The sequence below is a fragment of the Cyrtonyx montezumae genome, unplaced genomic scaffold (assembly GCF_038088225.1).
Source record: "Cyrtonyx montezumae isolate F1298 unplaced genomic scaffold, pur_monq_1.0 scaffold_24, whole genome shotgun sequence".
In the NCBI taxonomy this organism is placed as follows: domain Eukaryota; kingdom Metazoa; phylum Chordata; class Aves; order Galliformes; family Odontophoridae; genus Cyrtonyx; species Cyrtonyx montezumae.
In genome coordinates, this window is record NW_027071981.1 from 69,238 (window position 1) to 174,821 (window position 105,584).

General features: G+C 40.2%; 1 protein-coding gene across 1 annotated transcript; it reads right to left on the reverse strand.

Moving 5' to 3' along the window:
* Nucleotides 1-41,300: 41,300 nt before the first annotated feature.
* EFEMP1 (EGF containing fibulin extracellular matrix protein 1) lies at nucleotides 41,301-92,582 on the reverse strand. Its single transcript, XM_065739415.1, has 12 exons — nucleotides 92,499-92,582; nucleotides 92,122-92,211; nucleotides 91,948-92,035; nucleotides 89,081-89,129; nucleotides 88,648-88,908; nucleotides 57,047-57,169; nucleotides 53,441-53,560; nucleotides 51,134-51,253; nucleotides 49,682-49,801; nucleotides 44,762-44,885; nucleotides 44,447-44,642; nucleotides 41,301-42,508 (listed from the first exon to the last, which is right to left on the reverse strand). Exons 3-12 carry the CDS (start codon nucleotides 92,029-92,031, stop codon nucleotides 42,350-42,352), a joined length of 1,356 nt encoding a protein of 451 aa, XP_065595487.1. The 5' UTR covers nucleotides 92,032-92,035; nucleotides 92,122-92,211; nucleotides 92,499-92,582; the 3' UTR covers nucleotides 41,301-42,349.
* Between the last annotated feature and the right edge of the window lie 13,002 nt (nucleotides 92,583-105,584).

Below are 105,584 nucleotides of genomic sequence, written 5' to 3' on the forward strand. Positions count from 1 at the left end.
CGTGAAATAATAAAGAGCGTGAAATAATAAAGAGCGTGAAATAATAAAGAGCCTGAAATAATAAAGAGCGTGAAATAATAAAGAGCGTGAAATAATAAAGAGCGTGAAATAATAAATAGCGTGAAATAATAAATAGCGTGAAATAATAAATAGCGTGAAATAATAAATAGCGTGAAATCTAATAAATAGCGTGAAATCTAATAAATAGCGTGAAATCATAAATAGCGTGAAATCATAAATAGCGTGAAATCATAAATAGCGTGAAATCATAAATAGCGTGAAATCATAAATAGCGTGAAATCATAATAGCGTGAAATAGTGTGAAATACAAACTTATATAATGAGTGAAATAATGTGAAATACAAACTTATATAATGAGTGAAATAATGTGAATTCATGTGAAATAATGTGAAATACAAACTTATATAATGAGTAAAATAATGTGAAATACAAACATATATAATGCGTGAAATAATGCGTGAAATAATGCGTGAAATAATGCGTGAAATAATGCGTGAAATAATGCGGGAAATAATGCGGGAAATAATGCGGGAAATAATGCGGGAAATAATAGCGGGAAATAATAGCGGGAAATAATAGCGGGAAATAATAGCGGGAAATAATAGCGGGAAATAATAAATAGCGGGAAATAATAAATAGCGGGAAATAATAAATAGCGGGAAATAATAAATAGCGGGAAATAATAAATAGCGGGAAATAATAAATAGCGGGAAATAATAAATAGCGGGAAATAATAAATAGCGGGAAATAATAAATAGCGGAAATAATAAATAGCGGGAAATAATAAATAGCGGGAAATAATAAATAGCGGGAAATAATTATAGCGGGAAATAATAAATTGCGTGAAATAAAAGCGTGAAATAATGTGAAATACAAACATATAATGAGTGAAATAATGTGAAATAATGTGAAATAATGTGAAATAATGTGAAATAATGTGAAATAATGTGAAATAATGTGAAATAATGTGAAATAATGTGAAATAATGTGAAATAATGTGAAATAATGTGAAATAATGTGAAATAATGTGAAATAATGTGAAATAATGTGAAATAATGTGAAATAATGTGAAATAATGTGAAATAATGTGAAATAATGTGAAATAATGTGAAATACAAACTTATATAATGTGTGAAATAATGTGTGAAATAAATAATAGCGTGAAATAATAGCGTGAAATAATAAAGAGCGTGAAATAATAAAGAGCGTGAAATAATAAAGAGCGTGAAATAATAAAGAGCGTGAAATAATAAAGAGCGTGAAATAATAAAGAGCGTGAAATAATAAAGAGCGTGAAATAATAAAGAGCGTGAAATAATAAAGAGCGTGAAATAATAAAGAGCGTGAAATAATAAAGAGCGTGAAATAATAAAGAGCGTGAAATAATAAAGAGCGTGAAATAATAAAGAGCGTGAAATAATAAAGAGCGTGAAATAATAAAGAGCGTGAAATAATAATAGCGTGAAATAAAAGCGTGAAATACTGTGAAATACAAACTTACATAATGAGTGAAATAATGTGAAATACAAACTTATATAATGAGTGAAATAATGTGAAATCATGTGAAATATTGTGAAATACAAACTTATATAATGCGTGAAATAATGTGTGAAATAAATAATAGCGTGAAATAATAGCGTGAAATAATAGCGTGAAATAATAGCGTGAAATAATAGCGTGAAATAATAGCGTGAAATAATAGCGTGAAATAATAGCGTGAAATAGTGTGAAATACAAACTTATATAATGAGTGAAATAATGTGAAATCATGTGAAATAATGTGAAATACAAACTTATATAATGAGTGAAATAATGTGAATTCATGTGAAATAATGTGAAATACAAACTTATATAATGAGTAAAATAATGTGAAATACAAACATATATAATGCGTGAAATAATGCGTGAAATAATGCGTGAAATAATGCGTGAAATAATGCGTGAAATAATGCGTGAAATAATGCGTGAAATAATGCGTGAAATAATGCGGGAAATAATGCGGGAAATAATGCGGGAAATAATGCGGGAAATAATGCGGGAAATAATAGCGGGAAATAATAGCGGGAAATAATAGCGGGAAATAATAGCGGGAAATAATAGCGGGAAATAATAGCGGGAAATAATAGCGGGAAATAATAAATAGCGGGAAATAATAAATAGCGGGAAATAATAAATAGCGGGAAATAATAAATAGCGGGAAATAATAAATAGCGGGAAATAATAAATAGCGGGAAATAATAAATAGCGGGAAATAATAATAGCGGGAAATAATAATAGCGGGAAATTATAATAGCGGGAAATAATTATAGCGTGAAATAATAAATAGCGTGAAATAAAAGCGTGAAATACTGTGAAATACAAACATATAATGAGTGAAATAATGTGAAATACAAACTTATATAATGAGTGAAATAATGTGAAATAATGTGAAATAATGTGAAATAATGTGAAATACAAACTTATATAATGCGTGAAATAATGTGTGAAATAAATAATAGCGTGAAATAATAAATAGCGTGAAATAATAAATAGCGTGAAAAAATAAATAGCGTGAAAAAATAAATAGCGTGAAAAAATAAATAGCGTGAAAAAATAAATAGCGTGAAATAATAAATAGCGTGAAATAATAAATAGCGTGAAATAATAAATAGCGTGAAATAATAAATAGCGTGAAATAATAAATAGCGTGAAATAATAAATAGCGTGAAATAATAAATAGCGTGAAATAATAAATAGCGTGAAATAATAAATAGCGTGAAATAATAAATAGCGTGAAATAATAAATAGCGTGAAATAATAAATAGCGTGAAATAATAAATAGCGTGAAATAATAAATAGCGTGAAATCTAATAAATAGCGTGAAATCTAATAAATAGCGTGAAATCATAAATAGCGTGAAATCATAAATAGCGTGAAATCATAAATAGCGTGAAATCATAAATAGCGTGAAATCATAAATAGCGTGAAATCATAAATAGCGTGAAATCATAAATAGCGTGAAATCATAAATAGCGTGAAATCATAATAGCGTGAAATAGTGTGAAATACAAACTTATATAATGAGTGAAATAATGTGAAATACAAACTTATATAATGAGTGAAATAATGTGAATTCATGTGAAATAATGTGAAATACAAACTTATATAATGAGTAAAATAATGTGAAATACAAACATATATAATGCGTGAAATAATGCGTGAAATAATGCGTGAAATAATGCGTGAAATAATGCGTGAAATAATGCGTGAAATAATGCGGGAAATAATGCGGGAAATAATAGCGGGAAATAATAGCGGGAAATAATAGCGGGAAATAATAGCGGGAAATAATAGCGGGAAATAATAATAAATAGCGGGAAATAATAAATAGCGGGAAATAATAAATAGCGGGAAATAATAAATAGCGGGAAATAATAAATAGCGGGAAATAATAAATAGCGGGAAATAATAAATAGCGGGAAATAATAATAGCGGGAAATAAAAAATAGCGGGAAATAATTATAGCGGGAAATAATAAATTGCGTGAAATAAAAGCGTGAAATAATGTGAAATACAAACATATAATGAGTGAAATAATGTGAAATAATGTGAAATAATGTGAAATAATGTGAAATAATGTGAAATAATGTGAAATAATGTGAAATAATGTGAAATAATGTGAAATAATGTGAAATAATGTGAAATAATGTGAAATAATGTGAAATAATGTGAAATAATGTGAAATAATGTGAAATAATGTGAAATAATGTGAAATACAAACTTATATAATGCGTGAAATAATGTGTGAAATAAATAATAGCGTGAAATAATAGCGTGAAATTATAAATAGCGTGAAATTATAAATAGCGTGAAAAAATAATAGCGTGAAATAATAAAGAGCGTGAAATAATAAAGAGCGTGAAATAATAAAGAGCGTGAAATAATAAAGAGCGTGAAATAATAAAGAGCGTGAAATAATAAAGAGCGTGAAATAATAAAGAGCGTGAAATAATAAAGAGCGTGAAATAATAAAGAGCGTGAAATAATAAAGAGCGTGAAATAATAAAGAGCGTGAAATAATAAAGAGCGTGAAATAATAAAGAGCGTGAAATAATAAAGAGCGTGAAATAATAAAGAGCGTGAAATAATAAAGAGCGTGAAATAATAAAGAGCGTGAAATAATAAAGAGCGTGAAATAATAAAGAGCGTGAAATAATAAAGAGCGTGAAATAATAAAGAGCGTGAAATAATAAAGAGCGTGAAATAATAAAGAGCGTGAAATAATAAAGAGCGTGAAATAATAATAGCGTGAAATAAAAGCGTGAAATACTGTGAAATACAAACTTACATAATGAGTGAAATAATGTGAAATACAAACTTATATAATGAGTGAAATAATGTGAAATCATGTGAAATATTGTGAAATACAAACTTATATAATGCGTGAAATAATGTGTGAAATAAATAATAGCGTGAAATAATAGCGTGAAATAATAGCGTGAAATAATAGCGTGAAATAATAGCGTGAAATAATAGCGTGAAATAATAGCGTGAAATAATAGCGTGAAATAATAGCGTGAAATAATAGCGTGAAATAATAGCGTGAAATAATAGCGTGAAATAATAGCGTGAAATAATAGCGTGAAATAATAGCGTGAAATAATAGCGTGAAATAATAGCGTGAAATACAAACTTATATAATGAGTGAAATAATGTGAAATCATGTGAAATAATGTGAAATACAAACTTATATAATGAGTGAAATAATGTGAAATCATGTGAAATAATGTGAAATACGAACTTATATAATGAGTGAAATAATGTGAAATCATGTGAAATAATGTGAAATACGAACTTATATAATGCGTGAAACAATAATAGCGTGAAACAATAATAGCGTGAAACAATAATAGCGTGAAACAATAATAGCGTGAAACAATAATAGCGTGAAACAATAATAGCGTGAAACAATAATAGCGTGAAACAATAATAGCGTGAAACAATAATAGCGTGAAACAATAATAGCGTGAAACAATAATAGCGTGAAACAATAATAGCGTGAAACAATAATAGCGTGAAACAATAATAGCGTGAAACAATAATAGCGTGAAACAATAATAGCGTGAAACAATAATAGCGTGAAACAATAATAGCGTGAAACAATAATAGCGTGAAACAATAATAGCGTGAAACAATAATAGCGTGAAACAATAATAGCGTGAAACAATAATAGCGTGAAACAATAATAGCGTGAAACAATAATAGCGTGAAACAATAATAGCGTGAAACAATAATAGCGTGAAACAATAATAGCGTGAAACAATAATAGCGTGAAACAATAATAGCGTGAAACAATAATAGCGTGAAACAATAATAGCGTGAAACAATAATAGCGTGAAACAATAATAGCGTGAAACAATAATAGCGTGAAACAATAATAGCGTGAAACAATAATAGCGTGAAACAATAATAGCGTGAAACAATAATAGCGTGAAACAATAATAGCGTGAAACAATAATAGCGTGAAACAATAATAGCGTGAAACAATAATAGCGTGAAACAATAATAGCGTGAAACAATAATAGCGTGAAACAATAATAGCGTGAAACAATAATAGCGTGAAACAATAATAGCGTGAAACAATAATAGCGTGAAACAATAATAGCGTGAAACAATAATAGCGTGAAACAATAATAGCGTGAAACAATAATAGCGTGAAACAATAATAGCGTGAAACAATAATAGCGTGAAACAATAATAGCGTGAAACAATAATAGCGTGAAACAATAATAGCGTGAAACAATAATAGCGTGAAACAATAATAGCGTGAAACAATAATAGCGTGAAACAATAATAGCGTGAAACAATAATAGCGTGAAACAATAATAGCGTGAAACAATAATAGCGTGAAACAATAATAGCGTGAAACAATAATAGCGTGAAACAATAATAGCGTGAAACAATAATAGCGTGAAACAATAATAGCGTGAAACAATAATAGCGTGAAACAATAATAGCGTGAAACAATAATAGCGTGAAACAATAATAGCGTGAAACAATAATAGCGTGAAACAATAATAGCGTGAAACAATAATAGCGTGAAACAATAATAGCGTGAAACAATAATAGCGTGAAACAATAATAGCGTGAAACAATAATAGCGTGAAACAATAATAGCGTGAAACAATAATAGCGTGAAACAATAATAGCGTGAAACAATAATAGCGTGAAACAATAATAGCGTGAAACAATAATAGCGTGAAACAATAATAGCGTGAAACAATAATAGCGTGAAACAATAATAGCGTGAAACAATAATAGCGTGAAACAATAATAGCGTGAAACAATAATAGCGTGAAACAATAATAGCGTGAAACAATAGCGTCAAATAGTGTGAAATACAAACTTATATAATGAGTGAAATAATGTGAAATACAAACTTATATGAGTGAAATAATGTGAAATCATGTGAAATAATGTGAAATACAAACTTATATAATGAGTAAAATACTGTGAAATACAAACTTATATAATGCGTGAAATTATGCGTGAAATTATGCGTGAAATTATGCGTGAAATTATGCGTGAAATTATGCGTGAAATTATGCGTGAAATTATGCGTGAAATTATGCGGGAAATTATGCGGGAAATTATGCGGGAAATTATGCGGGAAATTATGCGGGAAATTATGCGGGAAATTATGCGGGAAATTATGCGGGAAATTATGCGGGAAATTATAGCGGGAAATAATAAATGGCGGGAAATAATAAATGGCGGGAAATAATAAATGGCGGGAAATAATAAATGGCGGGAAATAATAAATGGCGGGAAATAATAAATGGCGGGAAATAATAAATGGCGGGAAATAATAAATGGCGGGAAATAATAAATGGCGGGAAATAAATAATAAATGGCGGGAAATAAATAATAAATGGCGGGAAATAAATAATAAATGGCGGGAAATAAATAATAAATGGCGGGAAATAAATAATAAATGGCGGGAAATAAATAATAAATGGCGGGAAATAAATAATAAATGGCGGGAAATAAATAATAAATGGCGGGAAATAAATAATAAATGGCGGGAAATAAATAATAAATGGCGGGAAATAAATAATAAATGGCGGGAAATAAATAATAAATGGCGGGAAATAAATAATAAATGGCGGGAAATAAATAATAAATGGCGGGAAATAAATAATAAATGGCGGGAAATAAATAATAAATGGCGGGAAATAAATAATAAATGGCGGGAAATAAATAATAAATGGCGGGAAATAAATAATAAATGGCGGGAAATAAATAATAAATGGCGGGAAATAAATAATAAATGGCGGGAAATAAATAATAAATGGCGGGAAATAAATAATAAATGGCGGGAAATAAATAATAAATGGCGGGAAATAAATAATAAATGGCGGGAAATAAATAATAAATGGCGGGAAATAAATAATAAATGGCGGGAAATAAATAATAAATGGCGGGAAATAAATAATAAATGGCGGGAAATAAATAATAAATGGCGGGAAATAAATAATAAATGGCGGGAAATAAATAATAAATGGCGGGAAATAAATAATAAATGGCGGGAAATAAATAATAAATGGCGGGAAATAAATAATAAATGGCGGGAAATAAATAATAAATGGCGGGAAATAAATAATAAATGGCGGGAAATAAATAATAAATGGCGGGAAATAAATAATAAATGGCGGGAAATAAATAATAAATGGCGGGAAATAAATAATAAATGGCGGGAAATAAATAATAAATGGCGGGAAATAAATAATAAATGGCGGGAAATAAATAATAAATGGCGGGAAATAAATAATAAATGGCGGGAAATAAATAATAAATGGCGGGAAATAAATAATAAATGGCGGGAAATAAATAATAAATGGCGGGAAATAAATAATAAATGGCGGGAAATAAATAATAAATGGCGGGAAATAAATAATAAATGGCGGGAAATAAATAATAAATGGCGGGAAATAATAAATGGCGGGAAATAATAAATGGCGGGAAATAATAAATGGCGGGAAATAATAAATGGCGGGAAATAATAAATGGCGGGAAATAATAAATGGCGGGAAATAATAAATGGCGTGAAATAATAAATGGCGTGAAATAATAAATGGCGTGAAATAATAAATGGCGTGAAATAATAAATGGCGTGAAATAATAATAGCGTGAAATAATAATAGCGTGAAATAATAATAGCGTGAAATAATAATAGCGTGAAATAATAATAGCGTGAAATAATAATAGCGTGAAATAATAATAGCGTGAAATAATAATAGCGTGAAATAATAATAGCGTGAAATAATAATAGCGTGAAATAATAATAGCGTGAAATAATAATAGCGTGAAATAATAATAGCGTGAAATAATAAATGGCGGGAAATAATAAATGGCGGGAAATAATAAATGGCGGGAAATAATAAATGGCGGGAAATAATAAATGGCGGGAAATAATAAATGGCGGGAAATAATAAATGGCGTGAAATAATAATAGCGTGAAATAATAATAGCGTGAAATAATAATAGCGTGAAATAATAATAGCGTGAAATAATAATAGCGTGAAATAATAATAGCGTGAAATAATAATAGCGTGAAATAATAATAGCGTGAAATAATAATAGCGTGAAATAATAATAGCGTGAAATAATAATAGCGTGAAATAATAATAGCGTGAAATAATAATAGCGTGAAATAATAATAGCGTGAAATAATAATAGCGTGAAATAATAATAGCGTGAAATAATAATAGCGTGAAATAATAATAGCGTGAAATAATAATAGCGTGAAATAATAATAGCGTGAAATAATAATAGCGTGAAATAATAATAGCGTGAAATAATAATAGCGTGAAATAATAATAGCGTGAAATAATAATAGCGTGAAATAATAATAGCGTGAAATAATAATAGCGTGAAATAATAATAGCGTGAAATAATAATAGCGTGAAATACAAACTTATATAATGAGTGAAATCATGTGAAATCATGTGAAATAATGTGAAATACAAACTTATATAATGAGTGAAATCATGTGAAATAATGCGTGAAATAATGCGTGAAATAATGCGTGAAATAATGCGTGAAATAATGCGTGAAATAATGCGTGAAATAATGCGTGAAATAATGCGTGAAATAATGCGTGAAATAATGCGTGAAATAATGCGTGAAATAATGCGTGAAATAATGCGTGAAATAATGCGTGAAATAATGCGTGAAATAATGCGTGAAATAATGCGTGAAATAATGCGTGAAAAAATGCGTGAAAAAATGCGTGAAAAAATGCGTGAAAAAATGCGTGAAATAATGCGTGAAATAATGCGTGAAATAATGCGTGAAATAATGCGTGAAATAATGCGTGAAATAATGCGTGAAATAATGCGTGAAATAATGCGTGAAATAATGCGTGAAATAATGCGTGAAATAAATACAAACATAATGAGTGAAATCATTTGAAATAAATACAAACTTATATAATGAGTGAAATCATGTGAAATCATGTGAAATAAATACAAACTTATATAATGATTGAAATCATGTGAAATACAAACTTATATAATGAGTGAAATCATGTGAAATCATGTGAAATACAAACTTATATGAGTGAAATCATGTGAAATCATGTGAAATACAAACTTATATAATGAGTGAAATCATGTGAAATAAATACAAACTTATATAATGATTGAAATCATGTGAAATACAAACTTATATAATGAGTGAAATCATGTGAAATACAAACTTATATAATGTGTGAAATCATGTGAAATACAAACTTATATGAGTGAAATCATGTGAAATCATGTGAAATACAAACTTATATAATTAGTGAAATCATGTGAAATCATGTGAAATAAATACAAACTTATATAATGAGTGAAATCATGTGAAATCATGTGAAATACAAACTTATATAATGAGTGAAATAATATGTGAAATGAAAGGAAATACAAACTTATATAATGAGTGAAATCATGTGAAATGAAAGGAAATATAAAAGGAAATGTGAAATGAGAAACGAGAAACGTAAAGTGAGATCTGAGATTAAATAATAAATAAAATATGAAATGGGAAAAATGAAATAATGGGAAAAATGAAATAATGGGAAAAATGAAATAATGGGAAAAATGAAATAATGGGAAAAATGAAATAATGGGAAAAATGAAATAATGGGAAAAATGAAATAATGGGAAAAATGAAATAATGGGAAAAATGAAATGGGAAAAATGAAATGGGAAAAATGAAATGGGAAAAATGAAATGGGAAAAATGAAACGATGTACGAAGTACGAAATAAATAGGAAGTAAGTACGAAATAGGAAGTGAAAATAGTGAAGGATTTGGGCTGCAATAGGAAGGAGAAGGGGCGAGACCTTAGAGTGAAACAGTGAGCATTTAATGCTGGAATTTGGGGTGAAATCGTAAGGGTCTGGGGCTACCGTTTGGCTTAAAACATCGAGGACAAGGGACAGGAGTTTGGGATGAATTAGTGAGGTTTTGGGGGCGGAGTTTGGCATGAAATAGCTAGAAACAGGGATGGAGTTTTGGGTGAATTAGCCAGAAGTTGGCACTTGAGTCTGGGGTGAAATAGTGAGAATTCAGGAAAGGAGCTTGGGCAAAAATAGAAAGGACTTGGGACCAGAGCTTGAGGTGAATGCAGCGAGGATTTGGGACAGGACCTCGGGGTGAAAGAGGAAAGACTCAGGACTGGAGCTTGGGATGAATTAGGCAGGATATGACACTTGAGTCTGCGGTGAAATTGCAGGAGTTAGGGCCCAAGTTTGAGGGTAATAGTGAGGATTTGGGACTACAATATGGGAGAAAACAGTGAAGGTTTGGGACCACTGTTTGGGAGGAAATAGTGAGGGCCCGGGGCAGGAAGTAGAGTGGAACAGCAATAACTAGGGGCTAGAGAAAATTTCATTTGGGGGGAAAAAGCAAGGATTTAGAGCTGGAGTTTGGGGGGAAACAGCATGGATTCAGGACTGGAGTTTGGGGTGGAATACCGAGAAGATGGGATGGAGTTTTGGGGTGAATTAGCCAGGATTTGGCACTTGAGTCTGGGGAGAAATTGTAAGGATTAAAGGGACTGAGTTTAAGAGTAATAGTGAGGATTAGGGAACTACAGTTTGGAGGAAATAGCAAGCACTAGGCGCTAGAGTTCGGGGTGAAATAGCAAGGATTTATGTCTGGAGTTTGGGGCAAAATAGTGAGGACTTATGGCTGGAATCAAAGGTGAAACAGTGAGGATTGAAGGCTGGAGGACTGGAGTAAAGCAGTGAGGACTGGGGGCTGGAGAATTGGGGTGAGGCAGCAGGTATTTGGGGCAGGGGATTTTTTTGGCAAAAAGCAAGAATTTTGGACTAAATTATGGAGTGAAATACCAGGGATTTTGGCACTAAAGTTTGAGGTGAAATAGTTCATAAGTTCATAAGGTTGGAAAGGACCTATAAGATCATCTAGTCCAACCATCCTCCTATCACTATCCCTACCCAACTACTAAATCAAATCCCTTAGCACCTCATCTAAACGCTTCTTGAACAGCGCTAGGGATGGTGCCTCACCCACCTCCCTAGGCAGGCCATTCCAGTGCCTGACCACTCTTTCAGAAAAAAAATGCTTCCTCAGGTCTAATCTAAATCTTCCCCGGCGCAACTTGTGGCCATTCCCTCTCGTCCTGTCGTTATTTATCAGGGAGAAGAGGCCCACCCCCTCCTCACCACAACCCCCCTTCAGGAAGTGGGAGAGTGCAATAAGGTCTCCTCTGAGCCTCCTCTTCTCCAGACTAAACAATCCCAGCTCCCTCAGCCGCTCCTCATAAGACTTGTGCTCCAGACCCCTCCCCAGTTTTGTTGCCCTTCTCTGAACATGCTCCAGGGCCTCAATGTCCTTCTTGTAGTGAGGGGCCCAAAACTGAACACAGTACTCAAGGTGCGGCTGTACCAGAGCTGAGTACAGGGGGATGATCACCTCCCTGCTCCTGCTGGCTACACTATTTCTAATACAGGCCAGGATGCTGTTGGCTTTCTTGGCCACCTGGGCACACTGCCGGCTCATGTTGAGCTGAGCATCAACCAACACCCCCAGGTCCTTTTCCTCTCTACATTCTTCAAGCCATTCTGCCCCAAGCCTATAGCACTGCATGGGGTTATTGTGGCCAAAGTGCAGGACCCGGCACTTGGTCTTATTGAACCTCATCCCAGTGAGCTCAGCCCAGCTGTTCAGCCTATCCAAATCCCTCTGAAGGGCCTCCCTACCCTCAGGCAGTTTGACACATCCTCCCAACTTGGTGTCATCTGCAAACTTACTGAGGGTACACTCAAGTCCCTCATCTAGGTCATCAATAAAGATATTAAACAAGATGGGCCCCAAAACTGACCCTTGGGGGACACCACTCATAACAGGACACCAGCTGGACTTAACTCCATTAACTACTACCCTCTGGGCACGGCCCTTCAGCCAGTTCTCCACCCAGAGAAGAGTGAACCTGTCCACACCACGGGCTGCCAGTTTCCTTAGGAGAATACTGTGGGAGACCATGTCAAAGGCCTTGCTGAAGTCCAGGTAGACTACATCAACAGCCTTTCCCTCATCTACCTGTCTGGTCACCCAGTCATAGAAGGAGATGAGGTTGGACAAGCATGACCTGCCTCTGGTGAACCCGTGCTGGCTGGGTCTGATCCCTTTATTTCCATGCACGTGTCATGTGATTTCCCTCAAGATCATCTGTTCCATAACTTTCCCTGATACCGAGGTCAGGCTGACAGGCCTGTAGTTCCCCAGGTCTTCCTTACGGCCTTTCTTGTAGATGGGAGCCACATCGGCAAGCCTCCAATCTTGTGGGACCTCTCCAGATAACCAGGAATTCTGATAGATGGCAGAAAGTGGCTCAGCAATCACCTCTGCTAGCTCCCTCAGCACCCTTGGGTGGATCCCATCTGGCCCCATTGACTTGTGGCAGTTCAGATGGAGGAGATCTCTGACCATCTCTGCTTGGATCACAGGGGGTGCATTATGCGCCCTGTCCCGGACTTCCAGGTCAGGGCAAGTACCGTGTGGACAACTGTTCTGTCTATTAAAGACAGATGTGAAGAAGGCATTGAGAATCTCAGCCTTTTCCTTATCATCTGTGGTTACATTGCCTGCCTCGTTGAGTAAAGGAGGGAAATTTTCCTTAGTTTTTCTCCTGCTGTTAATATATTTGTAAAAGGGTTTCCTGTTCTCCTTTACAGCAGTAGCCAGTCTAAGTTCAAGCTGGGCTTTAGCATTTCTAATTTTCTGCCTGCAGATCTTGGCCAGTTCTCTGTAGTCACCCCAAGTAGCCTGACCCATCTTCCAGAGGACATAGACTCTCTTTTTATCTCAGAGTCTCAACAAAAGATCCCGGTTCATCCACACTGGTCTTTTTCTCCTCCGGCTTAGTGAGGATATGGGAGTTAAGTTTGCAATGAAATCATAAGGATTTGGGGCTGGAATTTGAGGAGAAACAGCTCCGATTTGGGGATGGAGTTTACTGCTAAATAGAGAAGGCTTTGGGTTGGAGTTTAGCACAGAAACAGCGAGGGTTAGGGGCTAGAATTTGGGCTGAAATTGCGAGGATATGGTGCTGGACACTGGTGTGAGACAGCCAGACATGGGACTGAAATTAGGGGAGAAATAGCAAGGAATTTTATATGGAGTTTGGGGAAAGCGAGAGAGGATTGGGGGGCTGCAATATAGGGTGAAACTGTGAGGATTTGGGCCTCACGAGATGGAAAGAAACAAAGGAATGAAAGAGGAAAAGAAATCCGTGTCCCTGGCAGGCAAAAAGAGCCTCCAAATGAGCGAAGTCCAAGCAGCGAGAGTAGAGAGTGGTGGTGAGCCCTTAAATACTGTCTGGGAGAGGTGGAGTCAAACTGGAAGAGCGGGGCGAGGACTTTGTTTTTTTTTTTTTTAATTTTGCATCTTAAATCTGGCGTAATGCTGTGCGCATCTGGGTCTTGATTTTCAAGTGAAACAGTTATGGTTTAGAACTGATATGGTGCTGAAACAGGAAAGGTTCTGGGCTGCAGTTAGGTGTCAAGTACTGAATGTTTGCAGCTGTTCTTCTGTTAAATAGGGAGAATGTGTGTTTGAAGTTTACTATGAACTAGTGATTTCTTAGGGCTAGAGTATGCTGGAAATATCAAGAATGTGGGACTGGAATTTGGTTGAAATAGTGCGGATTTGATACTGGAATTGCAGAGGGAACATCATAGATAATAGCGAGGGTTTAGTGGTAGAATTCCCACCGAGACAGCAAGGATTTGGGCTGGCGCTTCAGAAGAAAATTGAGTCTCAGGGACGGAAAATAAAAACGAGAGAGAGTGAGGATCAGGTGCAGGACAATTGTGCGAGACAGCGAGGATCGGGGCTGGAAAAGAGGGCGCACAAGCAACAATCGAGTGATGGAAAACAGGGTGAGAAAGTGAGGATACGGGGCTGGAATTTGGTGTGGAATAGTGAGGAGTTGCTTAAAAGTCAGGGCTGGAATAGCGAGGATTTAGGTTTGGATTTTCGGGTTAGAGAATGAGGAAGAGGGGCAGAGTTTAAAGGGAGAGAATGTGGAGTTAGTGCAACAGTTTGGGGTAAGAGAGCGAGGATTTGGGTCAGGGGTGGGTGTGAAACAGTGAGGAACTAGGGCCGGAGTTTTGGGTGAGATAAATAAGATTGATGGCTGCAGTCAGTGCTGCAGTAGCATGGATTTAAGGACAGATTTTGGGGTGGAACAGCAAGGAGTTTGGGAGAAAGACGACAGAGGAACAGGGAAGAGTTTGGGCCAGAAATTCTGGGTGGAGTAGCTAGGATTTGGGGTCAGAATTTGGGGTGGGGTCGGAGTTTGAGTGGGATATCAAGGATGTAGGGCAGGAATTTGGGGTGGAATAGCGAGGATTTAAAGCCAGATGATGGGGTGAGATAGCGAGGAGTTAGGGATGGAGTTTGGAATGAGACAGAGAGCAGTTAGGGCTGCAGTTCAGTGTGCAATAGCAAGGAGTTAGTGCCAGAGTATGGGGTGAGAGAGCAAGTATTTAAGGCCCGAGTTTGGGTTGAGAAACCAATGATGTGAAGTCCGAGTTTGGGGTGAGAGAGCGAGGATTTAAAGCCGGAGTTTTGGGTGGAACAGTGTGGAGTTAGAGGCGGAGATTGTGGTAGAACAGCAAGGATTTAGGGCTTGAGTTTGGGTTGAAATAATGAGGACTTAGGGTTGCAGTTTGAATAGAGATAGTGAGGAGTAGGGCTGTTCTGAGATTGAAAAGGAGAATATGGGATTCCAGTTCACGATGAAACAGTGAGTGCTTTGGGCTGGAGCGTGCTGTAATAATCAAGAACAAGCGGCTGGATTTGGTGTTGAAATAGTGAGGACTGGGAACTGGAGTTTGGGAGGCAATGTTGAGGATAATAGGAAGGATTTACAGGTGGAGTTCCGTTGAGACTACGAGGATCTTGGGATGCAGATAAGGGTGAGGCAGCGAGGATCTGTGGCCGGAGTATGGGGTGGAATAGCTAAGATTTACAGACGGAATTTGGGGTGGAATAGCGAGGAGTTGTGTCTGGAATTAGGGCTGGAATAGCGAGAATTCATGGGAGGAGCATGGGGAGAGACAGTGAAGATTCAAGATGAGAATTTGGGGTAAGAGAGCAAGGAATTAGGGTTGGAGTCCTGGGGAGAGAGAGCAAGGATCTGGGGCTGGAAATTGCAATGGAAGAGGGAGAACTTAGGGCCAGACACTGGGGTGAGAAAGTGAGGATTTAGGGCCGGATAAAAGGGCGAGACAGCGAGGATGTGTGGCTGGACAAAAGGGAAAGACAGCGAGGATCAGGGGCCAGAATTTGAGAGGATTAGCGAGGAGCTGGGTCCACAGTTAGGCTTGGAGTTTGGGGTGAGAGAGCGAGGATTTAAAGCTGGAGTTCCGGGTGAGAGATTTGGGTTTGGGTTTTGTAGTGGAAAAGCCAGGATTTAGGACCAGAGTTTAGGGTGTAATAGCGAGGAGTTAGTGCCAGAGTTTGGGCTGAGAGCGAAAATTTTGGGCCAGAGTTTGGGTTGAGAGACCGATGATTTAAAGCCGGAGTTTGGGGGTGGATAAGTACGGAGATAGGGCCGAAGTTTGTGGTGGAACAGCAAGGATTTAGGGCCATAGATTGGCGTGGTACAGTGAGGAGTTTTTGCAGTCATTTGGAGTGAGAGAGACAGCAATCACAGCCAGAGTTTTGGGTGAGAGAGCAAGGATTTAAAGCTGGAGTTTGGGGTGGAAGAGTGAGGATTTAAGGCAGGAATTTGAGGTGGAAGAGTGAGGATTTGGTCTCGGAATTTGGGGTGAGACAGTGAGGATTTGGGCACAGCATCTGTCTGCGCAGCATACAGCACCTGACAACACATAAATATGGCACTCCTAGTCCTACCTGACCCCAAACATGCACAGGTCCGCCGGTCCCGGTGGATGCATCACGGAGTGCAGAGGGAATCAGCCGTTGCAGTCAGCAGGCCGCTCTCAGTGAGACCTGAAACGCTGTGACATCCAGGGCAAGTCCACAGGTAGCAGAAAGTAAGAGAAAATTCACACTCATTTCCATCAAGGGGAAAAAGGATGACCCCGGGAACTGCTGACCTGTTAGCAGGCTGAGATAAACGCAAGCCCAGAAGTTTGTGGGTTTGTTTTCTGTACTTTTAAAACCTGAAACCCGATCATAGAATGGTTTGGGTTGGAAGGGGTATATGATGGAAAGAGTCAAAATTCCCAGCCCGCATTTGCCAACATGGATTAGCGCCCCAAATCCCTTGGGGAAAAATGGTCATGAAATGGGGCTGCAGTAGCATGTATACTTTGCATCTACATTTGCATCTAGTGAGGAGATGGGACTGGAGTTTGGGGTGGAACAGGAAGGATTGAAGGCAAAAATCCGGGACTTGGGACTACTGTTTGGGAGGAAATAGTGTGGGCTTAGGGCAGGAATATGGGGTGGAAGGACCAGGGGCTAGACTTTGGGGTGAAAAAGCAAGGATTTAGAGCTGAAGCTTAGGGTGTGCACAGTGAATACCCCAAAAGAATAATACCCACACCATAAGTTCATAAGTTCATAAGGTTGGAAAGGACCTATAAGATCATCTAGTCCAACCATCCTCCTATCACTATCTCTACCCAACTACTAAATTAAGTCCTTTAGCACCTCATCTAAACGCTTCTTGAACAGCGCTAGGGATGGTGCCTCAACCAAATAACGAAGATGGGCAATATATTTTTGTATGACTTATCCAGGTGGCATAAAGACAACCAGTAAATAAGGAAAGGCTCACCTGTCACTGAAGGTCAAGGCTTGCCTGGACCTCCACAGGGGAGGAGATCTCTAACAAAAGAACCTTCCCCAGTCGTGGTCAGTCCTTAAATAGGGTCTGGATGAGGTGGAGCCAGACTCCACCCCTTCCAGTAACAGGTGCATTGCCTTCACCTGTGCTCCTCTGCAGCTGACTCAGTGCTCACCTCACATGATCCATCAGTGCTTCAGGCCAAGATTCAACAGTTCCCATACACTCCACCCCTTCACAAATTGAACCACCGATCAAGTTAACTATAGGGTGAGCCTTCCTTCATACAGAGATCCAATGCATACTGATATCATCTGGGATGAGTGATGATCGGCGTATGGATCGTGTTCTTCCTTGGGCCAGTGCTCAGTGGTGTTTACTGGAAGCACGCGGTCACGTGACGCAGGTCCATCCTACGCTCCATCAGTCCCAGGCAGACCATCACCAGATGTTGGACACAATCTTATAGCAAGTCCGTAACGCTTCAGCAGTATTTTGCTGCTTCTGGCAATTCTGAAGACTCGGACTCACAGGGAGTAATATAGGTGCCTCAAGGGTACCAAGAGGGACTGGAGCTTGAGGTGAATGAGCAAGAATTCAAGACTGGAGTTTGGGGTGAAAGAGTGACGATACAGGGCAGCAGTTTAGGGAGAAATAAGGAAAATTTGGGGATGTAGACTGATGTATAGACTTGATGAATAGCAAGAAGTTAAGAGGGAGGTTTGAATGAAATATCTAGATTTGGCACTTGAGCCTGGGGTGAAAATGCAAGGAATTAGGACTTGAGTGTGAAGGTGATGGTGAGGATTTGAAACTCCTGTTGGGGAGGAAATAGCGAGGGTTTGCGGCTGGAGGATGGGATGAAACACTGAGGATTTAGGACTGGAGTTTGAGGTGAATATGCTGAGGGGTTTGGACAGGAGTCTATTGTGAAAGCAGGAGGATTTAGGGTAGCAGATAGGGGTGAGAGAGTCAGGATTTGGGTCAGAGGTCGGCCTGAAAGAGCGAGGAATTAGGGCCGGAGTTTTGGGTGAGATATATAAGATTGATGGCTGCAATCAGTGTTGGAATAGAATGGAATTAAGACTGCAATTAGGTGTGGAAAAGTGAAAAGTTAGGGACAGACATTGGGGTGAGACAGTGAGGATTTGGGCACAGCATCTGTCTGCGCAGCATACAGCACCTGACAACACGTAAATGTGGCACTCCTAGTCCTACCTGACCCCAAACATGCACAAGTCTGCCAGTCCTGGTGGATGCATCACGGAGTGCAGAGGGAATCAGCCGTTGCAGTCAGCAGGCCGCTCTCAGTGAGATCTGAAACGTTGTGGCATCCAGGGCAAGTCCACGGGCACCAGAGAGTAAGAGAAAACTCACACCCATATCCAACCAGGGGAAAAAGGACTACCCCAGGAACTGACGACCTATTAGCCGGCTGAGATCAACGTGAGCCCAGATGTGTGCAAGAACCAAAAGGCTGAGAAATGAAATTAAATCTGAAATAAAAAGAACAGAAAAGATATGAAATGAAGTGGATGTGAGTGGGGATGTTTGGGGGGGAAACAGTGATGGTTTGGGCTGGAGTTTGGGGTGGAATACCGAGAAGAGGGGATGGAGTTTTGGGGTGAATTAGCCAGGATTTGTCACTTGAGTCTGGGGAGAAATTGTAAGGATTAAAGGGACTGAGTTTAAGGGTAATAGTGAGGATTAGGGAACTACAGTTTGGAGGAAATAGCAAGCACTAGGTGCTAGAGTTCGGGGTGAAATAGCAAGGATTTATGTCTGGAGTTTGGGGCAAAATAGCAAGGACTTACGGCTGGAATCAAAGGTGAAACAGTGAGGATTTAAGGCTGGATTTTGGTGTGAATGAGCAAGACTTCAGGGGTGGAGCTTGGGTTGAAACAGTGAGGATTGAAGGCTGGAGGACTGGAGTAAAGCAGTGAGGACTGGGGGCTGGAGAATTGGGGTGAAGCAGCAGGTATTTGGGGCAGGGGATTTTTTTTGGTAAAGAGCAAGAAATTTGGACTAAATTATGGAGTGAAATACCAGAGATTTTGGTACTAAAGTTTGAGGTGAAATAGTTGTTACAGGTGTGAAAAGAACAATACAAACCGTTGTCAATAGTAAGGAATTTATTGAGCAAACAATAAATGAGCAAAACAGTGCTGGATGGCTGGGAGTCTCCGCTCCACCAGAGGTGCGCAACGGGGGCCTCCCGACCCCTCTTTTTATTGTCTCTTATCTCTGCATTCGTGTTTATCTTTCTCTTCCTGGGCTGCACTGGCTGTTATGTGGAGGTTGTTCTCTGCCACCTGGTGATTGAGATGAAAAGGGCCCTAGTCCTCTTCAGCTTCGATCACTTCAGAGGAGATTTTCACTTATTTTTCTTTTTTCAGTTTCTTAGAAGGTCACTGCTATCTGTTGTTCATTGTCCAGGTGTTAGAACTAAGCGCTGTGGCTCCAATTTGCACAAATTCCGAAGTTCAAAAACAAAACATATACATCTATTTTGAGACTTCTACAAACTACATAGTTTTCAGAAAGCAAAACACTGAAAAACACTGACACATCTGTCTCGAGCCAGTTTGATTACCAAATACAGCACTCATTATTATCACAATCCCCCCTTCTTTTTTCTCACCTTGTTCATCAAACCATATCACTGCATCTTGTGCTAAAATACATTCTTTTCCTTTCAATTGTTCCAGCAGTTTTACATTGCTGCAATTATCTTATTCAGTATTGTTGGTGTACTCGTTTTTCAGAATGAATACTTTCAAGTTCTTTCTTAGCCCCCCCTTCCTTTCTCCTCTTTTTTTTTTCCCCATAGCCAATCTGAATTAACACAGTGAGCACTTTCAGTATGGCTTCATGAGGCCTTCCAGATTAGGAGACAAAGGTCAAGGTGATTTCACCTCAGAGGTCATTCTCATAGCCCCACCATGGTACACCTCTGCCTCCCTTGCCTACTCTTTTGCTTAGAGCAGCAGGTTGTACTGTCTTCTCGGCAGCAGTTGTATTCTTCAGGGGAGCCTCCTCTTTCCTTGCCTTATAAGTCTCCCCACTCTCTATGTATAGCTCTTCTCTTTTTATTTTAGCCTCTTGATTGCTCACAAAACTACTTCCCAATTATCTTAAAAGGTATTTAATAGAGAGAGTGAGTTCACCAAGTGTTCATCATATACAATGCACAATACATATACAATATACTTATAAAGCATACAATGAAATGACTGAGTTGTCTTATCTGTTAAAGGAAAAACAACAGTTTTACATTTTTCTTAGAGTGATTTTTAGATCGTCCAAAGTCTTGGACACCTTCCACTGGGGTTCTGTGTCATGGATTGGTCCTTTCACTTGGCTCATATGGGTCCATCCACGCTCAGCTGTCCAGATCGCTGTTTCTGTTTGTTAACAAGGTGGAAAATCTTTCTCATTTCCCCAGTCTGAAGTGAAAAATTAAGTGCAGCTTGTAATTTAATTAAACAGCTGCAAATGCATGCATGTACCTGTAGCTTGCTGAATAGCTTCCATGATCATTTTTGATCATTGGTATTCCTGGAAGTTTCTGATCCACCTAGTGTGAGAACAGTTAAAAGACATCAATATGTAGGGAATGGTCTTTTTTTTTTTTTTTTTAAAGAGACAATCTTCTTGAAGATTAGAGTAGTATTTCCTGTTAGTGGACCGGCAAGGCAGTTACTCCTTTGCTAGTATCTGCCATCTTGAAGACTATTATGGTGATATGGATTTAAATTCCCTGTCAGTGTAAGCAGAAAAAAAAGAAGAAACTGGCAAATAAATACATCCCAGTGCCAAGACTCATTGTACTAAAAGCACTTTCTAAGCATCAATAAGCCACAAAAGGGACCTGGCAAAACCCAATCCCCAGTCTTACTTCACTGTTCGTGATGAATGAGGTTTCCTTCTCTCCTTACCAATAAGAACTTTTGTGGACTAGTTTTCTGAACAGTACTATCAGTGACAGCCACAAGAAGCAGAAGGATGACAGCATGCATTTTCTCTCCCCAACAACCTTGCCAACAGCTCATTCTTCTTCTAGAACACTGTGCTTTTCAGTAAACTAAAGCATCCACCAACTACCAATCCCCCTTCTTACAAAATGCCATGAAAACAGAAAGCTTCTATGAGCTTAAAAGAAATAACATGGTAGCACCTAGAATTACAGGGGTAAAATAATGCTAGAGAAGAAAGCTCCAAGCACCAATAGAAACGATTGGGCCAGAAACACTTACCAGGATGTCTGTCAGCAAACGGGAGTAGCTCAAGATCTCTCCCTTCCAGATTGTATTTGGTAACGAGACCCACTGCTACACCTGCCACTGCACTTGATCCAGGAACTCCTAATAACAGTAGTTAAAAATACATTTTTATAAGCTTTGATATTTCACAATCCTTTAACGTGAAGATACACTGCATATTACAAGTACCACATTGTGTACCTCTGTCCATTAATGCCAGACTTCCATCACATGCAGAAGCCATTGAAGAGTATCTGAGGGAGTCAGAATACAAGGAAAAAAACAGCATGGGTCAAAAACATCTGAAATAAAATCTGCTAGTGATACTCTGCAGTGACAGTCTGAAAATTAACGCTCTGCTATCCAGAAGATTCCATGCGGCAACACACATGTAATAAATAACTGCACTTTACCAGAGGTTTTTACAGCAGAAGTACTTTATCACGAAATGGATAACATTTTCAGTGTTTCATGACACTGATACCAAACGAAGACCAACAAGCATCGTGACTGATATCAAGTCCTGTAGGTAAGTGAGCTGGGGGCCCCATCATCTGCAAATGGGACTTATTCTCTTTCTCCACTAACTCTTCCTTCCAGGAACCAAATCTCACTACACCGCTAAGAAACTGCAGAGCTACTGGCCACAAAAAGGAACCTGCAGAAAGGTGAAATCAATTGCTTTCTCCCACAGTGGCAAAATGAGAATAAACAGAAAAGTTATCTGTAAGTCAGCTGCAGTCAAACACTGAAGAACTGTTCTCAATACAAGCCTTTTTATTAAAAGCCACAATTCAAGCTTACGTCTCAGAGCGATACCGTGCTGTTGTACAAACTGAAGGGCTTATTTTTCATGACCACACATAGTATTTCCATTTTCAAGTAGTTCACGTAACCAAATTTTAAAGCTTAATAAACTCACACAAATCTGATTCTCACACAAATTCTCACCTCATAGTGAAGCATCAAGTTCTTATCTTTTATTCCGCTATTAATAAAAAAACCTCAAAACACAAGAACGTGTCTAAAAAGGAAATGTCTTCCATCCTAGATGTAGTAAGTAAAATCATATTCAGCCAGCTATGCCTGCAAAGCAACCAAACCAGCTCATGAATTGATTCACTATTTGTCCAATTGTTTTTTTCTTAAGATCATGCTGTTTTGTTTTTTTTTGTAGTAATTGTATTAGAACTGTGGTTTACAAAGAAATGAGCATCACGTGTTAACTGTCATCATTTCAACAGTGTTCCTAGTTTCATGCTGATTTTAATCCATCCAAAGGCAGACAAACTTCAAAAACCAGTGTTACTGCACTCACTTCAATAACAAGTAAGCACTCAGTAGGAAAATTCAACGTCGATGACATGACTCAATTAAAAGCTGAAAGATGCCTGCAGTCAAAATTCTACCTAATTATCATAAGACCAGACACTTAAATAAAAACACTGCTCTAGAAAATGAATCTGTTTCAGATCAAGACTTGTTTCATGGAGTTCTACATACAGGCAATCTCTCTCTCTCTCATTTATGAAGCAGCCTACTGGCCACTAGCTAAAGGATACAGAGCACAAACTGAATTATCAGAACAGTAAAATGAACAAACACTGGCAAGTTCCTCCACATAAATAACTAAATAAATAAGCAGAAGGAAAACAAACCTGACACTACAACATGAAAGCTCCCAAAACTGATGGGATGAGATCACTCAACTCAGCTCTTGGCATCAGAAAGTTAACAGCACAAGGGCCTGCTTGCCTCACCGCAAGCTCAGTTTTTCTAACTCCGCTAAAAGAAGACCATGAACGCTTTTATCCTCCGAACATTTCTATTTTGAGATCAAATATTTAAAGAGGTTTATTCAGCTAGGGAAAACAAACAAACAACAAAAAAAAACTGTTCCCTTTTGTGTGGGAAACACTTGAGCCAAGCCTGACAAACAAAGAAGTACTTCATGGGCCACACAGATTACACATTGAAGCAACGCTTCAAAACCCGTGAGAAAGCACTGAAATGATTGGAAGACAGATCACTTGCTATTTGCTTTCTCCCAAAACCAGACTGGACCTTACTTACAATACCTCTGACTTTCACATGTGTGTCTGTGGAATTAACATATTTTTATATGTTAATAGGTACTACTATGAATATGCTGACAAAAAAAACCAAACACTCATACCTCACAGCTGCTGAGATAAGATCTGATTTTACACTTGATTCTATGGAGTCAAATGCAACAGTGCAGAGAACCCGGAAAAATGAAAACAAGGGAAACACTCTTTTCATACTGGTAGAAAAAAAAAAACAAAACACAAAGAATAATTACAGCAACAAATACAATGGCATCGGCTACCACTTTTCCTTTGCATCACAAGCATTCATGACTTGTAAAGATTAGATGATCTTACAAGCGATCACGTTCAAAAATACCAATTTAACCCAAAGTTAACAGTACGCTCTGTAAAACTGAAGTAGCTCATTAAAGAATCAAGGTTCTTAACTGTGCAGACAGTGGTGTGTCAAATAGCAAGACAGTCTTCCAGCATGTGTTATTTTTAGCAGGATATCCAGGACCCAAGAGTAAGGAGCAAAGTGGCCTTTGTAGCTACCCACATACCCAACGATGAGTCACAACAACAGCTGAATCTTCCAAGAAAAATGGATGTTTCATTAATAACTAAGAGACCTGACTGCAGAACCACCAAAGCTAGAAAGGACCCCTCAAGATCATTCAGTGCAACCATCCACCTACCACCAAAGATAACCTCGCTAAACCATAAACATTTGGAGTTGAAACATTCTCATAAGCAGCAGGAAAGCACAAGACTTCCATTCACTCTGCACTTTTTGATCACAGATGATTAAATAACCCTTAAAAAATATATTTGAGTCACTCAACAGATATCAGACCAGAACTATTCACTCCCAGCTTACTTCTTCACAGATTCCACTATCTCTTCAGGAGCAAGAAATTATTTCTGAACGGTTCTCTTGACAACACCACACTCCTTCACTAGCTGTTGAATTCCTTGAATTACATGCTGGGTTTGCTTTACTCCTACTTTGATGGCACGACAGAAATCTTGCTGTAATATATTCTCAGCAGTTGCTTCCAACGTAACTACCGATGAAAGCTCAAAATCAAGTGAATTACTTATTTTTTTTAAAACAGTCATCTGTAACTCAACCAAGGAAATACAAGTTACTTGTAAACAGTGTAAACAGAACCGATAAGAAACTTTTAGGTAAATTCAATATAAACTAACAACAGAAGTCTCAGAAATTAGAAAAAAAATGTACCTTCTTGTTTTTCAAACCAAACACTCAACAGATATTCATTATTATCTACTTACCAACTTGGTTTTGTGGAGCTGCAGCAACAATGAAATTCAGAAGGCTAGAAGACATTTGTTTTCGAGTTCGATTGATCACAGTTTCTCCATCAACCACTCCGACCCTTACTGCACATAGAGGAAAAATTCCAGAACAGTATCATCATAATTTAAAAAAAAAGTTCCTTTTAAGGCAAAATTTTACTTTGAGAATTACATATTTAAAACAATAGTTCAAAATAAACCCGTAGCTTTCATTAGCATGTTTATAATATGTTAATAACAAATCTAAAGCAAATTTACCCATGTTAGAACTTCTTTAGGGCAGTATCTCTGGCTAGCACATAGAACACGTCTGTAAAGCATCTGCAGGAACAAAGCTCTTGGGTTTCCTGGAGAAAAAGCACTCTTAATTCTCCACAATGCTTTAATACAGTGTACCACAGCAAACAGGAACTTCCCTAAATACTGTCCCAAACAAAACTACTTCTGGATTATAAATGCTTATACAATTATATTTTGCCCAGAAAAAATAATGTTGTGCTTCACATCAATCCTACACACCACAATGTGAATGTCACTACATTAAACAAAAGAGAGCAACCTCTACATTCAAATTCTTGTTAGAAGAAGCAAACTGTTGCCCTTTTCTTCTGTTATGTTCAGGGCACTGGTGATTTCAAAATACATACTTACCAACAGGACCATTCCATGGGATATCAGATAAAGCAAGAGCTGCAGAAGCTACAATAAAGAGACAGAAATCTCTTAACAGCAAAATAAATTACATTAAAATCAGACGAACAATATGTTTTTAAACTGCAACCTGACTTCCATTAATTGCCAGAACATCAGGATCATTGACACCATCTACTGCTAAAAGATTACAAAGGATCTGGCATAAGATAAAAGACAGTGAATAATTGTGATCCGTACATCTGTATAAGCTATCATTACAAAGCTAGAGACAACAAAACAAAGCATTTCACACACTTATACAAGAAAGCCACTTCAGATGCTTGAACCAGAAGGCTAAAGAACCAGAACACTAACGCTAGAGATCCGTTGTGCAGCATCCACTATCTTGTATGCAAGTTTCCCTTGCCATACATAGTGCTTTTGAATTTATCTCTGCACCTCTCTAACAAAGTTTGAGAACTAGCACAAAAGAAAATTTTAAGACATGACAATGAGAAAGTAAAAAGAGAATTACACTATCAGCCCGTTTCTCAAAGTGCAAGCCCATCCTCAAAGCTAATGAACATTGCTCTTCTCAAAGTAGTTTCTATAGCACATCATTTTCCTGCATCCTAAAGGCAGATACGGTGAAGGAGAGCGTGACTTATCTGCATATCATAAAAGAAGCATACTAGAAAGAGTGGTCTGATGGCCCTATCTACAAAGGAAACATGAACAACCCAATCAAACCAGAAGAGAAACAGTGGAGAACCCACCAAGAAATTCAGTATGAGATAGAATCAACTCTAAAATTTCATCAGCACTCAAAGAAGGATAACAGACACAGGGGTGAGCATATCCATTGTCGTGAAACATGGGACAAAAACATTTTCAGGAATCTTCACAGTTTATAATGGCTTTAATTTTATTACTGGAAATACCTCTCACCATGAGACACAAAAAAAGATGCAACCCTCAAGGAAAAATAACAAAAGCATGTATGTTACTTCCAAGATGCCCGGGCACTCTTAATTCTGTCTCTCTACCTTTAACAACGAAGGCCTTAGACACTGTAGCTCTCAACTGAAAAGCTCAGTCTTAAAATGCTGATGCACTGACATCAGCTTTATGTAAACGCTGAATTTCAAAGGTATTACTTTATACACTAAATAGTCTTTATCCATGGCAGAAGTAACTTTTCAAGCAGAATCAAAAGGCACAGACTGAACATTCATACCATCCAGTTAGCCAGAAGGCTTGTGGTAGGAAAACAGCATCTACTGTGATAAGTAGACTGTGTTTTTGCAATGGAAATTTCCAGTATTTCTGTACGTAGCATGGGTAAGTCGCTGAACAGAGTAAAGAGACTAGGACATTCCAACCTATGTAAAATTGGCATGGGCACTAGGGAAAGATAATTAGATAGGGTAGGGAAAAGCATGGTACAGGAAGGGACTAGTGAAAAGTTAAGGAAGGTATTGTCCTCCTACCATTGTAAAAAGGACAGAACATACCTGAATATGGAAGGGATTGGTAGCAGACATTGCATGGAAATATAATGTAGTGATTACATTTGAAGACTGTGAGCCTGAGATGCTCAGAAAATGAGTACCAGGACAGGTTTACCTGCATCAGACCCAGAGTATATAATGGAATGGATTTTACTGATGAGTTGCAGAATTTCTCCCTTGTCAGTAGGGGGTGTACACCCATTATGGCAATAATGAATACAATTGCTGCTATCACTGAGATCTTTGCCTAACCTGAAATTCTTGACTTAGAGCGTTTCTAACACTATGGCTCATCGTTCATCCACAGACGCAGTAATTTTTATCATCCACTTCTATTCTGGAACCAAACTCTGTACTCTGCTCGCCCTCCTTGCTCTCCTCAGCTACCTGCTTAATGAGCTGTGCAGCTAAAGCTGCCACTAACCATCAGAAAACAAGCTTTGTCATTACAACTTATCACTAACAGCATGAACTCAGACACAGAAGGTTTAGTTTTACTGACTGCTGTGACCACTGCTGTCATGTCACCTAGCTGGATCAAGGAAAAACACATGGAGATTATCTGTCCGTGAGCACGTGAAGTCCTAAACTTAACCATCTGTTAAAATTCCAATTCGTGACGCTCTCCACAGAAAGCACCTCCTGTCGCTCCACGCTTCGCAGCAGCAAGCACTCAGAGAAAAGAGCCTGCTCACTCTCCCCCCCCCCGCCCCAGAACAGACAGCCAAACACCGAGTAGGAACATACCCCGATGTCCCATTAAGGACCACTTGGGCCCAGACAGGTGAAGTTTCACACACCTGAGGCTGCTTTTTACCTGAACGACAGCAGCTCCATCAGCAAACACGGCGAGTTTTCCAGAAGACGCTTCCATCTCTCTGTCGGAAAGAAATAAACCTCTTACCGACAACGACCGCAAGCGCACGACGCGCTCAGCAGCGGCATCTATTCGGAAGGACGGCAGCCGCAATCCGTACCGCCATCTGAACCTCACGACACACACAGGCACCCGAACGCTGCGCTCCAACGCATCGCAGCTCTTCCGGCCGGCAGCCGCGGCCCCACGCAGCCGCATCGAGCCCCTCACCTGCCCCCGACGTCCACCGTCACGGCACAGCGGGGCCTGGGCTCCGCCGCCAGGCAGCAGGAAGCGCCGCCATCGCGTCACGGCTCCCACGGACAAACCGCCGAGCGAGCGGGCGACAGCAGCAGCCATCGCGATGAGGCTGAGCGGGCACCTCAGCGATAGCCGGCGCCCTATAGGCTGCCGGAGGGGCCGGGGGCGGGCTCTCGCGCAGTAAGCTCGAAGCGGGTTGGCTCTTGCCCCTTGTTTCGTTTCGATTCCGCCGTGTGAGCGCACTGGAGCGCCCCCTGCGGAGTCCTACCGGCTACGGCGGCCGGGCGGGGCGGGGCGGGTGGCCTTACGGGCGCTGCGTCGGGAGTGAAGCCTGGGTGTCGCGGCGGGCCAGCGCCTGGAGGCGGGGGGACACTGTTTCGGCGTCGCTTGCTGGTTGCTCCTCGCTTTCCGAACAGTACTTTTCTGCGAAAGCTGTACTTTTAGAAACCTCATTCACTGGCTCAGGGAGCGGTCCTGCTAACCGTCTTTCTCCTGTGCCAACGTGTTTCTGTTCGCTTTCGCAAGATGCAGAAGACAAATAAGACAGTGATCCAAAAACTTGGGAATTGGCCCCTGTAAGAGTGCCCATAGCTTTGTCCAGATCCAGAAGCCACTCTGCAGTTCTATTTTAGTACGAAAGCACATCAGGTGGCAGAGCAAGAGTATCCCCAGGCTGTCCTGCGTTCACATTTGCACTGCTGCTGACTTCCTGTCTTGTTAATTTTTGTCATGATTACTCATTAAAATTGCTGTTCTCTGGCTCATGGCAAGTCAGCATTCAAAGCTCTATCATGTTAGAATGATGTAATTGATTTTGGGAGGGGTTGGAAGTATTCTCAGAATGTAAATTACAGAAGCAACGCAGTTTTTTTTCTGTTGTTAGGCACAAGAGACTTTAAAGGTTCCATTAAAGCTTAAATTACAGGGAAGCCAACACCCTTAAAGCAGAGAAAGACATGCTACAAGTGATGAGCAAAGAAGAGACAGTGAGGTAGTATTTTGTAGGTGAACACTAAGTAATGTTTGTTGAGGTTCCACCGAACAGTGGTCGAGAGTTTAGAAAGAAGAACCGTAAAGGCCTGGAGGAGGAGTGCAAAAGGACTATGTAGAAGCAATATAGAAGCAAAGCTCTTCTAGCAGGCATCATCCACCCAACACAAGTAGGACAAGTGTGAAAAGGGGTTCACTTTTCAGGAACACTTCCCCTGTCAACAGTAAACAGCATAGAACAAACAATTGCATTAGCTCCAGATGTCTGCTGCTTCTTCAGTGACACTTTGTCCTCCTAACTGTGGTCATCAGTACCATAAGATAGTTGAAACTTATTTCTGTAAGAAAGACCTTAGAACAATGTGAGAATAAAACAGTGAGCTTTCCAACTAAGAAGCAGTCATGCAAAATTCATGCTTTGAGAAGAAAAAAATAGATTTATTTATAAGTTTATTAGCTTAAGGTGCATGGGACTAACACTGGCCAGATATGCAACCAGCAGCTCTGAAGCAGACATAATTATACCACATAAAATGCACAATCCTGATTCTGCAAAGCGAGAAATGCTCATCTTTCTAGGCAATGGGCCATTCCATGCTAACTAATTCTGGGAATGCCAAGTATACTTGTATGAAATCCTTGATTTAGCATCTGCAAAGATTTCTGTGAAGTATTTGTGATGTCTTGGGTATGCTAAATGTGCTTTGCAGGTGGGTACTGAGGTGTGGAATGAGGTGCTAGCGGGGCTGGGCTGAGCAGAGCACCAAGTTGGTGGGCCCCAGGCACTTGTACCGTGTCTGTTGTTCTGTCATGGAAAAGGGCTCTTGAGTTGGGAAACGGAGGTATGTCACATTAGTGAGGAATGCATTTGTCTAATAACTTGTGAAATCTGGGCAAATCTCACTAGATGTGAAGGTGAGAGAGTACTTGTCTTGATTTCATAGAGTTGGATACCTAATACTGAGGGGACAAAGCTTTTTAAAGAAATCCCTGCAAGCACCAACTCACTGGGGTCCCATAGGTCTCAGATTGGGACATCATTCCTGTTTTGCAAGTACCCTTCCCTGGCTGTTGCAAATTCTGGTGGAGAGAATGCCATGATCAGAGAGGTTTTGAAAACATCCTTCTGTGAGGAGAAGGTTTCTCTTTCCCGAAGACGTTACTTATCCCTGATGAAGAAATAGAGAATACCCTGAGCAAACTGGCAGAAAGCTCCCCGGATAGAGGAAGACAAGTGAGTTTTGTGCGTCTTAGTCTGTTTAATCTTCTGCCATGAGATGGCACTGGTTAGCTGACCAGGGGAGCTGGTGGTATACAGGCCAAGCCCTGGAGGCCCTGCAGCTTGCTTGGAAACTTGGGGGTGCACCGAATGTTAGTGGAATAATAGAAACCAACAGTTTGCTTTTCATTCTATATTACTTCATAGGTCTCTAATCCCCGGGATGAATCTTCAGCTTGCCTGTTAAGTGCTGTGATGCAAAATACTCATGCATGACTTCTAAACTGTGGAGAAGAACGAGTGGCACAGGAAAGAAAAATAAAAATTATTTTTAATAATCTCCCATTGCATAAAGAGAGAGGGAAAATCTGCACAAATGATAAAGTTTACAGTAGTTACAGGAGATGGTGTTAGTCTCCTTTGCATCTGTGCAGTGAGAGTGCTCAAGAGCTGCCAGCTCATGGCTTAAAAAGGAGTATCTAGAGGTGTAATTTTAAGCCTTTTCAGGCATTTAAGTGAGTTCTAAGCATTCTGTGTGTTCTTCAAACAAACAGACATAAATATCAGGAAATAAAAGCAAACAACTAGAATTTAACAGAGAAACACAGAAGTGCTCTGTCATTGTGGGATGACTGTAGTTATTTGCTCTCAAAGTGGAATTAACAATGCTTCTAACACCAGCAAAGACTTACCTTGCCTCCAAATGAATGAGTGGAAGAGGTGGGTGGCAATTAAACAAGCTGAGAGGATGGAGGAGGGCAGCAATGAGTAGTGATAGGGTGGCTCAGGTTGGCAGTGCAGTGTGAGTTGAATGTGAACTGTGATTGATTTGTGTGCCAGATGTTGCAGTGAAAGTAATTGAAAGGATAAACTTGGAACTTTTCTACTCTAGTTGAAAAGCTAGTTCTGAATATTTAGCTGTGGATGTGGCACTTTGAAATAGCAATTTAATAATTAAGCATTTGTATGGCTTTTATTTTTAAAGCATCTTAACTATTGAGTCATTTTTATTCTTGCTCTTTGTGAAATGCAAGGCAAGTCTTTTTTTTAAACTGGCAAGACTGAAACTTTGGACACTGACAAACTTGGAGCTTACATCAATGCTATGAGCATGATGGACAGTTCACTTGAAATAAAGCAGCAGCCTTACCCATTCCCTCTCTTTCCACTTTGGCATGATGGTTTGCATTTTTCTCTTTCACTTCGAAGAAAAACTATAAATAGGAGTTGGAAACTGCATGTATGTAGTGATTGATACGGGTTTTGTTTACTGTTCTCATCTACTTGCCTTAAAAAGAAGGTCTAAGCTTAAATTAAGAGCCAGTGATCCAGCAGTTTGTCTTCCTATGCAATGTCCTTGATCCATTTCCAGCGTGTAAACTTCATCCTCTCATTGTGACATGTCATTGATTTTTGGCAGGATTGATCCAAGCCATAACATGGAGCTTTCTTGTTTAACTACAAACAAATATGAAAGACTGATAGATTTGGGTTGAACTTATTTCTTCAAAAATAAGAAATATAAGAAGTAAGTCTCCTGTGACTCCCTATGTGTTTATATTAATTTTTATTGTATTTTGCTTAGGAAAAAAACCCAAACCCTTAGCTTTTGGGGCACGTAGTAGGATCTAGTTTAATCTAGGTCTCCTGATCAGGAGGTATAACATGCTGCTATAAAATGAAGGATGAAGAAAGGCAGTAAAGCGTTTAGAGCCTATGCTGCATCTTTGAAGAAATGCCAATCATTCAGTGATTCCTCCCTTCCTCCCTTCCTTCCTTTTTTGCTGTTTCAGGATCCTTGAATTGTTGCATAAAGGCACATATTGCTACATTCATGTAGGCACATGGCAGGAGTATCCAGGACACCGTATCAGCAATGTTCTCTTATTTAATTTGTCATCTCACTGTGCTTTATCCTTTAGGAAAATCATGAGGCCAGGAGCGAATTTTTTTGTTATTATTTTATATATAAAAATATAAAATATGTAACCCTGAGAAGGATTTAATGCTCAGGTGATGCTGTGTGGAATGAAGGCCAATCTCTTGGCTTAGACTGCTTGTGTCTCGGTAGTGGTGGCACTGGTGCCTTGATGCCACATGGAAGAGACATCCTGTTGGCTTAGCAGTAAGAAGACTTCTCTGTGTGTTCAGTGTCTGTCCTGCAACTGCCTTATGTGAGGGTACAGGCTGCTGCCTTCTGGAGGGGATTCTTCCCCTGCGGCCTACAGTTGCTGGTGGCAGCTCCTTGCTCTTGGCAGCTCCAGGCCCTTGGGGCACTCCTGCTCCTTCCAAATCCTCTTGGTGACATGAAGACATGTTTCTTGTTCATACTGTGTTCCACTTAGAGGCAAGTGAGGTGAAGCTTCCTGCAGTTATGCTGTGGAGGGGAGTTTGAGTTGTGTTTTGTGGTGAGGAACTTTGCCATGCAATGTTGCAAACTCAAGCACTACAGTCAAGGTTGCGCTAGATTTTTAATGGGAATTTCAATTAAGTCTAATTAAGTCCCTGGATATGGAGTTTTGATGCTCCTTTTATTATGAAGCTGCTTCAGCGGGTGTCTGTTGGTTTCTGAATTCTTTGGAAGTGAAAGGAGTTGTGTATGCTATTTAATGATAGTGAACCAATGAATCTGTTTGGCTCACTGCTGCATAGGATGACATGCAGACGTTTTACAAACCCTGTTGCATTAGTTACTGCAGAACCAGGGAATCAGCTCTTTTTGCGGAGGAGATGATTGCAGTTGCAAAACTTTCTTTTCTTTCTTTATTGATTTATTTATTGCTGAAAATGTGATCCATCGGCACACTCAGTGCTGATTCAGTTAGAAATGCTTTTGCATTTAGAGGGAACTTTTTCTGTGTCACAGGAAGACAACAACCTCTTGCAAATCTGAGGTCTAGAGCTTGGTACAAACGGGTTGTGTGTGTAAGATCTGTGTACAACTGCCTTCATCCTCCTAGTTTTGATCTTTGATATTTGTTATTTCTGGTTTGCAGCAAACAGATGATGTTTGACTTCCACAGCCCTTCTTGTGCTGCGCTGTGGTGCTTCAGTTCCTGGCTTCAGAACTGCAGCTACAGGATTTTGAAGCATGTTGTAAGCTACCTTGCAATAATGGCAGTCACTGTGCACACAAGTGTCCATTTATGTCTGTCCATCTTTTTGGTGGATCTAGAGATGTGCCAAGATTAAGTCTAATGCAGAAATGGAGAACTCCTTAAAATAGACTTGCCTTTCTAGCTGTGCAAGAGAGTGGTTTTAATTGTACTTAAAATTGGACATGGCCAGTCATATTGGCAGCTGATTTCCCTGCCATGGTAACCAGTGACAAATGTAGGTATTTATCGTTGTATTTGATCTAATTTTTGGCAAAAAAGGCTATAACTTATATAGCTGGCTGATGCTTAAAGTTAAGCTTGGATGTTGCTCTTGCCTTTAAGAGAGCAGAGTTACAAATGAGATCTGGTACCTGAGCAGGCCTGTGTTAAACTGAAATTACTAATATACAGTCAAATAAGTAAACAAATGAGGAATGTGGAGACTTTTTAGTTTATTAGGCTTTTTTCCATTTGGTATCTGCCTTTTTAACATATGAAGCTGACCAGAATGGTCTTGATATTTAAGCTTTTAAACCTAACAGCTAATTTATTTATTTCTAGATGTTATTGGCACATGTAATAAATAAATAGGATTTAATGAATCCAGAATAACCCCAAAAGGGAGGAAGTGTGTTGCAGTGTGATGGATGCATCTGTGAGTAATCAGGTATTTGCTGTCAAATTGGTGTCTCTGCAAAGCTGAGCTGTGTGGCACCAAGGGCTCTATTCTGCACTGAGGTGAGGTGTTATTTTGCTGAGTGGTCCCTTTCATATTTTGAAGTGCTGAGAAGCCTCTAAACGGAAATGGGTTTTCTAAGGAAGACGTGAAGAGGAAGAGTGCGAACACATGCCATATGCATGTGTAAAAGCAGAAATAGACTCAAAGCAGCTTAATCTTATGTAGGAAGAACTGATGTAGCTCAGAAATGAAGCAGCAACCAGCTTTGGCAGCTGCAGCATCCACAAGATGAGCTGTTCTGCACAGCGCTCCATGAGCTCCTACCTGTCGCTGCTGGCCTGGGTGACGTGCGCTCAGCATCATCTGCTGATGTCCCTTTTGCAAGGATCCTGTGCTTGTGCTTGGTGTCAAGCTGGCCTTGGAGAAACCAGCCTCTGCATCCTGGTGCTCAAGTGGACTGAGGGTTTTGGTCTCCTGGGATTTGAGGTGGTGGTCTTCTGGGTGGCTCTTGGTGCTGAGGCAACCTGTAGCACTTGCAATATTCTCAGCATCACTGCATTAAATATACTGCAGCATCAGACCTCGCTGGATTTAGGCTTCAGGCTTGCATCCAGAAGCATTAAAAAGCTTGTGTTAGGCAGGAATGTAGCATTCCTTGATATCAGTTTCCATATAAAAAAATCTCTACTTGTCTTTTCTCCATGTGTTCCCCCTGTTTGCCTCACTCTTACATTTTTTTTATTACTGTTTCTGCTTGGCACTTGCAGTCCTCACTGTGTTAGCCTTCAAGGCAGCTGCTCTGGGGCAATACAGGGTGAGCTTTTTAAAGTGGAAAAAAAAAATGTTTTTAGGCTTCCTGAAGGCACTCTGGGGCTTTTTGCCTGCTTGTTTATGCTTGGTGGAAGAAATATTTGAGCAGTGGGATGTGGCTGACGTGAGGGAGTGACAAAGGATGTGGTGGGGGCACAGTGCCCTGTCCCCCCTTGGTCCCCTGGCCTCTCCCTGGTCCCCCTGTAGTGGCATTTACACCTCTCAAACCTCCTGGGCTCTGTGTTGATGAAGGAAGGGTTGTGTGGTTGTTGGCTCCAGCCTCAGTGCTCCGGGGCATGGTTTCAACCATGTCTATGGAGACCAATTTTCAACATCAAAACAAACCCGTGTAAGTGGAATTTATATTACCTTTAAAAAGGGCGAATCAACAGAGTGGAGGGTTCTGCTTCGAGGAAGCCTCTTGGGTTTGTTCAGGGAATTACTACAAATATTTTACATCCTTTCTGGGACTCCAGGCAACCTCAGGAAGAAGCTGTCAAAATGCCCCAAGTTGCATGGCTGATCCAGGGTGACTTTTGAGCCTGTGGCATGAGAAAGACATCTGCCCCCACCTCCCACCCCTTTGCCCCATCACTGAGTATCCCACACTGCCTGGAAGCACCATCTAACTTGCAGAACAAGGCTTTCTAAACATCTAGAAAGTGTATTTTTACCCTGAAGCACTGGGTTTTAGATTAAAGTGATGGTAGTTGAGAGAAAAAAGGACAAAAACCCTGAATCCTGAGTGCTTCTAAGTGTGCAAATTTGGGTAACTCTAAAGGCAAGAAAATGTTTTGTTGCACAGAAACTTTTGTGCCCCAAGATGAAGATGATACCTGAAGGTGTGCAACAACAGTGGAGATATGTGAGCTGAGGTGAGAGCAGGCTGCAGTGGAGGATGAACTGCTTTGTCACCTGCACCCCAGTGGGTAAGAAAGTTGCAGATGTCTCCCCCTGAAATATCTCCAATTATTTGAAAATGGAAAATTACTCTGGTGGTAATTTAATGATAGGAGAACAGCCCCGGAATTGGCAAGGTTAGCAACACTTGTTAATTATCTTGGTACTTTATAGGGTATGGATTTGAGTGAGATGTTGATACCAACAGAATCCTCAGTTCATATATCAACACTGTACAAATGTATTGCATGTATAATGTGTGTATCTTACCTCTCAGGGCCTTGCCATGACGTGAACTTGCCATGATGTGTTACAAGCTTCTTCTTCTAATGTTTCTGTTTGCATGCAAACAGGCTTTGTGCAAGTACGAACTGGAGGCCTGCATTAGTGTCACTGTGTTCCTGCAGCCTCATTTTAATTTTGGCTAACTCCAGAAACAAGGGGGAATAATCCTCAATAAATCAAGAAAACATTCCTGAAAAATATTTGAGACTGAATTTGTCAAGTTTCAAGCGGCTATGATGTACACTTTAACAGCCTGCAGTGCGTGTGTGGGGTAAATAACTCCCAATGATGGTACTCCACAAAGAGATAGTATAGGGGATGGTATATTTTAAGTAGTTCTATATAAACAGTACACAAATAATACAAAAGAGAAGATGACTCACCTTTAGGTTGACAAGGCTCGCAGGGGACTCCACACAAGAGGGATATCTGAGAAGAGATCCTTCCCTGGTGGTGGTCAGCCCTTAAATGGGGTTTGGGAGACGTGGAACCAGGCTCCACCCCTTCCACTCACACAGGTATATCACCTTCACCTGTGGCCCATGCCTGTCTCGGTGCTCACCTCAGGTGACCAATCAGTGGTTCAGGCCGTGATTCAGCAGTTCCCATACAGCGTGTACTGCAAAGAAGGGAAGAAAAGGCTGTTGGAGAGGGGCAGCTTCCTAATACAAGTGAGAGACTGAACCGCAGCAGGTCTGCTTTTCAGATGGAGCGTGGCTCTCAAAACGTGATTCTGCTCCTGCGAACCATTCCCAGCACTGATGGGGAAAATGATGTGGGAGTCTGGTTTGCAATAAGACATAAGTATCCATCAGCTTGATCTGCTCTCCATTTGCAGAAAACAGTAGAAACTGTAGCCTTTGTGTAATAAATTAGAAACAACTGCTACTAGTTGCATGAACTACTAGTCCATGAAATCTTAGTTCTCTGTTGGAGGAGTTCACCATATGATTTGGGTCATTCCCTCCCCAGCACGCCAGTGCAGAGGCAGAAATTTTCTGCCCCCACTGAAGTCTCATGTTACCATTTCAGTCCTCAAGATTTGTTTTGCAGTGCAAACTTGCTGGCCTCTCAGTGTGCGCTAGGCATGGTGTTTCATGTTTTCCACTGCCCATGCACCCCTGCCAGCTTTGAAAGCTGCTGTGAAACAGCAGACTTTGGAAATCTTTCCTGCAGAGAAGGGCAGTAATGCAGTATGGAGGAGATGGGTTCTAGGAGTGAATGTGCTTTTTTGGTTTCCCGGGGACTGTGGAACGCTGCTATTTCCTCCACCCCCATCTTCCACCCCCCCCCCCCAAAAAAAAAAAAAAGTCTTTATATATCTGAAAAATAAGCAGATCACAGAATCACAGAATATCCTGAGTTGGAAGACCCATTAAGATCACCGAGTGCAACTCCAACAGTTGGGTTGGGTTTGCTGGGTTAGGGTGGCTGGCAGTCTGTTATATCTGGAAATGTCTACTTATTTCTGTGCGCTGACTTAGATGTATGCCTGGGGATAGTGATAGAGGATTTTTTGTACTGGGTTTGCAGAGATTTTAGGTAGTACCTGCTGGGACAGGGGGCATACAGTGACAGCTGCATTAAAACTGCAATAAACTGCACCACTGTGTGCATTTGCATGGAAGGAGCAGCTGTGATGCTTTGTGCCACTCCAGTGCTGTGGATGTTCAGCCCAGCAAGCTTCTGCAAGGGTGGCACTGCTGGGGCAAGGTCTTACCCAAGAGCTGCACCTTCCACTTAATAGCTCTGAGCTGAAGCACACCAGTGGGAGCACTTCCATTTTTGAATGTGCCCTCTGTGGTTATAGAGTAATAGGTTAAAATGAAAACACTGCTCATCTGTATGTGTTGTTGGGAGGAAGCAGAGGTACAGAGCCTGGTGTCATTTTTGGGACTGAGGAGGTTCAGGATCAGGAAGTGAGTGATTTCCAGCTCAAATGAGTGGGAGCAATTTGTGACTGTGTCTATAAATAAAGCCTGAGCTCATGTAAGTCCAGCCTGTAAGACGCATTGCTATGTGTCCTGTCCACACAGCCCGAGCCCCATTATCTGAATGTCCTGAGACACCAGGGACACCTCTGCTGCTTCATGCTGTTAGTGGTGCTGCAGTGGTTGCTGTAATGCTTGCAGCTTTCTCTCACACACAGTGAGTGGGATGATCTAGGATGAATTAACTTTGAGACAACTTGTTTCCCTTAAAAAAAAAAAAATGTTAAATGTATTTAAATGCCAAATCAATATGAAATAGAACTGTGTTTTTTCCCATGCAAAAAATAACAAGAGCTTTTTGCGTTCTGTCCTTCAAATTTGCTTTGGCAACGATAGGTCATCTCTATTTTATTAAACAGCTCTCTTTCCTCCTAATATATACAAAAATGTTTGCAGTATAAACAGCTTAGCTAGGCAGCTGCCTCTCCCCAGATGCAGGACACAGTTAACGTTTTGCCCTGTTTCTTTTTGCTGGGGCTGGTAACTTTTCCTGCTGGCCAGATGAAATAAAATTGGATTCTGTACCAGATGCAGCAGAGCTCAGTTTTGCATTGTGCAGGTGTTTCCCCAGCTGGGGAGTGTGGAAACATGCCATTTTGCTGAGATGATGGTGAGGTTTAGAAATGTAAGGGCGTTAAAAATAATTCTCCGTGTTAACAGTGGGCTTTGTCCCTGGTGGGCTCCATATGCTGAACAGCTGACTGGGGCAGCAGCTGTTCTATATTTCAATAAGAGAGTTACAAAGATAGAAACATGGACGATCATTCAAAACATAAGCAACTCTTTGCAGCCATGGAAACGGGATTCAACAATAAACTTGTATTTGTGAGCCTTCCAAACAAAATAATCCCACTGCTCTGCATTCAGGTGGTCTCAGGGAAGTGGATGAACTTGGTTTTCTGTTTCCTCAAATTCTGTTTACTCAATTCTATTTCTTTAAACCTTTTTCTCCCTGTTTTCTATTTCTGAAGAGATATTAAACTTTGCATGTGATGCTGATATAGGTGGTTCTCCAAGTGACAGATTTATATGAGAATCGTCCCTGAAGCACGTTGCTAATAACCGCGCTGGTACACCATAGTGAAAGCTGAGCAAATGCTCTCCTTTCAGCTCATTCCTTGGGACTTCGATGCCCTTTCAACCCAAGCAGTTACTTATACTCCTGTAGCAGCTTTGCTGCAGCTCCACGTCCTGAGCACGAGTTTCCTCATTAACACCAACCAGGTTTTCTGACACGGTGCTGTGTATAAAAGTTCACCACACTCAGGCACCAAAACATCTTCTTTCATTTACAGGCTTTCTGGACCAGTGTAGGCTCAGCTGCACACTTCACACCTATCTGAAACAACACCAGTCACCCTCTTTCTGCCTCTGGTTTATCCTGCTAGCCTTCCCCAGTTTTGTTTTGGAGGGGCTGCTGCTGTCTCAGCTCCTGCTGCTGTGGAAGGGTTGTGATTCATGTTGTGCACAGGAGTGGTGTGCTCAGCCAGCCCACATTGAAGTGTTGTGCTCCTGATCTGCATGGTAACTCCTGACTTGGCGTGGTTGGGCTGTAAGCAGTCTTGTCTCAACCTTCATATTGCCAACAGATGAGGGCCAGGGTGCTTTTCTGGACAGTTTGTGTAGAGATAAAAGTGTTTTACATCCAGTGTATGAGCACGATGATGCACGGAGGAACGGGCAGGCTGAGTATGGCTCAGGTGCATGTACGAGCTGCAAGTGCCTTTGCTGTGTGTCATCTGATGCACAAAATACGAAGCTAAGAAAAGGTGCTTCCTGCAGTACATGCGGGCATTGTGGTTTGCCAGGAAATCCAGGTAAACCTTCTGGATTTTGGGATCATCTGGCTAAGTGCATACATCATATTTATACCTATATATAAACCAGTTTTGTGCCGTTGTCAGACAAGCAGAGATTCAAATGGCAAATGAATTGCTCAAGCACCTGGTGCAGCAGTGGCATGTAAATGGATTTGTAGCTGGATGAACGGAGCATGTCTGGGGGTGGGTGCAGCAGCTGCAGTCCTGGACAGGGCTCTCACTGGTACACGACAGGCTGGTTGTGGGGCTGCCACAAATGTTTCTTTACTTTTCCGATGACTGCAAGGAAGTGCTGGTGATAAAGCTGGTGCCAATACACACAGTGCAAACGCACTGGCAGAGCTTGAAGGAAGAGTGGGTCTTTGGGGCAGTGTGGGGTATGCCGGAGATGGTTTGTGGCTCTTGAACAACAAACCTGATTGCTTATTAGAACGAGCAGTACTGAACTACACAACTTAGGCAGCCTGATAAAGGGGATCTGAAACATTTATTTCTGTACTTGTGGGGAGTTGGGAGTTACCTCTCAGACCAAGTGGGTTCATAGAAGTGATATCGAACCGGGAGGAACCCCTCTGGTGAGAGGAAGGAGCTTCTTATGAGCCAACCTTTGCATATCGAGTGTTTTCAACGTGAAAAACACACTAAATCCCCCTCTGAAGTGACTGGGTTTGTAGTGGTGAGCTTGTAGAGGCTTCTGAAGGCTACCTGTGGGCTCATCCCTCAGCCCTGGGGCCGCAAGCACTGACAGCGTGACCTGTGCAGCACTATTTATTTTTCTGGCCTGTGCCACAGCCATATGCTCTGAGCCTGTTGGCAGATGAAGCGTTTACTTAAAGCCACAAATGAACACCTGAAGGAACGATCGTTGGGTAACAGGGCTCTGCTCTGCAGTTTGTCTGAGTGTGGGGCTGTGTTGTCCCAAAGCGGAGCAGCTGCGGTCAATTCCAGGCTGTGTCCTGGCGCCAGGTTTGCTGCTGTGTGTCCAGGATCTCTGGATGCCATGTCCTCCAGCCAAGAAGGAAGCTCTTTCCTTTAGGCCAGCAACTAACTAGCATGTTACACATACGAGATGAATGTGTTGGTCAGTAGGACTCCGTAGGTAATGTCCGTCCTTCTACAAAGGAATGGTGGTTTTAGTTTGTCAGGAACTAATCCTGTATGACCTGACATCTTCAGGGCCACTGCCTCTACAGAACTCACTGGGGCTTTGCTGACTTCCACAGCAGTGAGCACTCGGCCCTCTAACGTGGGCCAGGGCTTTCTCAAAGACCAAATATGCTACGGTCAGAGAACTTTATTAAAAATTTTGTACATCAAAGGATTAATGACTACATTTTAAACAAGAAATAAGATTTTACATATTACAAAAGATGCTATTAGTTATTGAATTAGAAATAAATTCTATGAACACTGTACATGACACATCTGAGTTGTAAGAGCAAGAATAGGGCAGTGCTTGAAAATATATGATATAACTTAACAAGCAAATATGCTCACTTTGTAGTATACAACATAGTGCTTCTGGAAAAACAGCACATGAACTTCTGTCTAAAAAATCCCTCGAACCACTAACTACCAACAGTGTTCTTGGGAGAAAACGTGCACCCAGTGTGGCAATTTCCATTTGGAGCTTTTCACTGAAGGAAAAATGTTACGATGGCCTGTTTCTCTTGGAGAGAGCAGAATGTTATTCCACGGTATGGTCAGCACAATCTGCATATAACATCCAATGCGAAATAATTCTCACATTGTAACTTTACCCCCCAACCCAGATCAGAAACAAACAAGTGATAGCACACAAAGGTCTACAGGAATAGATTCTTACTAACTGCTATCTTTTGTTACAAAGTTAGTTAAAAAGAAATGTGTTTAGCTTATTGAATAACCATTACTTTGTGTACCATTCATAATACCATTCTTTTCCTTTTGAGATCGTCGGTGTAGCTGCGTTAGAATTTTAAACAAAAACAGTTCAAGATCACATCTTAATGCTGTGAGCTATTTGGCTATGAAGGATGTGTGAAGTTTTATAGCACAGTATGAATGTACAGCTCTCATACAAAAGTGTGCTATGCATCTAGGCCAAGTAAGGTAATAAAAAGGTTGAAATCTTTATACAAAAAGTGACAATGCCCATGTTATACTATGGAACGCATCTACTAATTTTGAATTACATGTGTAACGTGTGGGTTAAAGATGCCAACTTACTAAACAAATATATATATTAAAAAAGAGTAAAATCTATAAATAAAATAGTAAGTGCTTTCTTTAAGATAATATTCTTTGGCTGCTTTAAGTGCCAGTGAAGGGTTACTGCAAACTGCTAAAAAGCATAAGGTCCCACTATGATTGTTAATCTTAACACTGAGCTCGTACGGTAATTCAAACTGTTGACTGTCAGCATCTCCAGATCCACAATGTGTTCTCTTGGCCCCGACAGTGATTTCACCAGGACCAGCATTGCACTCACGGCGCTTGTTTGCTGAAAGAAGGGAAAAAAAAAGAGTTGAATTCAGTCAGTTCTTCGGGGATTCTCCAGCTGTGCCGAGGTACTCCTTGTGTTACTACGCCGTAAAACTGCTTTGTCCCAGCACAGAGATGCACAATGCAAGTATTATTGAAAAAGTTTTAAATGGCCATGACTAATCTCACACCTGGCCTTGCTGCAGGGAAAGCTTTTACCTGACTAGGGCTCAGAGGAATAAACTGCTCAAACGAAATCTGTTCCTGGTTATGCCAATTCCCCTAAAGGACCTGAGAAGTGGTAATCTATCCCAAGGTGGTTTTTGTTTTATCTCCAGCTATCAGCTTTTAAGATATATGAAGAGTAAGTAGAGAAACTTAATGTATTTAACAGTGACACAGCTAATTTGGTGGAGGGAAACTGCACTATGGCTCATACTCTAGGAGAGTTTGTGTCCCCCCATAAACACGGGAATTCCCGCCTCACTGCCTCCTGCTCCACTCTGAACATCTTTCCAGGCTGGGGCCTTGCTGATTGGGAATGCAGGGTGTCTGTGACCCAACCAAAAGATGGCATGCCACTCGTTTGGTAAAAGGCTTTGTAATTTACAGATGGTAAAGGGGGAAAACTCATCTCTCTGTTTACCTATTCTATTTTTCTCCCTTGCTTCTAACCAAGTGGGTTAGACAAACAGATCCACGTGCTGCATCAGAGACTCGCTGCAGGCTTCTGAAACAACAGGAACAATTCTGAAGAGAGATCTCTGTTTACTGCAGCACTGTGGCAGGAGTAAACACACACTTCCTTATTTAAGGCCCGTGATTTCTTGTTGGGTGGTAACAGCAGAGGAATTCAGTCAATTTGCAGAGTGGACCGGAGTCTCACCTAACCCAGAGTGAACTTGTTCTTTAAAGCTGTTCATTTTTTTTCTTAAAACAACAGTTACTATTTTTTGGGTAGGGATAGGTTTTTTTGATGTGTAATAAATGCACGGATGAGCACTGAACTATAGGTAAGCCAGAATAAGTTAGGCACAAGTGAGGAGATGCTTGTTGCTATCTTGATGTAAATAGGCAACACCGTATCAGTGTTCTTTTGCTGTATTATCAGAACACTCCAATCTTCATGTTTTAAGGAAAATAAATGAAAACATTCTAATTAATTAAGTACTGGCTTGTTTTCAGTGCTGATGTTTTTTTACTGAGTATAAACCCACACATAATAGAGAGAATATTTTTCAGGAATTTATAAACATTAAATGTAAAAAAAAAATTAGATTCCTTTCAAAAAAATCTTGAAGCAGATGTTAGTTTCATTCATCTGTAATCTACTTGAATGCAGGGTACCAACAGGAAATACTGCTGTCCTAAGTCACTCAAACTTCTGTGGTTTTCTGAAATGGTTGTGGCACTGTGAGAGAAAAAGTCTCTCTCAACACAGTCTCTGTTGCAAATTTGACTGAATTTCTCACTTTAGGAATCAGTGCCCCATCCCAACCTATTTCCTGACCATCTCCTTTGTGCTAAACTTTGTTTCATGAAGAATGGAAAATATCAGACATTCACAAGCCACACAATATCTACTAATACATGACAATAAGTTTCAAGAGTCCTTCAACATTAAATGCCTTCTGCCTTTTTTATGATTCCCTTCTAAATATACGTAGGTGCGTTATGAGTACAGACTGAAAAGAGCACAGAGGCATTCTGAATCTTGCACGGATGTCACTCGCTGATGATGGTTACTTGTGCTGAGATCACCTCAACTGTTTGACTCTCAGTTTATACAGCTGCTGAACAGAGCAGGTAAAGGCTCGAAATTTGTAAAGCAAGCATGCTAAACAAGGAGCTATTAAAAAGCCAATGGACTTCATGTGCTGTGATACTGCTCTTAAAGGAACACTGTAACACCTTGGTAGCACCAGAGGTTTTCATATCCTGCTCTACCAATACTCACTCTCAAGTAAAATTCTCCATTTTCATTTCCTGACTTGATCCGGAATGTGTTAATAGTATTAGGATAAATAGTGGTTGCCTGAATCTGGAAGATGTCAGAGGGCACTGTTCTGTCTGAACGGATGCTCATGTATTTGTACACGACGGAGTATGGCAGCTCCCGGCAAATGGTGTTTGACACAGGGCACACACAGCGGCTGAAAAACAAAAGGGATGAGACTTTGATGCTAGCAAACAAACGGTCCCTGCTTTCTGCCAAATCTGATCGTGCTGCCTGATATGGAGAAGCCTAGAGAAGTGCCTGTCTTTCTCTTACTTCTCAGATGTGAGGACATAGGGCTCTTGACAAGGATTTATTGGGTAGCAACGAAATCCTCCGTGGTAATTCCAGCAAATTTCATCCTCTCTGCATTCGTTAGTAGTCTCACACTCATTTATGTCTATAAGGAAGGAAAAGGAACAGTCAAAGCAGATGAAATGAGTTGGGTACAAAAACAAACACACAAAACAACAGCCACTAAACAAGCCACCTGCTTTTCTGTTGAAACTCAAGATTTCTGTTTTCTTTACCAGCTTTCCTGAGGCCTGGCTACAAAGGACTTCCCAGTGCAGAAGTGGAACATACCTGTTAAATGCTTGTTAATTCTAAAGGCTTTTTGCTGACTAAAGAAACGCAGGAGTCCTACTATCTATATTGCAACTGTAGAAATACTGGATCCCCAAGTTAGCAACGAATCGCCTTCTAGCATAAAACGCCTGACAGGCAGAGGAAGGAGGCTTTCTGATTTCATACTTTTTGCAGGACCTCATCTCTAATTGCCTGGTTTTCACAGTCTGGCTAAAATGCCCAGTAAATGGTTACACCGCATCAAAAATAATTCTGAAAGAAATTATGAACTCTTGTTTATTTTTGTACAAAGTAGTGCTTCTTTTTTTTTTTCCCCTGGGAAAATAACCTTGAATGGATATGGAGATGAACCAACTTGTGTTCTATTAATGTCCTGTTAACTTGTCAGTGTCAGAACCCAACCACTGTCATTCAAATGATCTCCTGAAATACAGTCTCTTCGAAGACACAGACAAATGATCAAACTGCCCTAAGATGCTCTGTATCATCTGCTCTTCTTAGAAATGAAAGGAAATTCCAGCCTGAGAGAGAGATGGATGTCTGGTATGGTGCAGTTGCATGGACAGGCAGACAGCTCTGTTTTGGGGTGCAGCTAGGGGATAAGCAGTCTTCCTGCCTGATGAGGGGTGAACACGTACAGAGTGACAGTGACTGGACCTCAGTCTCTGCTTGGGGCAAAAGGAGCACTCCCCCTTGCTCCTGAAGTCCCACTAACTAATAGATTTCAGACTCTGGTGTGGGAAAAAGAATAAGGTATGGATGGTGGCTGAGAATCAAAAAGAGGTGATCCCATTAAGAAGGTCCAACTGAGGACCTGAGTCATGACCAGTTCTGCTAAAAAAAAAGGTTGAAAGGTCTTAGTAATTGGAGACTTGCGCTGAGAGGCACTGAGGCATCCATCTGCTGCCTGGCTAATTTCTCTGGAGGTCTGCTGCCAGCTGGGGGCCTGCACTCAGGACATCAGGCAGAGGATAGTGATTGTGATAAAACTGGAGGACTACTATCCCCTCCTGGACTTTCAAACTGGGTCACACGAGACTGTGACAAGGAAATTAAAATATATCAGAGAAGACTTTACATCCCTTGGGAAGATGTCGAAGGGATCAGGAGCACAGACGGTGTTCTCCTCAGTCCTTCTGGCTGGAAACTGGGATCCAGACAGAAGGAGGAGAATAGATCAGTTGAATGAATGGCTGCGTGGGTGGTGTCACACCAAAGGCTATGGATTCTACGGTCTAAGTTGCACCTTTGGTAAACCAGGAATGCTGACAAGGGCTGGCACACAACTGACCAGGAGGGTAAGAATATACTAGGACGCAAGCTGGCTGGGTTCATCACGGGGCTTTAGGCTGCTGGCGGAAGGAGGAGCATTTCTAGAGATAGATTATCAGGGAATGTTGTCACTTTAGGAAGCTGTGGGAAAAAAGCTCAGATTTGTCCCTGAGGTTTTTGGAAGGGCTTCTCTAGGAAGGTAACGAGTCTGAAAACCCAGCTGAAGTGCCTCTAAACAAATGCATGCAGCATGGGAAATAAGCAGGAGTTGAAAACTGTTCGCTTGGAAAACTATGATATTATTGCTATCACAGAAACATGGTGGAATGATCTGCATAAATGGAATACTGCCACTAAGGGCTATGAGCTTTTTAAAAGGGACAGGCAAGGTAGGAGGGGTGAGGGAGTTGCTCTCTATGTTAAAAAATGCATTGACTGCAAGGAGCTTTTTCTGAGAAACAGTCAGAGAGTAAACTTGGGGCTGTTTATGGAATTGTTGGATGGAATCCCCCAGGAAACTGTCCTTAGAGACAAAGATGTGGAGCAAAGCTGGCTACTCTATAAGGATGACTTTCTGAGAGCACAAGAGCTCTCCATCCCTTGGAATAAGAAAGTAGACAGAGGTGGGAAACTGACACAGGTTGACAAGGACCTGAGCTGGTCAGGCTGAGGGAAAAGGGGGCATGTATAGACAGTGGAAAAAAGGACATGTCACCCTGGCTGGACCTACATAGATGGGATTAGGGAAGTCAAGGCACAGATAGAAATGAATTTAGCAAGAGATGTTTAAAACAAGAAGGGTCTCTTTAGGTACATTGGTCAGAAGAGGCAGGCCAAGGAGAGAGTGCATTCTCTGATAAATGAGAAGGGAGAACTACCTATAGGAGACATGGAGAAGGCTGAGGTACTCAGCGAGGCCTTTGCTTCAGTCTTAACTGGCAGCCAGGATTCTCATATTTCTTCCATCCCTGAAACTCTTGGTGGGAACTGGGGAAACAAATTCCCCTCCGCTGTAGGGGCAGAGCAAGTCGGAGACTGCTTCGTGAGACTGAACGTGTACAATTCTATGGGGCTGGATGACATGCATTCCCAGAGTCCAAAGTGAACTGGCTGATGTGGTTGCGGAATTGCTCTCTGTCATATTTGAAAAGTTGTGGCTGTCAGACGAAGTCCTTGGGGACTGGAAAAAGGGAAACATCACTCCTATTTACAAGAAAAAGAGGAAGGAGGCTGGTGAGCCTCACCTCTGTGCCTGAAAAAATCACAGAGTAGATCCTCCTGGAAGACACGTTAAGACATGTGAAGGACAAGCAGGTGTTTTGAGGCGACCAGCATGGTTTCATCAAGGGAATGTTGTGCCTGACCAATCTGCTGACCTTCTATGAAGGAATGATGGCATTGGTTGACAAAGGAGGAAAACTAATGTCCTCTACCAGCACTTGTGCAAGGCCTTTGACATGGTCCCCCACCACATCCTTATCCCTAAATTGGAGAGAGACGGATTTGAAGGGTAGACCACTTAATGGATAAGGAATTAGTTGAAAGACTGCAGCCAGTGTTGTGGTCAGTGGCTCAACGTACAGGTAGAGGCTGGTTGACAAGCCGTGTCCCCAGGTATTCATCTTAGGATCAGTACTCTTTAACATCAGTGACACAGATGATGGGATTCAGTGCAGCCTGAGCAAGTTTGCTGGTGACACCAAGCTTAGTGGTGCAGTTGATAGAGCAGAACAAAGGGATGCCATCCAGAGAGACCTTGATAAACCTTAAAGGTGGGCTTGCGTGAACATAATGAGGTTCAACAAAGCAATGCGCAAGATTTTGAACTTGGGTTGGAGTAAACCCAGATATGTATGGGAGACTGGGAGAAGAACCTGAGAGTAGCCTTGATGAGAAGGTCCTGGTAAATGAAAAAGTCAGCATGAGTCAGTAGTGTGTGCCTGCAGCTCAGAAGACCAATGATATCCTGGGCTGCATCAGAAGAGAGGTCGCAAGGAGGGCAAGACAGGTGATGGCCCCTCTCTGTCCAAGTCTAGGGCACCCAGCAAAGGAAAGACACTGAGCTTTTGGAGAGGATGTGGAGAAGAGCCACAAAGATGATCTGAGGTCTGGAGCACCTCTCTTATGAAGACAGGCTGAAGGAGCTGGGCTTGTTCAGTATGGAAAAGAAAAGGCTCCAGGGAGACCTCATTACAGCCTTCCAATATTTAAAAAGAGATTACAAACAGGAGGGAAAGGAACTCTGTACTTGGGTAGATAGTGATAGGACAAAGGGAAATGGTTTTAAGCTAAAGGAGGGAAGATTTAGATTAGATGTCAGGGGGAAATTCTTCACTGAGAGGATGGGGAGACGCTGGCGCACGCTGACCAGAGTGGTTACAGATACCCCATCCCTGGAGATGTTCAAGGCCAGGTTGGATGGGGCCCTGGGCAGCCTGACCTAGTACTTTATCTAGCAGCTGGCAACCCTGCCTGCAGCAGAGGGTTGGAATTTGATGATCTTTGAGGTCCCTCCCTTCCAACCCCAGCCACTGATTCTATGAAATTAGTTTGAATTCTAGAACAAAACCATAAAAACAGAAAAAAACAACCCACTGCCTTCCAACATTTTCATCAGTTTGAGCTAATTCCCTCATCCCCTTCTGATGATTAGCACACCTATTTCTAAAAATAAAGTCTATTAAATCAGGTTCAGGATTACAAAGATAATGATTCCTGCACTTAATAAATTGTTCTTCGGTATTTTGGAAGAAATTACAAATAATAAATGTAATAAATATAGTGAGAAAACCAGACTTTAAGACTATAATCGTAGTAATGCGGTGGCATCTAACCACAACTGAACAACCAAACAAAACATTCATTTTCTAAACACAAAAACAGCTGCTCAAAGTTCTTGTTTCTTTTCTTTTTTTCTGTCTGTTATCAGAATATATATCTCATTTCTGTTCTGGCTGCACTTAGGAACTTTTATTAAAAAAAACACGGTATAAAGCGATGCCTAGTGTCTGTAATAAATGGCCTGATATTTTTTCAGGTATCGGTCTTTGGAACTTAGACTCATGACCTGGACATCCAAGAACAGTTTTACTTCAGAACTGAAAAAATTGATTTTTTTTTCCTAAGCATCTGAGGAATTTAAGAGTTTGAGCTGAAGGATTCACATAGAAAGAATATCAAATATACCATCAGTCATCAAATGCAATGTCAACATATCATTTGTAAACATGATTATAACTGTCATAGAACATAAACACTTAGCAGGCATTCTTACTCTTGTGTGAAGTGATGCTGCTAACAATGCAGAATTGAGAGTGTTAAGATAGAGGCACTCACCTTGACATGTTCTGCCTCCCACTACCTGGTAACCTTCAGGGCAGACACAGGAGAATTTTCCTGGTTCGTTCACACACTGATACTGACATATATAACTCGAAGTCCTGCATTCATCAGTATCTGCAGAGAGCAGAACTTAAGAGGCTTGTTTTTATTTTGACACCTACCTTTCTACAGGTTAAATACAATAGCTAGCTGGTGCTTCTAGGAGAAGAAACAATGACGTTTCATTGTCAAAACAGAAATACATTTATTTGAGGGAGCTAAATTAAGACTTCAGAAGCAGTTTGGGAAAACTGGAGTGAGAATTCATAGTTCTACTATTCTAAAAAATGACTACTTCCACAAAAAGCAAATCTGAGATAAGCTAGCATAGCAAAAAAAAATATTGCTTTTCTATTTGTGTGCTATCCTAATGGAGCAGTATTCTGGGAAAGAGGGTAAGACTTCTTTTTTTGTCTTCAAATAATATTTGATATATCTAATTTCTTTTCTTTTTTTTATTTTTTCAATCCTCAGCCCCTTGCCAGAGAGTTGTACTATGAAACTGATTTAAATACCATATGTCATTGCCCAGAAATGAAATTAAAACAAGGAAAACTAGGGAATGGCTTGGAAAACTGTAACACCCTCCTAGTACCTCAGATTTGAACCCAGCCCTTGACTTTCATCAGGGATTATCCTGAAGACTGCATACTTGATGCTTCCTGTTCTGTTCCCTTGCAAGTAAGATTAGTTTAAGAACCTCGGAGAGTAAGCATCTGTAATAGCTGCACTGGCTTCTTTAGGAGGGCAGTGGTAAACCAAAAAGATCTCTTTGGGGCTCACAGACTGGTAGAAGGAATATGGGCTTCCAGGGTGAGATCATCCTGTGTCCAAAAGGAAATTAGAGGACCCCTGTAGAGGCTCTGGCAGAGGACATAAAGTGTTGATTGTATAATCATCAGGAGACGTGCTGTTTGTATACACAGGCTTGAAAGCACCTCAAAAGCCCAATTGTTGTTTCCCTACAATCAAAAATTTAAGGTTTTTATTTTCCAAGGAACCTAACAGCACTTCAAATTTCAACTACTTTTTGTTTTTCACTCCTCTCCAATTCACTTAATGGCCATCAGCATTAGACCACACACAGTTCAATTGTTTGCAAAGCCTTATTCTCCTCAGCTGTGATCTGAACAGCAGTGATGTCTGTCCTCTTTTGTCCTTACTGTTAAAGACAGTCAGCTTTACCTATACATACCTGAATGAAGCTGCAGCCACTAAGGTGCGTATCAGCAACAATATTTGCAACATCAAAGGAACAAAAGCCATCTTAAGGTTTTTGGCAATGAAACACACCTACAGTGCGTTTCCACTTGAATTCTATCCCTTAGTTCACAGAGAGACTTCTGGGAAAATAAATCCAAAATGACCACTCTTCCAAGAAAAAAAAAAAACAAAAACATCACTTACCTTCACAGTTGATTCTATCACTGCTTAACTCAAACCCTGGGTTACACTGACAGATGAAAGAACCCAGTATATTGTAACACTGTTGTGCACATGGGTTATTGGCATCACATTCATTTATGTCTGAAAGGAAAAATTGCAGATCTTTATCTTTTGTACCTAGTAATTAGGCTGATCAAGTGGATTAGTCTTCAGTCTGGGTCTATTGCTTAGCAGGAGCTCAGCTGACTGTATCAATACAGACCTGCAGTCACTGGAACAATGTCAAATCTATGCTTTACATTCCATGTAGAGAAAAAGAGTATTTTTCCAGGAATGAGAGTTATCTGAAAGTGTACTGGATTATTCCAATAATGTTTAGTGTGGCTATTAAACTAAACATTCCAGTCTCTTTTTTTCAGGTATAAAATGCCAAGTCTATAAATAATTGATATAAGGAACACACACTGATAAGACCTCTCAGCATGTGGTGGTTAAGATTTGAGCTATTTTTTACTCCTTACATTTGTTCTTTAAATACCATTTCAATTACAGCATGAGCCTTTTAGGCCAGTAGAATTTTGCAGTGTTCTAAGGCCTAGACCATCCCGGGCAAAGGTATGATTCTCTGCTAGATTTTCCATGATGTGAAGGATATAAGTGAGAACACTGCAGAAGAGGAGCAATTTAAATGCAAGGTTTATATAAGCACAATCACATTTGCAATTTATAACACTTATTTTTATAGGCTGATGACTAATTGTTGCTTCTTTGTTGCTTCCTTATTTTCCTTTGTGTTTCCTTCCTGCATATTTTCCATTCATATTTGTGCTCATCAGCTGTAATCATTAGTAGAGAACTGCAGTGTAAACAATTTTTGAATTCATAGCTTTTGCAAGTGTGTCAGCAACAGTCACCTACAGAAAAAACTAATAATACTGCAAAAAAACCAAACCAACAAATGACAAGGCATTCATGAGACCTAAAACAACGAGAACATTAATTAGCTATACAATCCTCCTGGTCCTGACAATAAATTAATAGGGGAGAACTTACTACCAAGCTTTTTCTCCTCATTCTATTTGGTTTCTGGCAACAGAGTGAAGAACGTACATCATGACAATGCTACCAGAAGGAATAAATAAGCAAGCCAAAGCCACAATTCCGTTTGTTTCCCTTCCAAGAAATATTGACCCACTTTCAATATATGCAAAAGTTGTAAGACAAATGTGATCAGTACAGCTGCAAAGCATTTCTTCTGCCAGATGACTGTTGCAGATGTGAAAGTCTGCCTTGATGCAGCAGCCATTCTTTTACAAATGTTCTTGTTAAGATTTACTTAACCTTTCCTGGTGGGAATATGACTTGTGAGGCTGGGAGGCCTGCATGAGTCTGAAGGAATTTCTTGGTCAAGCACCTTGCAAACTTGGAGCTGTCATACAGATTTGTAATTGAAAGAAAACATCTTGAATTTGAGCTAGGGAAAGGGTCAGATGAGTAACTACTTGTCACATGATTAAGCCCACGTGCAATATTTATCCTATTATTTGGTGGAAAGCAACAAAGCCTCCAATACCACAGTGTCATGCAGAGTGCCTGTACGTGTGTTTATCTAGCCACAGAGAACTCCCAGCCTTCTCCATCACCCATCCCTTGATGTTCATGGCCATTCTCATTCTTCTATTCCTAACTGAGATCTCAGCTGTGTTAAAGTCAACTGCCAAACTGCTGATTTCCAAGGGGTTAGAATTTCAGATCCAAGATAATGTCTCATGAGAAGGAAAAAATTGCTATGAAAAAGGAGAACACTAACCTCACTGCTCATTCAGTACTAGGAGCATGGAAGGCTGCCTGTCTTACTCACCTCCCTAAAGCCTTACTTGGAATTTTGGAGAAGCAACACTGGGCTAAGCAAAACTTTGCTCAGGTTCAGTATGACTATTTATGTTTCTTAGCCCAAATCAGAGGAACACAATGGCAACACAGGTTTTATTCTTTCAACATCAGTCTTGTCTTTAGTACTGTTACTGAGAAATGTGTCCTTAAATCTTGGAGAGTTTTGCTAAAAAAATAGCATCCTTCTATGAAGTACAAATATTTATAATATAAACACATTCAGTATCTTATACTTCAGCAGCCATATCTTCCTTTTTATTATTATGATCTCTAATTCCTTTGCAGCAGATCATATTTCCTACAGTCAGGACAGCCTCCCACTACAGCAACTAGTGTGATGTGTTGGTATCTTTTCTTCTTTATTAAGTTGGGATAAAGACAATTAAATTGCAATCCTGGCAAGTCACGTGCCAGTGCGTGTAAAGAAGCTCTTACCTACACAGGTGTGGTTGTTGGATGCCAGCTGGAAGCCAGCATTGCACTGGCAGTAATACGAACCAGGAATGTTTATGCATCGATGGTGGCAATAGGGAGGCAGTGTGCATTCATCTATATCTGGGTTAGCAAAAAGGAGAAATTAGTTCCAGTGCAATCACGGATGTTCACAGCTGCTGTGTTACCCAACTGTAAAGTTAAATGAACTTGATTAAACGTGAAAAAAGCTGATGTGGGCTAGATATTGTTTCCACAGATTTTAATGGGAATGCTACTTTCCCCTTCCTTTTCATTACATTTTTAAGTCCTCTTCACTGATTGTCTCCCAGCCACTATTATCACTACATACGCCAATTTTACTTTCTCATTCAGTTCCACAGTACTGGCTGTTTTTGTTATTTTGTATAGGCAGAACCCAGAATGTTTCATTCAGCTTTTCAAGACCCAAAATGTCTCATGAACATGCAGACTGCTGTCCAACACAGTGACTGCAACACAGGGCAAATCCAAAAATTCACATGCAGCAAGCTTAGCATATACTAAATCTTTTCAGCCCTGTTATGAAAAAAGTCCAAATTTTCCCCATGAGGACAGATGGATCCCCCAGAAACTGTCCGGGTTCCCAAGGGGCTGCTCTCAATCCCCTTCCCCTCCTGCATACCTCTGCTACACAGCAGCACCGCAGCTCGAGCACCTTGTGGCTGCGCTCTGGGGCTGAGCAAGGCAAGAGCACCGGCTGGAGTTTCTGCTGCCTCAGGCAGCATTCTCCTTCCCTAGGTTCTCGATGCAGATTAGCCCTAGTTGTGAGGTGGAGCAGCCTGCCTTTCAAAGCTTCAGCATTCCTAATGTGCACTGGAGCAGGGTTTTCACCTGCAAACCACACAAAATGTGCAACAGCCCATTCTTCTACCTCCCTGCAATTTAGAAGGTTTCCTTATGCACTGGAGGAGACCTTGCCTGTTTGGCTCCAGATTGATTTTTAAGCTATGTTGCAATGCTGATCGTGCAGAAGTTGTCTTCAGTTACGGCCTGCTTGAGCCTGGTAGAGAAACCCACGCCTGCTCTCCACACATACACAATGGGAGATTTCAAAGGCTCAGTGCTCAGACAAATAAGACTAGTTTTCACTGGAACAAAGAAAGGCACTTCCCATAGCCATGCCAGATCTTGAGTTTCCTACCTCCAGCTGTTTCCACCATAGCTGTGTTTAAAGAGAGGCCAAGTTCGTTTTTTACTTCTTATTTTTTTTATTTTTATTATGAGAAGAGTGTTTGTTTTAATATGAAGTGAAAAAATCATCATTAGAAGTTAACCCCTTCTTTGTCCATTTTGCATCTGCTGTCAGGAGCTAATCTTAGTTTTGGATAAGTTTGAATGAAAAGGCTAACACTGGAAAATTCCTGGCTATCAGTACAGGAGGGGCTGTTACCATAACTGTTTTCTTGCAGGGAAATTCTGAAGCAGAAATGGAATAAATCAGGAGGTACAGCAGCTCTTCCATACCTGAATTTACAGGATTAAGCTCTACAAACTGCTGCTGAACATAGGTGCATAAGCAACACTTTGCATTTTAGGCACTGCATTTCTGCATGGAAATGCTTCCAGGATCACACTCAGATTCAGTGGGTATTTTCCTTGCAGGGTTAGCTCTTGCACTCATCAGCTCCGTACAGACCTAAGTGCTAAGCATAATCTAATCAATTCTGCCAAATCTTCCATTCAAAGTCATGCTGGAGTACAATTCAATTCTATTTGCAGTCCTGTGTTTCAGGAAAGACTAATTCTGCAGTTAGTGAACAACCAAATTCTTGAAGTAAAATAAAATAAAATAGAAAATAAATGACAAATGGTGAGAAATGAGTCCTTTTCTTCCTCTAACTTGAAGCCAAAGAAGTCTGGAAAATTTTTGTTCAAATTTGAGAGGAACATTTCTTCCCACATGGAGAACCTCTATCAAGATCTGGCCCCAAGAACATTTTCTGGCAAAGCTGTTAAAATAAATAAATCCCCAAAAGAGAAAGAAATCCCCAAAGACAGGCTTTATTCTGCAATGCTGACAGTACTAAGTGCATCAATGTACTTATAATTTAGGTCAGCGTGTAATATGTAACACAGGTGTTATTCTTGCTTTTGACCTAAATAAGAGAAGGGAAATCTCACTTCCTGGACAACTTTATGTGTAGATTTAGATGCATAAATGGATTCACACACAAATATATGGGTGTAATATACGTCCTGTAAAGCTTTCAAGTAGGAGCCTGGGCCTTGATATTAAAAGCACTACTGCACAGCACTTCTACATTTCACCAAAAAATTAGATAAAACCCACGTATTTAAAACTTAATATATACATCAGTGACCTGTCAAAACTATTCTTGTGCTTACATTCCCAAACTATTCATCCTCCTTTTGCACAGAAAACTGAGGAATATCAGACCCATCTGTATTTACACCAGTTTATCAGTTTAGAGCCTGATGCATATCTTTAGAAAAGATTCTGGGGGTTGATTTCTATAGCCCTGGGCTCAGAACCCTCAAGAAAAGCTATGGACAGAGATTTAAGTCAGACTGGATGCATACTGGACCTTCTCTAGTACCTTTCCTGCAGCTCTTGGTAGACAGCGGCTACATAAAGTCTTTTCAAGGATTTTTTAAAGAGACAAAACTATTTCTTAAACTTTTTCAAGTGATTTTTCAAATCCTTAACATGAAGAAAAAGAGGAAAAGAAGAAGTTCTGTTCCTGCTTTGCTCTGGACAAAAAAAGAAACAACACAAAAATATGTCTTCTCTTAGGCTGCATAAAACCAGTCTTGTGTCTTAAAAGAAGCAGACTTGAATATATACAGCCGACTGTCCTACTTCACACTTATTTTTAATATCTCTTGTCAGACCTAAGGCTTAGTACTGGAGTGCCTAAAAAAGCATTTCATCCATTGAAGGCATGATTAAAGAGGTGCTACGGCCTGAAGGAGGACTGCAGGAACAAAGTAATGACACTTTTGCATAGCATTCCCCAAATGAGTGTGGAATAGGAAAGATGCAGTGCTTATGCCTCACTTGGATTTAATTTAATGCTATACTTGTATAGGTCCCAGAGGCGCTGATGGTTTATTTTGGCCCAAGGAATAAAGCACAGTGGTTTACAAGTTGCAAATATCATATACTTGCATTCAGAGTTTCCACCTCTTTCATTTATACTCATAAACCAGAATGTGCATGGGGGCTCTGCAGCGCAAGGATTAGGTCCATGTGAAGGTAGTGCTTTGTCCTGCAGATCTGGACTCAAATCTCACTGAGGTCAGTGGAAAGACATGCTTTAGTTTGCTGCTATCACAGACTTATGACTGTATCTGGGACATTAGGCAATGCCCCAATACAAATAATAAACAGAACGGTAACTATTGAGAAACTTAATCTTGGGAAGTTCAATTCCAAGTGTTGATTACACTCAAAATAGTTTCTAGTTACATATTTTAGTGATTAATTGTTTTGATAAAGTGATTATTCCATTGCATTTTGAAAATAAACAGCTTTTTTATCCACATGTTCTATTATAAAAACTTCAAGTAATGAAAGAAAATAATGTGGGCCATAGGAAGACTTACCAATGCACTGCTCCCCTCGTTTCTGATAACCTGAAGGACACTGACAGCTGAAGGACCCTCTGAGATTGACACACACTTGGTCAGCTCTACAGTTATGAGTTCCTGTAGCACATTCATCTATATCTTTAGAAAAACAGCAAAAATAAAATTAGTCCCAAAGCTTACTTCAATTATTTAACCTGTTGAAACATTTTACCTGTTTTCAAGTTAAACACAAACGAGGGCAGCAAAGTTCAGAAACTCCAGAGATGGAATCTTGAAGTTTATTCCATTTGCAGGATATGAACTTTGATCACATTCCTCACAGTTTTTAACCACATCTGAAAATATTTCCAGATATAATTATTTAAAATAATAACTTTTTTGTTGTTGTTGGTCAAGTAGCATTATTGTTTGTACTTATCAATATAAAACTTTCTGAAGGTGTCTTGCAACTCTATGCTACTTTACCCATTTGGCTGTTTTTTCTATGCTGAACTAACCCAGAAGACTTCGGTAAAAGTAGCTGAGCTCTTTCTCAAGAATGAGATGGTTTAGAAATATTTTGCTAATGTTATAAAGGACTCTGGTGATCTTTTTTTTTTTTGCATGGTTCCCATGCTCCACATTTTTGAGAGGGACTTGGAACTTGGTATGCGGTGGCCTTCTCATCAGGAAGAGATCTGCCTCATCATTCCCATGAAAATTCCCTTAATTTAGTCAATCTGCTCAAGTATTTGGAAATGGTGCACGTCTGTCTGTATTTGAGCAGTAGAGCTAAAAATGCAAAGAGCAGACCAGTACTTTCCTGTGTAATTCAGGCAGCTTTTCGTTCACACTAAGTGCAGGCTTATACAAGTATAAAAACATTCCGCCTTTGCCTATTTGTTATAACTGCTGGAGGTACTTACATGCAATTAGACTGCATGTGCTGACAAACAGCTTGCTTAAAATGGAACTGCAATTTTATTTTCTCATCTGAACATCCAAAGCTTTAGAAAGCTTTTTATTGTAACCTGACACAGTACAGTGAAAGGACTTTTAATTTTGGCATTCTACAGAATTTGGAGACTCTAGGCTGAATAAACAAATTCCTTCAAAGTTATGGTCTCTAGTTTACAAATCTCAGCTGACCTCTCTATTTGTATAGGCACTTGGGATGTTAGAACATCACCAGTGGCAGATTCTGGGTGGTGCTTTGGAAAAAATGATGGATCACATCGCAAATGAAAACAATTTTGACCACAAGATTCAATAAAAAACAAACCAACGACAGTCTGAATTAACTCTCAGTGTTTGCCCTTTCCCCCAATGTCAAAATATTTTACATATACATTTGTATTTTTTAATCTGGTAGGAAAAATGGAGACCTTCTATTTTAGCCTGTTCTTTGCAGTCTGCACAGTACCAGCCACAGTACCACGCTGATGTGCTGGTGCAGGCCTTGCTGACTGCACTGTTCTCCAGGGACAGCTGAAAAGCACATTCTCAGGTGTAAACATCTTCAGAGTCTAGATCTGGCTGCCTCATACCAACCCGAAACATCATTAACCACTTAAGCCAAAGCACAGTGGATGCAGTGCAAGTCTTTGTGGGGACTTTGCTATGCTTTGAAAATACCCCCAGCTTGCACAGAAGCTGAAAATAAAATGGCTGTGATACTCATATGGATTAAACCCTTTTGAATTATATGCACTGTTGTGGAACAGAGAAAACTGGCTGGATCCATAGGAACCTCATATACAAGTAAGTTTAACATAAGCGAGCTTTTAAGGTGGATTAGTTACAAAGCATTAAGTCCTTGTGTAGTCACTTGTATCCCTGGTTTGATTTCTACTGAGTTTATTTTTCTATGGAATAATAAGCAACCCAGCTATAACAAAACAAACTAGATTGACTTACGCACTCAGGGTCTTTGATTTCTGTCCCAATGGTAAGTTCAGTTTGAAAGAAAAACAATTATTGAAAAGTTTTGTTTGCCTGCTAACCTCTTCCTCAATTGGACACCGTTGGAGGATTTGACACTATGGCCACAAAGATCTGCATTTACAAGGAGGACCTTTTCTTGAGGTTTATTTCAAGGAACCTCCTAGAGCCCTCTTTAGCTTTTTGCTTCAGTCAGTGCCCTGAAGTGGGCTGCAGCTCACCAGTGGGTGGGCATGTACATCCTGCCCACCTTCTACATGCTGTAAAAATGCCTGTGAACGTGGTACTTTCACTATTTTGGCTGCTGTTGTTAGACGGCTTTTTTTTTTTTCTCCTTTTGAGATAGTTGCTAGTCAAGCCAGGTAGAGAGGTATGTGGGGGAAGGTACTGACAGTTCTCTGAGAACCCGTCTTTTTTTTTTTTTGGTGTGCTTCCAAGTACATATTGACTGAACTGCCTGACTTGAGAAGCAAAGAAGGACAGGAGGTTGACATGCTTAGAGCAGTCCTGCTCATATCTGTGCAAAGGACTTGGAAATATTAAGGGAAATTAACTGGTAGCCTAAAGATCATTTTTTGTAAGTGCTTCAAGGAAAATACTGTGGGAGGAGAACAACAGGCAACTATGCTAAGAAGGATCCAGTGCTGGAACATTCAGTTCTGAAATCTTCAGTATTGCAATAATTACAGCTATATCTACTATTGTGATTGATAGAAAAGGGTGAGGAAGTGCGCGAAGATTTCAGTGCTGGAAGTGGAGCCAGATGCGAATTGTATTGGTGTGATACCAGAGGCAGCCCAGCCCTTATGGAGTAAAGAAAGAAGCACTGGTGGATTTGGCAGTGAGATGCTGCTGCACAGATCTCTGCATCTACACTCAGCGAGGCCCAAAGAAACGCTGAGCTTCTTAGCGCATGTCAGTGTGACCTGAACCGTCCTCCACTAGAGAAATACTCATTTTTTCTAATTGCACCAAAAGTTATTCAAACAACAGGGGAGTGGAATTTATAGAAAGGATGCTGGAGGTCTGCTTGGGATGAGGTGGATCAGCACTATTTTTCTCAAGCGTGCTAGCATGTTGAGCAGTGTATACAAACACATGCACTATCCCCGCCTCATGTGAAACGCCCTCAATGGCCTTGCCATTACTGACCTGAGACTGCCACTTCTTTGTTCATAGCTCTTGAACGGGTAGACTGCCTACAGTTGCTTAGGGTGTGACTGAACTCTAATGTGAAGCTTTCAGATTATTCCGTCAGTTATGTCCCTATTGTATGAAAATTGGTAACTCCTAAGTCTTCACTATTCTAAGAACTTGCTTTTCCAGTTTAAATCGCCCTTTTCCAATCTGTTAAGATTCCTAGCTTGTTTATCATAAATTGCACTGTGCCCTCAGATTCTGACAGCAATCTGGAAACAGCATCAATTCTTACTTTCATCTGTATCAAATGCAATAAATACTGGGATGAGACAATGATTACACAAAGCATGTGTTTTTCCTTAAATCCTACCAGCTCATTCCATTTGATCTTTCTTGACAAAATCCTTGGCCTTAAATGCGACGAGTAAATGAGGGTATTGGGAAGCCATCCTTTTGGTTTCCACCTATTGCAGACACACGTGACTGGACTGATTCAACAACTGCGAAGATGCAGCAAGCTGGGGCAAGGCTGTGATAGAAAGTCCTGTAAGAACATCACAGAGCTCACCAGCTTTAATCCTAAGAGAAAGATAAATTTGTTTGACCTTTCCTCTAGCATGATTGTTTAATAACATCTGTACGTGCATGTATATTTATAATAATTAAAAAAATTAAAAGAAGACACTGCACACACTTGTCTCTCTGGGGAGAGGGTGAAAGAACAAACATGTGACAGATGTTTGTCATGTTGCTTAATGCACTACTGGAAAGCACTCAAGATACCACAGTGATGAGTGCAGTATAAGAAACAGACCTAGAAAGAAAATAAAGGGCTTTTACAAGCTCATTCTTGAGCACCTTTCCTCTGCATCTTCTTTTCCAGATTTAGTGTCATCACGACAAAGTTTGTTGCTGTGTTTCAGTAACTGATGCCACAGCTGAAGCTTCAATCTCATGCAAGAATCCTGTAAGCTGTGCGTGAAAACTCATTCCTTAGCAACTTTGTTTAAATTTCATTTCTACACATTACACATTTTCTCACCAAGGTAGGTAATTTAAATTACACTGGTATCCCAACAATGAAAATGAGCTTCTCTTAGCATCACTCTATTTTGTTATATTTTCTAGTCTTGACTAATTCACTACAGATAAACAAGAGCAGAAGGTTTGTGTTAAATTGCTGAAGAACCCGACTGGTATTTGATCATTGATACATGCAACATATGAAATACAGATGAATTCTTAAACTCACTGCATCTGAGTCTAAGATGTTGCTCAAATATCAGATAATTACTCTGACATCAGTGCTGTGATTTACACATGCAAAAGGTTTAGCAGCTGAGCCCACGACAGCAAAGGGCATGGCTAAGAAGCTGAACAAGCTTGCCAGAGCAAGCACCACCACTAGGGCTTCTCCACTCACGTCTACCTGTTGCTGCTCCTGGAGTATTAAAGCCCACGAACTTTATGAGAAGCCACTGTGAGAGGCTTAAGGTACTAATAAGAGCTTTTATGTAAATATTTATTTTGTAATAGAAGTTTAATTAATCCTCTTGAGTGTCAAAACACTTCAAAGGAATTCTTTATATCTCTAATTAGCCAGGCTAACCTACTCTTATCTCCTTAAGCCAGTGCACATTCTGTTGAGGCTGATGCCATTTAATTCTTTGACAATTATTCTCCAGGCAGTCACAGCCGAGTAGTTGCACAATTTCCTCTGAAAAAAAAAACCTGAGGCTCTCCACCTATCCTTTTGTAGATCCTATGTATTTGAAAACTGAACCGGGCTATCTTCAGTGTCTTGATTATTGTAGTATTTACACTGCCTTCCAGCAGCCTAATCAACGGCAAACTGTCATTATGGGATATACTTTTACTTTAAATAGTTATCTATCTGTAAATACAAAATGTTTATTAAATTGGTATTGGGATTGAGTGCTTGAATTTCCCTATTGCTTACAGTATCCAGAATACGACCTTGAGAGATCACTACAGTTTGACAATCAAGTAACTGGAGAGTAGAAAATGCAGGAGTCGGTTTTCTGAACAGTCATAATTTAGAATACAAGAATTATGACAGTCTTTAATTGTATGAATCTCACATTCTGTTCTCAAGTTTGTCCTCAGTCAAACGTTACCACTCCCGAAATGTGTTAAGAGGTACAGTACTTTATCCTTGGGGAATGCTGTGACAGTGCAGAAATTGCAACGATTACTGTTGTATAAAAACCTTAAATTAATTTAAAGAGTCAGAGTTAACAGAGAAAGAAGAATGTTACAGTTAAGACAGTGGTCTCTCTGTTCAGTTACACACAAGCCACATAGCACTTTTGGAAGCGGCTACAGAAATTCTCAACTATACTACAGAAAATATGTCCATCAGGCCCATGTGATTCATCCAAAACAAATGCTGCCTTTTGCAGTGATCTCCTGGGCTCCTCTGGAGGGCTCATTTTAGAGACTTTCATACTGATGACCATCTCCTGATTAAGATAACACTGATTTGCAAAGGCTACAGTTTGAAGTTTCCAAAGTAATGGTAGAACCATGGAGGGCAGCAGAGTGTGCTCTTCTATTCCTTCAAAATATAAACCAACTTGCATTTCATAGTTTTAATTCCAGAAGCCTCACTAATAGCTATACCCAGTGATTCCCTCATTTTCCAGAAACGTACCCACACTCCCTCCCGCAGTGATTTACACAATTATGTCCTTCCACTGCTGACTTTGGCAGCCTGCTCTATATTTCAACCACTAGTTGTGTACAGAAATTTAGCTTGACCGACTCTTCAGCTATAGCTTTCTCTAAATCTACTATATGGCTCTCTGTTTTAGAACTAGTTCATTTTTCTACTTCTTCCCTGCAATCCATTCTCTCAGGCTCATATCTATATCCATAAAACTCTTTCCTAGTCTCGTTCTGAGCTACAAACCTGGCTCAGTTCCCTTCATGCTGTGATTCATTTTTCCCAAACCCCCTGACTCATGCCACTTGCTCACTTATGTAACGGCTTAATCTCTGTAATTTTCTTCCTATCTTTATGAGAGGTACATCAATTCACAGGATGCATTTCACCAGTGCTTCAAACTTTTGTAAAAGTCCAATCCCAACTATCCTTTGTCTTATTTCAATCACTTACATCTTTCCTCCTTTAGCTTGTACCTAGCTGTGTTCTTGAGTTACTCAAGTATGCCTTACTCTTGGGACTGCAGTGCTTGGCTTCTTGGTGCTCACTGGTTCTCAACATACTGCAATTTACTACACAGTTTTCCTTCTCTGCTTGCATGTTCATGTGTTCAAACCAGTCAGAAAATGCTTGTGAGTCTCTTTCTCTATTCTGGTCTGTAGCAACTCTGCAAGCAGAATATTACAACACATCAAGAAAGGGGATAGTTACCCTACAGGACTCAAATTCTTTCCTCTGTCCCTGCTGAGCAGTGCTAGCCGAGCAGCTCCTGAATGGTTTATACAAACCAAAACCAGAATAACTCCAGCCATGTCAGTGTTGCACTTGTCACTAACTTCAGTGAAGCTGTTCTCAGTGTTTTGAATGTAAATGATAAATATTTTGGTTAATCGGTTTAAATTTTCTGAATTCTCAGTATGAGTGAGACCAGAAAATGACTCAGTCTATTTTTCTAACAGACACAGCTGAACTTAAAACATTGCCTCCCACAGAAGCAATGGCACCAGTGAGTCTGATACTAGACACACAACGATCTGCACAGCCTCACAGGTATCTTGGACAGCTTACTTAACTTTAGGCAATACCTTTCACTTTTTATCCCTTTCATTAGCTTTCCTTCTCAGCCTGTTAAGATATTTTTTATTAGTATTTCTCAGAAATGACCAGGTAAGGGTAAAAAATTTGAAGAAATTAAAACACTAAACTTTTTCCATTAGCACAGGCTTACTTTATTGTACCAAATTAAGTATTTGGTCCCTTATTTATGTTTCTTATACTGTTCTTGCAACTGAAGCCAAACTCGCTGCTATGTTGTTTCCTGGATCCTCCCTGATCCTTTCTTACACATAGGAACAACATTAGCAACCTCCAAATTCCCTGGTTCCCTCCCCAGCCATAGCAAGCTATCAACAATTTCTGTCAAAGGCTTTTCTATTTCCCTTGCTACTTCCTTCAACATTTGGGATGTTATTCATCTGGGCTGAATGCCCAGACAACTTTTAACTCCTTGGTGTTGGGAGGCTGTGTTTTGTGGTGGTAAATACCAGCAGAAAATCTGTTTCATAACATCAGGTTGGTAGGTACCAAGAGACTAAATATTTGGAGGATTTTCTTACTTTGAGTGGTAGAACCTACTAATACCAAAGGCTTGTACTGTAACAGTGCAGTCACTATCCAGTGGTGTGATGAGGTAGCAGCCCATAAACTCCCTTTTTATTGTTGTCTTTTCCTCCTTCCTTTTAAATTTTCCTTTGGCCCTTTCATGTTAAGTATATTGGACTGACTGCCCTGGTAACAAGCTTTCACAGTTGAGCGAATGTAACCTGCACACATGCTTGTTTGCACAAGAAAAATATAAGCAGGAGCCAAGACCTACATTTAAGCAAATAAGTGAGGTAGAATGTTTAAAATAAAATGATTTTCATGAAAAATGGTGTAACTTTTTTTGGTAAGCTGAAATGTTCTCTCACGTATTTGTGAGTACTGCAAAGTGAACTCTTTGTAGGTTTGTCCTCTAGGACAACTGGACATCATGGCATAACAGAACAGAAGTAAAACAAAGTATTAATGCAGAAAGTATGGGAAAAAACAATGTAATGCAGTAGAACTTTGTAGTTCCTTGCACAATTTCTGTCTTTCAACTGAAGAAGAGTTAGCACCTACTATGAATTTGGGAAAGTTACTCAACCATAGTGATTTCATGAATATGGAGGTACAGGAAAAGCATCCTTCCTCTAATTACTCAACAGAGTTAACAAGAGGATCAAGCTATAATAATCAAGTGCAATAATAATCAATATCAAGCTATAATAAATAATCAAGCTATAATAATCAAACTGCAGTACTTTGTCAGAATTATGTACTGTCTCTGCTATGTCCAAACTGAATTGACTTCTCACATAGAATAGTTAAATAAAGGAGTGAGCCATAGCTTTCAGCACTAGAACATCCTCTACATGTTTGTTTGGGAGTGGCAGGCAGCTAAAGAGAAAAAAACAAAAACGAATAAAGCTTTGAACTGATGCATTACTTCCTTTCTTCTCCACTTTGCCTCAGTCTGTAGCTTCCTTCTCTAGAACAGTATGCCATGCAGTCTGCAAACTGCAGTGCAAAAGGAAAATTGTTTTTGATTCTGAGATTATATTTGACTACGATTGACAGTGAGATGCTACATGCAAAATGTTTTTGCTATCCATAATGTAACTAAATAATTATAAGTATTGAGACAGTTCTTCAGTGGTAAGATCACAGAAACATAAAATCATAAAGGTTGGAAAAGACCTCAAAGATTATCTAGTCCAACCATCAACCCACTCCCACTGTGCCACTAAACCATGTCCCTGAGTGCCACATCTTCATAGTTCTTTAACACCTCCAGGGACAGTGACCCCACCACTTCCCTGAGCAGCCTGTGCCACTAACTCACCACACTTCTGGAGAAGGACATTTTCCTAATATCCAACCTGCATTAGTACCCAAAAGTATGTTCTGTTCCCTTGCTTTCTGCACAGTAGATGTCCAGGTTGGAAATGGCACGGGAAGTTAAAAACCTAATGCTGTTCTACAGCTTAAACAACTTCTTCTACAGAACACTGTGTATTTTTCTTCAGGCCCCTACAAGTACAAGCCGTGGCTCATCCTAACCTGTAGGACTGTGCTCTGCTAAAAGAATGTACTTTATTACCAAGCCAGAAATGTAGGTTATTAAATAGAGCTGTACATAAAGCACTGTTCAAGTGACAGAAATTAAAATGATTATTACAATTAAAAGTAGTATGGCTAACATGAGAACAACATTAGTCTAATACAGGGCCCTAAAAACTATTTCTAAGAACCAAAAGAATCTTCTGTCCATGTTGAAGTCAACATAAACTTCTGAAAAATACAACACAGGTGTAACATATGTCTACAGTTAAAGCTACTCAAAGGGAATAATACTTTTTTTCCCCATTAGAAGAACAAAATGTTAACTGTTAGTCTCTCTATTCATCAAAAAGGCAAATATTTCATGGTTTTGATCTACGTTCACTTAAAACTTATATTTTTCTGGGACCATAAATGGGGGAATACTTGCTTTCAAGCTGAATCCAATAATTCAGTGAAATACATCTGTGAATCTCAGAGTGCTTCAAAATGTGAGCTGTCATAATGGTAAAGTTTTTGACTTACATTGCAAAAGCTTATTTTTACTTTCAGTAGAGTATTTCCTGCAGTTGCTTTCTTGTGATTTTGTGCTAGAGGTCTAACTTGTGCATTTTGGTTCATGCCTGCCTAAGTGAGGATCACCCACCCATGATGACCAATACACTTGGCCTACACTCAAAAACAACAAGGGTGGATTAAACTATTCCATTATTGCAGATGAAAGAGTTCTCCCCGACATCTGGCATATCATCTTCAAAACTGATATGGAACGTTTCCATAAATTCAGCTTAACATTGTTTTTGTGAGTGTTCCAAAGTATTTTTAACATTAAGAAATAGCATGCAAACGAATTTCCTATTTGAAAAGTAAATGTCTTGTTTTTATTCTTTAATTCATCCAGTTATTAAAAAAAAAAAAAAAAAAAAGATGTTCACTTAACTTGAATCATACTGTTCTGTTTATTCAAGTTAATGGAAAAGCTAGTCAGTGTTTGATGTAAAGCTGCCCCCTTGCTTGAAAGAAAACCAAACAACTGGTTATGAATTATGAATATCTCCTAATAGTTTCCAGAATTATCTGAAGGATGTATTTTTTTTCTTAATTACATACCCTTAAAAGTTCCAAGTTCCCTATTCATTTCCATTTTGTTTATTTCTCTCCTTGGAAACCTCATAGCGTTTTCCTTCAATGAGGCTTGACTGAACAAAATAACAACCTGTAATATTAGGGAAACTAAGGCCTGAAAGCTCATTGTGGTTTTTAATTAGGAAGAGCAAGATTCACTTATTAAATCTTTGTAAGCCTTTTCACAGCACTTATACTGGTAGCTGCTGAATCCCTGCAAAGGAAAATACTGAGCTTGTACCCAAACAGTGTACTTAAGAACACATTTCAAATCCCAACTTTTGTTTTTGCACGTCCTCAGAACAGCAGTTCCTGCAAAAATGTTGCCTTTCTTCTTATGTTGGTATGACTTGAACTGTTTCAGCCTTAATGAGAGATACTCTTGTGAGGCATCGGCTACCTCCTTAATTTGAGGGAGGCATCTCCACGTGGGAGCTGCTGGCAAAGGGACCACAACTGGGGATGCAGTCTGGTGAAGTTATCAACTGAACAACTAATTAACACAGCAAGCAAACGGATGGACTGACACTGCGACGCCAAATCCTATTAAAAAAAACCAGCCTGATATTTGTGGGTAGTGAATGCAACTCAGTGGACAGCTGCTCCTCTGCTCACTTAAAATAAAAAGGATCCTTGAGGGATAAGGGACTTAAAATATTTTATATATTTTATCAACAAAATCTTATTCTCCTTATGCCTTTGCAGGCTGAGTGAGCTGTTTCAGGAACTGTAACTGTAGTTCCCAAGCTGAAAACATTTAAGTTCAAGTCAAGTTCAAAGGCAATTATCAGAAGGAGAAAGCTTATCTAAATGATGATATTGTTTTTAGCACTAATCATCCTATCTGTTGGCAGTACCAACATGCTGCAATCTCCACAGCTTCCTACATAAATAAGCAGATTCCTGATGCCGTTCCAACTTCAGAAATGCCTTTGAAAGCATTATTTAGTTATGAATTTTTTCTACATGTGTTTCTTCTAGTGTTGCTGTATGTACTCACAGATGCTCTGTTTTGGAGAACTGTATCTAAAACCAATTTATTTTTAATATAGTCAGAGAGCACTGGCCTGTATATTACCTTCTCATGAAATCAGAATGTTGAAAGAAATTCACTTCCGTGCTCTCTACAGCTTTTGAGTGATAAAATAACAAAAGCAAAGAATGGAAATAGTACTTAAAATAAGACACATCAATTGATTCAGTCCAAAATATACTCTAGGGAAGGGAGGGGATTGGAAGAGCTGAGATAGAAAAACACAATGTTCAGGTTGCACAGTTCAAGTGAAGAGAAATAGATGTGCAGAAATTAAGATTGCTGTGACAATATCAATTTGACAGTGCTACAAGCAAGCAGTATGGCAAGGTATTAACCTAACCAACAGCAGGAATGTTATCTTGTACATTTTTATCTTCCTCTTCTTCTCTTATTTCAAATTTGCATTCTCCATTCAAATTCTAGTGGAAAATCCAACCTTCCATGTAATTCTTGAAGTGAAGATGACTTGGAAGGAAGTTTTAAAAATCCTCAGTCCAAATGTTGATACATGAGATGAAGCCAGGCAGGTTCAAAAGAGAGGCAAGGGCACCAGGGAAAGTGAAATATATAATTTGAAGATAAAAGAAGAAAAATAACAAAAAAGCAGTATGAATATCTATGAAGAAAAAAGAATGTTGAACTTAAAAAGATGTTGTGATATTGGTGACTATCTGGATCCTAAAGAAAAGAATGGGGAAAAACTAACACACGTGCATGAGAGGCCCACTGATGCATCTGCTTTTCACTTAACAGATGTGGTATTTATTAAACATTGTATTACAGTTCAAGACCTGGCTTGATGATCAAGGTGCTTCGATGCTCTTTGACCAGAGAGCTGAAAAATACCTGTCAATGTCTGCCTGCCTGTTCTGCTGCTGTTTTTCGACTCTAACTAAAATCTGAGCTGAATGATGAAATACAAATTGCTAAGGCAGTACAACAGCACCCTGCACAGGAGAGTGTCCTGTTGGGCCTTTGTGTGGCCGGGATGCAGTGCGAGCAAGGCAGCAGCTCGAGGGAGACATCGAGGAGGTGTGGGCACAGCAGGGGTGGACAAGAAAGAAGGGCTGAAGGTATGCAGTCTACTGAAGATTGTAAGTTGGAGTGGTGCTTGGGAAGTATTTGTTATTCTTTCAAAAATCTGACAAAAAAAATCTTAAAACTGAGAATTATTATTATTTTTGGACGCAAGCTAAGATTTTTCTGGGGTTTAGCCACATTTTTTTTCCTGTGTTTGGGAACAAAAAAGAAAAAAAATGCTGAAAAATACTTTGTTCTTTCAGTAAGCCAGTAATAAATAAAAACTAACATTTCCCAAGGAAACTTCTGTTTTTAAAAGAGAGTTATTTTTTTCTTCCAAATCACTTTGCATTGAAAGCAATCAACTCTACTCTCAGGCAAGGGATCTGACTGCTCAGCTGCCTTTACACAATCAAAAAGAAATAAAAATGTAGGACAGATTTCTCCCCTCTCCCTCCCCCCCTCCTTTCTGGTCTTTAGCTGGGAAGTTTCATGGGTTTGACTGAGAATATATGCTGTCCTGACATAATCCTTGCATTTTCACTGAAAATGAGATTTTGGCAGCATTTCCTAGCAAAAGCAGAGTGCTCCTGAGGTCTTCTCGCAGGGCTGTGGGTATGGTGAAATGCAGCAACCTGCTTTTGTTTGCCTAAGCATGTGATTTCTTTTTTATACCTTGTGATCTTCACAGATTTCTGGCGAAGCTTAAAAGGTTAGTTGGAAAAGGAGTGGCTAGCATTTGTTTAGAAAATAAATAGAAAAAAGTAGGCCAAATACCAGTAAAGTTCCAGTTTTAAAATATTAAACTAACACACAACACTGCTGGCCTGGAAAGGTCAGATGAAAGGGGAGAAAGGATGTATTTAGAGTGATTGCCAGGCAGGACGTGGGATCTCTCACTGACTTGGCAGTAGATACTCTAGCTCTATTTGCTATTAGTGCTGTTTCAAAAGCTCTATATTTGCTAAGTTTTTAAGTTTGACAAGATCCATGCTTTATTTTCCAGTATTTACATGGTATTAAGCAAGTGTGTAAATCCATTCAGAGAGTTACCAGGGCATACGTAGACCCCTTTTTTTTTTGCTGGTTGGCAGTAGACAGGATGGTCAGAAACCTGGGACAATGGAGGTCTCGAGGCATTATGCTTTGGGGTGTGCTATCAGATAACAAGGGTATTTGTGACATGCTTAAACTTGCTAAATACAAGTGGAATAGGGCCCTTTGCTTCCAAATTTGTCAGTGGGAGTGAAGAAAGAAATGATTACTTAACAGTAGAGCAGCTACAAGTCCTTCCAATGAAATCATAGCATTTAATGAAAACGCCAATACTCCTTTCTATGGTATGATTCTAGGGACTTGGCTAGCATAATGCAGAAAACCTAATGCAGCAGCTAAGTAATTGCTGCCACATCATCTAAGCACATCATTATCACTGCTGGATGAGATGAAAGGTATTTACAAACTAGAGTCTGCCAGGAGAACACAGTCAGCAAAAGCTTGATCCAGCTTCAGCTGTAATCAATAGGAGCCTTCAACTAAATTAAGAGTTTAAAGAACAAACTAACTACTTTTTAAAATGTATTACACTTCTAGTTATGCAAAATTAAACCTGGACCTCATCAAAAGGGAGGCACGTAAGGATTTGTTGCGTAATAAAGCTCTTTGTTTTACTTCACACATTCTTTGCCAGTCTTTCAAATCGTACTTCCCACTCCAGCCACCCAGGCCCACGTGCCCACATTATCTTTTTTTTTTCCCCACTCCCTTATATCTCCCACTTTTACTTCCCTCATGTTTTTCTTTCTGTATTCCTCTGGGTTCTGCCATTCTAACTTTTCAAGGCAGAGAATGCGCCTTTGTTTGTGAAGAGCAAAGCAAGTTTACAGCACGCTATTCATTATATTTATGAATCATATCTAACTGAATTTTTCCCATAGTCCATAGGTGGCTGTTTGCCCAAAGGCACTGCTCTCAGTGCCTGTATTTTCTATTTATAAGGTGTATTTTAGTTTACATCAGAAGCTTAAGAAAAGACTTCTGCTTGATATCACTTCTGCCAAATGAAACCCACAGAGAAGCTGCGGCCAAAGGAACTCTGTACAAAAGTTGTCTGGGCTCTGTAATTTTGTTCACGTGGGTGCATGGTAGTATACATTAGTTGCCAATAAAAACAATCAAAAATAGATAGAGCACTGTGCAAGTCCTGAGATGATCTTAAAAAGTACAGAACACAGGTAAATGCTTAATGAGAGACACACTGTCAAAACAGTTTGGTGAGAAAACCAGCTTTTGCAAGATGTTTGGGAAAGGACAAGCAGCTCCCCTGATAACTCATTCTACTCTGTGCATCTTGGTGAAATTCCAGAAGGGAAGAGTTTACAAGAGGGTTAAGGAAAATTGTTGTTTTTGAAACTATTTGTGGTTGTGACCAAGTGTGGGCACTCCCCAGAAGATGTTGACATTGAATAGGCAGTATAGCTGAGGATAGCAAGGAATTAACTGTTTCAGTCCTCAAGGAGGACATCAGTAGTAGCAGATGTTCAACACAAGGCAAATCTTTCTGGCTCTGGATATGCTGGTGGGCACTGAAAAGGTACAGCAGCATCAAGCCTAGGCTGCACGTAGGAAGAGGTCCACTGCAAGACATGTGTTCACACACGTGCCCACTCAAGCCAGGTTTTCTGATGCCCATTCAAGCCAGATTTCCAGCAGGAATTGTCTTTGTAGCTACCATGAAGAAGGGAAGGGACAGGCCCTGACTGAATCACTAGGCTTTAAAACAAACAAAAAACAACTTTGTGGTATAAGATGTTTGTCTTCCTAGCTCCAGGAAGGAAGATGAGTGGGAAGCTCTAGATGCCTTCCTTGACAAGGTGGCTGTCAGACTTCCATTCCTCTCAATCTTTTCAGAAATATTTGTATTGATTTTCAGTTGATTCTTTCCCATCTTTAAAAGGCATGTGATCCCAGATTCTGTTTTTTTTTTTTGCGAATTGAGCGCATGAAATGATTGCCAGGAATATATAACCTGCCTGCATCTCAAGTGTTCCTGAGGGATTCCCAGAACTTTATCAATACAACTGTTTCAGTGCCTGATTGTCTCTAACTCTAAGCAGACAGTCATGAATTCTTAGTTAACATCTAATCTAGCCTTTCCATGACTTTTGCAGAGGTTAACTAATGAGCACAAGCCAACATGGAACCTAAAGGTTGAATTAAGCCCAATACTGGTTGGTCAAAATACATTTTGCTTACAACTTCTTGTAAAGTAGAAGAGTGTAGGGTGGCACTCTTCTGGGGAGAGGTCTACATCATGCTCATTGACAAGTGGGACAGCAAAAAATGACTTCTTGCAAATCCTTCTTCACGACAGTTATCTTCCAATAAATGATGAGGCAAAAGATGAACTAACGGAAGAGGAATCTAGAGGATGCTTCTTATATCCAAGTAACTCATGCCAAGAGCAAAGGTAATTTGAATTTGAAAGGTAAAGCAAGGAGATAGGTACCTATGTATTAGTGAGGTGATCCATTTATAGGGAAGGAAAAGAAAACCAACCATTTACAAGAATTTTAATTTCTCACAAATAGGATAACGTAGAGAACTGCTTACAGTCCCGAGGCAAAAGCATTTAATAAAAGTTTTTAATTCATTCTTACTAATCATGTATTCTGATTATTGTTAACCTGAAACAACCCAAAGGATTCTCCACAATACTTGATCCCTTTTCCAGGGCTAATCAAAGCCAAATTTATCGTGTAAGCTTAAAATGCCTAACACTGTACTTTTATTTCTCTGTGTTGTTAGCTTATAGAAGCCCTAGTTGCAGATAAGGACTTGACTGTACTGCTGATGGGCAAACTGAGCCAACTGTGAGGCAGAATGCAGTCTAACAGCAGAGAGTGGAGGATTTCAAAGGAAAGCAAGAACTAGGCTGATAGATAACAATATTTTGTTTTTTAATAGACTGTAAATAATGTAGGCTTAAAGAGTTTACATGTAGCATGTTTACAATTCCATCCAAACAGATTTAAAGGTTGCTTTTAATTAATCAGATGCTACTGTACCAATGAACGTGCAAAACACTGGAGGAATACCAAAGACAAGATTGATTTCTAACATCCATTGCAGCTAGGTCTTATCTAAACTTAGGCTCAAGAAGACTGTTACTATATTCGAGGATTTCAAACAGATGAAATGTGTAATGTTAAAGAAAAGAAGCACTACACTGAAGAAAATAAGACAGGATCTTCTGAACTGATTTCAGAGTTTCAAAAACACCTCTGAGAAATGAAAATTAAGCCATGAAAGCTCTTCCATTCTATTGCTTTCAGAAGGACTGGAAACCGCTCAATGCTTTAGGATGAAGTCCAAATGAGTTAGGGCTCATTTTCCATGAAAGGAAAATAAAAAGGAAGTAAAGCATAACAGATAAGTAATGGCTGAATATGCACTAAGAACAGATTTCATTTCAAAGAACAACAATCTCTTAACTACAGAATGTTCAGTAAACAGGTTAATTCTGCATATCCAGCTAAAACTCTTGGGCTCAATTTCTTACTGTTATTTGTGCAATAGCTCTTGTTACCTACCCCATTTGGCTTCACAAATATTGTTTGTATACATGCTTGCACACATCTAGTAGTGGAGAATAAACATCCCTGAGTCGAAAAAAAAAAAAAAAAAAAAAAAGGATCTAAGAAGTTTGTGGAAAAGTTCCGTGAAATACAGCTACACATCACTTTGTCACAAGCCACCACCAATTCAGGGATAATGTCTATTGCATTGCTCTGCTCCTCATACTGAAGAAAATATAGTTGATTTTTTTGATCACAACAGTTTTGCAACTCAAATTCTAAAAGTGGTACTATTTTACAGAGAGGATACTCAGGAGATGATTATTTTAGTCAAGCTAGGTATCACACTTCCTACAGAAGTATCATAAAGCATCCAGTTAGCAAGCGACAGTACTTTTACATCTGGCACAGTTAACTATGTTCGCAACCCTATTTAGTCACCATAAATCACATGCTGTAAAGTATCTAGTTTCCAAAAGGAGCAGCTTTATTTCATTAACATCTTGAAACTCACGTTGTAATGTTGCTAATTGTATAGCAATTTATCTGGGATCGCAGTGTGAATTGCTGTTTTCAGTCAGCTTTTGGCACTCACTGTCAGCTTAAGAAAAGAGGAAGAGAATAAAGAATTCAGGAAAGAAAAATTGCACAAATGATCTAAAAGGGACCACACTGCTAGGTTTGAGACAAGGTGGGATATTCGAAATTATCTGAGAACTCTATCCTAGAAAGGTAATGGCAAGCTGAGCAAATAGCCCTGTTCCTTCAGATCAAGGCTACTCCCTCTGATACTTGCAAGCATTTCCTACCCACTTGCGAACAGGATTGGTCTGTGCCTGGTATTCCAGGCTTGCTCTGGCAAGTTCTTCAGTGAGCGTTTTTTAAAATAAAAGTTCCTAGCAACAAGGTGAAGGACTATTTCAGGACAGCATTCCTATCCAGGATAGCATTAAGTAATTGTGTAAATTTAGGCATGTGCAAAGATGTCAGTGAAATTACTGGGTTCCAAGCATGTGCTTTAAATGCTGGCACACAGTTCAATGTATTAATACAACACCTCAAAGTATAAGCAGCGATTGTGCTTATTAAAATCAGTCTTGGTGTACTTCATATACTTCACAAACTGGTTCAGGTACTAGTTATGAATAGATCTCTGCATTTATTCAGGGTTTTGCACAGTGAACAGCACAGATGCTGATCAGTGAAATTCTAACATAGTAGATGTCTCACTCTGGCTTGTGAGACGTTGATTTTTTTATTTTTTTAGTTTTTAAACAGACAAACTGGAAAAGCTAAGCTGCAGAGGTTAGCTTGTAGCAACAGTTGGGCCATGGGAGGCTGGGAATGACATTCAGCTTCTGTCTGGCTAGCCTGCTTTCCATGAAAATGTTTGTGCTGCTCAGGGCTGCCCCAGAATTGAAATGCTTTCCATAAGGGAAAGTAACACCTCACCTTCACCTTTTGTAGGAAAACAAACTGTTTTTCCCATAAACGCAGTGCAGTTTTATGAAGACTGCAGTTCTGAAAAGCACAGTAAGAAAAGCAGTCTCAGTGGCACGCAAACCCCGATGAAGGTTTATTTTTTAACGTTATGGAAGAGAATAGTGAGTAAAGAAGAATGAATGGAAGACAAATATTAAAAAGTACTAACACTGAAGGTTTTATCAAGAAAGCCTTTCTGCTACATCTACGCATGCAGTGCCTTCTGGAAGAAAACTTTCAGTGGTGACTGGCACCCTCTGTCTGCTACAGCCAAATGAAATGATGATTCTAAAGAGTCTGATAACTAAAGCAGGTGGACCAACTGTAAAATGAAAAAAGGAGAAAAGGAGGAAGTCTCTGCATCTTTAGCACGCCTCTGCTGGTCTAAGGCGAGATTAAATGAGAGAACCTGATGGGTCAGAAAAAACCCTCCTCACCGTTACGACAGTCAAGGAGAGGGATGGGTGGCCCAGAATCACTGCACACTCTCCATCCACAGAGGTTTTCATGATCTGACTGGATAACCACCCAAACTGAGGGTCTGATGAACCTGTCCTGACCACAGAGCTGACCCTGCCTTGAAGTCCTTTCCCAGCTGAGTTAATCTACAATTCTGCTAATACACCAGCCTGAAATTCAAGGCAGCTGCCAACTGATAGCAAAGAAACTAAGGATCCTGTTTGGTCATCACTGTGCTAAATTGTGAAATCTTGCTAAGAATAGTTAGCAATGGGACATGAGCATTTCATTTTTCAAATTAAGGACAAATGATAGGCATGGAAAAACCTGCACATTATCATTCCAGTTTTCAAGGGCTGTTGTATATCCAACCCATCCCATTTGCCTCCCGATGGGACAGTAACCCTGCCCTGAATCTGAGTTTCTGTGACAAAGACAGTTCTGTAACTTTATGCCACAAAGCTGGAGCATGTTTCAGTTGATGCATGCAAGAGCGTTCTGCAAGGACAGTCTTGAGCTGATCCAGGCAGATCCCACGGCCATCTCATTTGGGATGTTACAGCCAAATACAGAAAACATTTGTGTGTCAACTTTATGCCATTTCTTCATATTTTTAGATGCTTTGGATCACTCTTTCTGGCTGAACCCCCTGAGCGGCCATCCAATCTGTGAAAATCCCAATTGGTCCCACTGGTCTCTTTAATCCCGTGCTTTCAGCCTACCGATCATAGCTGTCGGAGGAGCGAGGCTCCACCCTGAGGACAACGCGCTGTGAAATGGCTCCTCAGCCCCTGTTTGGTCACAGTTGAGGCATTTGTATGGAGCCCCCGGGGCTCCCACAGCCTCTTATGAGCCAGAAGTTGCTGAGGCCAGTTTTTGGCTAGGTTGGACGTGACAGATACTAACACAAAGAATCAAATGCAAAGAATGATATAAGAAGCTGCTGCTTTTGTCCCAAATATAACACTAAACACAGCAACAGTGTTGAGTAAAGCATGCGCTTGCCAACGTGCGCGAGTGCATGCACTGCTGAGCTGTTTACAGCAGGACAGGACCCACCTACAAGCTTAAGTTGTCCAGAAAAACAGAGCTCTGACAGCCACAGCAATACAAAATGATGTCACTGCATTTCAGTACTGTAAGCTGCTCCTTGCAGTAACAGTGATCCCTACAATGAAAACGTTTTGACACCACCTCCCAGTATTTTTTTCACGTATGAAGGTATTAAATGGAATTTGATAAATAACAATCAGATCACATCATTGTGCACAGCTGTCAGGGTTAGAGAGATCTTTCCAAATTTTCCCATGGATTTAATTGTCAACAAATTTGTACAGGTCTGATCTCTTTAAAAATAAATAAATATAAAATCTCTTTCTTCTGGAGGTACGGAATGGATACTGAAGCTCTGACATCCGCCACAAAGAGTAATCAAAGCTTTGGGGATTGGGCTTTTTGTGCTTAAATAACAGGTAGGAGTCACTGCAAAGATGGAAAATCTGATGCTGGAAGGTCAGTTCTCAAAGTGGTCTGCATGAGCTCTCTCAGAGAACAATACAGATACTGCCACTTTAGCTGCTTAGTTAGCCTCACCCTGACTTTTTTTTAATATGTAATGATTCCCTTGAAAGTTTAGTCAGCCCTATCAAAAGACTTTTTTTAATACTCCTGACTAGTCACACCATGCAGAATTTCTGGAGCTTCGTTAAATCCAGTTTTTAAAGTCATGGCCTCACTTGTAGCCTGGAGCAGAGAAGCTCAGAACTGTTTCCGTACAGTTTCATAAATGAAATTCTGAATGGTCATCTTGCAAAGTAGGGAACAGAGCAGCTGAAAGTCTGTTTTCACAACCCCTTTATTTATTTTGCCATGCTTCTCACCTCTTTTTGCAGTCATTAGAATCTCTCCTCATGTCTAAAATGTTCTCTCCAGCTATGAGCTGTTCCTGTTTCTCAATATACTCCTTGAAACGAGCTGAGCAGTATTACAAAAAGCCATGTTCCTTATGAGCCTTTTGGTAAGTAAGAAAAAAAAAAAATCAAGCAAATGAACTGTTCCTGCATCATAAGCAGCCGCTCATAGAGCTCTGGCTTCTCTGCTGGCTAGAGAATCCCCCAAGAAACTTTCACAAGGGTGGAGGAAAGCAGAGACAACATCAAGACCAGTGCTCTAAAGCTGTGCTTAGGGGAAGAAGCTGAGGGTGTTCAAGGGTGTTGCTGGGTGGATCTCCTTGGCTAGTTTCTGGTTTTGGCTTTATTACATGACTATGCTTTCAATTTATTTCAAAGGTGCCTGGAGCCTTATAAATCTGCATGCATAGTAAAGAAGAGATTCTCTTAACGGTGAATATAGAAATTTGAGTTTAATCACAGTGGAAAAAACATTCTGATTTAGATACAGAATGAAGCAACCTTTTCATGATGATACGTACTTTTTTTTTCCTTTTATAGGCATACAGAGCCACAGTTTCTGACAGAGGAATAGTTTATATCTTGGAACTAAAGAATAAAAAGCAGACCTCCCCTCAAAATCATTGATACACAACATAACATTAACATTTACAAGCATTTTTTTAGCTTGTTTATATAATGGTCAATTTTTTTTTATGGAAAAACAGATGATTTTCTCCTGTATTCAATTGTTGCAGTACACAAACCTACAGCTTGTTTGAACTCTCCTGCTTCTGCAAACGCCAGCAGGCAGCGCAGCACCCATCAGCTGACTTAGAGCTGCCATTTTTACATGCCTGTCCAATGCTCTGTGTGCTAGGCCTACAAACGTTGGAAACACCTTCATTAAGATCTTGCAACTATCCTTAACTTTTCTACTCAAGGAATGTACAAGGAGCAAGCTGGAAAGATATGCTGTGCTGATCCTATAAATTAAGCCAGGTAAGATTAAGGAAGCCCCAGATGCAAAATATACACAAGCAGGATGACTTTGAATGAGAACGGTCTTTTTTTCCCCTTACACCTGGGAATTACCATTGGATTCTGCGCACATTCCTGATTTATTTCCCAACACTTCTCTAAGGAATCAAGTAATAAGGCATCTTCCATAGCCTATGGCAGCACATCATTGGGTACTCCAAACTTAGTTTATTTCTTACATGACAATCCACTAATTGCAATGCTGTCTATTGAAATGCTGTTTAATTAATCCCAAGTGTAACAGCTAATACACTGCTTTATCTGGTTCACATCTATCATCTAAAAGCTGTGTGAATATGTTTCTTGTAAGAAAGTACCTTGAGAACACATTTATCTACGGAGAAAGTGCTTTAAACACAAGAAGATAGAAAAGTACAAGATCTGTTAACACAGGTGCAAAAAAAACAGTTTTGAAACTGATGTAGAACAGCTAGCTGCTGTAACTTAAAGATCATCTATTTCTTAAAACAGTGCTATCCTTATCAACTTAGATGAAATTTCTCCAAATACTGAACTGTGTTTGTTGCCTTAACAAGTTCTGTTTAATGCTAGCTCTTTTCTAACGCATCCCAGAAACACAAACTTCTCCACTAAATCTCAGTGGGAAAGAGATTTCCCATCATTCTGATCAGGATAGGTCAAGGTATCTGAAATCATACCTACCTTCCAGCTCTTTTTGTTATGTTCCATTCATTTTCCTCATCACAAGTCTGTCATTAAATGTTAGCTTATAGGCAACATCTCTAAAGCCTTTCAGAAAATTGTTACTGTCCAAAGTCCTTGCATTTTCCAATTCTGCCTATTTCTGTCAGAACAAGCAACTGTTACAGTACTGATAATTTCTGTTTAAGTTGTTAATGCAAACGCTCAGTAATTCACTGTCCATACTTCATGCTATTATTTTTTATCCCACAGATGTCCTTTTTAGAAAATGTCTTTAAATCTTGTGAATTTGAAGAGTAAACTTCTAAACTTTCTTTGTGTAGACATCAGTTTTATATATCAGGATTGCAACTTGACATACCAAAGTTTTTCTTTTCTATTGGCCAGTACACTCTTCTAAAAAAGCCATCTCTCTGAAATAAAATTCACGGGTGGACAGTCATCAGTTGCTTTGAAGAATCAGGCTGAAGATTTCACTGGCGTGTTGGAAAACAAATATTCATTAAGCCATTCATTCTTGAAAGGCTCAAATCACTATGCTCTCTGTTGCTTTTGCTATCTACTGAAGTTTGAATGCGCACTTTATGACCAGTTTACCTGTTAACAGAAAGTCCATGATGCATATGCATATGAAAATTCTGGAACAAGTTCTGCGTGTACTCAAGAAACTACACTGAACATCTGTTCAGACATGGACTGAACAGCCTCAAGTGCAAAGTCACATTTGCTTGTATCATACTGTACTGGATCACGCATTAGAGGAGGAATTTATTCCAGATTAAATCCAGTTTGGAAGAAAAAGCCATTTTCTCTCCTTTTCAGAACTGTTTAGATTTAAACAATGCCTACATATGTCCCCTGAAAGGGCAGAATTTTTTAATTAGGAGTTAATAAAGACAGATTCAGAGCTTCCCAAATGAACAAACCACAAAAATAAAAATAAAAAAAAAACACAACCAAAAAACAGCTCAACAAATGCTTTGTAGTGGAGAATGGCTTAGTCAGCAAAATAGCTATGAGGCATTTTTCACTTGGGTGAATTTACTCATTAAGATATTCACGAACAGTTAAAGGTTCACTGATTATCTATTTCTAAAAATGCTTAATTAAGAAATTAGGATATATTATGCCAGAAGAGGTCTAATTCACTTCTGTGCTTCAGGAACCTTTACTGAGCAATGTAATTTATAAAAGTGCGTCTAACAAATGTTTTCTTAGTGCCCTTTTCAGCTTCAAAGCTCCAGGCTTTACCATGTAATTACACAAAACAGAAATTAGTCATTTCTCCACTATACATGCAGTTTCAAACATGATTTAACACGATTAATGCGATTTTCAGTTCAGGAAAGAAAACAAAAATGTGAACGAGCATAAAAGGTGTTTTATGATAACTGCATGCACCTTAAACTATTATGTAGCTCTGTGATACACAAATCCCTCTTGTATTTTTAGTAAAGTTTAAATGTAAATGAAATAAAGTACGAACAGGATTCTTGTGTATTTAGCATGTGATTTCTGGTTTTTTCCTTTAGATTGAATTATGGCAAATAGCTTTTTATCTCAAATTATTGCTTTTGGCCACTAAGAAAAAGCGAAGCAAATTAAAGATGAAAACAGATTACTGTCTCTGAAATATCACGCTTTTTATTCACAAACCTTACTCAACTTGATTACTTATTGCATATATTCTTATCTCCAGGAATAGCCCTTAGTGGCCAAGCTGAAATCTTTGTGTCCTGTGGATAGAAGCACCTGAACAAGCATGAGGCAAACTTCCCTTTGCTAAGACTTTTCTAGCCAACAAGATGTCTCAAGTATGATAATGAACCAGAAAAAAAATAGCTCCAGAAGCCTCACAGTAGGGAAAATGAGGGTAAATATTCTTGAAATATTCTGAAAGGAGGTGGCCAACCTCACATTATAGAAAATCCACCAACAAAAAGTTCCTACTCGGTTAACACACAGGACAGAGGAATTGCCATGAGAGTTCTGTATAAGAATAGTCAACTACATCACATGTACCAGTGTGTTCCAATGCAACATAGTAAGCTGAAATCCAAAATTACTTTTTCATTGTGGTTTTTAAAAGACCAAAAGTACCTCACTGGTAAAGTCATATGTTCTCATTGTCCTTGACAGAGAAAAACATCAGAAGAGTAGGCCTGAACAACGTACAGTTAGGCCAAATAACAACTGAGACTGGTTCACCTGGCTACAGTACAGCAGACTATTTTTTATTTTATCCTAGGAACACAGGCATCAATCACTACACGGTATAGTGAGCAATCAAACAGACTGCTTCTGTATCTGTGGGCAGCTTTGTTGCTCCTTTAGGAATATTCTGGCACATACAAAAAGGCAAGTGCAAGTAGTGGATACCACCTTCCTTTGCCATTATCAAAGAGAAATTAAGAAAATAACTTCGTAAGAGAATAAAATAAAAATAGCAGCTCTGAACTTCTGCTCTTGAATTAGTTCTCCATCTTGCTAAATTCTGCAGTCTTGCATGTCAGAGATGTACAAGAAAAGTCTAAAATTCTGCTGGACCTTTAAAAAGTATCCACCAGTAATGCCGTGATCTTTTAGGGGTGTTCCAGGGTTCAAAAGGGTGACTGCATGTGACCCAAACTTCAAATATGAAAATACAACATACTACAGTGTAGAAGTGCTCTTGCCTAAGTAACCTGAACGAGGAATCTGGTGTAAAAGTAGGAGAAAGTGCTGGTTGACAGAAAATTACCTTAAGCAAACGGCAAGCTAAAGAACTATAACGCAGTAGTTTGGGATGAACTGCAGACAGATGACGGCAAACAGAAATAGAGAATAACGTTGTAACCCTTTCACTGAAGTATGGGAGAAATAACCCATGCACAGTAACAATGTTATCACGGTAACATTATCCATGTACGGCTACAAAAGCAGCTGCTGGGATGGCCTCACCCTGCGGTCACTGCTATGGAAACTCTACCACTGCAACTCTACAGCCCACAATTTCTAAACAGCAAGTTTTGAAATGAGGAACCAAACCAAGCCCACACTTTCACTAATCATTTTCATGCTACCTAATGCTGTCAAATGCAAGAGATGACAGCTATATTTCCTTGTAAGTTTTACTGACTTCTAAGATTCTTTCAGTGAAGTGCTTACTACAGATGCAGCAAATTGCTTGCGAAGATATCTAAACATTCCATGCCTTTTACCAGGGTGCCAGATACACTGAGATGCCAAAGTGGGATCAGGCATAAGCAAGTTATTCCCCTTTACTGATATTATTCCTGACTGTGTTATGAATAAGATCTCCAGCTTGCAGCCTGACATTCCGAAGGAGGACAGATGGCTGAAGGTTTGCTTGGACTTCCTTTATGCCTTCTGAATACATTTGCTATGTTTTGTCTGTCAAAGCACTAGCCTCCTCAGAGCTGTAAAGCCAACAGGCTTTACAATCAACAAATTAAACCCACAAGTAAGACAGTCAACATGACCACTGTACATTCCCATATTTCTTGAACAAGAAATCATGAGAAGTGCTAATGAGTTTACTTAACTTGAACCTGAAGTCTAGTGATTGCTTGCATAATCACAATTCAAGAAGCTAAGGTAAGTACAACTCTCGGAAGCCTGCCTGAATCTAGGACGTTTGGCTTGATTAGCATATGGTGTGAATCTTAATAGCAGCATATTCAGCATATTCCTGCAGGGGTCAGAATAACGGAAAAGCAGTATGCAACTACAGGAAGTGAAGCAGCTGCTAGTATTTATGCTTATGATGGATGTTCGCAGTAAAATGGTCAGACAGAACAGAGAATCTCTATCCAAGGTCTTGACATGATGCACTCAGCTGTGCAAATAGCACAGATGAGAAGATGATTTAGAGTTGGCAAATATTGAAAATGCCCAAAAGCAGGCCCTCAAAACAAGATGTTTCTTGTGACCTCTTCTCTGGCCCCTCATAAGTATTGAGAAGAAGCTTCAGAAAGAACTCTTTGCAGCATTTTCACAGCTTAACAGCTTGAACAATTGGTTTGGGATGGGTTGATGAAAGACAAACTCTGCACGATGTACCCAACCGTACAAGAAATTAATTGGCTTCTTTGAATGCTCAGTACAAAGAGCTGTGAAAATGCCAGCTCGTATTCTTCCGAGGATTCTATTAGATCTGCAAAATTCCTATGGCTTTCCTAAGGAATTAACATTCAAATGGCACATACAACCAGGTTGTCCTCTTAGTGCGGCTACCGCTGGCAGAGCGTTCACCACTTGCTGAAGCACTACACCAAACACGTACAGCTGAACTTAACTTTGCTTGCATAAGCACTTTGATGAATCAGTGGTAATTCTTACGAGTACACCTACTGTGGATTGCTGTGGGGTAAATAACTCCCAAGGATGGTACTTCACAAAGAAATAGTATAGATGATGGCATATTTTGAGTAGTTCTATATAGATAGGATACAAATAATACAAAAGAGAGGATGGCTCACCTTCAGGATGTCAAGGCTCACAGGGGACTCCACATGGGAGGGATCTCTTCTGAGGAGAGATCCTTCCCTGGTGGTGGTCAGACCTTAATGAGGTTTGGGAGAGGTGGAGCCAGGCTTCACCCCTTCCAATCACACAGGTATATCACCTTCACCTGTGGCCCCATAGCTGACTTGGTGCTCACCTCAGGTGACCAATCAGTGGTTCAGGTTGTGATTCAGCAGTTCCCATACAATTGCCTTCCTAAAATAAATAACTAGACTTTATTTTCTCCTACTGCAGCTCTTTCCTCACCCCATCTTCCAACTAAAGAAACTGTTTAGAGTAACAATTCTGGAACTGAACACAGGCTCATTAAAAGTCAACCCCAAAGTAATTTAAAAGTACCTGTATTTAAGGAGGAAAAAATCTGGGATGCTGCACTGAATTCTGACTGCAGCCATCATTTTACAGGACTCCCCGGAACATTTCTGGGCCCAGCCTAAAACACTGTTAGAGCCATGTTCTTGTTACACATTTAGTTATGTCTACATTACCTAATAGTCACAGACAACAGGAACAAACAAGAAGCTGGTGTAGGCATTCCTGTATCCCAGTATATTCTTTTTTGAGGGTCTCTAGGCTTTCGCTCTACTTTGCTCCTGGAGCCTGAATGTTCGTTAGTGGCTGTGAAGTACTATCAACGCCCCAGCAGAGCATTTCAGATTTAGTTCAAGCTGAACAGGATTGGGATTACGTGTTTCTAGACTGCTCTGCGGGGCAGCTTGAAGCACAGTAAGGGAATGCTCATTAGGAGGTATGTTTCAGAAATGCACTCTATTATACCCGAGCCAAAATGTCAAGAAAGAGTGCCCAAATGGAGGCACAGCAAGCCTCTCCAGCTGGGGCTGGTTCAGCACAGAGCTGGACTCAGTGCACTTGTACTTATCCCATTTGTAGCTTATGCTCTTTGTGTGCCACTTGCACATCTAGGTCTTATGGAAAGTTAACTTCTGTATGGAAAACAAAATATCATGAGCTGTTTCCCCTTGCTGCTCTCTCCCTAAGACAGGGAATCTAAGGATGCAAAGTTTTAGACTCACTTAGCTTTAGACTTACATAATTTCTAAAGATAGTAAGTTATTTTGGAAAGAAACAGAAAACTGAACCAACCCCCTTCCCTGAACCCTACTTATGAAGGAATCCCTGAAATGATTTCGCATGGGAAAAAGAAAACACAGAACAGAAAATGTCTGCTCCTTCCCTCCCTCCACAAAGATGGGAGAAATGAAAAGCAAGTAACTAAGTCTGGGCAGAATTACCTGGAATGAATGCACCAATTTTTCATATAAAAAGCATTGATCACCATCTTACAGCCTCTCATCCATGTACCCTACAGTCACAGCAGTAGAAAGGCTTACAGGGAGACTGAATACAGGGCTGCAGAAATACAGAAAGCTGAACTAATGAGCATGGTCTGAAAAGCAAAATAAATACATAGAAAATTGATTGCTTGTATTGCCAGCATGACAGGAAGGCAAAGCAAACAGCCAAAAATTTTGCCTTTTCCAATTCACAAGTAACTTAGCACCTTTGCTTCCCTCCCACCCCCTTTCTCCCCCCACTGCCCTCTCTATGTAAGTGTTATGACATTCTAGGAAAATCTCATAGCTTCTTGCAGGCTAGATTTGACAAAATTGAATTAATTGAGTGATTTTCTTTTGATTTCAATAAGAGTAGACTTGAATCACACAGTCTAACAACAATTGAGTACTGTAGGCAGGCAACAGTTCAAGTGTATGTTTATAAAGAGGTAAAAAAGTGTCTGCGTATTAGCTAACTCAGTAATTTATTTAAATGCGTTTCTTATTTCATTTTTGGCTTTTCCCAAAGTGAGCAATACTCTCATACTGGCAGGTGAGAATGTATGAGTGGTTTCCTGAAAATGCTGGTAGGTGCCATATGGGAATCAACACGGTGACCAAGTCAGTAGCACTTCAACACAATTGTAGAAGTGACAGTAAAGAGGAAACTATTAAGAACTAGGGTGGGGTCAACGTTACCTTAAATTCTGCATTTAATTGTTTTACACTGAATCACCATTACTTTGTACATTTTCTATATGGAAAAATCTTTCTCCAAAATAAACTCCCCTCACTTTCTCATCAGTTCTGGAGATTCCTAGCACCTACTGCTTTGCTACCAATACTTCTGACAACCACAGTTAGGCAAGAACACCTTTTGGATCAAGAGAAGTTATAAAGATGATCTTCATATATAACATGCATACATCATAGTTATTTCTGTGGCTTTGTCTTCCTCAAGACAACATGCTCTCCTGCCAATCCACTATCTGTGCTATTAGCATGCTATGCAGCCTCTAACAAATACCAGCGTGCATCAGAGACAAAGTACTCAACACTGATAAATACTTTAACTTTCACTTGTTTTCTTCAGGTCAGAGGTTAAGAAGGTATTAAAACTCTGTTATAACTCAGACACATAGCCATGTTAGATAAAGAAGTGCAGAAAATCTCACAGCTCCCAGAACATTTATCCTATCAATAGAAATGGGATCTGGCCATACAGTGTCTTGCTTTGCCTAATGATGAAGCTCAGCACGTTACTGAAGCTACTCAGTCAAACATGAATAATGGCATTTCTGCATGTTTATTCCAAGCACAAAAACCAACACACGTTTGGCCTATCATACACACTATTCAATGTTTAAAAAAGAGAATGGACAATGTATTGTAACAGGAGGCCCCTACTACTCCAGTATGATGTCAGTAATATAGTTCCTTAGAGCATGTTATTGTTTAAAACAGAGGTCTCCACACTTTCACATTGGTTATAAAATACTTAGTGCTGCTGGACTGGAAGGAAAATGTCATACATCTGCAAACAATTAGAAGGAGCTGGGCTTCATATCTGATTTACTAAACAATAAAACAAGCTTAAGTGTGACTATATGTGTAAGTTACACTCCCTGGGAGCCTCAAGCAGTTATCATAGCAAAGTCTTCAAACTATAATTAAATAAAACCACAGTGGGACCATTGCTGATCAAGATTATTTTTTTATAAGATATTTTCAGTAGTGAAGATCGTGAAGATGAATACATGCTTTAAGTGCTCCTAAAGTCTTTTATCCTTTCTTTAAAGCACACTATCTTTCATTTTCTCCAGCTGGAATTCATTCAGCACACTGTATTTCAGTTTTTAAGCATAATATTTCCATACTTTCTGCGTTCAGAATGAAGTTTTGGCACAGGGAGATTAGTAGCAAAACTCTGACTCAGTAAAGCTCAAGATTTCACCATAGTTTGTATGCCTGTTAGTTAAAAGTCCGGGTACTCTCACAACAACAGTTAGTTGTTTTTATAAATCAACCACAGATTTGTATATGGAATATAAATATTTAGTTTCAGCTTTCAGGAAACTAAAGCATGGAGAAAAGATAATAATGTATTACTTCCCAAAACAAAAACCCTATCAGCTTATCAGTGTCTACATTAACCCTATCACACAACCTTCATTCAGAATATACAAAGGCATCGGTACCATTTGCCATTAAGCTTTCCCATGCTATCACTTATTTGTGCACATAATGCCATTAGAGTGAGAGTGACACTCATGCTTGCAACTTTTCCAGCATTATCTGCAAGTATTATAAAAGAGCAATGCTAAGTGCCCAAATGCAAACATTTAATAATAATTCACCAGCGAAGATGAGATTTTAGAGTACTGCAGGACCACCAGAAGTGGTTAATGCTGGATCAACCACAGGAGTTCAGTACTCCCTCTTTGGTTCTGCTAGTGCTTTGCTAAGTTAAACTTGGGGAAAAATAAACTTGCCATTCTTAACATTAATTTTTCCTTAGAGCCCCAAACTAACACTTGGGATTAAAGGGATAGCTCAGTACTGACCCTCCTCTGGCAGGTTCTTTACATATTTGATATTCAATCAGAGTGACAGAAATGCTGAGCATTATCAGATAAACTAGAAATCCAACACCAAGGCTTTGCAAATGAAAAGAACTTATCCAGTCTCCACGATGATTACTATGCTTCAGAAACACAGGGAATTTACTTACTGGTGATAAATAATGTTCTGTATATGTGAATACCAAAGAGAAAGGAAATATTGCTGTATAATACAGCACACCCTGATTATAGTCGCTCATGTACTATTTTATATGATTATACTGTTAAGAACCACAAAAATGGAAAGGAGGAACCACAGGGTCACATCTCGCCCACTGTTTGCATAGGTATCCCACTAACATGCTTAAAAGCCAAGTTTATGAACAAGGAATAGAATATATTTTTATGAAAGGAAACAAAACAGTGGACAAAACATCTGTTACTTCAGCAAGTATAAGAGTAAACTATTTATATAAAATAACAAATGAAACAGTCTTAGTTTACAGTAGTGCTTGTAAGTCTGGTTCCTGAACGCATACAATTAACATTGCTAATGCTCTGAGAATTTTGGCACAGCGTCCAGTGTATGTACACCCAGATGAAAACTCTTCATTGTCATAGTTTCAGAGAGTGGCTAGACTACAGAAATAAGCTGGCAGTGTCCATGTAGGACTACTTCCATTGAGGCCAGAAGAGCACACATTCAGCTGTTTGGTTCCTACTGCTTGAGAAATAGGTATAACACTACATACGTGAAGGACATAAAACATTGAAAAGCAGAATAGAACAATCTGATCTAAGCAAAAGCACACACTGCTTTTTTGTTGCAATCAGCATCAACTTACCAAAAAAAAAACCAAAAAACAACACAGTTTTGCAAATCTTCAGAAGTCAGTATGTTCTGCTGTGTTGTCACTGTGTATGTGTCCAGTCTAATGGTGTACAGATATGTTCCTAATAAATTCTAAGCAAATCACAGCTTAGATACTTTGATTTGTTATCAGATACACTGCATTTACACTGAAAGTGAAACACACAGCAGCTTGCTTACCTTGGCACACATTGTGCTCACTTTGCTCATACCCAGCTGCACACTGAATTTGATGAGTTGGGTTTGGAGGGGCACGGTGAGGATCAGCTGGAGTCCGGCGGATGACACTGTTTCGACCACTAGTGGATTCAGCTGCTGCTTCTTCTCGCTCATTTACAATAATTTGGGCTGTTCTAGGTAGACAGAGGTATCCTCCATAGTGGTTAACACATTTCATCCCACCTTTACATGCATCTGGGACTATTTCACACTCATCAATATCTGTGGTTAGCAACAACACAAATCATGCTTTTAATAGTCAAATCCTCTGCAATAGTCATTAATACAAACAACACAACGAGACATGCAAGCACACTCCATGTTTAAAACAGGAATGTGACAATACTGAAGTAATTCTAAGAACAAGTTTTTCTTTGGAAGTGATTTACTGTACCTTTGCACCGTTGCCTAACAGGATCCCATTCGTAGCCATCTGTGCATTGCTACAGATAAAAGAGGAAAGAAAACATCAGTAAAAATATTGAACTATACAGTATTCTTTATTTTGGAAAAATAAGCACGTTGATGAACTCCAAGCTTTGCACTGAAGAAATGCAATGTTCTTATACCTTGGAAAGCTAGAAAAATGGCTATTAGTATAGTATTACTACACAGGAACAAGAAAAAAGTATGTACAGATAGAGGCTTTACCTCAGGAAAGTCCCAAGATACCATCTGCAAAGTAAGTAGGCTTTAGTGAGAATAGGGAAAACAACACTCCCTTATTGCCTTGTTACTATATTCTGTTTTAAAGCATCTCTCATTGCTTGAATATTGTAATAGATATTTGCTCAATAGATACAACCGACCCAGCTGACCAAGATGGAAAAACCTTTAATGAAAAGATATGTACATCATCTGTTCTCCCATTCGCATAGCAGCAATGGGGGAAGATCCCATGACAGCTGGAAATTCATTCACATGCACTTTAACCATGTGACTACAGGAACTGCAGTCTAGGAAGAACAATTTATATTTGAGATGTACAATAACCAGTTAGAGTTTATAGCAGCAGGACTACTTATATAAATAAAACTTGACAGAATTCAAACAAGACTGAACTCAGCATCTATTCATACCAACACAGACTGGGAACATCAGGAAGAATTTTAAATATTCTTCCCTACAATTTAAGAAAATATCTTTCCTATCCCTCTGCCCAAAAGCACTGAAGTGTCTAGAATGTAGTAATTTTAATCACAGGTTACATTTTCAGGAATTAGTTGAGAATCACAATGCTGCCAACTACAGCACACATTTAAAATACCTATGAATCTGTACTGTGCAGGTGCATATGCATCCTGCACTGCTTAGCATATTATTTCAACGGCCTTATAGAAAAAAACAGAACTGAGCCAATTAATGTAACTAGCCAGAGTCAAGCAAGCTGAATGCTATCGCAACTCCTCTGCCATAGAGAGCTGTGAAGGTGATAAATTTGACCTTCTGGTGATGAGATCCACTGGTTCCATGTGCTATCCTCACGTCATTTTGAGAAACTTGTTATAGACGCTGACTCAGCAGCAAGATTGAACATATGCTCCTCGTTTACAGGTGACACTAGTAATCTGCCAAGCGTAGCAGCAAGTTGGAAGAAAAAGCCTCCAATGTTAGGAAGGAGGTAAGTGGACACCAAATTCTGCACTACAATGCTCAATGTCTAAAGGGATGACTAAATGGTGAGTTGACAACACCAAAGTTACTGTAGCTATGAAAACCCAAACCCAAAGGAAAACAGCTAAATCATGCATCTACTGAATCACGCAGTTCCTGTTAATGCACAACGGGAGTCTATTTAACAGAAAGGAGACAAGTCCAACTATTACTGGAGCCAAAGGGAGTTTTACAATAGAAGTGGATTTGGTCCTAAACGAATACAGTGAGAAACAGTAACATCTTAAAGGTAAAACTTCCAACAGCAAATTTTCATTATTAAATAATTTCATATGATTAAAAATCTAATGATCACTGAAGCACCTGAATGCTAAGACCTCTCTGAAAACCAGAATCCAAGTCACACAGTCATTCTAGAAATCTACTGGTACAAAGAGAACCATTTAGGCTTATAATAAAAAAAAAAAAGTTTTTGGTTTGCTTTTTAAACGTGTAACAAATGCTGAAGGAGGAGGTAGGTTCCCTACATTAGTCTAAATTTTCAAAATGTACTCAGTGAAAGCTTCAGTTTCCATTCAAACAGAGGGACTTAAAAACACTCCCAAAGCCCCCTAAACAGAAGTTCTCCCAACCACCTATTGCTTCTCCAGTCCAGCATTACAAGTATTTCATGACTGACTCCCTGATGTTCACTGGAGGCTTCCTGGAGGCCCATCTTCTATGGTAAGGTCCAACTCTGCAATCTTCACTTGCCTGAGCCATTCCACTGACTTCAGTGGGATTACATGCAGAAAACACAATCTCAGCCTTTGGCTGCAGCTCTGTAACTTTCTGCATGTGTGCAGAATTTTCTGCTTGTGTGGCATTGCGATGATGTCTGTATATATATTCAGAGGTCCACCCATATGAAGCAAGTTGCAGGGATTACAACTGTAATCAGATGTAAAAACGCGGGTTTTTCACCAGCCCAAGCCAGTAATTGCCACTCCTTCTATGACATGTGTTATACAAGCCAAGGAGCGAGCGCAGCAGATCAGTATCAAGAATTTCCAAAAAGGACTTTAAATCGCTTATGCGGTCACCGGGTTTTAAGAAGAATCTGCTTTCAGTTTTCTTGCAGAAATTCATCAAGGTGGTCAAAACCACTGGTCAAAAGCAGCTCAGCAACTAACATCCGCACAGCCACCCCAGGAGTTAGATGCTTCACTAAGAGCAGTGATTTTTTTAAGCACTTGTATATTGTTATAAGCAGCTTGAAATATCCGAAGGAAAACACAGAAGAATGTTTGACCTAATTATTCATCAAGTTGCACATCCTTCAAACTAGGCTTCTAGGGACCTTTCCTTGAGGAAGGCGGATACAAAAATTAAGCTTCATCATTTTGCTCAGTTTATCAGGCACAGCACACAGACAAGCTTTTCACAACAGGGAGTTGCAGCCTGTTTTGCTCAGTCCTGCAAACTTGGAGTTTAAACTACCCTTTCAGCATAAGAACAGCTTATTTTAGGCTAACATTCAAACTCAAAGAGCTTTGCATTGCATGCTATGCACTGGCAAGAGATTTGGTTTTTCTTCTAGGGTCATTTAGAAAAGAATCCCCGCAAAACTGAAAAGCAATAATCATCTCCCGCCCTATTAAACCTTACCGTGTACGTTATGGTTTCCTCAGTTTCCTGTGAACGTACTGCAACAAGAATGAGTGCAGCCAAGAACATAGCTGTCAACATCATGAACCTGGAAAGAGAAAAACAAATAAACCAGCAGTATTTTCAGCGCTTCTTCGCTAGGAAACACAACGCCCAGCGCGGAGCAGGTCCTACCTGGGCACCGCGGCCAGCAGGCAGCCCCTTCCTGAGCGGGAGCTGAGGGGAAGCCCTGGCAGCGCGGCCAGCCCGCTGCGCCTTATCCAGCTGAAGAAGTTACAGAAAAGGTAATAATTAGTAATAATAATAACAACGAACCGCCTTTAAAATAACGCAGCACTTAAAGTCGGGCGAGGTGCACGCAGCTCTGCAACCTCTCTAGCCCTCGTCTCGGCCGGCTAAGCGATTTCTCCAGGGAGCCGCCGCCGGTCGGAAAGGATCCCGAGGCGGCGCCGACAGCCACCGCCGCGCCGGGCACCTGCCAATGAGGCCGCCCCGCCCCGCTGGGCACAGGCGCCGAGGGGCAGCGGGGCGCGCAGCCCGTCCGCTCCTACCTGCGGCGGGGCCGGGGCAGCTGCTCCCGGCGGCACGCTACCGCGGCGGCTCGGCCCCGTCCGTCCGTCCGCTGAGCTCCGCTGCGGTGCCGGCGCCCACTTCCCCCCCCCGCCTTCAGCTAAATAGAAATGGTCCCGGCTCCAACCAGAGCCCCAGGACGCCCCCTACTGAGCCCTCGGCGGACGGAGCTCTGCTGCCGGGCGGGGCGGGGCGGGGCGGGGCGGGGCGGGGCGGGGCGGGGCGGGGCGGTGTGGGGCACGGCCCTTCGCCGCTCCTCGTGCCCGTGCTCCCGCCCGCCGGCAAGCTGAGGCGCCCCGAGGCGGGGCAGGTGCGGGGTTCTGCTGCCATGTTGCGTGCGGGAGGAACGGGGCGCTTGGCCGCGTCCTGAGGGAGCTGGATAACCCTGCCCGCCCCGCCCCGGGGGCCGGAGGTCGAGGTTGGCTCGGCGGCGCTGGCTGTGTCTCGTCGGCCGTGCTCCTGCCCGGGTCGCGGTGAGGGGCGCGCCGCAGCCTTCGGTTCCTGGCGTGAGGTGGTGGGCGGCTGTCGGGCGGTGGGACCTCTGGGTCGTCGAGTCCGACCCCGGCTCCAGGCAGCGCCACCCGAACCCAATCGCTGTGTCTGAGAGCGGTGTCCGTCGGGGCTGTGCCCGCTGCCCTGCGGCCTGTGCCGCGCCCACCGCGCTCTGGGGCACAGCCTTTCCCTCATCCCCAGCTGACCCTCCGCTGACGCCGCTCCGTGCCGTTCCTCGCGGCAGGATTGAGCAGAATCACACAATCGTTAAGGTCGGAAAAGACCACTGAGATCATCCGGCTCAGCCGACGCTCCATCCCCACCATGCCGCTAAATAGTGTCCCTTGGTGCCCCATCCACCCTTCTTCTTGAACATCTCTGGGGATGGTGACTCCACCACCTCCCTGGGCAGCCTGTGCCAATAATGAAGAAAACAGCAGGGGAAAAAAACGGCTTGAGGATGGCAGCGAACGTGTTGTGTGTCCCAGCATCTGAAGAATGGGAGCCCAAAAAGCATACAAGTAGGAAACCTAGAGCAACCATCCCTGCCTGTGCTTGCGGATGGAAGCAGCCCTCTGAGGTTGGCCCCTAATTACTTGTTTCTGTCTCCTTCTGCAAATGATGCACTCTGTTCCCTGTGGCTTTCGTGAACTCTGTCACATCTCAGCCTTCGCTTCCTTTAAAAACCACAGTTTTCATACATTCTTAAACGTCCTGTCTTTGTGAGTATACATTTGCATTTTTTTTTCTTCCTGGACGGGTGCCACTCCCTTTTGTCCTCAAAAACCCAAGGATAGGTAGGCTGAAGGAAGACTGTGTGTGGTCAAGATGTCACTGCACTCCAGCTAATTCTGGCTGCTGGAACTGCCCCTGGGGGTACTAGACAGCTGGACATAATTTAGAGCAGGCTGAGATTGATATAAGAGGCTAGCCTGAAAATAAGGGAAACAAAATTGCACTTTAATCTCTTCTACTCCCAGATCTGACCCCCTTTTCCTGTTTCAAATGCACAGAAAAGCGAGCACACGGCAAGTTTAAGCAACTTGCATCTATCAGCTCAGGGAACTATCAGTGTCAATTTAAGATGATTTCTTTTCCTGAGTGTGTTGTATCAAGTAACACTGGAGTTGTCTGAACTAAGAGCAGGAATGGTGGAGATGTTATTTTCATGTTGAACTCACAGGAATTTTAGAATGTAAATTATTTTGATAGCATGGCAGGCTACCTTTCTGCCACACTTCCTGCAAACGTCACTTTTTTCACCCATGTATCAACTTGTAAATGACATCGTGCTAGTGAAGGATTAATTAAGGAATTATACGTCTGACTTTATTGCCGATTAATGACAAATGTTGAACTTGCATTTGATGTAACATTTTACAAGCTTACCTTCACAGGAGGTAACATGAGCATATTGCATATGACGTAGGGTGTTGCTTTTGTGTAAATTTGTTAGCAATTTGCTTTCATGTTTTAATAGAATGCTGAGACTTAGAGGTAAACCTGTCTTTTCTCCTGTATGGCAGATCTGGTATGATTTCTGTTGTGCTGAGGCCTCTGGCTAACTTAGACTACCTTGTAATTTCATGTGTAGATATCTAGTAGTGCCCTTTGAGGATATTAAAATGTAATGTTGGTGCCATTTTTTACATTTTAACTGTTACTGAAACTCAAGCATGTGGTTTGCATGCAGTTTGTCAGGCGTTCCTTTTTGCTTCTGCAATTTACAGAGATGTGATTGCATGTTTTGTATGCTTCTGTAAGGTCCAGTAGAAGTGTGGATGCTGAGCGTGGTGTTGTGTGCTCATTACAGTCCTCTGACGTGAAAAGAAAATGTGAGCGTGAGAGGGCGAGTGAATGAGGAAGGAGCCTCCGCAGAAGGCTGCCTGTCTTTCTCATTCCTCCAGTTGTACAGTTGTATTTCTCACTCATTCAATCATGTTCTTTTGCATAGCAGCTCTTTTCCATTGCTGCGCCTGCTAGTGATTTTCCTTCTCCTGTTCTTTTCTTTGCTCATGCTAGATAAGAGAAGCAGCGCTGGGATACATGTATCACTATAGATGTGTGGCTTTTGTAACATTGAATCTTCCTTTTCCTGGAGAACCAGTACTGCTGTAGGTGTGTCGAAATCTGAGTTTTCAACCAGCCTGGGTAAGGTGAGGGCAGTCTAGAAGCTTTTCACAGAACCATAATCTATCTGAGGAGAAAAGACAGCCTTCTTGATATTCAAAATATTAGCTGGAATGTGTAGTTGTGTATATTAGCTGTGCCAGTGCAGTTCCTTGCTCTGGCTAAGAGGCAAAATAGAAAAGCCAGAATTCAGACCCAGTATTACCCAGAATATATTGGAGTCAGTTTCATATCTAGCTTTGTTCTCCTATCAAGCTCTGTGCAGTATAGTTCTTTGTTCACTTTTAGTCTATAAAATGGAGAAAATATTTGATGCTCGCGCAGGGAATACATTCACTTATTTATCAAGGATTTCCAAAGACATTTAATTGATTTAGATACCCAGATGCCTTTCAGAGTCAGTGGAATCTGGATGCATGTCCAAGAGATAGACCTCACACAGCAGCGAAGGGCCTGCCATGGCCCCTTGGTGTTACCTAGAGTGAAAGCAGAATCAGGCAGAATTCTGCTGCAATGTTTGAGTATCAGAGAGAAAAATGAGTAAAAACTCAGTTTCTCCCTGTGTGGGAAATCCACTTCACTGTTCCTCTCAGTGATAGGTGGCTTTTTTTGTCCTGTGGCTCTTTTTGTCCTGTGATGCTTTGAATTTTTGAGAAAGGTAAAAGTGAGCTGGTTGGAATCAAATACTGTATGTATACATCAAATACTGATGTAGGACTGTCATAGCTGGTCACCTTCAGGAGGCTGGGTGTATAAATTGAACGTGGTTTAGAGGCATGGTGAGGATGGGTTGACAGTAGGACTAGGTGAAATTAGGGGTCTTTTCCGACCTTTACGATTCTATGATTCTTTGATTTAAGATGTTAGCATGCCCTATATTTTATTTTGCAGTATTCCTGTATACCATTTACCTGCAGATTTTCAGAATGTATTTTGAGTCCTTTCAAGCTTTTTGTCCTCAGTTAAGAGGACACTGAATATTCATGATTTTCAGACAGCACTTCAAGGCAGACATCCGTATAACGAATCCAGTTTGAAAACCTTAACCTAGTACTTTCTGCAAAACCTCATGTGCCAAGAATGGAGTCACAGTGCTGTGGTCTTTCAGCACAACAACGAGGCATCTCAGAAATACTGCAGTGGACCAGGACCTTAGAGGAACAGATTTGTGAAACTCTTGCTGGTGACTGTTCTGTTTTTTTTTGGCATCCATAAACATCAAGATCAGCAGACCTTTTAAGGAGCAATTTGGTTTCATAGGCTTCTTCTGAACTTAATGAGTTTTTTTTCTTTTCCCCTCTTTTGGGAAAAAAAGTTATTAATTCCAGAAAAGCAGCAACATTTCATACTAGAACTGTGTGGGGGTGAACTTGGCAAGCAACCTGCTCAGTTAACCTGTTAATTATTCTACAGAGACCCAGTTTTTCTGGTTAATATCTGCATTATAATGCTAAGGGATGTATGTCAGAGCTTTTAATTCTCTAGAATGTTAAATTGACTCAGTTTTAGTCTGTGATGCTCTGAGGCCTGGAGCACCTCTCCTATGAAGACAGAATGAAGGAGCTGGGCTTGTTCAGCTTGGAGAAGAGAAGGCTCTGGGGATACCACATTGCAGCCTTCCAGTAGTTAAAGGGAGATTGTAAACAGGAGGAAAATCAACTTTTTCCAGGGGTAGATAGTGATAGGACAAAGGCAAACGGAGGGAAGTTTTGTATAGGGAGAAGTTTTCTACTGAGAAAGTGGTGAGGTGATGGCACAGGCTGCCAAGAGAGGCCGTGGATGCCCCTTCCCTGGAGGTGTTAAAGGCCAGGTTGGATGGAACCCTGGGCAGTCTGGTCTCATGCTTGATCTAGTGGTTGGCAACCCTGCTAGGGACAGGGTGGTTGGAACTTCATGATCCTTGAGGTCCCTTCTAACACCAGCTGTTCTATGATTCTATGGAAAGGAGAAGAGAAATAACAGTAGTCCTTTTTGTGAGATTATAAAAGGTTATCCTCTCACCCTTCTTTGCAGATACATGTGGTTGAAAGGCCTCAAGCTGATACAACTGAAAGCTGGCACAGAAGAGTCTATATCCCTGCATTCTTCTAAAATATGTCAACAGGAGTTGTACCACATCAGGTAAGAACTCAGTTCTTGGAGAGAGATGGAGGGAGTACTGCTGCTCCAAGTCACTAGGATATCCCTTTAAAGTGGCTGCAGAACAATACAAACTATTCCCTCTAGGCAGTAAACTAACACACAACTTGCAATATATACTCATTTTAAGTTATATGTAACTTGGGGATTCTTTTTATTAATTGGTTCAATTCTCTTTCCCTGGAAGCCCAAAGCTCTGAGAAATTAGTTCCTGCTCATTTGTGATTTACCATGCTTTAGGGGCGATTAAAATTTGGAAGACCGCAAACACCAAAAGTGATAAAGGCCAAAATATAGTGATCAATGCAAAGAAAAACAAATACTCTTCTCTCTCCATCCAGAGCAGCCTAACTTAGTTCAGTTAACTCACTTATATCACTTAAGAAACCTCAGAGCTCTGTTTTACCAACAATAGACACAGTGTATACCGGGCTGTGGGCCTCTTTGGCACCACAGCTACAGGTTGTAAATACAGTTCTGGAGATTAAAATATTAAAGTGCCCCTCTTTAGAGGCTGCACAACAACACCTGAGGTATTGCCCCCTGTATAGGTAGATGCTTGAAGAGAGGTGCCGGTCACTTTATGCAGAGCAAGTTACAGTTGGAGTGCCAATCTATCATCATGTTTTTTCATCTGAAAAAGTAACAAAAGGAGGCATTTGGAAAAAATCACTTGTGTCAGTGCAAAGGGGTAGGGGGAGGAATGCATTTACCTGGGTCCTACCCAATGCCTTGCTAGTACTTCCTTCCAGACTACTTATTTATTACCTTTTGTCCCATATTATGAAGAGAAATTTTGCTTTCCAGCTCCCTTACTCTTAAAAAAAAATATACCTCCCACTGGGGTTTTTGACAGCACTTTTGTATGGGAACTGCTGAATCATGGCCTGAACCACTGATTGGTCACCTGGGGTGAGCACCGAGTCAGCCATGGGGGCACAGGTGAAGGTGATATACCTGTGTGATTGGAAGGGGTGGAGCCTGGCTCCATCTCTCCCAAACCCCATTTAAGGGCTGACCACCACCAGGGAAGGATCTCTCCTCAGAGATCCCTTCTGCGTGGAGTCCCCTGTGAGCCTTGTCATCCTGAAGGTGAGCCTTCCTCTTTTTTTGTATTATTTGTATCCTATCTATATAGAGCTACTCAAAATATGCCATCATCTATACTATTTCTTTGCAAAGTACCATTCTTGGGAGTTATTTACCCCACAGCAACTTTCAACTGTGAGCTGTTGTTACATAAACTTTCACTTCTAGAAGCAATGATTAGAGTGTGCTGGAATGTCATGCCTCAGTCATTGATGCTTATGTTCATCAATCATTTTTCAAGTGTGTCCCTTTAAGAGAGAACAGGCTTTTGCTATATAAATTTAGCTTCTTCAGAAAACAAAAGAAAACATTTGAGCAAGAAAAACATAATTGATCAAGCTTGCCTGTGCTTTGCTCAGTCTAAGGAGAACTTTCAGTTCAACATTTTGTCAGCAAATTGTGTCGTAGTTATTAATTACCTGTCCCTGTTGTTAAGTACCTGGAATTCATAAATCTTTCAGACAGGCATTTAATGTACAAGTCTCTGAATGTTCCTGGAGTTCCTGACTGGTATTATTAAGTAAGCTGTAGATGCTAGGAAACATGTCATCCTAATGATGAGGGAATTAGACTGTTAGATTGCTTGCTTTTAAAATAGCTTCTTTGGCACTTGTTGCTTTAGGAACAAGGGTCAAATTCTTTCTTTCCCTTGTGCTGGAGATGCATTGAAGCTCATGTGGTCTGACTGCAGTGGGTTTATGGAGTCCATTAGAGTTCTGTGAGTGACTGTGTAATGGCTTTTGGGGACAGGTCTGGTAATTGCTGTTACGTGATAAGTGTCTTGCTGCTTTAAACAGGGCATGAAACTAGTGGAGATGATTTCAGGCTTAAGATTGTGGCACTGCAGCTTATCAGGAAGGTTCTCTGCCTATTTTCCCCCTGGTTTCTTCAGTTTCCTTCATCGTGCTGATTGAAGGGAGGATTAGCCTAAAGCAAGAAGAGAGAAAAGTGCCTTCTGGATCATGATGTCACTCAGTGGAGTCACTGAAGCTTCAAACTGTTTTCTGGAAAAAGTAGTAATTACTAAACTTAACGCTAATTGAGACTCAGGTCTCCTCCTTTGTAGAATCAGAATGTAACTGATGTTTGTGTGTGTGAACTTGCACTTGTATCACAAAATCAGTGAAAACAGAAGGGGTTTCAGAGTAGCAGTCAGTGTCCAAGTACTTGAGGCTGCTCTGCCGCTGTGTCCTGATACATCAACAGAGCTGTATTGCTGAGAAGGTGGTGGTTCCTTGGCCTTCGTATCATCTGTTCAGTTTGAAAGTCTGCAAAGATAAGTTAATTCTGTCTGTTTTAATGGTGACTTTGTGAGGACAATGTCTCCATTTTTAGAGTAGAACTATGTAAAAATTAAGTGTTTTCTAACAACAAGAAAAATGTCTAGTGAATGGGAGAAAATATTCTCATGGTACTTGGAAGTGAAAGTGTAAAATGTGGAACATGTCTGTACAAGTAACGTAACTCTGAAGTTGGAGATAGTTGTTATCTGACAGCTCTTCCTCCTACAGCTGCAGTCTGTCCTTCTTGACTTCCTGCTTTCCACTAAAGATTTTTCTTTCTTCAGCTTTAATTAGGGGGAAAATTTATAGAAAGATAAATATTTTTTTCTCTGAAGGTAGAGGACTGAGAGATTTCACAGCATTCCTTTAGAGCTAATAATGGCTCAAAGTGAGCAGTGACGTAACGCTCATTTTGGAAGAAGTGTATAAAGAATACATCTGTGTTGACAGTTACAGCTTATGGCTGTGCCACAAGGTGTTACTTTGGATGAGATTACTCCAGACTCTTGACATGCTTCATCCAATTAACTTCAGTTTGCATTTCCAACCTGGCTGGTATTATTTAGTAAAAGCGTTCTATTATGCAGAAAATGTAGCTATGATATAGTCCTGAAGTACAGCTGGTTTGGCATGTTTAGAATTTGACCTATGTGAATTCAGTTTTAATTGCTAAAGACTACTTCCTTTGTTGTATAAATTGCACCAGGCACAGGTTGGCAAAGTGGTAAGAATAACATGTTTTTTTCCATCAGATCAAATAATTGCTTGTGATAGATGAACAGTTTCTCAGAGTATTTTTCATGTGCATCTTACAAAGGTAAGAGCTATCAAAATAGTTCTTCTGGAGTCTGAAGACTTTTTTTACTGCATTTGCTTTTCCGGACTGATTCCCTTGTATCAGGCAAGGACTATCATGCAGATGTCTAAGAAAGTAGAATGGATTAATTTGCAGTAATACCTGTTAGGGAAAAGCTCTTAACTTCTTTGCCTTCATTTTCCAGGAGGAAATGAAATTAATATACTAAAAAAGTAGGTTTTTGTTTGCTTGATCGTTGGTTGGTTGGCCACTTTATTTTTTTTTGTCACTTTGGGACCTGAAAAAAAATCTTTATTATCAGTTGGCAATATATGACACAACATAACTTTTGTAACAGTGCAGTGGGGGATTAATGTTGTGTGTTTATTAACAGCTGTAATAAATGATTTATAGCTACTAGGGATTCTCAATAACTTTTCTAACTTGAGTTTAAAAATATCTCAGCAGTGTAAACTTATTATGAAACAATACTAAATAGAGACATTTGCTTGTAAGTTAACTTGTAGTTCTGAAACTATCCATTGTTTACTGGTCTGGACCAATGAAGGGCTAAAAGCTAAGTACTGTGAAATGTTAAATTTTGATGAAAGATATGAGGAAAGAAACTGTTTCTTTTGCCAATACTGTGGTCAACAGCAGTGCCCTGACCTGATTACTTAAGCTGATGTTTTTCCTAAATCTGTCATGAGTCAGTAATTATCAAGTTTTGCAATACTCAACGATTCTCTTGTGAATAGCAAAAAGATTAGTTACTATAGGCTGGTATTTTCTAAAATGAAGTGTTCAGCTCTTTCGTCGGTGTATCTGTGAGCTCTATAGAGTGTTTTGTTTTTTTCTTGTTCGTTTGTTTGTTTTTGCCTGGAGAACTGTAGAATGCTACAACAAATCTGTAGAGTTTCACAAAATGTGTGGAAACTTCATGTGGCCTAATCTGTGAGTGACCCCTGTGATGTCTTTAAAAATAAACCTTCATGTTGGCCTCTTTTTCTGTTCATTGGAAGATATCCAGTTCAAGTATTCAGTGGTAGGGCTTGACTTGTAGGGCTTCTAATAGGAAAAAGGACTTTTACAACACGTTCTTATTAGCAAGGAATTCTCATAGTGTTTTAATGTGGTACTCCTAGAAACATTTTCCTTTTCTGTTATGCTAAGTGCTGTGCAGCAGTGTGAATCGTGTTGTAGAAGGGGTAAGAGGTGAGTCCTTGAATGAGGCTGGAAATTCAATTCATACTTCCCCTGAGGATAATTGGCAGCTGGCTTTGAAGCCCCAGTAATCCACACAACTCGTGGCTGCTTTCAGAAGAATAAAGGACCAAAATTAGGAGAACTTCTCAGTTAAAGGCACCAAGAGTTGTGGTAACATTGTCTGTTGAGTCACTTGGAAAGGATGGGATGGCAAAACCTCTGTGGGGCTTATTCGAAGGGAACTTTTAGTTTCTGCCTGCAGATCTGTGGTTAGAGCCCCATAGAAATCAGACATCACCTTAAGCTGTGTGTAGAGCTGTGGTGGAGCCTGCCAACCCCAAGCAAGGAATGCAGCTGAGTATGAGGTAAGTGGGAGAGCTCCTGTGATCTGATTGACAGCAATCACTTGTTGGCTCAGGATAGATGAACTTAAAAAGGAGAATATAAAAACAGGCAAATCTTAAATGTCCTAAATATTGGTTTGAGGGTGTGGTCTGATGCTGGTGGAGATTTATATAGATGTCAGAGGACTTGGTAGCAGAGAAAAAATTAAAAAATGAGGAAACTTGAATCAGCAGCCAGGTGTTTTCTGGTGAAAATTGCTTAATGTAGATTTGTGGCTTTAAGTAAATGAGCATATTAAAAGAATGCTGGCCTTTAAAAATGTGGTTTTTAATAAATTGCTATTGTTGCTTTTTAAAGCATGTGGACTTAGAAGCAGCAGAGAAACACCATAAACCTATGAGATAAGAAATACACCATTGAAATAAATGGAACCCTGGAAAAATAAAGAGTTGTGTCCATTATGAAGTCAACTCAGCGCAGTTCTGTCAGAAATCAGTGTATAGGGAAACTGCATACTTCTTAGAGAGCACTGCACGATAAGCTGGTGATTCAAATGGCAGCTACTGAATTTTTCCTTAAAGTGGTGAAGGTTCTTATGATTCTCGAGCTGAAGTTATGTTTTGTGGACCCGTGGTTACGAATGCAATGAAATTAATTCCTCACGCTAATGAAAATAATCAATAAATATTGAGCTGCCCTCTAGTGGTAAACTGGCAGCATGAGGTTTGTTTTTCACCAGTGGTTGGAATGCTGAATGTTTACTGTAAGGAGAACAAAAATGTGTGGATATCTTTAAAGCAGAGCAGCAATGGAAAGATGAAATATTAGACAACAGACAACAAGCATCGTGTTCTCTGGGGAAAAGGTCTTTCACAATTCTCATACCTTGCCATGTACAGAAGAGCTCCATGAACTGTGTAGACAGTCCATAACTTTAGTTCCAAAAGTTGCCAATGTGTTAAAGAAGTTTAGATTTGGATATTTGCTTCCTCTCATTTTGGGAAGAGAGGTAATCTCTGAAACTGAAATATGCTCATACTCGAACTTTCCTTTGTATGGAACTGTTGAAATTGATGGCTTTGTCTTAGCTTATTCTTCACAGTTGAAACAGTTATTTTCCAAGTGCTACACTGGTCCTCTTCACTACAGGCTTAGCTTCATGAGGAGAGGAACCAGCACAGATGAAATCAGCCAGAATTCAGAGTTTTCTGAATAGATTCACCTTAAAAATGAAGGCAGTGCCTCTGTGGGAAATGCCAAGATGTTCTAACATAATATGCAATTAAAGTAATTCTCCTCTTGTTTAAAATGGGATAATAACTATCACTATTCCCACTTAAGTCAACCTATGTAATTATATTTCAGTGAAAGCAAAAAGGATCAGTGTTATGTAAGTGATGTAGCAAGCTGCTACATACAAATGTTATGCTGTTTTTGAGGCTTCATTTCATACTTTGTTGAAGGAAGTAACTCAGCCTCCGTAAGACAATTGTTTGGGAAAGCATGCCAGTTTTATCATTACTACAAAGGTATCTTTCCATGTGACATTAGGAAGAGCTAGACCATTTCACAAAGGTTAAACTTACCTGGTGTATTTTCTGAAGATAATGCTGTGTGTTCTCTGTTGAATGTGGTTTCTGCTCCAATTTGGTTGAACAAAGAATTGTGTGGGATGAATTCAGGAAAAGAAATGTCAGTGTGTCAAGATTAGGAATCTGAAATCCAGTGAGGTTCTGGTTCTGCAAATGACAGACTGTTCCAGATTCACAAAGAAAACACCACAAGAAAATATGGCAGTTTATGTTTTGGGATGAAGATGTGTATGCATGTAAGAGTGAGGCAGAAGGGAAGGGTACAAAAGGCTCTTGTGCAAAAGTTTTTGTATGTGATAATTGGTGCAGATAAAAGAAGTAAAGAGAATATTAATTACAAATAGTTTTAATGAATATTTACTGACAGTGCAGAGTCTTCAAAGATTAGCATGAGAGGGTAGATTTGCCCAGGGAAGCCGATGTAGCAAGCAGTGTCTAAGGAGTGCTGATGAATCAGGTTTTCCTTTATCTATGTTATCTGTGCTTACTGGATGCATCTCCTTCCTATTCAAGTTTCTTACATCCTCTTTTGTTCTCCCCTTAATGAATCCAGTGTTTCTTAGAAGACAAAAATAAAAAATTTATCTGGGTGCACAAGTCCTGGAATTCTGGATAGACCTTTGAATATACACATTCATGCTGAAAAACATGTGTGCATGTATATAGACATGTGCAGAGCACACGCAGCTGTTTAATCATAACATATGCTATATGCTGTATTTGTGTGGGTTTGTAGATGCTTCTCTGTGCTAAGCTAAAGGCAGGTTTGGAAAAAAAACGGAGGAACAGGTAGCTCAACAGAGGCACTCTATCTCACATGATGTAAACCAGAATTACTAAAGGTGATGGTGCTTCAGATTGTCTCTGAGATTCTCAACTAGAATGAGTCCCTTGTAACGTGGATCTAGTGTAGCTGCATAACTAGGAAGTCAGGTAGGTGTGGGATGGAAACTTCGGAGGAAATCTAAGTCCAGTTAGACTCTGTGGTATGGCCAGAGAGTGGTATACATGTTGTTTTCTAAACAGAACAGCTTGAGTCTTTCAAACTTATCAGCTCTGTGCTTAGGTTAGGCCCAAGCAGCTGACAGCTGATGCTAGTATGTATGCTACTTTTCAAGCAACAGCAATATAAACAGCGTGCTAATAACTTGTGCTTGGGAACATCCTCACCTTTCATCAAGCCTTCCAAAACTATGAGGGTTCAACCCTAAGTACTTCCTTGCTCCTTTGGTGCCTGTTTTATTTTGAGATAATTGATACAGATTACATCTTCAACAGATCAACTGTTGAGGTCAATTTGCATTAGATCTACCTTTACAGTATTCTTCAGGCATATGGTAGAAGCTGCAGATATAGGAAAGTTTCTATTCTTCTTTAGGTACACAGCCAAGAATGTAACTTAAATTTCCAGCAAAGACACAGTCTTATTCTGGCATTCAGCAAGGAGTGTAACCTCTGCAGGGGACCTCACTGTAGTTCCAACAGGGAAAAAAATGTAACTATTGTCTATGATTTGTTTTCCAAAAAGGCTTGGCAAATTTCCATGAACACTAGATATCTGTCTGACTAAATTTGCCAGTTCCTCCTGCTGCCCCAGGGAGCTTGTAAGTTCCTTGAAACTCATTCCTGTTCACATGGCGATTACAAGATATGACTGCTTTGCCAACGGAGCTGGTAAATTCCAAGAACCCCAGATACTAGATTCACAGAAATTACAACCCTGCTGGCCACAGTGGTCAAGCTAGAAATGTTTTTTTGAGTTTCAAGAGCTTTAGCTGTTTCTGCATGCAATTTACAAGTTGCAATTGTGAATCTCCATAAAGTACTTTGGCAGCAAACAGACGGAGTTCTTGGTGGTTACAGTCTCAGCCAGCACAGGGCTTGGAGAAGTTGCAGTGCTGATGGTTTCCCAGCAGAGCTTGTCTGCCTAGAGATCTCTGGGCAGAATGTTTTGGAACTGTCTTCCTGTTGATTTATCACAGGAGATATTACCCT

What these genes read in the sequence shown, in the direction of transcription:
- EFEMP1 (XM_065739415.1), bottom strand. Translation starts at nt 92,031, where the DNA reads ATGATGTTGACAGCTATGTTCTTGGCTGCACTCATTCTTGTTGCAGTA. An exon ending in AGGAAACCATAACGTACACG is followed by an intron (nt 89,130 to 91,947) that starts GTAAGGTTTAAT and finishes TTTTATCTGTAG; the next exon opens with CAATGCACAGATGGCTACGA. An exon ending in TGAGCACAATGTGTGCCAAG is followed by an intron (nt 57,170 to 88,647) that starts GTAAGCAAGCTG and finishes GTTTTTCTAAAG; the next exon opens with ATATAGATGAATGTGCTACA.